At 36.3% G+C, this 144,179-nt stretch overlaps 4 protein-coding genes, 1 long non-coding RNA gene, 3 other non-coding genes and 2 pseudogenes across 14 annotated transcripts; 1 reads left to right on the top strand and 9 right to left on the bottom strand.

The window, feature by feature from the left end:
- Positions 1–18,633: 18,633 nt before the first annotated feature.
- Positions 18,634–24,455, bottom strand: LOC113328549 (translation initiation factor IF-2, chloroplastic-like). Its single transcript, XM_026575628.1, has 4 exons — positions 24,078–24,455; positions 23,450–23,728; positions 23,031–23,219; positions 18,634–18,939 (listed from the first exon to the last, which is right to left on the bottom strand). The coding sequence occupies exons 1-4, from the start codon at positions 24,453–24,455 to the stop codon at positions 18,634–18,636; spliced, it is 1,152 nt and encodes a 383-aa protein (XP_026431413.1).
- Positions 24,456–26,805: 2,350 nt separating this feature from the next.
- On the bottom strand, positions 26,806–36,626 carry LOC113328548 (annotated as a pseudogene).
- Positions 36,627–55,665: 19,039 nt separating this feature from the next.
- Positions 55,666–85,530, top strand: LOC113328585. 5 transcript variants are annotated; one of them, XR_003349464.1, is made up of 9 exons: positions 55,666–55,788; positions 55,873–55,957; positions 62,730–62,874; positions 71,378–71,493; positions 73,156–73,583; positions 73,673–73,750; positions 75,608–75,691; positions 80,624–80,763; positions 85,420–85,530. It is a non-coding gene; the product is annotated as an uncharacterized LOC113328585 (long non-coding RNA). The 5 variants fall into 5 exon arrangements; XR_003349463.1 differs by lacking the exon at positions 73,156–73,583; XR_003349466.1 differs by lacking the exons at positions 73,156–73,583; positions 73,673–73,750.
- TRNAF-GAA lies at positions 56,192–56,263 on the bottom strand. The gene has a single exon. It is a non-coding gene; the product is annotated as a tRNA-Phe (tRNA).
- On the bottom strand, positions 56,785–56,857 carry TRNAF-GAA. Its single transcript has one exon. It is a non-coding gene; the product is annotated as a tRNA-Phe (tRNA).
- On the bottom strand, positions 60,319–70,786 carry LOC113328583 (MADS-box transcription factor 23-like). The gene is made up of 8 exons (XM_026575657.1): positions 70,511–70,786; positions 62,776–62,857; positions 62,510–62,571; positions 61,238–61,337; positions 61,097–61,138; positions 60,925–61,008; positions 60,677–60,837; positions 60,319–60,582 (listed from the first exon to the last, which is right to left on the bottom strand). The coding sequence occupies exons 1-8, from the start codon at positions 70,690–70,692 to the stop codon at positions 60,567–60,569; spliced, it is 729 nt and encodes a 242-aa protein (XP_026431442.1). The 5' UTR covers positions 70,693–70,786; the 3' UTR covers positions 60,319–60,566.
- Positions 76,143–76,215, bottom strand: TRNAF-GAA. The gene has a single exon. It is a non-coding gene; the product is annotated as a tRNA-Phe (tRNA).
- LOC113328584 lies at positions 77,202–83,275 on the bottom strand (annotated as a pseudogene).
- Positions 85,531–88,832: 3,302 nt separating the features above from the next.
- On the bottom strand, positions 88,833–120,629 carry LOC113328502 (MADS-box transcription factor 23-like). 2 transcript variants are annotated; one of them, XR_003349446.1, is made up of 10 exons: positions 120,500–120,629; positions 94,503–94,720; positions 92,654–92,735; positions 90,468–90,529; positions 89,847–89,946; positions 89,735–89,776; positions 89,563–89,646; positions 89,321–89,475; positions 89,166–89,225; positions 88,833–89,081 (listed from the first exon to the last, which is right to left on the bottom strand). XR_003349446.1 is itself a non-coding variant. In XM_026575583.1 (9 exons), exons 2-9 carry the CDS (start codon positions 94,682–94,684, stop codon positions 89,222–89,224), a joined length of 711 nt encoding a protein of 236 aa, XP_026431368.1. In that variant the 5' UTR covers positions 94,685–94,720; positions 120,500–120,629; the 3' UTR covers positions 89,150–89,221. The 2 variants fall into 2 exon arrangements, 1 of the variants encoding a protein (XP_026431368.1); XM_026575583.1 differs by lacking the exon at positions 88,833–89,081 and having other exon boundaries at positions 89,150–89,225.
- LOC113328503 (MADS-box transcription factor 23-like) lies at positions 113,700–120,631 on the bottom strand. 2 transcript variants are annotated; one of them, XM_026575585.1, is made up of 9 exons: positions 120,500–120,631; positions 120,170–120,387; positions 117,349–117,430; positions 115,455–115,516; positions 114,629–114,728; positions 114,516–114,557; positions 114,349–114,432; positions 114,113–114,261; positions 113,700–114,017 (listed from the first exon to the last, which is right to left on the bottom strand). In XM_026575585.1, exons 2-9 carry the CDS (start codon positions 120,349–120,351, stop codon positions 114,014–114,016), a joined length of 705 nt encoding a protein of 234 aa, XP_026431370.1. In that variant the 5' UTR covers positions 120,352–120,387; positions 120,500–120,631; the 3' UTR covers positions 113,700–114,013. The 2 variants fall into 2 exon arrangements, with proteins under 2 accessions (XP_026431370.1, XP_026431369.1); XM_026575584.1 differs by having other exon boundaries at positions 120,170–120,507.
- Between the last annotated feature and the right edge of the window lie 23,548 nt (positions 120,632–144,179).

Below are 144,179 nucleotides of genomic sequence, written 5' to 3'. Positions count from 1 at the left end.
TCATTAAAAAGAAAACAAAAAAAATAACATGCGGTCGCCCAAGTAGTATACCGGCCAAACCATAAGGGCAAAGCCCAAAAGACACAAAACTGTGTAATTTAATATCTACTCGCCCTTGTAATTTTCCCAGAACACACAGAGCAGAATGTGTCATTGGTGAAGTGCCAGAGAAGACAAAAGGTAAGTTTGGGTCTTTTGATGAAGAAGTACTCGATCTCAGTTGTATGAATCGTGATATCTTCCAGAAAATGATAATTTAATGAAGTTTTTGGGATAATTTAATCGTGATATCACACGCAATTAGCTAGATGTGGAGAATCATGCATGATCACTTTTTATACCTGGCTTGATTGGGGTATGATCAGATTAATTGAGGTATACCTAATTTTAAAGGGATTCTTTTTGAGGATTCTAGGGGGAGTTTTGATGGGTAAGTTACAAAACTACACTTACCCTTTGAAAACTTATTACCCTAAATCAGTTTTAATTTTTTCTTCATTTCATCTTCTTCTTCTCCTCCACAACCCTACCGGCTCCATCACCCCACCACCACCAAAACTCGTCGATCAATTCGTTAAAATCGTTGATTCGAAAACTCCGAATAATCTTCATCAATGGATCTGCCACCACCTAGGGCTAGTAAGATGAAACAAACAAATAGAAAGCACAATGAATACAATCCTAAATTTGCAAAACTAGTTGAACAAAAAGAGAAGAAAAAAACGGTTGAAAAAGAAGAATTCGCAAGCGCTGAAACACCAGAAATGGTGTGATTAAGAAAGTAAGGGCATACTTAAACTCACTCTAGTAGTTCAATTTCATGTTTACATGTCAAATTAGGTCAGAAAAATCAAAATTGTGAATTAGCAGTTGCGACGCCGGCAAAGTACTATGTTATCGACCTTGCCGGCTTTCCATAGTTAGGGTTTGGCCGACAAGCTCTTTGGTTGAAGAACTTGCCGGCTGTTTAGTGTCTACAACTGCTACTAGCGGGTCCGGCAGGTTATGCAAATGTAGACCATGCCGGCGTCAATTTTTTAATGAAGCCGGCATGTTATCATTTTTTACCCTGCCGGCTACATGTTTTGAATATATTGGTGATGAGTGCCAAATATTGTATATATTTATCCCTTTTTGTTGGCATTTTAACTCATCTTTTGTGCAGTAATTCTACATTTTACCCCATATTCTGTATTTTCATTGTTTTCATGAATAAATATTTTTATTAATTAATTTTTGCATTTTTAGGTAATAAATAAAGTTCGGATGAGTCGCGGAGCGAAAAGAGCAGAAAAGTAGTGAAAAGCCGGGAGAAATTACGCAAGGAAGCCGCGAAGAATGGTGCGCACAACCTCATTTTCTACACACAAAAGCGCCTCCGTTCTCAGCCGTCAGATCAGTTCCCAGACGCATCCGATGGTCGCTCCTTCATAGAGCATCAAAATCTGAAGTCTCTGCCAAGCACCACAGCGCCGAAATTCCAAGCCTTCAGATTAGATGGTAGTTGAATCCAACGGTCGCTCCCTTGATGTGCATCAAAGTTTGATATCTCCGCCTTACACTACAACACCTAACCCCATCTAGAGCCGTTAACTTCGTTGTATCAAAAAATCTGACGGTCGCTACAAGCTTCACTTCACATCACCGTCCGATCTACCTACCAGCTTCGCATCCAGTGACTCAGCATCGCAGAACATCAAACTCGATACGCCCGCCTCACACCCTAGCGACCGAACCTATACCAGCTAACCAAACACGCCTCCTCTGCCAAACCATCGAGCTCACCCCATCTCCTCCCCCATTCCCTCTGCAGAAACCATGTCCGCCACCAGCTCCGCCTGCCTCTGCCTCAACCACCACCACACATCTTCCAAAAAGCCATCATGGCTATCACCTACACAAAACGCATCATTCCCCTATTCTTCTAGCGGCCTATTGCATCAATTTCTCATCTCTCATCTCACTGAAACCCTAGGTGAGAAATTGATGAAATAAGTCGACCTAGAAACACAATTGAGGACAGGAGATGGACCAGGAGAAGCATAGGAAGGATGGGTCGACGAGATGGAGCAGTTATCCCGTCTAATTAGGTGAGAAATTTGGAAAACCCTAATTTCATAAATTGGGGATTTTTTGGGGGAAAGTTGTTGTACGTCTAATTAGAGGAATGGGTCGAAGTTTTCAAGTAGTTATCAATCTATTAGGTTTTTTTTTGGTTTCACTTTTTGTCAGAACCCTAGTTCACTGTTTTGGGGGAAGAAAAAGCTATTGTGTATAAATTAGGTTGATTGGTGTGTAATAGAGATATCTCTGGGCTAGCCAGTGAGTAAATGTGATAGTTTTCATTTTATTTCAAATATCAGTTACTTGTGATCAGTGCAAGTGAATTGTGTGTTATGCCTAAAAATCAACTGTGAAGTGTGCTGTTGTCATGTGGAGCATGTGTGTATGTGTTGACATTATGATTATAAGCATGTTCATGTGCTAATTCTTTTGCTAGGGCTTAGAGGAAGCTCCTGATCATATGCTAGGATAATAAATGTGTATGTATTGTCTTGAAATGCTTTAACTGCCTTAGGATTAATGAAATGCCATTTGAGTTACTCACTTGTGATCAGCTGTGCTGTTAGAAGACAGCTGATGCTAGGAGTGCAGCTAGGTCAGTTGCAAGAATTTAGTCCATTAGAGAGATTGCCTTAAGTCTAGTTAGCTAGTTGAGCTAAAGATTTGTGATCAGTTGTGCTGTTGAAAGACAGCTGATTCTAGGGGTCATTTAGCTAGGTTAGTTACTCTATCCTCATTGTAATCTTTCATGAAAAGAAAAACAAGACATACATTGCATCACAATTTCCTTAGCCTAGGGTCAGGTGGTGGAATCAAAAGCCTTAGTACCCTCCCTTGAACTCAGAAAGCTTTAGAAACTCCCCAAAGAGAACTTTAGCAAATCCTCCAAGTCCCTGTGGACAAACCCCTATTTTACCCCTTTCTTGCTTCAACTTCCCTGTATACTTGCAGGTTAGTTTGTAGGTTACTTTTCCCTTCACACCAAGTTTTTGGCGCCGCTGCCGGGGACTCGGTAGCGGTTTGCTTGTTTTCTGATTGTTTCCTGATTTCTGTCTTGATTTTGCGTCACTACCTTGCACTGCTGACAGTGCTGCTGCTGCTGGTGTGCAAGTGTTGCTGCTAGCTAACTGCTGTGGTGTTGCTGTGGTGCTGTTGCTGCTGTGCTGCTGCTGAAGCTGCTGCTGTGCTGCTGCTGAAGCTGCTGCTGCAACTGCAAGTGTTGCTGAAGCTGCCTGCTGCTGCTGCTGCTGCTGCTGCTTCTGATCCAACCTGCTGCCAACTGAAGCTGCCAAGTTGCTGCCAGGCCTGCTGCCAATCTCTTCTGCTGGGCTTGTGCAACAATCTGCTCTTGGGCTTGCAACTTCAGCTGGGCTCCGTTGTTGCTGCTGCTGGGCTCTGCTACACCTGCTGCTGCTGGGCTTGGACGTGAGCTGCTAGGACGATCCTAAAGCCCAACTGGGCCTTGCAACTAAAAGGGGACTAAAAGCCTATTTTTGGGCTTCCCTCCAAAAATCAGGTAAGCCTAACCCATGAGCTAACCCAACTGGGCCTCATTAAATTTATCTGGGCTTGTATTTAAGTGTTATATTTGGGCCTGTAATAATTTTATTTTTCTTTTTCTTTATTTTTCTATTTGGGCTTGTAATAATTTTTTTTTTTTTTCTTTTTTCTTTTTCTTTTGTGGGCTTTTCATTATTTGGTTGTTATTTTTCTTTTCTTTTGTGGGTTTGCACTTTATTTTGGACTATAGGTTTATATCCCAACCATTGGGCTCCTAACCTTACAAAGAAGGGAAAATTTTTGTCGGTCCGTGAGTTAAGATTTTTCTCACCAAAATTCTCCAAAGAACCCAAGAACCAAAAGCCTTTTTAGTTGTTTGGGCTTTTTGTCCAAATTAATCCAAAATTTCTCTAAACCCATTGTGAAACCAAAACCCAACCAAAACCAAATTTTAGGTCGTGTTTTTCATTGACTGTGGGCTTGTTAGATGTTAGTTCGTCGATCAATGATCTTGTTAGGATATGGTTGTGACCTTTAGAGACCAATCAAACCGACTAATTAGAGTCAATCCAATAGACCCAATTGACATACCCACATCCTCCGAGGAAAACACACCAGACCAACCTGAGATAATGGAAGAACCCCGTATCCTCAAGGATTACATGTACCCCACAAGGACAAGCCAACCCTCGTGCATTGTTTTACCAGAAGCCACTGGTCATTATGAGCTAAAATCGAGCACAATACAAATGCTTCCCGTGTTTAGAGGAATTGAAAATGAAAACCCTTACCATCACGTGAGAGAATTTGAGGAGATTTGTGGAACTATCCGTTTCACTCAGATGTCTGACGAAACCCTCAAATTGAGACTATTCCCTTTTTCTTTGAAGGAAAAAGCCAAGTCATGGCTGTATGCCTTACATCCACAATCAATTAGGACATGGGACAACCTCACGAAAGAGTTTTTCAAAAAATTCTTCCCTAATCACAAGACTGCGACAATTCGTCAAAATCTGAACAGCTTTGTACAATTAGAAGGTGAAACCTTAGCTAGATATCTTGAGAGATTCAATGAATTATTGCTTAAGTGTCCCCATCATGGTTTTGAGAGATGGAGACTTGTGCAAATTTTGTATGAAGGTTTAGATGTCTCCACCCGAACAATTGTAAAGTCTATGTGCAATGGACTCTTCACAGATAAAAGTGCTGATGACTCTTGGGCTTTCCTAATTGAAGTTGCTGAAAAAACTCAACAATGGGAATCCATTCGTGAACCTAGAAAGACTACACCTGTAGATAAGGTCCATAGAATTGAGTCTAAATTTGAGGAAAATGCAAAAATGGCAGCACTAGCAAGAAGAATAGAAGCATTAGAACTTCAGAAAAACATAAAAACTTCTACCACTGCTTTCTGTGAACATGTCGAAATGGCTATTTGTGATATATGTAACAGTTCTGACCATCAGGTCAGTGATTGTCCGGAAATGCATGCATTCCAATAATCTAGGCTAGAACAGGCACATGCTATGTTTCAAAAACAAGAGCATAACCCTTATTCTCAGACCTACAACCCAGGATGGAGGAACCACCCCAATTTTTCATGGTCTAAAGGACCCATCCAAGGAGGGCCATCTCAACCCACTCAAAGCTTTCAAAACAACCAAGGCTATCAATACCCTAAAAATCCTCAACAGCAGTGGTACCCTCAATACACTGCTGACAAGAAATTGTCTAGCATTGAAGAGAGTATCAATCAATTGACCCAACATCTGATGAAGAATGAGAAAGCTACTGATCAACGAGTCTCCGCTCTAGAACTCCAGATGGGTCAAATTTGCGATGCACTGAATACAAGAGAAAAAGGTAAACTTCCTAGCCAGCCCCAACAAAATCCAAAGAGGATATTTCAAGCAGGAACATCATCTTGCAACGAAACCTCACCCGATCAAGCCCATTCCATCACCACTCTCCGAAGTGGTAAGATTGTTGAGAACAATGTAGGCATACCACAATCAAATGAGTCTGAGCCAAGCATATCATTGTCTACACCACCAAAGAACACCTCCAACTTAGAAAAGGAACCTGAGTACATTAGCAAAGCCGACAATCCCAATGTTGTGAATACCCCTCTAACTCCTAATGTTGATGTTGCTCCATATCCTCAGAGGTTAGTTCGCCAACAGATAAACACCCACTACAATGAGATGTTAGAACTGTTCAAAAGAGTCAACATCAACATTCCTTTTCTTGAGGCAATTAAGCAAATCCCTGCATATGCTAAATTCCTCAAAGACTTGTGCACTCAAAAGCGCAAGATCAATGTGCACAAACGTGCTTTCTTAGCTGAACAGGTGAGTTCCATCATTCTGAACAAAACTCCACCTAAGTTTAGGGACCCAGGTTGTCCAACAATTTCTTGCACTATAGGAAACCACATGGTCAGTAAAGCTTTATTAGATCTAGGTGCAAGTGTGAACCTCCTTCCATATTCTGTTTATGCGCAGTTAGGTCTTGGAGAATTAAAGCCAACACCCATAACTCTCCAATTGGCGGACCGATCCGTCAAAGTCCCTCGAGGTGTAGTTGAGGATGTCTTAATTAAGGTGGATAAGTTCTACTTTCCTGTGGACTTTATTGTCTTAGACACTCAACCTGTACAAAACCCGGATAGTCACATTCCTGTCATTTTAGGACGTCCTTTCTTGGCGACATCTAATGCGATCATCAATTGTCGTAATGGAGTGTTGAAGCTGTCTTTTGGGAACATGACTGTCGAGCTGAATGTGTTTAATGTTAGTCAACAACATGTGAATCTTGATGATGAGGATGTACATGAGGTCAATATGATTGAGAGTTTGATACAAGATTCATTGACTGGCATTATGTCAAAAGATCCCTGGCAAGCATGTTTGGAAGATGTTAACTTGGAGTTGTATGATGATGAATACATTGTTGAAGTCCAATCTTTGCTCGAATCTGTGCCTCAAATGGAAATCACTAAATGGCAGACTACAGTGGAACAACTCCCACTTTCTGAGAAGTCTGTTATATCTTCGGATGAGTCTCCTAAGGCCAAACAGGAATTGAAACCATTACCTGATACTTTGAAGTATGCATTTCTAGGTCCTTCTGATACTGTTACCTTTTATACTTTATTAGATTTATAACTTCACAATAAACAGAACAGGAAAACAAGCTTTTAGGAGTACTTGAGGAGCAGAAAGAAGCCTTAGGATGGACCATCTCAGATCTCAAAGGGATAAGCCCCACCATTTGCATGCATCACATTAATTGAAGAGAATGCCAAACCATCTAGGGAAATGCAAAGGAGACTTAATCCTAACATGAGAGACGTTGTTAAGAGTGAGATCTTGAAGCTACTTGATGCGGGTATCATATATCCGATTTCAGATAGTAAATGGGTTAGTCCCATTCAAGTTGTGCCTAAGAAGTCAGGCATTACTGTAGTTCGGAACGAAAAGAATGAGTTAGTCCCTTCACGTACAACCACAGGATGGCGAGTATGTATCGACTACAGGAAGTTGAACACAGAAACAAGAAAAGATCACTTCCCCCTTCCCTTCATAGACCAAATGCTAGAACGTGTGTCTGGACACAGTCACTACTGTTTTCTAGATGGCTTTTCCGGTTATAACCAAATTCACATTGCACCGGAAGATCAGGAAAAAACTACATTCACGTGTCCATTTGGGACATTTGCTTTTAGACGTATGCCCTTCGGGCTGTGTAATGCACCTGCTACTTTTCAGCGTTGCATGATGAGCATTTTTTCAGACATGATAGATAGTTTTCTCGAGATCTTTATGGATGATTTCTCTGTGTGTTTGGTTCCTCTTTTGACGAATGTTTGGACCATCTAGTCCTTGTGCTCAAGATGTAAGCAAAAGAATCTGATTTTAAACTGGGAAAATGCCACTTCATGGTGAAATCCGGCATAGTTCTAGGACACATCGTTCGGAAAAAGGAATGAAGTAGATAAAGCTAAAGTCGACCTCATTCAACATTTACCCAACCCCACTCTGTGAAGGGGATTCGATCATTTTTAGGTCACGCGGATTCTACCGGAGATTCATCAAAAACTTTAGCCAAATCTCTCGCCCTTTGTGTAACTACTTGCCAAAGATGTTGTCTTTAACTTTGATGCGTGTGTGAAGGCGTGGGAAGAACTCAAGACTCTCCTCATCAGCTCCTATTGTCCAACCACCCGACTGGGAACTACCGTTCGAACTCATGTGTGATGCCTCTGATTACGTTGGCGCTGTTTTAGGACAGCGTGTTGATAGACTACCATATGTGATATACTATGCTAGTAAAACTCTTAATGATGCTCAACTCAACTATTCGACTACCGAGAAGGAGTTACTTGCCGTGGTATTTGCATTAGACAAGTTTAGATCTTATTTGATAGGATCTAAGATCATCATATACACTGACCATGCGGCTTTGAAGTATCTTCTTTCTAAGAAGGATGCTAAGCTCGCCTTATTCGATGGATACTCTTATTACAGGAATTCGACATCGAAATCCGTGATAAGAAAGGTTGTGAGAATGTGGTTGCTGATCACTTGTCCCGATTAACTAGTGAGTCTATTGATGAATCTGAGCTGATTAGAGAATCATTCCCTGATGAACAATTGATGTCTGTGACAAACCTTCCTTGGTTTGCCGACATTGTTAACTACCTTGCTACAGGTAGTAGAATGCCCTCACATTGGTCGAGACAAGACCGCTCCAAGTTCTTGGCTGAAGTTAAACATTTCCTTTGGGACGACCCATATTTGTTTAAGTACTGCCGAGACCAAATCATTAGGAGGTGTACCCAACATGGAACAGAAAGATGTGATATCTTTCTGTCATGACCAAGCATGTGGAGGCCATTTCAGTGCCAAGAAAACTGCTGCAAAGATCTTGCAGTGTGGATTCTATTGGCCATCATTGTTCAAGGATTGCCATGATTATTGTGTTGCGTGTGAACGCTGTCAAAAGCTAGGAAGCATTTCGAGGAGAAACATGATGCCATTGAACCCCATTTTGATTGTGGAGATTTTTGATGTTTGGGGGATAGACTTCATGGGTCCATTTCCCATGTCTGACAGCAAGTTGTACATCCTAGTTGCAGTTGATTACGTTTCTAAGTGGGTAGAAGCCATAGCAACCAGAACAAATGACCACAAGGTGGTACTTTCATTTCTAAAGGAAAACATATTTGCACGTTTTGGTACCCCTAGAGCTATCATCAGTGACGGCGGTTCACATTTTCGTAACAAGTACTTTGAGTCCTTAGTACGCAAGTATGGCATAACTCACAAGGTTGCTACTGCGTACCACCCTCAGACTAGTGGACAAGTGGAAGTGTCTAATAGGGAAATCAAGCACATTCTGGAGAAGACGGTCAACCCGTCCAGGAAAGATTGGTCATTGAGATTGAATGATGCTTTATGGGCCTATAGAACAGCTTATAAGACACCAATTGGCATGTCCCCCTATCGTCTAGTGTATGGAAAGCCATGTCATCTACCTGTGGAATTGGAACATCGTGCCTACTGGGCAATCAAAGAGCTGAACTTTTCTCTTGACGAAGCTGGAATTCAAAGGAAACTTCAACTCAACGAGTTGGAAGAATTGAGAAATGAGGCTTATGACAGTGCCAAGCTGTACAAGCAAAAGATGAAGATGTTTCATGACAAGCGTATTCTACGCAAATCCTTCACTCCTGGTCAGAAAGTCTTGCTGTATGACTCCCGATTACATCTTTTCCAGGAAACTGCGTTCCAGATGGAAGGGTCCGTACCTAGTACGCACAGTTTTCCTCATGGAGCTGTAGAGCTGGAGGATGTCTCCAACAAGAACGTTTTCAAAGTCAACGGGCAGAGATTAAAGCCATTCCTTGAGCCATTTCCACCCGACATTGAAACAACCGACCTGGAGGACCCAGTCTATGTGGACTAAACTGGTCCACTCTTTCCCTAAATAACCAAACGGTTTTCCAAATGTTTCCCTAAAAAACCAAAATTTTTTTCGTTTTCCCATCAAAACCAAAATTTGTCTTTTTTTTCCAACAAAACCAAAATTTTCCAAAAAAGTCCAATCCCTTTAAAAACCAAAATTTTCTTGTAGATAATGTGTTAGTTAAATTTCCTTTTGTGTATATTTTGTGCTCATCCATTGTGACTGCTAATATGATGGATTTTTGCCTTGAAATAACGGAGTTTTAATCGAGCTACTACCGTACAATCGGGTATTCTCTCTCCTTTTACTCTACTCAGCATGTTCCTCTTCATATATTATTTTATAATTCTTTCCATGTTTTGAAACATTGAGGACAATGTTTAGTTTAGGTTTGGGGGTATAGAGTAGATACCATGATAATTTGCTATAATTAAAAAAAACGAACTCCTTCTTCTTTTTGAAAAAAATCGAAAAAAAAAAAAAAAAAATGTATATTCAGAAAAAAATATCAGAAAAATACCAAAAAAAAATCAAGTATTTATCAATTCCATCATCTCTTGTTCCAAAAATAAAAGAGATTGTCAATGTAAATAAGAGTCATGTAAATAGTCATCTTTTGTTGTAATAAGCAAGGAGGGTGTATGCCATTGATGTACAACGCGAGTAATTGTGAAATACCTCCAACTCATTCACAATTCTCGTAAAGTCCGGACAGCTAGCTAGATTTCGACCTCAGTTCTTAGCCTGAGAAACTATCTCTTGATGATTAGTAGTCATGACTTCAGATCTTTCTTTACACATGTGTAGATACACTTTACACTTATCACATGTCCTTATTTGTTATCAGTGCTAGGATTGTGCCTTCGATAGCTAGATTGACATCTCCATTTGCTGTGAGCTTAACTGTTTTGCACATGTCACGTTTGATGGAATCTGAGCTTATATTTTGACCTAGAACTTTGTAGGTACGTTCTAAGCAAACCTTCACGAGACTTCAACTCGTCCACTAGGGACACTTAGTGGTTTAAAAGGCTTAGTGCATACGCTAAATGCATTCGGAGACCAGCGACAGTGTATAGTTAGGATTTCCTTAGTTTTGTTTTACTTGAGGACAAGTAAAATTCAGGTTTGGGGGTATTTGATGAGTGCCAAATATTGTATATATTTATCCCTTTTTGTTGGCATTTTAACTCATCTTTGTGCAAGTAATTCTACATTTTACCCCATATTCTGTATTTCATTGTTTTCATGAATAAATTTTTTAATTAATTTTTGCATTTTTAGGTAATAAATAAAGTTCGGATGAGTCGCGGAGCGAAAAGAAGAAAAGTAGTGAAAAGCGGGAGAAATTACGCAAGGAAGCCGCGAAGAATGGTGCGCACAACCTCATTTTCTACACACAAAAGCGCCTCCGTTCTCAGCCGTCAGATCAGTTCCCAGACGCATCCGATGGTCGCTTCATAGAGCATCAAAATCTGAAGTCTCTGCCAAGCACCACAGCGCCGAAATTCCAAGCCTTCAGATTAGATGGTAGTTGAATCCAACGGTCGCTCCCTTGCTGTGCATCAAAGTTTGATATCTCCGCCTTACACTACAACACCTAACCCCATCTAGAGCCGTTAACTTCGTTGTATCAAAAAATCTGACGGTCGCTACAAGCTTCACTTCACATCACCGTCCGATCTACCTACCAGCTTCGCATCCAGTGACTCAGCATCGCAGAACATCAAACTCGATACGCCCGCCTCACACCCTAGCGACCGAACCTATACTAGCTAACCAAACACGCCTCCTCTGCCAAACCATCGAGCTCACCCCATCTCCTCCCCCATTCCCTCTGCAGAAACCATGTCCGCCACCAGCTCCGCCTGCCTCTGCCTCAACCACCACCACACATCTTCCAAAAAGCCATCATGGCTATCACCTACACAAAACGCATCATTCCCCTATTCTTATAGCGGCCTATTGCATCAATTTCTCATCTCTCATCTCACTGAAACCCTAGGTGAGAAATTGATGAAATAAGTCGACCTAGAAACACAATTGAGGACAGGAGATGGACCAGGAGAAGCATATGAAGGATGGGTCGACGAGATGGAGCAGTTATCCCGTCTAATTAGGTGAGAAATTTGGAAAACCCTAATTTCATAAATTGGGGATTTTTTGGGGGAAAGTTGTTGTACGTCTAATTAGAGGAATGGGTCGAAGTTTTCAAGTAGTTATCAATCTATTAGGTTTTTTTTGGTTTCACTTTTTGTCAGAACCCTAGTTCATTGTTTTGGGGGAAGAAAAAGCTATTGTGTATAAATTAGGTTGATTGGTGTGTAATAGAGATATCTCTGGTCTAGCCAGTGAGTAAATGTGATAGTTTTCATTTTATTTCAAATATCAGTTACTTGTGATCAGTGCAAGTGAATTGTGTGTTATGCCTAAAAATCAACTGTGAAGTGTGCTGTTGTCATGTGGAGCATGTGTGTATGTGTTGACATTATGATTATAAGAATGTTCATGTGCTAATTCTTTGCTAGGGCTTAGAGGAAGCTCCTGATCATATGCTAGGATAATAAATGTGTATGTATTGTCTTGAAATGCTTTAACTGCCTTAGGATTAATGAAATGCCATTTGAGTTACTCACTTGTGATCAGCTGTGCTGTTAGAAGACAGCTGATGCTAGGAGTGCAGCTAGGTCAGTTGCAAGAATTTAGTCCATTAGAGAGATTGCCTTAAGTCTAGTTAGCTAGTTGAGCTAAAGATTTGTGATCAGTTGTGCTGTTGAAAGACAGCTGATGCTAGGGGTCATTTAGCTAGGTTAGTTACTCTATCCTCATTGTAATCTTTCATGAAAAAAAAAACAAGACATACATTGCATCACAATTTCCTTAGCCTAGGGTCAGGTGGTGGAATCAAAAGCCTTAGTACCCTCCCTTGAACTCAGAAAGCTTTAGAAACTCCCCAAAGAGAACTTTAGCAAATCCTCCAAGTCCCTGTGGACAAACCCCTATTTTACCCCTTTCTTGCTTCAACTTCCCTGTATACTTGCAGGTTAGTTTGTAGGTTACTTTTCCCTTCACACCAAGTTTTTGGCGCCGCTGCCGGGGACTCGGTAGCGGTTTGCTTGTTTTCTGATTGTTTCCTGATTTCTGTCTTGATTTTGCGTCACTACCTTGCACTGCTGACAGTGCTGCTGCTGCTGGTGTGCAAGTGTTGCTGCTAGCTAACTGCTGTGGTGTTGCTGTGGTGCTGTTGCTGCTGTGCTGCTGTGAAGCTGCTGCTGTGCTGCTGCTGAAGCTGCTGCTGCAACTGCAAGTGTTGCTGAAGCTGCCTGCTGCTGCTGTGCTGCTGCTGCTTCTGATCCAACCTGCTGCCAACTGAAGCTGCCAAGCTGCTGCCAGGCCTGCTGCCAATCTTTCTGCTGGGCTTGTGCAACAATCTGCTCTTGGGCTTGCAACTTCAGCTGGGCTCCGTTGCTGTGCTGCTGCTGGGCTCTGCTACACCTGCTGCTGCTGGGCTTGGACGTGAGCTGCTAGGACGATCCTAAAGCCCAACTGGGCCTTGCAACTAAAAGGGGACTAAAAGCCTATTTTTGGGCTTCCCTCCAAAAATCAGGTAAGCCTAACCCATGAGCTAACCCAACTGGGCCTCATTAAATTTATCTGGGCTTGTATTTAAGTGTTATATTTGGGCCTGTAATAATTTTATTTTTTTTTCTTTATTTTTCTATTTGGGCTTGTAATAATTTTTTTTTTTTTTTTTTTTTCTTTTTCTTTGTGGGCTTGTCATTATTTGGTTGTTATTTTTCTTTTTTTGTGGGTTTGCACTTTATTTTGGACTATAGGTTTATATCCCAACCATTGGGCTCCTAACCTTACAAAGAAGGGAAAATTTTTGTCGGTCCGTGAGTTAAGATTTTTCTCACCAAAATTCTCCAAAGAACCCAAGAACCAAAAGCCTTTTTAGTTGTTTGGGCTTTTTGTCCAAATTAATCCAAAATTTCTCTAAACCCATTGTGAAACCAAAACCCAACCAAAACCAAATTTTAGGTCGTGTTTTTCATTGACTGTGGGCTTGTTAGATGTTAGTTCGTCGATCAATGATCTTGTTAGGATATGGTTGTGACCTTTAGAGACCAATCAAACCGACTAATTAGAGTCAATCCAATAGACCCAATTGACATACCCACATCCTCCGAGGAAAACACACCAGACCAACCTGAGATAATGGAAGAACCCCGTAGCCTCAAGGATTACATGTACCCCACAAGGACAAGCCAACCCTCGTGCATTGTTTTACCAGAAGCCACTAGTCATTATGAGCTAAAATCGAGCACAATACAAATGCTTCCCGTGTTTAGAGGAATTGAAAATGAAAACCCTTACCATCACGTGAGAGAATTTGAGGAGATTTGTGGAACTATCCGTTTCACTCAGATGTCTGACGAAACCCTCAAATTGAGACTATTCCCTTTTTCTTTGAAGGAAAAAGCCAAGTCATGGCTGTATGCCTTACATCCACAATCAATTAGGACATGGGACAACCTCACGAAAGAGTTTTTCAAAAAATTCTTCCCTAATCACAAGACTGCGACAATTCGTCAAAATCTGAACAGCTTTGTACAATTAGAAGGTGAAACCTTAGCTAGATATCTTGAGAGATTCAATGAATTATTGCTTAAGTGTCCCCATCATGGTTTTGAGAGATGGAGACTTGTGCAAATTTTGTATGAAGGTTTAGATGTCTCCACCCGAACAATTGTAGAGTCTATGTGCAATGGACTCTTCACAGATAAAAGTGCTGATGACTCTTGGGCTTTCCTAATTGAAGTTGCTGAAAAAACTCAACAATGGGAATCCATTCGTGAACCTAGAAAGACTACACCTGTAGATAAGGTCCATAGAATTGAGTCTAAATTTGAGGAAAATGCAAAAATGGCAGCACTAGCAAGAAGAATAGAAGCATTAGAACTTCAGAAAAACATAAAACCTTCTACCACTGCTTTCTGTGAACATGTCGAACTGGCTATTTGTGATATATGTAACAGTTCTGACCATCAGGTCAGTGATTGTCCGGAAATGCATGCATTCCAAGAATCTAGGCTAGAACAGGCACATGCTATGTTTCAAAAACAAGAGCATAACCCTTATTCTCAGACCTACAACCCAGGATGGAGGAACCACCCCAATTTTTCATGGTCTAAAGGACCCATACAAGGAGGGCCATCTCAACCCACTCAAAGCTTTCAAAACAACCAAGGCTATCAATACCCTAAAAATGTTTCAGTGAGATGAATTGGTTCCTGATGCCTTGAATTTTTAAAACCAGAATAGTATTTATATAAAATCTTGCCGGCAGTTTGTCAGCCTGCGATGTATGGGTTATGGACCTTTCCGGCATGTAATGTCAAAAATCCTTGTTTCTACTGTGTTCATATATGTTATAATCCGGCAGGCTATTTTAATGATACCCTGCTGGCTGTTGTTTAGCCGGCATGTAATGAAGATATCGACCCTTCTGGTCGTTGTTCCGCCGGATAGGTTATATTTGTTGACCCTGGCGACCTGTAATTTTTTTCTTAATTCTTCTTGTTCAGGTTGGAGAAGACAAAGAAGAAAGCTCGGAAAGCTCTTAGTCCTCCTTCAAGACCTCTTCGTGTTGGTGAAAACCAACCAATTCCATCTAGTAGAAGAGGTGATGATGATGATGTTGATGAAAGCACTCCGACTGCTGGATGAGGTAACAATGATGATGGTGATCAAGACATGCCTGATGTTGGAGGAGGTAATGATGATGATGATGGTAATGGAGATAAAGGTAAGAATATCCAAGATGAAATTGTTGAAGAGGAAGAGGAAGAAGAAGAAGAAGAAGAAGAAGAAGAAGGACATGGAGAACAAACTCTATCTATTGTTCAACCCACCGAAGCTTTAGCTTCAACTTCAACCGAACGAGGAAGAGGGTGATCACTAAACCAGCTGATTCTCACATGCCTCCATCTCACTTGATGGTTGCACTGAAACCAAGTGAGCCTCCAAGGGGGACCCCAAGAGATGGTGCAAAAGTTCTTTTTGGATAAAAGGACTCATTGGCATGTACGATCCATAATACTATTGCACCATGGGCATCTAGAATTTGGATACATGCCCATGGGCATCTAGAATTTGTCAACTCATGGGCATCCCTTAGATAAGATGCATGAGTATTCTTGGGGTACTGCGGTGGTCGCCTTCTTGAACAATGAGTTGACAAAATGTTCTTGGGCACTCACTAAGTAAGTTAACGGAAACACATGTCTCTTCCAAGTATTTTTATTGTCTAAATCATTTATATTTAAAATTCCCGTAAGATAAGATTCTTACTAAACTTTTTTTTTTGCATAGGTTTTGATATATGAGCACTTCCCTTCTTTGTTCAAAACCAACTCCTACGTCAAAGTGGATGAGAGTGTTGCGGTTGATAAGCCAAGAGCGCAAAGGTACAGTTTTAAGGGTACTCAGGATAAGGAAATGGCGCAAAATCTTATGAAACTCCGAGACGCCGTCGACAAATTGACTACGGAGGAGGTGATATTTGATTTCTATCGAGATGATATAAATCAAGGTTTAATCCAAAGGAGAAATGAAGTTGTTTCATTATACGATGGAACCTTGATGACTACGTTTGATGGATTTTCAATGTACGATCCACATCGGGTAATGCGACAATTAGGTTACGTCCAAGAAGAACCTCATTTCGATGAAGAAAAGTCGTTCTTTACTGTGGCCATGACTGATTGCACCACGTCCCAAAAAAGTATAAACGTTGCTTACGTTCCAGAACCAACTCAAGAACATTGGGACGATAGACATCGCCGTAAAACCGATGCAAGTATTTTGGACGACGTGACCACCAGTCATGAAGCTACAGAGAAATACATGGCGTGGTACTTGGGTTGGGCTCGTCCTACTGTGGTTAGCAAAATGACTGCTGAAGAACTGGCTCGTAAGAAGAAGATGGAATCGAAATACCCAACAACAATGATTAAGTTCTTTGTAAGTATTTTAGAGTTTCTCTTACTATTTTAAGATTGATTGCATTACCGAATCATTATATTAATTGTTTGTTGTTTAACTGAAAATAGAAGGAGCAGTTGAAGACCTTTATGAGGGTGTTGTGTTGCGCGAAAGACAGGGGAGAGCCTTTGTCGATTGAAGAGAAACGTAAGCACATTGACTATGCTTGCAATGTTGACAATGAAGATTCACATATATTTTTTCAATCAACTTGAGGCTGAAGTAAAGGTGGAAGAAAAAGTTAAGAGGGAAGCACAAGCCAAGACGAAGGCTGATAAAAAGAGGACTCGTAGTGCTCGTGGTGGTTAAGGTAATAGTAGTGGTCGTGGTGCTGAAGGTAGTGTTCCAAAACGGTGTTGTGGTCGTGGTGAATGAATGCTTTCCTAGTTTATTTCTTTATGTTGTGGTGGAAAAATGTTTAATTTAATGGTGTGGACAAATGTTTTTTACGGTTTATGGGACATGTTTTCGTATTTTGGACAAAAAATGTTGGATTTCTAGTTGTTGAATGAATTGTTTTTTTAGCTATGTAAAGTTTCAATACTTATGCCGGCATGCTTCTTTTAATTTACATTGTCGACTGTCCCAAGGCCGGCAATGTTGTGAATTGTCAGATTGCCGGCTCTGACAACGGAAATTGTGTAATTACCAAGGCCGCAAGGATGTGAAAATTGTCAGACTGAGGGCCCTGATAACGGAAATTGTGTAGTTACCAGGGTTGGCAAGGTAATACGATTCTTACCTAGCCGGTTGTTTGCTCGTCGGTTAGGTAATATGTTATCGACCCTGCCGGCTATGTGTGGCAAAAAGAAACCTTTCTCCTGACGCCTAAAATCATATAAGGTCGGCATGGAAACAAAATGCATACCTTGCCGGCCTTATGATGGCCGGCATGCTAATGATCCAATACGGTTCCGGCGGATACACAGAAGAAAAACCTTCTCCTGATGCCTAAAATCATATAAGATCAGCATGGTAACAAATTTACGACCCTGCCGGCCTTACTTAGTCAACATACTGGTGAAATGAAACAGTGCCGATGGATTTAAATTTCAAATTTTTTGCAAGTACAATTTCATTGATTGACTTGTACTTGGGCACTATAACGGCCAAATTTGGCCACCATCTTATAAATACACTATTTCTTTCTACAAAACAACATACAAATAGTTCCATATACTCTCCAAAGCTCATATCATCATACACTCCATCTAACTCACCTAATAGCTCTCTACAAACAACAATGACTTCATTTGATTCAAATGAAGATTTGGCAATCACCAAAGCATGGTATGCGGAAAAAACAACTTAGACGTCAATCCTCCAAAAGGGTGGATTCCACAACTTTTTGGGCTAGGGTACACAACAAATTTATCCAAGACTTTCGGAATCTAAATGCAAGAAGTGTTCAAGCCATCGATGAAAGACACCTAGTAATCGAAAACGCGATACTTGCTTTTTTAGCTGTCCAACCTCCGATTTTCAACGCACGTCCCTTCACCTTGTCTATTGCACAATTTGTGAGTATTTTTCTGTTTTGTTTTACATGATCCATGTTGTTTTATCTTCCAAGGAAACACCACTAACAAATGTAAGTTTGTTTTTGTAGCACGAAGTCGTGAAAGAAAAATACTTGGAGGAAAAGAGGGAAGCATTCACATTCGATGCAAACTACCACTTCTTGGCGGATATAATCCCGAAGGATAACCCGGACTACTTGGATGTTGTATCGTCTTCGTCGGAAGAAGATTGATGGCTTTAGAAGTTTTTGTATAGGTTTTGTGGGTATACCTCTATGTACCCTCTCATGATACTATAACTCATTCACTAGGGTCGCCTAGGGGTTCAAAGGATTCATGCACATGCTAAGTGCATTTCTATTTCCGTCGACAAGGATTAGGTTTTATGTTTCAATCAATGTAGTAACCAAAATTGAATGAATAAAGTGAATTACATCTTCCTATATTATGTTTTCTGTTTGGTATAAGTACATGCCTCCATGGTTATGAATCCTTAACATGCCGGCTACATGTCAACCGACAGTGTTAGAAATTATGTCCATGCCGACCATATGATCGCCGGCAATGTAGGAAAATTTTCCATGTCGACCGTAAAATTCTGGCCCAAGATAATCGGCGTATTCTTCATCAAAGACCCTTCCGGCCGATAATCGATCGGGGTGTTCAGCATTCGAAAACCATGACGGCCTCTATTAGTCGGCAGCTTATTCAAAGTAGACCCTGCCGACCTCTCTTTGGTCGGCACCTTATTCAAACGTTTACCTTGCCGACCTTGTGCATTTTCAAAACCAATTTTTTTTATCGAAATCGAACTCATAAGATAGATGAAAGGTTTAATCTATTGAATTCATAATTACAAAATTTTAATGCAAACTCAATTAGTTAACCTAATCAGAATTTTAGTGTTAATTAATCAAGGACATATTGGCCATTTAGAAAATACAAGGTTAAGGGGTGGTTTGGGTTTACTTCAAAATAAACAGATTTTGTCTTATTGGATATACCCCAATTAGTTTAAATATACCAATCTCGCCAGGTTTGTATAGTCTATTAATAAGTTTTGTCCATTTTTTCCGTCTAGTGCTCTAATTTGGTTTTATGGTAGGCCAAACGGCATACAAATATCACAATTTACAAACTCATTATATTTTCCACAAAGATTATTGAAAATGAGAAAGAAAAAAACTTATGAGTAATTGGAGAAAGCTTTATTTGTTTTACTTAATATTGGAGGAAACCTGAAATAGGGATAGTTTTTACTGATTTGTAGAATTTTGTGATCCAAAGATACCGTATTGATGATTTGGGTAATTTGATGATCAGGTTTCTGAAAATCGACAGAGGAAATGCACAGAATCTCTAGGATAGAAAACTGGGCCCATCCATTGATATTCTAGATGTAATTTTAGAATGATTTTTTGGGGACTACTTAAAAAATGGGAGACTACTCTCTAGTTTTTGGGGTGGACATTGGTAGTAATTTTGAGTCACCCCTTATCTATTTTTTTAAATACCTACTTTACCCTTGATGATAAACTTAGATAGTGTAATAAATGATTAGTGTTAGTGTAATGATTAGTAAGTGATTAGTGATTAGTGAGTTATATTAGTGAGATTGTTTTGTTATAACATTATTATTGAGAGATAAGAAGAAGAAGAAGAAGAAGGAAATATGAAGAAGAAGATGAATGAACCCAAAAAATCTTTTTTTGAGTTTAATAATTATGATTTGAGTTATTCATGGTTGAATTATGCAAAAATTTGGCCAAACTCAAAATTTCTGGAAAAACTTCGGTTACATCAACCTAGTTCAGTAACCAAATTTAGCTTGCGAGGTAACCGAACTGTTCTTAATGTGTAGTTCGGTTACTAAATTTAGCACACGCAGGTACCCAAACTACATGTTAATGGTGGTTTTCTAGAGTTCGTTATGCAATCCCCAGAACATGTAACCGAACTATTTTATAGAGTTTACAGTGCATAGTTCGGTTTAGTCGACATCAAAATACCTTTGTTACCGAACTATTGAGTTCGTTTTTGTCGAGTTTTTCAATTTCATGGCCAAACTTTCACAAAGAAAATCTAAATACAGAGTTCGGTAAGGCCCAAATATATTTGTAGACAGGAGTTGTTCAGATTTTATGGCCCCAACAATATATTTCGATGTAGCCATTTTTCTTCACCTGAACAAGCTTGTTTACAAGGAAAAATATAGTTCAGTTAAGAGAATTTTTTTTGCGAGCATACCGAACAAACTATTTCAACAGTTCGGTTACCCAGTGAAATTATCGACAAAACTGAACTCATTCTTTCAAAGGAAAAATAGAGTTCGGTTTCAAGAATTTTTTTTGCAAGCATACCGAACAAATTATTTCAACAGTTCGGTAAGGCCCAAATATATTTGTAAACAAGAGTTGTTCAGATTTTATGGCCCCAACATCATATTTCGATGTAGCCATTTTTCTTCACCTGAATAACCTTGTTTACAAGGAAAAATAAAGTTCGGTAAGAGAATTTTTTTGCGAGCATACCGAACAAACTATTTCAACAGTTCGGTTACCCAGTGAATTTACCTACAAAACCGAACTCATTCTTTCAAAGGAAAAATAGAGTTCGGTTTCGAGAATTTTTTTTGCGAGCATACCGAACAAATTATTTCAACAGTTCGGTTACCCAGTGAAATTATCGACAAAACCGAACTCATTCTTTCAAAGGAAAAATATAGTTCGGTTACGAGAATTTTTTTTGCGAGCATACCGAACTGTTCTTATTTTGTAAGTTCGGTAAACAGATATTGGCCTAAGAGTTGCGAGCACACCGAACTGTTCTTATTTTGGAAGTTCGGTTACCAATTCTAGCGTTAGAAAAAAAATTCTCCTAATCGAAATATCTACTGTAACTGCTATTTTCAATGGGTTTTGATGATTTCTAATCGATTTGTTCAACAAATAACGAATTGAAAAGAATGGGTATGTTATAATTTTGATGATTACTTCTCATTTTTTCAACTAAAAACGAATGACAAGTAATGGGTTTGTTATAATTTTGATTTTAATTTCTTAATAATATAAATTAAGCTATATATAGAGATGGCAATGGTGGTGATTTGAGGTGGTAGATGGTAATAGTTGGTGGTGAGCGACGGTGATGATGGAAGAAGATGATTATATATATAAGTGGTGCACCTTTTTTGAATAATCCCTAAAAAAATCGTTCTAATTTTAGGCAACAAAATATAGCTCTAGCACAATTCGTAACCTTGATATATTTTCAGCTAGTTTTCTTTGTTTACTCGTCCTTGCACATTGGTGCCTTGTCAACAGTGAATTTTGGAGTCTAGTATTTTTTTTTTGAAGCATAATGGAGACTAGTATTGATGAGGGTTATCATTGAACCTTTTTGAAACTACCTTAACTCTTCATAGCGCATCACTGACGTCACTTACAGAAAAAATTATCTATATTTTCGTTTACAACACTGAGCTTTCATCAGTCCAGTATATTTTAGAAATATTTTAACTCGTGGGCATATCAACTCTTGGGCCATTTGCAATTTAACTCGTAGTCGTGGGCCTCGTGGCCATCTAAATGATAATGAATCATTTTTTTTGGGACCATGATTCTTTTGAAGGCTGTTTTTGAGTATACCAAAAACTTTCTAGGCATATAAATTTATTTTCCTAACTAGGGTATATTTATAAGGAGTGTGCAATGGGTGTGAAATGACCTATGTACCCTTAAACACTTCGAAAATATTGATTTGTAGGTTTTAGGTTCGGCTGACTCGTGTTGATAAGTTATCAGCCGAACTTCCCTCTGTAGACTGAATTCTTTCGATCTTGTTTTGATCATAACTTCTTCGTCCGATGTCGGAATGACCTCATTCTTTTTTGCGTTATCTTCGTATTTTCATTCTATTGAAGATGAAGATAAAATCTACTTGATTTTAATGGGTTAAAATCTACAATTTTCATTATATAAGCTGAACCATTAACATTTTTATTCCTGAACTCTCAGGAATAGGTTCGGCTTACATCTATGAGCCGAACCAACCCATTGATGAACAGTTCGGCTTACATCTATGAACCGAACCAACCCATTGATGAACAAATTTTGTACCAAACGATTTTTAATGGTATGTTCGGCTCATACGATTTTCATTATATAAGCCGAACCGTTAACATTTTTTATTCCTGAACTCCCAGGAATAGGTTTGGCTTACATCTATGAGCCAAACCAACACATTGATGAACAAATTTTGTACCAAACGATTTTTAATGGTATGTTCGGCTCATACGATTTTCATTATATAAGCCGAACCATTAACATTTTTTATTCCTGAACTCTCAGGAATAGGTTCGGCTTACATCTATGAGACGAACTGTTCATCAAGGGATTGGTTCGGCTCATAGATGTAAGCCGAACCTTTTCCTGGTTCGCCAAACCTCAATGAAAAAATAAAAACTTTTGATAATTTCGAGCTATAAAAGTGAGATTAAGGATACTATAGAAGTGTACATGTGTATTAGAAGCATTGGGTTCCTCATCAATGTCTTCATCATATGGATTTGGCTCATAAAACGCATCATATTGAGTTTGTGTTTGAGCTTGAGTTTGAGTTTGAGTTTGAGTTTGTGTAAAATCATTCTCATAATCTATACAAACAAACCTTATAATTCTGAAAATTATCTTAATCACTAAACAAAAATTTTAATCACCAATCCAGATTATTAACACTAATACATAAAGGGCAGAGTTGTCATTATAAATTTTTTGGTTAAGGGGCTTTTTGATTTTGTTATTTGATATCCCTTTTTGTCTTTACTTTGTATGCCTAGAAAGTTTTTGGTATGCCCAAAAACAGCCTTCATTTTTATCTATCTTTCACAACTTCAAGACAAGTTTTGGTAAATTAGCTGTAGAAACATACCTCTTTCACAACTTCCTTCACTCGTCTCAAAGAATCAACAACACCAACGTGGATCGTTTTCCCGTTTCGAAGAATCCGAATTCCACAGCTTTTCACAATTTTTCCATCTGTTATCATGCATCCAGCAACACGACCACTGCCGCTGCTGAAGACGGCACGGATATCAGCAGCTCCAATTGGTATTTGTTCCTATGAAGAAAGAATAGAAACGGTAACCTTGATTTAGCTTGAGCTCTTATACTTAAGAAATGTAATAATATAAATGAACTGATTCGTTAAAATCCTTCATAGATTTTGACAAGAGAGAAAGGCAGAACACGCATGTGCCATGTATGTTGGACACTTTATGTGACTAACAAGAGCATTCCATGCTTCATAATGGAGACAATTGAAAATAGTAGGCATTAGATATGGTTTACCTCAACGGGATCAAGAAGTCCTTCCATTGCTTTCCTCATGTCATCGATAAGCTCATAAATGACTCTGTACAACCGAATCTCTACACCTTTGTTGTCTGCATGGCTCTTGACAGCATTTGGCACTTTGACATTGAAACCTATTATAATTGCTTTACCAGCTGCCACAACAAGATCAACATCACTTGCACTTATATCCCCTGTTGCTTGCAGAAGAAACTTTAAAGTTACATTATCCTGAGGGAGCACTTGAAGAGCTTGTCTGATGGCCTCAATGGAACCCTAATAGAGACGAAGAGCTTCAGAATTAATTTGGAAGAAGTAAAGACAGATTTAAAAAACAAACAAAATATTGTACTTCTGAGGAAACTATATCAATGCCACTAGGATGGTATACCATCCCCTACCAGCAGGATGCGAAGGACATCCAGGGGAATATCAGTACTGAAAGGTACTAAAGTGGCAGCATTGCTTCTTTAGACCTTCTCGAACAACACCAGTTTCATTTTTGGTGCAAGTTATCTCATTGCATCATGAAAATTGCTAGCCTATCCTTCCATTATATTGCGACACGAGAACAAAGTACACTATTGATTCTGTTACATAGATCATTTAGAATTTGAAAAATTACCTGTAAATCAACCTTCATCACAACATTCAGCTTGTGCAAATCTATTCCAGCCTGCTTTCCAGCTGAAACTGCGGCAGCTAATGAAGAAAGTGTAACCATCCCATCACCGACTTTTGATGATATCCTTTCATCTCTTAATGATACTGCACGTGTCTCTGCCATTTCACGAGCAGTATCAAGTGAGTCAACAACCTCAAACTCATCTCCGGCAGTAGGAACACTACTAAAACCAAGGACCTGCAACAGTACATGGGATATTAGGCAGATATATACAAAGTGTATGCAGTTGTGGAAGGTATTCACACAACAATGAGGAATGAAACAGCAAGCAATTCTTGAATGCTTCAAAAAGGATGATGTGGCTGCAAAAGTTATCATGGTGTAGCTAAGCACGTTGCGCCAAAATCACCTTAAACAAAACAATCACTACTAAAACCCAGAATATCCTATCAAAAGAGAAGAAAAAAAAGTATCTAAGCATGAAAAGCAATACATAATGGTAATCAAAAAATACCCATCAGAGAACTGCACCAATACATAGCGGTAATCAAAAATGCCCATCACGTCATGGAGATCAAAGAAGAAGAAGATGATGAAAAGCATACTTGAAGGTGAGCAGGGGTTAGTCCACGAATAAGTTGGAGGGAGTTTAATGTATTTTGAATTTTGGGGATTTTGAGGGAGTGTAAGAGAATATAGGGAGTTTGAGAGAGTTTGGTATTTTGAGTGTAGGGAGTTTGAGAGACTCTCCCAAAATCTCTACTTTTTTGAGAGATTTGGAATGAGGCAAAAATACACTATATACTCCCTAGAACTCCCCAAAAAAAAAAACCAACTCCCTAGCGTTCTAATTTTTACGACTAACACGGAGTTTAAGAGGTTCTTTCAAACTCCCCTACGACTAACAAGGTTTTTTAGGGAGTTTGGGAGACTCTCCCACGACTAACGGGGATTTTGAGAGACTCCCTCGAACTCCCCCATGACTAACGGGAAAAAAACCAACTACACCCAACTCCCTTGAGGACTAACACCCTGGAAGCGTTTTTCTCTAACCAAACTCCTCCTAAATTTCTACTGTTTTGAGAGATTTGTTGAGAGGCAAAAATACACTAAAAACTCCTTCGAACTCCCAAAAACAACCAACTCCCTAGTACTTTAGGGTTTTATGACTAACAGGGAGTTCAAGAGCTTTTTTTAAACTCCCCAGCGACTAACAGGTGTTTTCTAGGGAGTTTAGGAGACTCCTCTAAACTCCCCCACGACTAACGGGGATTTGGAGAGACTTCCTCAAACTCCCTCAGGACTAACAGGAGAAAACCTAAATACATTAGAATCTCTCGAACTCTCCCACGACTAACCCCCTGTTAGTTTCTTTTCATCTCGTTCTCTCCTCTTCACCTTTACGGCTCTACCACCCCCATTCTTCCAAGATCACGGCGCACTAGAGTTTTTTTTGTTTTCATTTTCTTTTCTTACAAAACCCATAAAAACAATTAATTGGAAATCTGAATTGATGCCCTAATTGAAAGTTTCCAGAAGGATAAAAGGTACTCTTGCTTCTTCTTTTTTTTTTGCCCTAATTTTTTTTCCCTAATTTATGTTTCTATTGTGAATTGAACTCTTGATGGTTGATGGGTTTCTGTAATTCATAGTAATTATGATGTTGTCAATTTTTAATTTGATTAAACGATATTTAATTCTTAGAATTTTTGTTTGATCTTTTAGGTATATTCATATAGATTTAAGTGTTGATCTAAATGGATGTGAAGGTGTGATTGTGCGTGTTCAATATTCATTGAAGATGTTGCTAATTTGTTGCAAATATGCCTCCACTAAAGAGAAAACAACAATCAGGATCTCAAAACAGGAAGAAGTATAAGAAGAGAAAAGAGTTAAAACAATCCCTTGTTGGATCTCTTGATAGATATGTGACTAGAGCTACTGAACCAATATTGGCAGAAGATGTAAATGTGAGTGAAGTGAATATGAATGTGAATGATGATATTGCAGGCATTGAGGAGAATGTGAATGTGAATGATGATGATGATATTGCAGGCATTGATGACATTGCAAACAATGTAAATGTTGATATAAATGGAAACTTAAATGTTGTTAGAGACGATTGATGATCTTTATTAGTTGAATTTGTGCACAAAAAAAAATAGGGGGCAATAAAAACGAAGTTCACTTCGAGTTCTAGGTTTTCAATTTACCGGTTTTTCTGATCAACCGGTATAAATTTAACATTCAATCTTTCTTCTTATCCATTAAAAATCATTTTCCTATTCAAATCAATTTAACATCAAATCAGTTTAATTTAATATCGAATTCTAGGTTTTCAATTTACCGGATTTAAGATTTTCTTGATTTCAGATCTACTTTTCTTCAATATTTTTACATCAATTTCTCTTCAAGATCGTTAATGGCAACAACCAGAAGTATGTCTCAACACAATAAATTTAATAAAGTTTCATTCAGAATCCATGGGGAACAACTTTTCATTCTTATGAAAAAAAAAATGCGGGCATTGGATTAAAAGCTTTATTTCTTATGACTGCGTTGTTACCATACACCATCTCAACTACAAAGTGGGATTTCAGTAACTTCTTATTGATAGTTATAATCCTAGGAAGCTAGATAGATAGATAGATAGATAGATAGATTGATAGATAGATAGATAGATAGATAGATAGATAAGCTAAAAGCCGATTCCATGGTCATAAATCAATCAGAACATAGGCAGTAGAGACATTCCAAATCTTTCTTTTGCTTCCTTGTCGAAGGGATCATCTCCCAAGTACATATGGACATATGCCCTGCATAGCATCTCACTCTCTACCTTGCTTACTACCTCATCCTTCACTGCAGCGTAAAATCCACATCCAACAAACAAAGGTTAGTCAGGAATATGATATCGGCAGAAAACATGTAAATTTTAAATACGATAGCCGTTGTTAAGTACCCTTTGTTTCAAGAATGAACTCTGGAAGCCTAGTGATTTCAATTACTGAACCAGCTGATAGCTTGATGTCATCTGATGCTGCACCCATGACCCTAGAAAAGAGAGGGACATCAAAAATTAATTATTTGCCGCTACCAGTTTAAGAAGATTTAGTAAAAAGTGAGCCTTATGTGTATTTACTTGTTTGCGAGCTCCTCGTTCTTTCTACCACCGTTGAGTTTCTTAATGGATCCTCCAGACCTTCATCGAAATTCTTTTTCACCATGTTCATAGTGAGGCTACCAAAGACTATGACTAGTCTCACCATCATCCCCACATCACTGTCTATTACTAGCTGGTATTGTAGGACTTAAATATCGCACACGTTAATAACTATGCGAAGTAAACAATACAACCTAAGTGAAGGGCATCACACACAGCAAAGTCACGAGTAAAGTGTGAAGAATCATGCAAAGAAGTATGCTATGCGAAGATGAGCGATTTTATATGAGCGAATATGTCGCATAGTGATCCCGAAAATAATGGGATTCTTAGCTGTCATCCACTATGTAAAATTCTATATAAAGGAGAGAGTCATTGTTTCTGAGAGGATTCTAGGACAAGTCTTGGAAAAGAAATAGGAAGAGAGAGAAAGTGAGTTTAGGTTTCAAGTAGAATTGTTGTAATACTTGAATCTGTTTTGTAAACATTCCTAATCTTTAGTTAATAAAACAAGAGTTCATAATGATCACCTAGAGATTGAATCAGTTATAGTGGAGTGTAGTTGTAAAATTTCTTACAACTACATTTTTGGCGCTAGAAATAAACTCTGGATGCTAATTCCAGATAGTATATCATAGATTTTAAGGAAAAAAGTGAGATCTAAAAATTTAGAAATGGTAAGGACCGAGTCTGTCGTTGAACAAGGAATGACAACTAGAAGAACTCATAGACTTGCTGAACGAAGACGAGTTACAAATCTTGAGAAACAAGAGGAAAGAATGGGAGAACATCAGAGAACAGAAATTCCAATTGGATCTCAGCGAGAACAAGGACAAAAGAATGATATAGATTATGATAGAGTAAGTGTCCATACTGCCATGACGAATTCTACAGACGAAGGACAGAGAATTAGGAACGAAGAACCAATTACAGCGAGTGAAGGAAATATGACGATTGCAGAGCTTAGGCAAAAATTAATAATTGAAAGAAAGAGAGAAGAAGAGGAGCGTGCGAATTTAATCTGTCAAAATGATGATATACGAGAAGAGAATCTTAGATTACAAGAACAAAGGTCAAGGAGTGCTACACGCTCAAGGTCAAGATCCAGTAGGAAAGTTCTTCCCGACAGAGCCAATCTAATCGAAGAAATGATAGGCGAAGGAAACATATGGAAGTCATTGAAGAAAACTCGCAAGAAGATGAAAATTTGGAAGATCAAAGGGAAAGGAGACGTGTAATTGACTCAGCACGCGAACTCCTTCGTCGTGCAAATACTAATTGTGAAAGGGAAGAAGAGGATCCAAGGCAAGGACAAATGATATTACATGGTAGAGAAATGTTGAGAGACGAATATGAGCACGAACAAGAGATAGAAAAAGAAGAAAGGAAGAATTAGAAGAAACAGAATTACAAACCGGATTGCGTCATTTTGATATTCGAGTAAGGGGACGCGAGCGTCATCGCATAGATGATATAGATAAAGGTAGAGTTACACCACAAGAAAGATAAATATCAAGACATCGATATGATCGCACATGCAATGAAGAAAGACATCATAGAGTAGCGAAGAAGAGAGAAAACTGAACAACAGGAGATACAAGAGGCAATACGCCAAAACAATCATGAGAATAGATTGAGAAAAGCAAGATTAAAAAGACCCATGCGAGAGGATTTGGATCAATCATTAAGCGAAGAAATTCTTAAGGAGATGGCAGAATTAAGAGAAATGATGACTACAAAGAGAAATGATGGAAGAAGACAATTAGAGGAAGCAGTGGAGGAAGCTGGAAAAACTCCATTTACAAAAGAAATTTAAAGAGCACCGATACCATCTAAGTGCATTTTACCGGCATTTACAAGTATATTTGATGGAAGAGCATGTGCGATACAACATGTGAAAGCTTATTCTAGATGTTTATTGCAGTGGGAAAATTATGATGTTGTAATGTGCAAATATTTTGCTGCAAGTCTAGCAGGAGAAGCTTTGAAATGGTTTAAAGGCCTACCTGTAGAATCCATTGGTTCATTTCATCATCTAAAAAATGTCTTTTTGGGGAAATACATAAGTAATAATCTATCAAGACCAGGGATTGAGACTGCATTCGGACTTGCAGAAGAACAAATGAGAGTTTGCGTCATCTAACGACTCGTTGGAGAACAATGTGTAGTGAAATGGGAAGACGGGTGGATGAGCGACATCTTATTATCGCATTCATTAATGCTCTCTTTGCAACAGATTTATTATATACCCAAATCTTCAGAATAAAGGATACAATAACAATGTCGGAGCTGCGCGAATTTCAAGAAGAATACATAGCACTTGAGGAAAAGAAACTAGATATAGAATCTTACCCAGTTGAAGTATCTGATTTGAAAAGTGGAAATACAAGTCTACTTCCGAGGTTGACAAATGCTGTTGCGAGTACATCGCAGGGAACTCAAGAAAGGAATAATGCAGAGATGGAACAAAAGTTAGTGGCTATGGACAGTGCAGATCAAGTAGAGTTTAATAAAGAGTACATAGACAAGCAACTTCAAAATTATGGAGGTGCTGATACAGTTCAACCAGGAAGCTCTGCAGGATAGCAAACACATTAAAACAAGAAAGCTGGAAGAATAGTGTGGGAACAAATAAATTTGCCAAAGTTGAACACTACAGTGGATAAAGTATGAGAAGCCGCTCTCTTAATGGATGATATTTCAGAACCACATAATGTAGGCGAAGAGACGCCACCAGGAAGAAGAAGTAAAGAATTTTGTGTCTATCATAGATTCCATGGTCAGACAACAAGCAACTGTAGAAATGTGAGTAAGAATATATTGCGAATGATTGAGCAAGGAAAGTTGGACCATTTCTTACTAAAACAGCCAAGGAATTTACCACCACCACCACCACCACCTCCACCTCAAGGAAATACATATGCAAAGGAGAAGGAAAGGAATACATTTGTTATTGAAGTGGGTGCGAAAGCAAAGAATTTATATTGTAACTCGATCATACACTCGTCCAAAAGCATAGAAGATTTTCATGATAATGTTTTAAGTCGAGTGTATGCGAGAGATAATGAAGGAAGGGAAATTTTCAACCTCGCAAAAATATCATCTTTGAAGGACTGGCAAAGGCAGAAAATCTCGTTCAACGCAGATGAAATACCAGAAGGAAGAGCATCACATGAGTGCCCACTGGTGGTGAGATTGGGAATTAATCCAAAACCATTGGAAGAAGATGAAGAAGAAAATGAGAAGAATACTTGGGCGATAAATACAATACTTATAGATACGGGAAGTTCTGTAGATATTCTGTTTTACCATACATATAAAACAATGGGAGGGAGAGATGATGAGTTAATCCTGTCAACATACAAAATCTATGGCTTTAATGGTTCTGCGAACAAACCAAAGGGGGAAGTGACCATGCAAATTCTTCTACAAAATTTACCAACAAATATCACATTATGTGTAGTAGATATTGAGTCGCCCTATAATGTGGCTGCATGGAATATTAGTTGTTGCATCAATATTTCATTAATGCATCAAGTTTCCTCTACCTAAGGGTGTTGGAATTATAAGAGGAGATACAGTTGAAAGTAAAAGTTGCCAAGAAATTGATGTTGATAGATGCGAAGCAAGGGAATTCAAGCGAGGAAACTTCATAAAAAATGCAGTAAATAGTCAAAGAGCAGAGAGATTAATGGTTGATGCAGTATACGAGGTGGGAGAAACAAGTACGCAAGGTGATGGAATTTATTAGATGAGAATGGTTAAAATAAAGAATCATTATGAGGACAGGAAATAAACATCGGTGCAGAGTTCATGGTGGAAGAAAGATAGTAGAAGAAATCAATGACGGCAGCAACAGAAATGGATAATAAAAGATGAAGATGAATATCAACAAGAGAGAGAAGATAAATGAAGAGGCAAAATATCAAAAACAATGAAGGGTACAATGACCTTCGCACAAAACCAACTCAATAATGCGAATGAATATTTTGGAAAATGTATGCGAACTAAAGAAGATTCAAAAGGTGTAGAAAGTAAATGAGAAGAATGAATAGCATACCTGATTTTCTTCGAACCAGATGATTCGATAGCAGCATTTATGTACTACAATTGTACAAATTAAAAGATTGGATTGATAAATTTTAATTTCACATGGTAAATCCATAATAAGAAAACAAAAAGAGAAATCTTTATAATAAGACCTTTATAAAAGGCTACAGAAAATGATATTTATTATCAGATTGGCTAGGAATCCAAATGTGGCATGTACCTTAGTTCGCTAATATGCAAGAGGAAATATAGTAAGACCTATCGCACATCATAGTTGGAGAAACCTAGAAGGCATGACTCAAGGGAAGGCTACACCGACCCCGGAACTTGAGTTGTGGAGATTTGGGGTGAGAATAAAACGATAATGCCCATCCGGGAAAGATACCTTAAATTTCCAGTCTAAGATAGTAATCTTAGATTGAGAGCCTAACGTGAGAAAGGCTCTCCTAAGGAGTGCAGAAACTCGATCAGGACGCTGAGGTACAAGGTTGAGTCAAGAATTCCCGGGACGTCTGGAGCGTACCTTGCCACTCGTGACAAGTCCTGACTATGATGCACTCGGTCCGAAGATACCCCACTTAGGGTGCGATCTTGCTTCCGTAAACCCTATAGGTAGTGTATGCGAGATTGCGAAATCAACTGGTTGTTGAAAAACCGGATGGGAAGAGCCATAATCTTAACACGATAGAGGTAATCTTCCTTGAAGGGGCAGCCAGAGGGAAGATAAGGACGGCACCCTCCATTAGGGAGATGAATTGTGTCAAAAATCGTAAATATCACAAGATTTTTAACTCATACGAGTATTAAGACTTGTGGTATTTACGCGAATTAACCTGAAGAGGAAATAATACAAGAAAATGATAAGACGAGATCAATGGGTCAATATACTACGATGTAAAGACTGCCTGCGATTTCGTCGCACATAAACAGAGGCAACATAAGACCTTTACATAGGAAGGCAAAAATAAGACCTCATATATAATACAAAAGAATAAAAAATTATTCATAATGTTTAAAATATGCTAGCACCAAGAGAAGTTGATGATAAAGTATACCAATCATATCTGGTTTATCAAAATTTGCCAAATAACAAGAGGTCGGAATGGGATGCAACGGAAGTGTTATTTTCCCTATTTTGATAAGTCTCACATGCATATGAAGAAGTCATAAATATGAAGCGAAGGAAAGAAGAATCATATTAAAAAGATGAAAACTGAATTTACAAGAATTTACAAGTATATTACAACAAGAAGAAGCAATCAACTTTCATCTTCTTCATTTCGCTCAGACTCAGAATCACTAATTTATTCTTCAGAATCTTCTCCATCAGTAACTTGGATATCAGGAATGGGTACATTTTCAGGAATCGCTGGAAAGTTGTATTTCGACAAAGGAATACCATTCTCTAGACAAACTCTTTTAACAACATCCTCACGAGAACGATTAGCATCGTTATTGTTGTTCTGGACTAAGTTAAACCAATTTTGCTTCAATTGCTGATACTTTGAGTTACGAGTAGATGGTTCTTCTTCCTTAGCAGCCAAGCGAGTTTCTAGCTCTGAAAATCTCTTTTGATATTCCTTCTCTTTTTCTGCGAAGCATCAACAAAAGAGTTAAGATAACTAACAATTATTCTTAAAAAGTATGAATGAAGATCAAAGAACAACAAATGAGCTTCATAATTGGAAATAATGTCTGTGACCCGTGTAGAATGCTTAGTGTGAAGACTAACATTTACACCTAGATTAGTTCTAGCATCGTTCAGAACTCTAGCAGCCCAGTTAAACTCAGCTTCACTTTCTATAAGGAGTTGATATCGAATTAAATTTCTTTCCTCAATAAGAATATCTCTCTGACGACAAGCTGAATCACGTTCTATATTAACCTCAATAATGGATTCTTGAAATTTTTCTAGTGCTTTCGCACCCCTAAGGGCGACTTCATCTTTCTCAATGATAAGTTTGTTCTTCTTCGCCTCCAATACTTGAATTGCTTCTACTTCCTCATAAAAACGTCGTTTAAAATTATGGGCAGCGGATAATGTATTTTTATGGCGTTCTCTAAGGGTAATATATTTTAATCTTAATTCTTCCAAGCTAAGATTTTCAAATCCTCGAGTAGGATAATTATTTAAAGAGGAATTGAGGTGTTCTAAAAAAGTTTCAGCATCAGGAAGGTTAGCCGCTTCATCTGAAAGGTTATACAGGTCTTCGAAGACAATTAAGTAAGAAGTGTGAACGATCGCATTAAAAAAAATGAGTGAGAAAATATATGTTGCATACCAATGAGTTCATTGTTTCTTTCTCGAGCTTGGAGAACCAATTGAGAATTAGTTAAATTCTCATTTTTAAGCTTTGTATTCTCGCCTGTAAGATTCGCGTTCACATCCGAAAGAATAGATTTCTCATGTTTCAGTTTGGAATTCTTATCTTGCAATTGCGAAGTTTTCTTTCATTGTCTAAAGAAATCGCATAAGATATGCGGGCACTCTGTGGAAATAAAAGCATCATAAGCAAAAGAAGAAATAATAAGGAAAAGATAAAAGGAAAATGTTGCAGAATATTACCAAGCTATTCATTGCAAATTAAAAATCTGAGTTTATCGCAGAGGAAGCTCCACGAAGAGATCGATCCCCCCCCCCCCACCCCCCCCCCCCCCCCCCCCCCCCCCCGCAATCAGAAGCAGTACAGATCCTTGAGACCATCTTGAAGGCGCGATCTGTTTCATCATCCCCAAGAGTAGCAAGAGCATCTCCAGAAAAAAGATCAGACAACTTCTTTCGATACGAGTCAATCGATACCTCTTCCTCATAAACAAAAGTATCTCTATCTGAAGATTCTGAACTTGAAGAAGAATCATACCTCGCACGATTTCTAGAGACATTATCATTTAACGAGGTTTTCTTGGATTCAGATTTTGACGCGCGTTTCTTAGGAGTGCTCTTGCTTTTGCCTAAGTTTTGTCGTTCAAAGGATTCACCTATGCGAATAATCAAGATAAGAAACAAAGGAAACAATATTGTTAAAAATAGAAAGTGTGTTTCTTACTTCCTTATTCTGCGAAGATGATACTTTGCGCGAAGTAATGACCTTTTTGGCATCCTGCGAAAGAGAAGAAATAAGATATAAGAAGGAAAGTTACGAGAATTTACAAATTGAAATAAGAGGATCACATACCGCTACTTTCTTTTCCTCATTTTCGAATAATTTAAATTCCCAAGGTTGGTAAAGAGAAAAATCTTCGGGCAGCGGATTGTCAGAACCATCCGCAACTTTACCAGATACAAAGGACCCTTCCAAGATGGAAGGGCAATTAAGCCAACTAGAATCATTGGATCTGCGAGCATAACGATTAGAGTTTGAATTCCAATCAACGTCTCGCTTTATTATTTCATCTTAAGCGATACCATCTAATCTCCTTATGCGAACAACCCACTTAGTCACGTTACTTTTCATAATAGCGATGTAATAATTCTTAAAGAAATTATCAAGAGTATACTCAGTAGGATCTATAATTTTATCACGATGATCCTCTTTTCGCACTTCATCAGGATAAGAATTTCCAAGACCAGCTGCGCGACGAGCATACTCTAATGGTGTCCTGATATCATCACCACTCAACTGAAATATTCCTCGTGCGAATCTTTCATCAGCAAGAATTCTATAGATAAGAGGAATCTCAGGATTATATATGATTTTTCGGTTATTTTATTGCTCAGATTTGATTAGATCAAGATTAAGTTTGGATGCGAAATTACATGAAGGAGGAAGAGAGAGTTCATAACCCCTCTGATTGAAGTCAGTTTTCACTCTGTTAAATTCGATCTCCATCTTTTTACCAGCAGGAGCCATTAAAGAATGAGAATGAAGAATATAAATTTGCAGAGAAGGTGAAGAAGAATGTAGGAAATAAAAGGAGTAAGATAGAAGAAAATATATAGGAAAGAGGGACCCGTTTTTCAAGATTTATTCTCATTAATGCGAAGAAATAAACGGATAAAAACATACGGTTAAAAAGGACGTGCCGAAAGATGAGTGGTTAAACGACACGCGTACATAAGGAGAGCTTGAAATATGGAAAATTGTCGGCAAAGTAAAATGAAAAAAGACAAGCATGTGCAATTTGCAAGAGGAGAATTTCTAATGTCGCTCACTCTGAAGAATAAGCAACATGAGAAGAGGCAAATATAGGAGTTAAATATCGCACACGTTAATAACTATGCGAAGTAAACAATACAACCTAAGCGAAGGGCATCGCATACATCAAAGTTGAGATGACGCACCAGATGATGTCAGCAAAGTCACGAGCAAAGTGTGAAGAATCATGCGAAAAAGTATGTTATGCGAAGATGAGCGATTGTATATGAGCGAATATGTCGCATAGTGATCCCGAAAATAATGAGAGAGCCATTGTTTCTGAGAGGATTCTAGGACAAGTCTTGGAAAAGAAATAGGAAGAAAGAAAAAGTGAGTTTAAGTTTCAAGTAGAATTGTTGTAATACTTGAATCTGTTTTGTAAACATTCCTAATCTTTAATTAATAAAACAAGAGTTCATAATGATCACCTAGAGATTGAATCAGTTATAGTGGAGTGTAGTTGTAAGATTTCTTACAACTACGGGTACATCTCCTTTGATGGTATTGATGGAGCCTTTGTTCCTATCTTCGACCTAAGAAGCTCCTTAAGTTTTTCATTGTCTGCATACATCCCTGTGTAGCAAACACTAGAAGGTTTAGAAAGAATAAATTCTCTGATGCACTTCGTATAAGACGAAAAAAATCTGCTTTGGAACTTTAGTTGTAATTTAAGTTGTGAATGTTTATATCCACAAGAAATACGACATAGAAATCTAACTTCGATGCATGTATATATATGCAGATAGATTGTGTAGCATACCAAAGCCATAGATTTTGATACCAAGGCTTCCTCATACCAACTGCATTCAACTGTTTCCCATCATCAAGTCTAACAGGGAAGGAAACACCCGTCTTCGGTTCAGTTTGGACAGGTACGTTCTCTTCTTTCTTCATCATTTCTTCCTTGACCACAACATCACCACTGCTCTTAGCTTCGGACGCTTCAGCAGTTGTATTCTGATCTTTGGAAACCTCGTTGTCTTCTTCCAGAACAGCATCACTTTTTGGTGCATTCCCTGTCGCAGTATCTTTCACCACTAGCTGGTCACCATTGGTATTAGTACTCTTTTTTTGCTCCATCATTGCTGCCTCCTCTGTTGGAAGTATGTTCTCTGGTGTAGCCTTAGTTGCCAACCCTTTTTTGGGGTCAATCTCGACCATTCCAGTCTTTTTGGTCACTTCCTCTAGAGTGGGCGCCATTCTGGGATGATGCAAAGAACTAGCTAATGAAAAGTTTGAGTTATGAGGATTTAGTTGCTGCGAACTTGGTGGTGTTAATTAGAGGGTGCATAATAAGGTATTTATATAGCGGAGAAAAGAATTGAGGTAAAGATTTATGGGCTCTTTCATGCCAGGTAGAGTTAGAGTCTTGAATGCTATCTATACATTGGTATTGTTAACTCATTTATTGCGATGAATTATCTCCACTGGCAGTACTTTGTATAGTTGTTGTTTCTAAGATATATATCATTTTCGATATGTTATCGTGTTATCCAGTATCCCCAGTGGTTCTGTTCTGTTTAGTTAGTAGACATGGAATTCACACATTTCGAGTATCGTTTCATCTTGTGAGGTCTGTGAATGAATGAATCAGTGTGTTTATTGTGCTGACACACCCTGATCATGTCGGAGCCAGGATTTTAATAATCTTTCGGTTGCATCAAAATACAGGATTTTCTTTGAATGAGCTCTGAATGGCGCATTTTTTTGTGATGCCTCATCTTCTTAATTAACGTCGCAATTTTTTTATTCTTTTAATAAACTAGTCAAATAAAATCAAGGTGACCAAATATGTGGTACAAAAAATCCAGCCATATTATTTTTAATAAATGAAAACCATTTAATTAAAAAGTGACACAAAAATTTCAGGTTAAATAATAACGTGCAAATTTAGTTTTTATTACTTTAAAAAAAGCCAAACATACCCTTTTCACCATCACCACAACCACCACTACCATCTTATTGTTCTGTGAGGGCGTAATGGTAGTGGTGGTTGTGGTGATGGTGGGTGTGGCAGCGATGGGGGTGGTGCAGTTGACGGTGGTGGTAGGTTTCATCTTATTGTGGATTGTTTTTTGTTGAAATTAGTCTTAGTTAAGGGTTGTTTTTTGTTGAAATTAGTCTTAGTTAAGGAGGTAATGGTAGTGGTGGTTGTGGTGACTATGGTTGTGGTGGCGATGGGGGCGGTGCAGTTGACGGTGGTGGAAGGTTTCATCTTATTGTGTTTCATTTTTTCTTCTTCTTTCTCCTTTCTTTTATGATGAAACCAAAATTTGGTTTCATCTTATTTTGGTGAAACCAATTTTTGGTTTCATCATTTTTCTGGTGGTGGCGTGGTGGTGGTCGGTGGAGGCGGCGGTGGTCGGTGGCGGCGGCGACGACGGGCGGCGGTGGTGTTGCTGGTGGTGGGTTGTTGTTCTTGGTGATAATATAATAAAATTTAAAGGTTGGGTTGATTTTTGTTTTTGTTGGGGTGATTTAAATAATAGAAGGATAATATAGACAGTTTATGTTAAATGAGATTTTTTTGAACATTTTGTTTTGGTGGAGTTTTTGTGCATGGATGTGACACCTTTGGGGTTATAACTCGTGGACCGTTCTTTTAAAGCAATTAACGTCGTAACTACGAAAGGCCTATTACTCCCTCCGCTTTTGGGTCTCCTTCCGACCAAAAATGATTACAAAATTCCTGGATGTTAATTATTTTGATTATATCACAGAACGGCCCGAGTCCTAGTCCTAGCATCTTGCGCTGCGGAGACACCTAAGTTACTGACATGGTGCGTGCTGAGCTTGTGTCTCTGAATCTTGAAGGGATGATAGTTGTTTAATTACTCACTTATTGGGCCGATCGAGCGAAGGGGAGGAGATCTTTATATGACAATTTTTTTTGTAAAATCTAAGTGATCAATTGACGCAAAAAGATTGAAAATGGTTAGGGCCAAAAAACCAAAAATGTCCCTCCCTTTTAATCCCATTACTATAACTCCCTGTGTATCATATCTTTTCAGGGGTATAATTGGAAAACAAACTTTAATATGATATATCTGAAAATCCGTGTCTTAAAATTTTACAAATTTTATCTCGTTGTAAAGGTTATAAAAAACTCCACGCAACAAGTATAAACAACAATATCAAATTTAGAGTGTTTACGAAAAAATCGGAGGTATTTACCATTTTAAAAATTAAATGTATATCCATCATGCAAACCACCACAAATAATACATAATACTTTATGTAGCAAAATTTTGGTTTATGCATCAACTAATTTTGGTCAACAATGAAAGAAAGTTTTTACCCACAATTACTAGTTTTCACTAGTCTTGTTCTACATGTGTAATTCCCCAACTGTATAGAAAAATTACTGTCTCCAACTTTGGAAAAAATGGTTATTTGCGCCATCCATTATAGCCGGAATGAAACCACAGATCACCCGTGGATCCAGGATTGAACCTAAAAAAGGGCAACAAAATTATGGTCTCAAATCGCCGAGGATTACAGACAACATTTTCCCGGTGTCGTAGCCTTCAGTAGTCTTTAAGAGGCAACTGCCTAGGGGAGACAACGAATTCCGTTAACACATGTAACTAGCACTCTTGGTTGCATAGTTTTTTCATTTTCTACCCAGAGGGTGCAGAATGCATCATACATAGAGTGCAAGAGATCAGGGAAATATGTAAAAGAGTTCGGGTCTTTAGTGAAGTAATACGCCCATCTAAATTATATGGATTGTGTTTATCCTTAGATCCTTCCGGAAATGATCAACTTGTGACGTTTTTTAAGATAATGAAAACAAATGAAATGGTCACACAATTTGCTAGATGTGGAAAATCATTCACTTATAAGTTTGGGCCATTTTGTTTTTTCTACCGCTTCGGCTTTTGTTATCTTGTATACCCGTATACAAGATAATCCAAATTAGTTTATCATTTTTTGTGTTGGGTTCAGGGATTATTTATCGGGATAATAATTTACAGTTTTTTGTTTTCATAAATAGCTAAATTCCACCGGTGCCCTTTGATAATAAAAAAATAAGAAATCGCAAGAGTACTTTTCCTTTTGTGAGTTTTATTCCTTTGAATCTTTTCGTGTTCTTCTGATTTCTTTGTTCTTCGAAATTCTTTATTAGTCTGAATCTTCTGGAATCCAAATGGGTGAAGAAAAAAAAAAGGAAATAAGAAGAAATATAAATAACAGGGTATATAATATAAAAATCTTGAGTTGTAAATTCGAGATCTTAGTTGTTGCTTTCAATCTTGATCGAAATTTTATATCCACGAAATCATAAACCAACAGGTAAATAGAAATTGAAATCTGATTACCCTTATTGGGTGGAAATGAGTTTTTGCATCGGGGAAAAAATAGGGGATTGACGATTGAGTTTTTGTATCGGGAAAAAACATAGGAAAAAACAGGGAATTGATTTATTGAGTTTTTTGCATCGGGGAAAAAACAGGGGCGAAAAACAGGGGATTCGATTTTCTCTTTTATCAATTGAACTAAAATTAGATCAAAAAGTACTAAGCTAAAACAGGTTAAACAAAATATATAAGGGCTTTGTAGAGATAAAACAGGTTCAATAGATAGTTGAGGTGTTGAACAAATACTTGAGATAGTTTTGCAGAGATAAGTAAAGATGAAGATGTAGAGGGAAGATTCACCGTTCACGGTGTAATAAAAATAGAGAAGAAGAAGAGGATTAAAAGGAAAAGTTAAGGTGAAGATTCAATTATGGAAATTCACTGTTCACGGTATAATAAAAATAGAGAAGAGAAGATGAAGATCAAGAGGAGGAGATTTCGCTATGTGCATTTAATTTTCTTTAACAGTATTAGTAAGGGGTTCTAGTGGAACTTATGTTTTAATTACGGAGAATATTAAATTACGATTACTTTGATAACAAATTACTGTTCCCGATAAAACTAAAAGCTGATTATTTAACTTGTATACGGGTATATCAGTTAATATGATCTTTTACTTTTAGTAAAAAAAGATAATGATCAACCTATTTTTGTTTTAAATAAGAAATTCCAATGCCATGGAAACATTTATGAGGCATTGGTGGAAACTTAAAAACATGCTTGAGAATTAGGAAAATGGTAGGAACGTTTCATTTCCATTGGCTATTCATCCAAGAGGGCCGAAGAACTGGCTATTGCGCATCTCCTTGTAAAAAATAATATTTTTTTGGTGTTTAGTGTCGATTTAAGAGGTTTTCAATAGAACTCTTTTAGAAATTACCTTTTTTTTATTTGGTTGTTTTTTTACTGGCAATAAGCAAGAAGAAACTGGCCATTAGCCTTCGCACACCAAATCTATAAAAAACTGTGATGATATCACGATAGTCTCCCAATGTTGGATAGTAAATATGGCCGACCAAACAAGAAGAAAGTTCACCGGCACCATACCTTTTTCCCTGACAGTGGTACACAAAACTAAAACTAAACAGAAATAATAGGAAGAGCTGTACACACTGAATGCCATACAGAACATTGTTAACAACCTCATGAGAAATATATGTCTCGTCTCGTAGTCATATGTCCATGAAATTTTGGTCATCGAGGAAGGTTGAAAAACTTAAAACACGGTTGTCTTCTCCTTCTCAATTAAAAATACAACTTAGATAATGTTTAAGAGCCACTTAATACGCGGGACAGCGAATTCCGTTTGCACATGCCTAACTCTGCCCTGACCACATCTAACTAACGCTCTTGGATGCATAGAGTTTTCATATTCCTTCTATTCAGAGAGAGCAGAATGCGTCACAAGTGATATGTGCACCATGATATCAAGATCCTTTGAGAAGGGATGAACTTGTGAGGTTTTTTTAGAGCAAGGGCTATGGGTACTCTCCAGAGCCGATCCTGTGCGTATTATGGCCTGGTACGAACTTAATCGCAGATCCTTTTTACGTTCAAATTTTTTTTCTCCCCGACAATTTCGAATAGCAATGAGAATACGAAACTAAGATGATTCGTATACATATATAGCTAGGATAAGAGTGATTGAATAGCCTTATCAATCGATCTGTGGCAAACAGAAGATAAGAGAACATCGGGGGTGGTTTGGTTTTGTTTTGAGAGACATTTGAGAATTTTAAGAAATCTTCCCATCACAGATCGATTGACGTGGCCCGTGGAAGAAGTAAAAACAGAAAGAAGACGGCTAGTAGAAATAAGTTATAACTGGGCTTGCATAACAAAAAAAAGAAAAAAATGGGCTTAGTTTTGTGCATGAAAAAAAAGGCCTTGGCCTGAGATGGGCCCTGTGCGTCGCACCTCATGCACCTGCTCAGGCCCGGCTTTGGTACTCTCCAAATGGAGACTAACTCTTTCAAATGAAAGATGACTAGTTCATATGAAGGAGTGAAGCTATTACCAGAGAAAATGAAATAGAATACTACACAGGTAACTATCCCCCTTTTAGAATTTTCTTTCAAAATTTAAACAAACTGATTTTAAGCATTTACGGGGGACAGTCCCCCGTCTAATGTACACCACCACCCACTCGTTCGCGTGAACGAGTGTATGAACGTGTTGGGGTGGAAGTGGGGTAAAAACTACCCATAGCAACCTCTAATTAGAGCAAATTGGTAGTTTACTCCTTCATTTGAAAGAGTGACACTACGCATAGCCCTTGCTATTAGGATAGTCAGAAAAAAAAAATGAACTGGTCACACAATGTGCTTGATATGGGAAATTATGTTACAAAATCTATTTACAAGCTTCGTTCATCTTTCTCTACCGCTTAGATTTTAAGGTAAACCGAGAGAAAATCCTCAACTCCAACCTATTTATAATTTGAAAACAATTAATATATATGAAGGAAAGAAAAGCACTTCATATCGTGAGATTTTGGAGGAAAATTTGATATAAATTATGTTTGAGAATTAAGAAGAAATTAAGAGTATTTTATTCCAGGGGAAGGTATTAAGTATATCCAAGTTATGTGTATGTAATAGTACTCTTGTATATTGTCAGTATCTTTAACTGACAGCTGCGTTACACGGAAACTTCAGATGTATGCTCTTGTCCCGTGTCCATACGTATGGACATATATACTGACACTGACACTCTTTGGACACAACTTGAGTACTAAACAATTAAAAATTTATTACTTTGTTCACGCAAAACTCTTCTGTGGGTGTAAATAGAAGGCTCAAGTTAGAAAAACAAAATCCAAGGTAGTTGTCACATATGTGATCCAAATTAAAGCTCAAGCTAGCAAGCCACCACCCACCACAAGATTAATATCTCATAAAATCAGATCTAAACTTTTGTTCACGAGCGTACTAACCTACGAATGGACAATTAACATTGATTAAGATTGTGTCATCATTTGTATTTCTGCATATCTTATCAAATTAGTAATATTTTTATGCATACTGTCGTGTCCTTGTATCATGAATTTTTAGAAAAGTCGTATTGGACACACGAATACGTGTCTGTATCAGACACCCATGGCAGTTTCCATGTAACGCAGACTCACAGAAATGTTAGGCTGTTCATGTGAGTCATGGATCATTAACTGACAGAAATGTTAGTCTGTTTATGTGAGTCCTCTAAAACTGACAGCGCAGTGTTGTGTCGATCTTTTGAATCCGACAATGTAATGTTTGGGGTTTAAATACGTCTAAATAACTCAGATCATCGTTAGGGTTTACACAATCTATGAGTTTCCAATTTTCTCATAAGGTAGTATTCAATACATTGAAATACATCTTATATTTTTATTTTTATTTTGAAAGAAAATTTATGGTAAGAGAAAAGGTTACACCATATCAATAAGAAAGAAAGATTAAATTACATTACCATCCACCGATGACTTCCTATCTGCCCAGAGCTGACTGAACTAAAAGTGTCCAAATCTCAACTCCATATTGAAATAACACCAAATATCTCTTATATTGAAATGACATTGAATTTGAGCGTTTCTTCGATTATTTCAATGGAAATCTTTTAGAACTGGTTTAATATCCACAAGAATCACAAGGCGCGGGAGATAATTTTGTTTACAAACCTGATTTTTCATTAAAAACAAAAGCAAAAAAATAACATGCGGATGCGGTCGCCGAAGTAGAATTCCGGCCAAACCATAAGGCCAAAGCCCAAAAGACACAAAAATGTGTAATTTAATATCTACTCTCCCTTGTGTCATTGATTTCCAATTTGAAATTTTGAACACTTAACAGGAAGTATTACCACTCAGAGAATTTTAGTGTTCTGTCCCCCCTAATGATCAAAAAGGCGTCGTACTCTTGGACCATGTGCAATTTGATGCGTATAGGCACCTACGTGGGATGTGTTAGAATATCGGCATCCAACTCAGAACTAATTGGCAATGAGTGAAGAGGCCTTAAGGCTTATAAATCACAGGATGCCTGCTCTGATACCATGTTATAATACGGGCATCCAACTCAGAACTAATTGGCAATGAGTGTCGCAGGATCTTAGGTTGCCCAGACAATGTGGGACTAATATTCTCAACACGCCCCCTCACGTGTAGCTGCGTTGGGTCTAACACGTGGACAATAAATCGGATGATGCAGAGTAAAGGCGCGGTCTAATGACTCGTCGCAAATAGCCTGCTCTGATACCATGTTAGAATATCGGCATCCAGCTCAAAACTAATTGGCAATGAGTGGAGAGGCCCAAATGATTATAAACCGCAGGATCTTAGGTTGCCAGACAATATGGGACTAACAATCTCAACATGATGGTTCTTTGAAAATGGTCCGTGTTGGAGAGTAAATGGCCGAGGCCTATCAACATGGCCTTATAACCATCGTACTCTCTGCTCCTAACCACATCCTGCAGTTGGCACTCCCAGTCCTAGATACAGTTTACTTGTTATTTCCCTTCCACCCATACAGAGCACACAGAGCAGAATGCGTCATTGGTGAAGTGCGAGAGAGGACAAAAGGTAAGTTTGGGTCTTTTGATGAAGTACTCGATCTCAGTTGTATAAATCGTGATATCTTTCAGAAAATGATAACTCAATGAAGCTTTTGGGATACTCAAATCAAATGAACCGGTCACACAATTCGCTAGAGGTGGAGAATCATGCATAATCACTTATTATAGTCTATTTATAAGTTCTGTCCATTTTTTCCTTCTAGTGCTCTAATTTGATTTTATGGTAGGCCAAACGGCATACAAATATCACAATTTACAAACTCATTAGATTTTCCACAAAAATTATTGAGAATGAGAAAAAAAAACTTATGAGATATCCGAGAAAACTTTATTTTTTTTACTTAATATCGGAGGAAACTTGAAATAGGGATAGTTTTTAAAGTTATTTTGTAAAAGGGTCGTAACTTTTTAACCTAATTAGGATTTGGGTCGTAGAACATGCGGTTGATGCGGTAGGGTCGTAGACTGACCGAAGACTGGTTTGACCGTCCATTATCTTTAGCTAAATACCCTTCAGAAAGTATTGAATTATCAGCGTGTCCTTACCTTTAACTCCCGATTTAACAGTCACAGACAATCTAAAATTTATGGATTCCTAGGAGTGCGATTCAAGAAAAATATCTGATTCATGAGTTCAACACCAAATCCTATATAAGTTCATTGAAGATGTTAACATCAAGCATTTTGGTTTACGAATTCCCATGTTTGATATAAAAGTAGAGCAAAACTTAGTTCTTGATCTTTTAATTCTTCAAAGGTCTGCTTTTCACAACAAACCTTTTTTTATCATGGAGAGAGTTATCGGAAGGTCTGTGTGCTAGATTTGAAAATCCTGTAGATGATAATTTCATTGGGAGTTTTAATAAACTGTGTCAAGTCACCACTATAGAGGAGTATTTTGAGCAATTTGAAGCTCTTAAAGCTCTTATGTTGAACAGTAATCCTCATTTAACTGAACAATACTTTGTGATGAATTTTATCAGTGGGTTGAAGGCTGAAATAAAGAATTATGTGCTCATGTTTCGCCCTGCCACCCTTTTACAATCCTTTTCACTAGCTAGAATGAAAGAACAGAAATGTGTGCAACAAGCTAAACATACAAAACCCTTCCAAAGACCTTTTAGTAACTCATTTACCAACAACATGTCTTATCAAACCACTACTCCTCAATTTCCACCTAAACCCATTCAAACTACTACTACAGCTTCTTCTCCCTTCACACCAAGATCTGGTAATACAACTCCAAAATCCAGTCCTCCAATACCACCTATAAAAATATTGACTCAGGAACAGATGAGGGCAAGAAGAGAGAATGGTTTGTGTTATAATTGTGATGTTGTGTACTCTCCAGGCCATGTATGCAAGAGGCATAAATTGTTCATGGTACAAGTATAACAACCTGAATCTTCTGAAGAGTTAGAGGAAGAGGTTTATGAAGAAGCCGTGGAATCTCCAGTTGAGTCTGATGGAAATATCCCTTCATGCTCTTACTGGAAATGTAAATAGAGATACAATTAGAATACCAGACACAATTAAAAGGAAGAAAATATCAATTCTTATTGACACTGGAAGTACTCATAGTTTCGTTAATTGTACTTTAGTCAAGACCTTAAAGTGTCAGGTAGAACAAACAGCTCCCATGTTGGTCACTGTAGCTAATGGAGATAGAACTGTCAGTACTGGTATTTGTTCTCAACTTCAGTGGTCAATGCAACGTCAAAAATTTTCTGAGGACTTGAGGATGCTTCCGTTAGGGGGATGTGATATGGTGCTTGGTGCGGACTGGCTAAGGAAGCAAGGTGATTTAATGTTTAACCTTTCTAAGCTATGCATTTCCTTCATTTACCAAGGCAAGAAAATTACTCTGTAAGGAAAAACTGAGAAGGTAACACTCAAGATGATGGGACAATTATCTTCCATATCACTTTCTGAAATTCCAACCTCAGTACCTGAACCCTTTACAAAACTCATTCAAGTATTTCAAGATATATTTGATGAGCCAAAACAGTTACCTCCCACTAGAAGCAAATTCAGAACCAGTCAACCTCAGGACATATAAATTCCCATACTTACAGAAAGGGGTTGTTGAATAATTGGTCAAAGAGATGCTACACTATGGAATTATACAAAACATCCATAGTCCATTTGCCTCTCCAATATTGTTAGTCAAGAAGAAGGACAATTCATGGAGGTTCTGTGTAGATTATAGAAGACTCAATGAGATTACTATTAAGGATAAACTTCCTAGACCTATTATGGAAGATTTGTTAGATGAACTACATGGGTTCTTCATATTTTCAAAGATTGATCTTAGGTCTGGATACCATCGGATCAGGATTTATGGACCAGACATTTACAAGACTGCATTCAGAACCCACCAAGGGCATTATGAATTCAAAGTGATGCCATTTGGGATCACAAATTCTCCAGCCACATTTCAAGCCCTTATGAATGAGGTATTTCAGCCTTACTTGAGGAAATTTGTGCTAGTATTTTTTGATGACATTCTGGTCTACAACTCATCAATACAAGAACACCTTGAACACCTCCAAATTGTGTTTTAATTACTAAGGCAACACAAATTGTATGCCAAGCTCTCTAAGTGTTGCTTTGGCCAAAAGGAGATAGAATATTTGGGCCATATTGTCACAGCAAATGGAGTAGCTGCAGACCCAAACAAAATTGCTAGTATGAGAAATTTGCCACTTCCAAACAATATCAAGGAATTTAAGGGATTTCTTAGTCTTATTGGGTATTACAGAAAAATTTTCCAAGGCTATGGAGCCATTTGCAAGCCACTCACTAACCTTTTGAAGAAGAACTCCTTCCTCTGGACAGATGAAGCTACTGAAGCATTTGAGTAGTTGAAGCTTTCCATGACCAAGACTCCAGTTCTGGCACTACCAGACTTCACCAAGCACTTTATTGTAGAAGCTGATGCAAGCAACAATTGTATTGGAGCAGTCTTAACCCAGGAAGGTAGACCCATATCTTATTATAGAAAACCATTGGGGCCTAGAGAAAGGGATCTCCCCACATATGAGAAGGAGCTATTGGCTGTCGTAATGACAGTGACTAGATGGAGACGCTATCTACAAGGAGGCAAATTCATCATTCACACACACCACCAGAGCATTAAGTATTTCTTGGAGCAGAAGATCACTACAGTTCTACAACAAAGATGGATAATGAAGTTGCTTGGCTTTGATTATGAAATCAAATATAAGAAGGGCACAGAGAATATTGTGGTAGATGCTCTGTCAAGGATACCACATCCTGAAGCTATCTGTAGTACACTTACACTAACAAGACCCCATTGGACTCAAGAATTGGTAAATAGTTACTCACAAGATACAAAAGCTCAACAACTGATTTCTCAGTTGCTTTTAGCACATGCAGCTGTGGAGCATTATACCTACACTGATGACGCGTTGAGATACAAAAATAGATTATATGTGGGAAGTAGCAACAACAGCAGAGCTACTATCTTAGAGTCAATTCATGCATCAGCTATATATGGTCATTCAGGAATTCATAAAAAAAAAAACCACCTACATGAGGATTAAAAGCTACTTTTATTGGCCAGGTATGAAGAAAGATGTACTATCTTATGTGTCTTCTTGTGATGTCTGCCAAAGAAACAAGGGGGATCATCAATTTCCTGGAGGACTGCTTCAGCCATTACCAGTTCCATACCAAGGCAGGCAACAAATCACCATGGATTTTATTGAGGGGCTCCCTATGAGTGATAGAAAAACGGTCATACTTGCGGTGGTGGATAGGCTGACTAAATAAAACCATTTTATTGGGTTGCAACACCCTTATATAGCAGCAGTGTAGCAAAAGTCTTCTTGAACCAAGTGTTTAAGTTGCATGGGCTACCAACATATATTGTGTCTGACAGGGACAAGGTGTTCAAAAGTAATTTTGCAGGACCCATTGAAAACACTAGGCACTCACATGAACCAAAGTAAAACTTACCATCCCCAGACTGATGGACAGACAGAGAGGGTGAATGCTTGTCTGGAAAATTATCTGAGGTGTGTTACAAGTCATATGCCAAAGAAGTGGTTCCAGTGGTTGGCTTTGGCAGAATGGTGGTATAACACCAGTTACCATACCAGTCTGAATATGACACCTTTCAAGGCCCTTTATGGTTATAATCCTCCACACTTGGCATTTCCCTCTACATCAATCACCTCAGTATCTGTAGTGGAGAGCTACCTTAAGGAAAGAGATGCCATGATTGACATACTGAAGGAAACATTACAGAAGGCACATGAAAGAATGAAATTCTTTGCTGATAAGAGCAGAGTTGATAGAGTTTTTGAGATTGGAGACAGAGTTTATTTGAAGCTTCAACCTTACAGGCAAGCATCTGTAGCCTTGCACAAAATTACAAGCTTTCTGCCAAGTACTATGGGCCATTTACTATCTCACAGAAGATTGGAGCCGTGGCTTATAAGCTTGACCTACCAGCAAGTGCTAGAATTCACCCAGTCTTCCATGTCTCTCAGCTGAAGAAACAGATCGGTCAAGCTCTCATTACCTCACCAACTTTACCTGTAGTTGATCATGCAGGGCAGATCATAATGCAACCTGAGAGCATTTTGAACACCAGGACAGTTACTCAGAAGAACAGAGAGGTGTTGTAGTTACTCATTCAATGGACTAACTCATCTCCATAGGATGCTACTTGGGAGGACAAGTCCACTATTGCAACTCATTTTCCTAAGTTCATGGTTGTTCATTCTCCATTCCTTGATCCTTGAGGACAAGGATCTCCTTTAAGAGGGGTGCAATGTCATGTACCTAGTTTACTTTAAATTATGTTGAGTAACCACTGAACTGGGTGCCTTAAGTACTATTCTGGGTGCCCTTATAAATTTTCAATAGTGGTCCATTTAGTAAGTCACTGGCCTAGCAGATGCAGCCACGTGTTTGAGTTAGCATGGTCGATGTTAGGGCACATGATTGGCTAGTATTTAATCTGTAATAGAGAGAGAAACCCTAAGATGAATGAATAAACTTACTTCCATTACTGTGTTCACCTGAACCAGGTTTCTTCAACCTTCTTCTTCCTAATTCGTCTACTCATTTCCCTAATTCAGCTATGTTCTTCCCTGTCTATCTCTGATATACTCTTATTTTCCGGATCTTGATAGAAATTGTACTTGAGATCAGTACAACTTTCTGTGGGGAAGGCTCCACTGTTTCTACCGATATGGTCACGACCATAACTAGGGTTGTCAATCTTTGGCTTGGTGGGAGATGCCCTATTAACCTAGCTGAGTTCATTGCATTGGCCCCGTTAACACCCCTTCTTAAACCGGATAAGAGTATTCGTCCCATTGTTGTTGGGACAATTTGGCGTCGACTGGTGTCCAAAGTGTCAATGAAAGGGGTCGGCAAGGACATGGCAGCGTATCTACAAGATTTCCTGTTTGGAGTAGGTGTTTCAGGTGGTGCTGTGGCAATCCTACATGCTGTGAATAGGTTTGTCAGTAAACATCATGCAGACGCTGGCCTCTCTATGCTAACTGTTGACTTCACCAATGCTTTTAACCTAGTTGACCGAACAACTATGCTTTTTGAGGTACGTAAGCTTTGTCCATCTATATCGCCTTCGGTGGAATACTTATATGGTCAACCTGCACGGCTGTATGTGGGGGAATCCTTTATCTACTCATCTACAGGGGTACAACAAGGTGACCCTTTGGGGCCTTTGTTATTTGCTCTGGTGCTTCATCAGCTTATAGCTAATATTAATGAGCAGTGCATAATATCCCTATAGGACTGGTATATTGATGATGGCATTGTTATTGGCGACAACGAAGAAGTGGCAAAAGCACTCACTGTTGTCCAAACTAGAGCTGGCAAACGAGCGGGCCAGGGCTGGCTTGTTACGGGTTACACGGTTTCGGGTTAACACGGGAAAAAACCTGCGGGTTGAAATTCCTCATGGGTGACCATTTCTTCAACCCGCCCCCGTAGAGGGTAAAGCTTGCGGGTTTACGGGTTACCCGGTTGTTTAATTAAAAATAAAATTTAAATTTAATAAACTTAATTTGTGACAAATTGCAAGATGTAAATTAATTACAAGGATTAATCTAAAACATATATGGAGAATAAAAACAATTTTTCCACTTGAGTTCTTCAACGTCTCCGGACTCACCACCATGGTCCATGATAAACCCATTTCTCAACTTCCTCCATCTTCTTCCATCAAACAACGATAACCAAGCTCAACCATTTCCTCTTATTTTACTGCCATAAACCGTCTCTAACCATCAGTGCCTTGAGCATTACCACTAGGTTGGTTACAACCTCCAATTACTTAAAGAAATTCATCTCAAAAGTCCTACAAAAATCAATTCAATCAGAAATTGAGATTTATCCCTATGATTTCTGCCCCTAAATTCTTCAACCTCAATTTTTACTCTGCATCAAATTCTTAATTCGACAAAATCCAACAAAATATCTAAAAATTCACACAAAAACAGAACTCCCCTAAATAACAATTTCCTCAAATCCACAAATTTTATTCAATTCAATATAAACCACTAGTTTTCAATCAATCGAATGATTCCAACCAAACTCTCCGGGTCATTTACACAAACGTCCATTGTACAAAAACTGGTGCTTTCCTGTAGAAGAGTGAAAACAGAAAATTAAACACCAAATACAATAAATTGAAGAACAATCATAGAAGTAATCAATTATAAATATAAGAATCTCGAGAAGATCTGTGAACCAGTTACCGTTTTCAGTTGTTTGAATGATTTTTCATTACAATTGCATGCATCCCTGTCCGCTGATTGAAGAAGATATTTAAGGGTCTTTAATGGTTGATTCAATCAACCATTAATTCTATAAGAAGTGATTCATCGGTAGGCTGTAGCAGCAACAAACCCAAACTTCTTCATCCCTTCTCTGTAAATTCAACGGAAATTCAAATAATAATCAAAACCTTGTAATTCCATAATCCAAAGGTCCAAAGCCCTAACAGTAAACTCTACTTTCTTCTCAGATTCGTTTTACTATCTCACAGTCACAGATCCACCTTGAACCGAGTTCAAAATCAAACTTTAGATCAACTCTTACAGTTGATCTGATTATCTTCAACCTCTAGGGAGCACTAGAAAAACCCTGTGAAGTGTGGAACAAAGATGGAGGCGGTGAGGAGACAGTGGAGAAGAAAGAAAAGAGGAAGAAGAAATGAAATATTCCTTAGGGTTTTTGGATTTTATATCTTAAATAAACGAACGTGATTAATCCAAGATAATCTGACGGTAGAAATTAAGTGAAACTCATTACTGTATACGGGTTACGAGTTAAACCCGCGGATTTACGGTCCGGTCCGGGTTAACCCGTTTTCCCACAAGCCAGCATTTCTCCAACCCTAACCCGGCTTGTTTAGAAACCAGCCGAGCCGGGCACGGATTTTTTGCGGGCCGGTCCGAGCTAACCCGCCGGTTTTGGCTTGTTTGCCAACTTTAGTCCAAACAGAAGGGCCCACGCTTAACTTATATTGAATATTAAGAAAACGGAAATTTTTTGGCCTTCTTGTGATGGACGAAGGATAAGTGATAGGATTTTTCCTGTTGAAATCTCGAGACCAGATAAGGGAGTCAAACTATTGGGTGGTGCGGTTAGCCTCGATGATAGCTTTGTGAAGGGCCTTGCCATTAAGAGGGCTGAAAAAGCAGTGGATTTGATGCAGATTTTATCCAAGCTCCACGATCCTCAAAGTGAATTGCTGCTTTTACGAACATGTATAGGTAACCCTGACGAGTGATCTTTTTGATAAAGCGGTTAAGGATATTGATAGAGTTTACAAGCTAACGGAGAGACAGAAAGCGGTTTTTGGTTGTTTGCAGAGCGCATGCCCAAGATTTTCTTCTTGATATTCCGATTGAGGGGCTTGGACAGAAGATGTCTCCTTTGGAGTACCGTTCTATCCTCAAATACAGTTTAATGATCCCACTTTATCCCTCTGACTCTCGTTGTCCTGCTTGCATCACAGGATGCTTGGATTCGTATGGTGAACATGCAGTTCATTGTAAGGTAGACCTTGGTTTTAAATATAAACATGATCATGTGAGGGATATCTTGTATGCTGTACTGTGGAGGTCTCGCATTTCAGCAAAGAAAGAAGTGCCTGTGAACTTCCTGACAGACCCACTTGAAGGGAGATCGACACTGAGACCAGCAAATGTTCTTATTTTTGGGTGGGATAATGGGAAACACACATGTATTGACCTCACTGGGGTATCTCCTTTGGTAGGCATTGAACATGGCACCTTTACAGTCGGGAAAGCAGCACCAAGGGCTGCCTCAGGTAAGATATTGAAGCATGAGAAAGCGTGCGTTGACAATGGGCATGCTTTCGTCCCCTTTGCTTTTGATACTTTTGGTTATTTGGCTCCATAAGCGGTTGGACTACTCAAGAGGGTTCAGAAAGTCATGCACAACAATGTCATGACTCCTGGTTCACGAGCTTTTATTTTTAATAGGATAGGTTTTGCAATTCAAAAAGGTTTGGCGCCGCAGCTTGTTGCTCGCTTGCCTGCTATGTAACTCTTTATTTCTATTAATTTTTTTTATATATTAAATAATACTTTTAGTTGGTTTTGATAATACATTACTTCTAATTGTTCTTTCAGCGGGCCCTTGAACTGCTATCACAACCTTTGAATTGCAGAGTCCTACGACAATAAAAGATGTGATATTTTATCGCATAAACCCTAGCCTATGCTCCTTTCCAAGCAAAAAAAAAAAGAAAAAAAAGGCTCTCTTTTAGGACTACTTTCCACATACAATCTAACCTCGATAAATGAATACTTTTGAGACCGGAGAAAAATATTTATTTACCGATGAATGCATATATTATTCATTTATCAATAAAAAAACATATTTATTCTTTTTTTTTTTGATAATGAATATTTATTTATTTAGAGTATATTTTTAGTTTTTTTACATATAGAAATCTAATGCTTCTGAATCAGAAGTTGGTCGATTAAAAAATATATTCAAGAATTAATTAATATAATTCCTAACTTATGTTATAAATATGTGATGAATGTCAATTCTTTAGGTATCCTACGAGAATAATGCACCTATATATGGAATCATCGAAGGACTAACAAATGACAAGTCAATAATAAATGATGAGATTGATGCTTAACCAGATGATAGTGGCGTCATACAAAGTGTCATCAAAATAGTAATTTGGAGCAGTACTCATCATAAGAAATGATTTGATACAATACGAGCAAAATATCAAACAGTTGTGCGTGCCTTATAGAAAAATTAGGATGTGATGCATTTTAGTTTAGGTGGAAAGAAAAACCAATCAACATTAGACGTGTTCTTTGAGAAGAAATAACTTCTTATATGAACATTGTTGATTGGATGAAGTATTTTAGTTTATTTATTTATATTTTCGGTACGAAACTTAGTTTTTGTTTAATTATATACCCATGGGGCTTTTAAGGACTCAATTTGTTTATCCATTAATTCATTTAGTGAGATTATTCATTTAGCACCTTTGTCCAAATCAAGAACAAAGAAAATTATTCATTTGACGAGGTTATTCATATATCAAAATTAGACTGTAATATGCTAGGAAAAACCTTGACTTAAACACCTCAAATGCATAAATAACGAATAGGTAGCCCAATACTGAATTATCCATGTTTTCTTAAAAAATAAAAATAAAATAACATCTGAATTACCACCATATATATGACACATATTCTAGCAATTTAGTTGGATCAAGCTGGTTCTAAAAGCATTTTTCTTATGAAATCTTATTCGAATAATCTTATCAACATGGGAAAAAATGTTCATGAATACAAAAGTAGTACATTATCTCATGGGTTTTCCATATATCAAAATAAATTTATAAGCTTGTCGTTGAAATCATATGAAATGTGCGCCATGGGTTTTTGGGATATAAGAACCAAATAGCTGATACCGCCATGAGAAATAACCGTTCGGTATGTTATGATGTAAACTATAAAATAACATAGTCGTGTATAAGAGATCCTATATAAAGCATTTGTAGATACTGATTTATGATCTTTTATGCTCGCAATCCACACTACAAAACTCGAAATTTTATCAGGAGTCACATTCTTTGTTGTCGAGGGATACTTTGTGATGTTGGAGATAATTGAAAATCAAGTAAATCAGAAAATGTGGAATAAACTCTAGACAAGGAAGCTGTAGAGCTTTTTTTGTTGCTAACATAACCTCCAAAAAGTTAAGTCTAGAGAAAGAAAAACAACACTTTGAAAAGATTCCAAATAAAGCAAGTAAACTATCACCTGATTGGCAATATACAATATTTTAGTATTTTTGAGGTTCTTGTAAGTAATTATGCAATCAATATATTGATGTGGTGGGATATATCATGTGGTCCATCTTTTCAAACAACAAATGAAGTAATATAGGTATATTCGGTGGTCTCAAACATACTTGGTTACAGATAGACAATTACCCCATGAATTTGTATCGTTGGTAACTCTGCGATAGTGTAAAATGAGTGATTTCTTGAAATGGAATAAACATGATAAATTTTGAGATACATAATCAAATGAACAAAAATGATTTTCAAATGAGTTTATTGCTGCAATATTTTCATTTATTTTTGTAAGAGATATAAAAGTGTCTTATCTTAGATTACTAAAACGAACTTGGCTTATTTTGTAGATGTAGTTTTGGTTGCGAATTCTCATAATAATAATAACTTTGAGATGTTAGAATAAACTTAAAAAGAGACGAGACTATGTCAACGAAATCTTGAAGGATTAGTAATCTTTTGATATTCCCGTTAGGTGATTTTTTAGCACTAAAGATTAGAGTTGAGAAATTTATTTTGATGTTTTCTCCTCACAATTAGTCTGGTTTTACATAAGATATGAATTTTTCTAGAGGTTGTCTCACATCAATAATCATAATTTTAGGTTTTATATTTTCAATAACTTCTTGGAGGTAAATTCGACTTCATTTATTATTATTTCTTAATTTTTTATCAGTAGTAAAAGATTTGATTCTTTGAACCAAATTGTTAAATTAAAAAGCAAAAAAAAAAAAAAGTTATAAGATTCAAGTTTTGGATGTGATACATCTGGCCCAAAAATAAAATGAGAAAGTCCAACCGTTTTTCAAAAGGAGCTAAAAGGGCCAAATTTAACAAAACTGGTTCCAAATAAAACAAACTATCCATCTACTTACGCGTGTTTCCATCATAATCTATTGCATCTAGTTGCGATGTTCACTAGGACAATCAATTAAACCTGCAACTTCATCAAACCTAAAAATAATTGAACTACCACTTTCTCGAAATTTCAATTTCCCGACCGCAATATAAAAAAAATCCCCAAATTCCAAATTTCATCATCTTCAATGCACAAACCCTAGAATTTCTGATGTTTCTACTGGTTAGTTCTTCTTACGATTCACATTTATTTAACATTTTCTAGTATAACCGAATTCCTAATTATTTTTGGTTCAATTTTTTTTAGGTTTTGTTTTGGGACGAAGAAATGAGGTTAGGGATCATGTATGTAGACTGCTGCTATGGAAGACAAAAAGAAAATCATCTAAAAGGTTAGTGAATCTAACTAGATTTGGTTAATTTTTCAAGTTAATTGTTAAATTATTTTAATTTTATTAAAGATATCTTTTGTTGAATGCAATGCCTTTATTATTAGTTTACTAGTTCTTTTTTGTTGTGGCTTACTCTTTGATTCCCACTAGAATGTGAGGATTTAGTAAAAGGGCTTTATGTGGATTGTTTGTTTGTTTAAGACTTTTGATTAGATTAAGAAAAGGAAATGATAATGCGGTGAAGGTGGATCGAACACCTGACCTTCAGATCTTCAGTCTGACGCTCTCCCAACTGAGCTATCCCTCTTATGTTTATTTGATAGCAAAGATGAATCTGTAGCAACTATTTTGGTCCTGACTCATGGTGTTGAATCGAAAGAGTAGGAATTCAGTGTTCTGATACATACAAGATGTAGGGTGTTGCATTATTTTTTTCTTGATGGTCTTTGTAGAAAGATTATGCCAGTATATATAATACTTGATGGATGATGAGCTGACGACAACCCACATGAATGATTTAGAAGTTTATAAAGAGGATAGTATAGCTTTACCCTTCCCTCTAGAAGCAGACAATATGATAAAAGGGCTTCATGTGAATTGTTTGTTTTTGAAGTCCTGTGACCTCTCTTTAACTTGATGTAGAGGCTAGGAGGCAGATAAACCATTCATTTGATGGTTCCTCTTTAGTAAATTTAATGTCTGTACGTTGCTTGTTGTTTTTTTATCTTTTGATATTCTTTTGCATGTACGCATAGGAAAAATAATTAGGAAAATGATCCTGCATCTTTTCATAGTCTTGAGATTAAATTATAAAAAGAAAAGGTTAATGCGGTGAAGGTGGATCGAACACCTGAACTTCAGATCTTCAGTCTGACGCTCTCCCAACTGAGCTATCCCCGCTTATGTTTATTTGATATCAAAGTTGAATGTGTGGTAACTATTATGGTCATGACTCATGGGGTTGAATCGAAAGAGTAGGAGTTCAATCTTCTGATACATACAAGACTTAGGCTGTTAGATTATTTTTTTCCTTTATATTTTCTGTAGAAAGATTATGACAGTATATAATGCTTGATGGATGAAGACAACCCACATGAACAATGTGGAAGTTTTAAAAGAGGATAATATAGCTTTACTGTTCCCTCTGGAAATAGAGAATATGGGAAAAGGGCTTCATGTTAATTGTTTGTTTATGAGGTTATGTGACCTCTTTAACTTTTTGTAGAGGCTAGGAGGCAGATTAACTATTAGAAAGAGTTCGATTGTATTTCTAATTGTATGGTCCTGGTTAGATTATGACATCATGAGACTGGAAATATACTTATCCGAACTTCCTATACCAGTAAGAACAATATAGGAACTATTTTATGACAGATTGCAAATAACTTTATATCTTTTAATTTGAAAACTTGGGTTGGGTGTATAATTTTTGGTAGAACTCAATGTAACTAGTGAAATGATATAAAGTCTCCTGATGTAAAATGTTCTCTAGAGCAGTGTTTAAAAAAGCGAAAGCCTTCTCTTAGTAAAGTGCAAAGCGCCATTAAAATGTGTTACCGAAGCGCTGCCTCACAATACATATGTGTAGTTTTTTCTACATGAAAAATAAGAAGTACGCACAATAAGAGGGAATGTAGTCTTAAAGAAAATAAGAAATGTCTTGAATTTGATGACAACTGTTTCTTGTTTTTCATTTTTCCTTTCCATAACTAGACAGCTGGCTTATTATTAATTGTAACAGGGTGCTACACCTTGGACAGCTGGCTTCTTACAAGCTATACGCATTTTTATGTGATAAGTAGTAGCTGTCATTAATCTCTTTTGACATCTAGCTTCCATGGCTCATGTATAAAGACAATATCTGAATAGCCTTTTAGAAGAAAATAGTATCCCACTTGTTGTTACTTTCTAGAGCGCACGTTTCAGTGCGTTTCTTATTCAAAGCGCAAAAAAGCGCGCTCTGACTCGCGCTATGAAGCGCTTTTTTAAACACTGCTCTAGACAACTCAATGTAACTAGTGAAATGATATAAACTCTTCCTATGTTGTTAAAGGCGTGGCGCCAAAGTGACCTTATTTTGAACTTGGGCGCCACGCAGTGGGTAAGGAGATGCCACTTTTAAAAAGTGGCGCCAGGCGTCGCCTTTCTAGGCGCTAAGGCCAAGGCGCCAGTTTGCTGGAGGCCGAAGATGCATTTTGTGCCAAGAAAAGGAAAAAAATATTGCCAACAATAATTTTTTGAAAATCTTTTTCATTAAGTGACTCTTCTGACGTAAGAAGTTCTCTAGGATACTACAACTGTGGAACTTTGCTTGTCACATGGCATGGATAAGTTGTTGCAAAATTGTGGGTTTTCCTCATTCTGCAGTATTCTTTCTGTGTATCTGCCCCCGAATTTTCCAGACAATGCGTTGCTTTTATTAAAAGTTAAGGTCTTTACACACCATAGTTGGCCGTGGTTGTTGTACACGTTGTACGTTATACGCTTATATTGTTGGGAAAATTGGCACCCCGAGCGCAGCGGAATCACAGGATCACAAAGGGCAATTGGTGATTTGAACCAAACATGAGAGAAATAATAACAAATAGACAGAAGATAAAGAAACACACAACCACAACACAAGATATACGTGGTTCACCTTTACAGGCTACATCCACGGCCAACACCACCAGAAAAACTTCCATTAAATCAAAGACCATTACATGCTCTTTCTGCAACCCAAGACAAGACAAAAGAGTTAACAAGACATACCCGAGAACACCATCGAAGAAACCATGAAAATCAACTCTCTAACCATTCCTCAAATCAGCCTCATGTCTTCTCTTCTACACCTTCTTCATGGATGCTAGTAACAAAGGAGAAACATGGAAACACTAGAAACTAGGTTTAGGGTAAAGTCCCAAACCCTAAACACTAGACACCAAAATCCTCTCTCTACAAGTTTTTCTCTCGCGCCGATATTGACCTTCACGGTAGAGCACGATCCTCCCTACCAAAGAGACCAAAATCCTAAGCACAAGGATTTATCACTCTTCTAAGTTGGATTATCTACAACTCTACAATTCTAGCACTATATATACTTGGTCACCAAGTATTAGTCTCCAACTAGGAAACTAAACTCTTTCCTAATATATTTCCTACTCCAATTAGGAAATCCACTCAATATGGAAGCAGACCTAACATAGGAAACTCACGGTTCCCTAACATATATTATAGTTGGTTGTGGTTGTTGGCTAAAATTGTCATCCATCGATTTGGAGCTCGGTAAGTAATGTGGTTTATATTTGTTCTTCAAAGTGTTATCGAACATGAACTTATACTTAAACTAGGCATTTATTAGGTTAAGTAATAAATTGCAGAGGAAACTAGATAGTATAGCAACTTGGACATTATAGTAATGAAGCTTACATGCATATAGAAGTAAGAACGGCAAGACAAATTATGCGTCTTTTCAGATTGTTTATTGAGGCCATGCGCACTGGCCTTTTGAGGATACGAAGTAGCCAGTAAGACTAACAAATCAAAATAGCACTAGGATCCAAGGATCAAGGGACACGGACCTATACTTTGCGTTCAGCTACATTATACTACTAACAAGAACTAAGAGAAAACTAGGCTTTCGAAAAGTGTGACAGACACCATAAGAAACTCAAGTACTCAGAAAATATTGGTTTCTTTGTCGAAAGATAACCACTACTGGCTATTCATGCGATCCTGCAGCCAAAAGATGTCTTGGAGCAGAAATAGATAGATACCGTAGATTATCGCCATAGATTATTCATTATTGTAATATAATGAGAAGGTTTTTATCTACTAAAATTCTTTCTTTTCTAGTTAGTCTGTTTTCGGCTTTGCAGTTTTCTAAAGATTCTTGTGCATGATTTTTTGTAACAACCATTATAAAGTTATTAACGATAGTAAGATTTTTACTAGTTTACTCGTAATAGGTACAAATACTGATTAAAAAGAAAAAACCCGAATCTGATAAGGTGAATGATCTCCGAGTAGAAGCCCACTAACAACAAACTTTAGATCTCAAAATTTCTTCATATATATTTTAGGGTTTTCTTTTTCTATAATGAGAATCTCATCCACCAAAGCGTAGAGATCAAGGTATTTTGATTCATTCACCAACTCTATACTCAATTCCCTGTTATTCAGGTCGTTTTTCTTTTAGTATCTAATATGATGATTGGATGAATAAAAGTGTGAAATGAAAATTGTCGTGGCCTAATTTGATCTTTTCCAAGAAAGTGGCTTATTCTTTTCAATTGGTTCGAACACTAAAGGTTAAAACATACAAGCACATACTGTTTGTTTCTTGTTGTCAATTAACTGTACATGGATAGTCATCATTTTATAATTGAAGGTACTCTACTTTATAACTAGTAAAAGCACACCTGACTTCAAGAAACATACTGGAATCTGTAAACAATTTAGTGATGAAGGGTTGTAGGAGCGATCACCAGACTAGGGAGACTGCGAAAATAATATAGACTAGAACTTATCTTCAAGCTTTTCTTTATTCTGATTTTTAAAGGGCGATTTGTGCAGAGTGATGTTCAAGGGTAAGCAGGTGTTTTGGACTAGAATTTGTAACTCCTGTTCGTCATTGCAACTGTAGTCTGATGCATATTGTTCATGGAAATATCAGCACATTAAAATTGATATAACTGGTGATATATATTCATTTTAACACCAAGAGAATCAGGACCTTACCTTAGTGTTGTGGGATTTTGTGGCGTGGCATAGTTCTGTTGTTGTGGTTGGCTTAATTGGAGTATGATACAGTCATCATCATCTTCCTCTTCGTCAAGATTGAAGACATTTGGAGAATGAGAAACCCTACTAGTCTCATGTGCATCTCCTGCGTCATTGATCTGAGGCCAAAAGTTAATGCTTTTGGATGAGATAGAACACAACAGGGCGTGTCATGTTAATTGAAGATATACAGTCTGAGCAAGTACCTTCTTTAGCAAGTCCATGTTTTCTTGACGTATATGGTTTTCCTTCCTGAATAGTTCCATGTTTTCTTGGTGAAGGAGGTTTCCCTGCAGTGTAATTAATAAATGTGTTAGCCTGTTTGGAGTTATATTGATTTAGCTATGGAATGGGTAAGTAATTGCCGCTTTTGGAGACCTTTCGGTTTAGTTCGTATATCTGATCCGTTAGCTTTTGGTCCTGTCAAAGTATAAACCTTGTTAGGATTTGTTCATTTGGAATATATGCATCTATTGGTTAGTTTCAAAAAGCATAACATGAAGGTTTAGTATGTTAGACCTTTTGCATACGGACACCACGCAAACTCATTTCCAATTGATTTTCCAAAGTTTGTAGCTCTTTAACGCTCAAACTGGATAGCTCTTGACCCATCAATTGCCTGCAATTTTTTTTTTCATGATATATAATATAGTAGTATGTGGTTTGTCGGACATTCCACATGGCACATTTCACATATATATACGAGCAGCTGTATGAATTTTCACTTGGCAATCCAGAAATTTCGTATAAAAATTACATAACAGCAATATTCTGTGCAAAGGTTTAACATATGCAATCTTTTTCGTAAATCTAAAAGCTTTGCTGGTGGCCTCGTCTTCTTACTAAGATCTTAGCTCATTTTAGCTAGCATGGCTGTCTACTTGGCTTTAAGGCTACTTCATTAAAGGGTTTTGTAAGCGTTGACTTCCTTTTACCATGCATGATATAGTGTATGGAATACAATGGCATGGCTATCACGTCAGCAGGTAATAGGTGTTGCTGTGGCTTTTTGGATATATGCACAGTAGCTTAGGTTATGAATTTTACCCTTCTAAGACTCTCAAGTGTACGTGGCTTTGGTAGGCTTGTACATGTTTAAGTATTTCATCGCTAAAAGAAGTGGGTTGGTGTGTGTCTTCCAGGTTTAGTTAGAACAGGCTACATCTTGTTTGTTATTCCTGACGTTGGGAATATGACGACCTCTCACTCATATCTATTTGGTTGAGCCTCCTATGATGAAACGAGTGGGGTTAAATTGGCATAGACACACAGTTAGGGTGGTAGGCTTAATAATAGATGTGATCAACCATCTTGCTGGTTTCTCCTAAGAGCAGGCCATGATCATCAGTAATCCCGAGAACTATGTCCGTGGTGTAATCTAGCAAATTTTGGCTGATAGTATCCGCAGGGGATAAAGGCATATAGCTTTCATGTTTATCTAGGTGCTAAAGACATCATGTTTTTGTTTGTTACATGCCCTTTTTTTTCCATATTTGTTGTGTGCTTAATGTTTATCTTTTATTAGTCCTAGGGATCGATGCTTGTAATTTTAAAATGATGAGAGAAGCTCAGAATGATTTTCTTCCTCAAAATTTGTTGTAGTTTGTTTCTGTAAATCTTGTGCAACTCCCCGTTCTATCCAGTCAGGGGAACCTATTGTGTTCTTACTTAACCAACCAATAGAGCCAACTCGATAAGTAATCACCAATGGGCGATTTACTATATATGGATAGAGATAAAATACATACAGAATTCATATCCCAGTCTACATTATTAGTCAAAATAACATACCGATGGTTTTCTTGCAAGTTTTGTAATTGGTGCCTCAAGGTCGCCGCCTCCCTTTTCCAGAACTGCAAGGAAATTAAGTAGGGTTTCAATACATCTTTGCATGAAGTTAAGTCCTTGTTTAAATTTTCTGAGATTCAAATGTAAATGTTATTTGAAATTTTCTCTTCATATACACGAAGATAAAATTCCCACTTATGAAGTAAGCCTTGATTTCTAACAGGAAAAGCTGGAGGAATCTAATAGGTTGAAGGATGACGAAAGAGTACCTTGGCTTCTGAAGTTGCATTCATCAATGGATGGTGCTGGTCCTCCTTCGACGTGTTGTATCGCTCAATTATAGATTTCATGCTATAGTGGCAAAACAGGTAAGAGGATAATGATTTATATTAGAGTTTATATAGGAGCTAAATTTTTAAAACAATATCACTTGCAAACTAGCCAGATTGCATAATCATTTAACTTACAACTGTGATCTTGAAAACTGGTCTACTTAAACTTGTCTATGTAAGTTTTTACTAATATAATGGTGCTGCTCGCATTCCCATTTTGTCAGCATGCTGTTATTGTGGTGGCCATCAGGATAGATAAAAAAGTTCGATATGACTCAATTATACACAAAGAAGGCAATATGAAACTTATATAAGCAAAGTAGCTGTCACTGGTTTTCTATTCTGGGTCCAAGTCTAGGTCAAATTGTTTGCCCTTGCCAAATAATACTGATCTCCTGTGGCATAATACAGTAGGTTGGATACTTACTGAATCAAAGTGCACTTAATAAGTGGCCCGTGGATGATGAAATAAATAGATTACCAATGAGACTATGGCCAGAGCATAGTCTAACAGCAGTCAAACATCCTCTCATAGAAAAAAAAAGAGCACAGTAGTCAAATATGTTGGCGCAATGCGGAAATGTGATGGGTTTATGGAAATGATTTTGAAAGAGAGGTTGGTTAATTGGAAAGTGAGGCTTTGATTAATATGAAAATGAAAATGTTACAAGAGTTTTGTGTAGCAACTTTGGCTTCCACTAGTTGTTTACAAAGAGGCACTTTGGCTCTTACTCTAACTCTAGCTCTCACTCTACTACTTACTCACTCACTTGAGTTGTGGATGACCACAAAGGCCAACATTTGCTTCTATTTATACTACTTCATGACCAACTACTAAGAATACTCTAGACTTGGAAATCTCTAGAGCTAATTGACCTAGATCATTCTAGAGAAAGAATTCTCTAGATACACATGATGGAAAATGTCTTAGAAGACTCTAGAATGGGCTTGCACTCTTTTTATCTTAGAAGAGTCTAGATATCTCTAGACTGGGCCTATGCATTTAGATAAGCCCATGGGAGTTATAGTTAGCTATCTAGATAATTCTAGATTTACCCATCACAATTATCAAATGTTTTTAACACCCCCTCTTAATTGTGATGTTGAGCTTATCTCTAAAATGATTGAATTTATCCACCGTGACTGCTTTTGTGAAAATGTCCGCATTTTGTTCTTGCGTCGGACAGAATTGGAGCTCGATTTCCTTGTTCTCTACTAACTCTCTGATGAAGTGATGTCGTAGCTCTATATGCTTCGTCCGTCCGTGGAACACTGGATTTTTTGTCATTGCAATTGTAGACATATTGTCACAGTAGATAGTTGTTGGTTTTTTTGCTTTTGTTGTAGGTCGGTCATTATTCTTCTTAACCATACCGCTTCACATGCTGCACTTGTTGATGCTATGTACTCTGCTTCGGCTGACGATAGTGCCACCGTACTTTGTTTTTTGAACTCCAAGAGATAACTTTTGTTCCCATACAGAAAACATAGCCTGATGTGCTCTTTCGGTCTTCAATAGAACCTGCCCAATCGCTATCTGTGAAGCCAATTAAATCATTATCTTTTTCTCTTGTATACTTGATGCCAAAATCTTTGTTCCCTTGATATATCGAAGAATTCTTTTGCGGCGGCATAGTGTAACTTGCTTGGCTCGCTCATAAACGAGAAACAATGCTGGTTGCATTGACGATGTCTGGCCTTGTATTTGTTAAGTAGATCAGTGAGCCGACTAGACTTCTGAATAAGGTTGGATCACTTTTGGCGCTCCATCATTTTTTACAATTCTCATTGTACCCATTGGAGTTGAATTGGTTTGCAATCCATCATGTTGAACCTTTTCAGTAAGTCTTCCGCATATTTTTCTTGAGAAATGAATATTTCTTCTGGAGATTGTTTTACTTGAATCCCAAGAAAATATCGCATAAGTCCTAAGTCTGTCATCTCATATTCTTTCATCATCTCCTTCTTAAATTTTTCTGTCATCTCTTGTTTTGTACTGGCATAAATTAAATCATCAACATAGAGACAGACAATTAGGAAGTCCGTACCTTGTTTTCTGATGTAGAGTGATGGCTCACTTGGACTTTTCTCAAATCCATTATCTCGGAAATACTTGTCGATTTTGCTGTTCCATGCACGCGGTGCTTGCTTAAGACCGTATAGTGCTTTGCGGAGACGATATACCATTTTTTTTTCCTTTTCGGATATATCCTTGAGGTTGTTCAACGTACACCTCTTCTTCTAGTTCTCCGTTTAGGAACGCCGACTTTACGTCTAATTGGTAGACTTTCATTTTGAGTTGAGCTGCCAAAGCTAACACCATCCGAATTGTTTCCATGCGAGCGACTGGGGCGAATGTCTCGTTGTAGTCAATTCCTGGTTGCTGGGAATATCCTTTTGCAACTAGCCTTGCTTTGTGCTTTTGAATTGACCCATCTTCATTATATTTTGTCTTGTAGACCCATTTCAGACCAATTATTTCTTTATCAACTGGCTGATTGACGAGCTCCCATGTCTTATTTTTCTCAATTACTCGCATTTCTTCGTCCATGGCGTTTCTCCATTTTCTTCTTTTGCGCCGCTTCCTCATATTTTTGAGGTTCTAGTGCTATAAAAGCACAATTAGATACATTATAAATATCTCTTAGGGAACGCACCTTTCTAGGTGGGGCACTTGAGTCAGATGAGCTTGGACTTTGTTGTGTTGGACTAGGAGATCTCGGGCTTGCTGGTGGAGTGTTTTCTTCTTGGTGTGACAGATCTGGCTCTTCTTCGATGAGTAGTGGAGACTCGTGGTTATCTGGTTCACATTCCAATCCCAAGCTTTGAATTCATCAAAGATAACATCTCTTGATATTACCAGTTCCTTTGTATCTGGATTTAGAAGTCTATAGGCTTTAGACTCCTCGCTATATCCGATGAATATAAGCTTTTCTCCTTTTTCATCGAACTTTTCTCTATGTTGGGATGGAATATGTGAGTATGCTACACAACCAAAAATTCTGAAAGAAGTTACCTCAGGCTTTTTCTTATGCCATCCCTCGTATGGAGTTTTATTGTGAACCGCTTTTGTTGGCGAGCGATTAAGGATGTACACTGCTGTGTTGACTGCTTCCGCCCAGTAGGTGTTGGGTAGCTTCCTTGCTTTTAGCATACTGCGAGCCATTTCCACGATCGTACGATTTTTCCTTTCCGCGACGCCGTTTTGTTGTGGAGTGTATCGGACGGTGAGCTCCTTTTTAATTCCATTTTCTTTGCAGTAGTTGATAAACTCTTTTGAAGTAAATTCTCCACCACGGTCTGTACGGAAAACTTTCAATTGATGGCCACTTTGCTTCTCTGCCAGCGCCTTGAATTCTAGGAATTTAGTGAATGCCTCGGACTTTTGCTCAAGAATGTACACCCACATCATCCTGGTATAATCGTCCACGAATAAGAGAAATATCTTCTGTTGTTGAGTGAAGTTGTTCTTGTCGGACCGCATTATCAGCGTGCACCAATTCGAGGGGCCTTCTTGCTCTCCACGATGTCTTCGTAAATGGAAGTCTATGAAACTTCCCTAGAATACAACCTTCACATACTTTATCTCCACCGTCGATATTGGGAAGACCAATTACCATGCCTTTTGATTTAGAACCTTTAAGGATCTGTAGTTGAGATGCCCGTATCTCAAATGCCATAGCTTTCCTTCGTCAATATGGTTGGTACTCATTGCACAATTTTCAATTGATGGCATAGATAGGGGAAAGACAAAATTTCCTGACATTTTTACTTTTGCCACCAATTGATTATTAATTTTATCGTAAATTGTGCATTCTCCGTCTTCGAAATGTAGTGAGTACCCTTTTCTTATAAGTTGTCCAACACTTAATAAATTTTGAGCTAGGCCAGGAACATAAAGAACATCAGATATGTATCGAGTTTTACCTGACCTTGTACGTACGGATATGACTCCTCTTCCTTCAACATTCTGGAACTTTCCATCTACAAGTTTGACTAGCGGAATCTCTGGTTCCTCCAATTTTACGAAATATTCTTTGTTTCCTGTCATATGGCTGCTGCATCCGCTGTCGACGTACCATATACCTTGCGATTCTTGTTGCGAGGTGAGGCAGGAATAGAATACTTGATTCTGAGAATTGTTTTTCTCGGAATAGTTTGCTTCATTAAGCCAACAATCTTTCTCCATGTGATTTAATTTATCACACTTGGTGCACTTATACTTGCAATCTTCAGTTGCATGTCCAAAATTTTTGCAAACATTGCATCGGAGATTTGAGGAGTTATTTTTTCCGTACCTTTGATTGTTGTTTCTATAACCTCCTTTTCCTTTTCCACGTCCGCGGGAGTAATTTCTGGGTCCTTGATTTGACGTCGACCCTTTCTCATACTGCGAGTTGGATGATGATCCCCCTCTAGAGCTTTCTTTTTTGGCTTCTGTATTTTTCTTCTCACTGAAATTTATTTTTGATTGAAATGCCTGCTCCAATGGTTGCTCCGCGAACCTATTTATTCTTTTCTCGTGCGCCTCGAGTGAACCCATTAATTCATGTACCGAGAGAGTCGATAAATTTTTTGATTCTTCAATGGCAGCGACGATATGATCAAATTTGAATGGTAAGCTTCTTAATATCTTTTCTACCACTCTTTTATTTCCAATGGTATCTCCATAACTACTGATTTGATTTACTATGCCAGTAACTCTTGAGAAGAAGTTCTGGATAGTTTCATTTTCTTTCATAAGTAAATTATCAAAATCTCGCCATAAATTTTGTAGTTTAATGGAGATTACCTTTTCTGATCCTTGGAATGCTACTTTGAGAATATTCCAGGCCTCCTGTGAAGTTTTTGCCACCGAAATTCGAGGAAAAATAGCTTTGCTTACGCCCTGTTGTAGAAACAGTAATGCTTTAGCATCTTTCTTCTTATTTTCCTTATACTCTTTTTTCTCTGCGTCCGTCCATGACGACAGAGTTTCTGCCGACTCTGGTACTTTATAACCTTCTTCTATAAAATCCCATAGGTCTTGTGAAATGAATAGTGTCTTCATTTGTAGACTCCAATAATCGTAACTCTCACCATCAAAAATTGGAATTAGACTTTGGGCATAGTTGAAACCTTGAATATTTTGGTTAATTGCCATGAGTAGAGTTTTAGGATTACTGGGTTAGGTTTGCTCTGATACCAAATTTGTTGGCGCAATGCGGAAATGTGATGGGTTTATGGAAATGATTTTGAAAGAGAGGTTGGTTAATTGGAAAGTGAGGCTTTGATTAATATGAAAATGAAAATGTTACAAGAGTTTTGTGTAGCAACTTTGGCTTCCACTAGTTGTTTACAAAGAGGCACTTTGGCTCTTACTCTAACTCTAGCTCTCACTCTACTACTTACTCACTCACTTGAGTTGTGGATGACCACAAAGGCCAACATTTGCTTCTATTTATACTACTTCATGACCAACTACTAAGAATACTCTAGACTTGGAAATCTCTAGAGCTAATTGACCTAGATCATTCTAGAGAAAGAATTCTCTAGATACACATGATGGAAAATGTCTTAGAAGACTCTAGAATGGGCTTGCACTCTTTTTATCTTAGAAGAGTCTAGATATCTCTAGACTGGGCCTATGCATTTAGATAAGCCCATGGGAGTTATAGTTAGCTATCTAGATAATTCTAGATTTACCCATCACAATTATCAAATGTTTTTAACAAAATATCATATAGAAAACTTGTTCCGGTCCATTGTGTTATGAATCTTATGACCCAAACTCCCACCAGAGAAATGCTATCTGGCAGTCCCCTGAAGGAGATGCATTACATGATTATTTAATCTTATTGGTTGACCGTAAAATCCACATACATCCTATTGAAGGACCTGCGCATGCTTAAATCCGCTGCTAAAGTTGATGTATGGTGCATCATATCCGAACTTAGGATTGCACCATGCATCTACTTTAGACAACTGCTCACTAGCACTGTCATTCATATGTAGGAGCTCATAATGACCCTTAGTTAAGCATGAAAACTTTGAGGCATCTGACAGAGTACAAGCACAAAATACTTGTGAAGTTTGACAATGATGATCCAACACAAGTTCCAATACAAGGAGAAACAGTGGGCTGTTGGAAAAATCTTGCTAGTAAATTGGATAGGAAGTAGCTAGTATTTTAATGATTGTATGGAAATAACCAATTTTTAATGATAGTGCATCAGACAACAAATCAACATCTTTCTTGATTTAAGTAATCAGATTCTTATACTCTCAGTGGATTGGACAATTTCATTACCTTAAAAATATCGAAAGATTTTGGATGATGCAATAAATGAATATATTTATTTATCTTTTCTACTACAAAAGTAGCCTGTTTTTTCACATTTTGAAATACCTAACTAACAAAAACAATTGGAAAACAAAAAATTCGGGTTTCTTAAGAAAACAGGGATCTAATTAAGTTTTGTTAAATGGGTAGCCAGATGCAATTTATACGCTTAAAAAATTCAGGAGAGGAAGAAAAACAATCTAATGGGGTTAAGGAAATCAAGTAAACTTTTGATCAAGGTTTCTAGAATTAGTTAGTATGGCTATAAAGAGTAAAATTATCTGAATTACAGTGTTGGAGTTGGACACTAAATCTCTGAAAATATGATTCTTGGTCGGCTAAAAGAAGAGATTACCAGCCTGTAATGCATGTAGTATTAAGTGGGCCTTTCTCGGAAAGTTGGAATAGAAATCGAAGGTAGACGTTTTGGTTCCTAAAGCGCGAAGGCACGGATAGCCTTAATCTAGAGTCTTCTATGTTGTTTCGCTAAGCTCACCTTAAACGTAGAAGTACGAGACACCGTAAGTGGACACAATTCGATACATACTCACTGACTCAGACAGTCATGGAGTGTCACATTATGCATACTCACTGACTCAGACAGTCAGGGAGTGTCACATTATGCACGCAAGACACTAAGTAGACACGTCATGGTGACTGAGGCAGTAACAGAATGTCACATTAGGGACACGACACAGGTACGGTGACCCAGATAGGAAATAAAGTCTCACATTGCGGACACGACACCGGCACGGATACAGTGGCGTAGATAGTAAACGGAGTGTCACATTGCGTTGACACTCCATTAGGCACACGACACGGATATGGTGACTCAGACAGTGAATAGAGTGTCACATTGCGCACACGACACCGACACGGGTACTCAGACAGCAATTGACGACTCACATTACAGACACGACACGGATACAGGAATACACAAAAAGATTAGTCTAAGTATATTAAATCATTAGGGTACTAATACATCGATCTATGCTGATCTGATTGAAGCGTGTATAATCTTATGTTAACAAAATTAAAGTGTAAAAAAATTTGGTCAAAATAGAAAGTTAAAAGACAAAGACAGAAATCAAATATAAGATTTTAAGTAAAATTTAGTACCCTAATTAAGTTATGTTCATACTTAATCAATGCATGCTGTTTAATTCAGATGCACGAAACACACAAATTTAAAGGTATATCATTTCATGAATAAAATTATCTTGTTTATTGTGTTGATTTTGATTAACTATAGGCAAATAGGGATCTCGATCGAGACATAAATAGATAATCAAATTCAAACAGGATCAATGAGTGGATTATAAGAAATAGAGAGAGAGAAAGAGAGATTACTTGGTACTTGAGAATTCATAGAGCTTGCCAGTGCTAGAAAAGATCATCAGACCAACTTCAGCATCACAAAGAATGGAAAGCTCTTTGGCTTTCTTTAATAATCCGTTCCTTCGTTTTGAGAAAGTCACTTGCCTACTAGTTGTGTTATCGATCCTTCGGATCACAATCTTTCCTCTCCCCATCTTATTTAGCTAGTTTCTTCAAATTTCAAGTATCAAGGGGGTGAGATAAATGGACTGAAATGAAGGGAGATAAAGGGTGGGAGAGAGAGAGATAGAGATTTAGAAAGGATATGAAGATCAAAAACTAAAAATACAGATCTAAAAATAGGAAATGAACAAACTTCCACTTAAAGATGGAACCTAAAAGAAGAATTTCTTGCTATTTCTTGCTAATCTGAGAGAGAGAGGTGGCTTTTTTGTTTGACAGAGGTTTTGTCTGTCTAGGCATCAAAGTTAACCCCTTTATTAGGAAAAGCTAATCAAGTAATCAGGTGTTTTTGGAAACAGTAAAAACCACCTATGTCAGAAAACAGTACTAGTTTCTGGTTTCAGCCAGTAAAACCATCAAGTGGTTATCCCAAGTTGGAATAATTAATGTATGGAAATTAGCAAGCACTAAATAAAAATTAAAGTAAACAGCAGATTAATTTCTTTATTTGTCCATAATATAATCATATTACTATTTTAATCATATTACTATTTTTAGGATACCCAATTGTCCTATGAGTCAAGGACACGTTAAAACAAATTACTATTTTAATGCTAGCTAGGGTTTCCTTTTTGTTTTTTCAGCCTTCACATTAGCCTTTGTTATTTTTCCGAATGAAATGACAATTATATCTCATCAGTTATTTGCTTATTGTAGAGCTCCTCCATTTGAAGTCAGGTGTACATATGTATCTTATCATTAAACAATTCTACTCTGTCATTGGTCGAAACCCTGTACTCTACGACTTTTCTGAGTGCTGGACGAATGAGAAGGTACGTTTCATACACACGTATTACGGATGTACAAAATAGACATTTTTCTCCGTTCCCTCCTTGTGAACTACCATTGTTGTATAGATTAATGTCATTATCTGTTTGTTGTGGAGACGTTGATGTAGAATCCGTTTTAAAATCCGTACTGGTAGGTTTCTTTGAGATAAACTCTTAACTAAGGCGAACTATCCATTTTAAGTCGTTACGATTCAAATTTCCTGAAATTACAAGGAAACATATGTAGTTGCGACAACTTTTTGTTCAAATTCATATAGCTACACAGGAAAAAAAATTAAGAAATTGTCCCCAACGACGTCATAAATTGCGTGTTTGATTTATAATCTTAATCTCCATTTTACTTCTAGAGTAAGTTATGGTTTTCAACACCTGGGATTGATTGTTTATTTTTACAATTTATTGAAAGAGATGAGAAATAAGAGAAGAGGTAACAATGATACACAACTTTTTACCTTTACTTGATGTTATATATTAAAAATGTGGTTATACATTAGGGAAGCCAAACTTTCAGAGTCAGTAGAATGTTTGTTGATTTAGAATTTAGTTTTGATCTATTTATAGAGCTTTCTTTTAGAATATTTAAAAGACAAAACAGTATTCATGTACTAAGTATTATTGGAATTAAGTTGTGCAACCAAATAGCTAATGGACCAATTCTAATAATGTATTACTTCATAAAATTGTGTTCATAAACCGTTTTTATCCACACCCATCTGATTTTGAGATTTGGAGGGTGTTTCTTTGGCCTTATTTATGACCAAACTTCACTGATAGCAAATGAAAAATTTAAGCTTGCATTTAATGTAGATTTTACAATTTTAGCGTACCCAGTTTGATAAGATTTGAAGAGATCCTTACTGGGACTTGGAATAAGTTACACTGATTTGATGTGCCGACACATTTAACGGTCAACGAACGCGCTATTTCGCTTAGCCAGTTGATACTTGACGCACACCATATATACCTTTATTTTAGAAAAAGATTCTTTTTTTTTCTTCTTCGAAATCTTTCAACACGCTAAAGCACGTGATCATGACATGTCTTTTACTCTTTTACAGATTCAAAAATAACAAGTACTGGTCATTACTTAAATATCGAGATCTAGATTAACCTCGCAAATTAGCTCTTTTAAACTAACTAAAACTAGCTAGTTACCCATAAAATTTGTACTTGAACCTATGCTAGCCTATATGAGTTTTGTCTTACTCTATTCCTCAACTTGAACTACACAAGAAGAGGTAATGTTTAGCTTAAATAGGAAAAAACAAGTACGAAAATAGATTTTGTAGGAAAAAAAAAGGACATGTATGAGTTTATAAGAGAAGTAGACTAGACAGTGGTACATATAGCTGCAAGGAAATTCAATATTTGTCTGTTTAAACAGTCCTCTATTATTCATAAAAAGAAGTTAATTATCTTCCGCGGTTTTTAAGGGTTTTGGAATTTGTAAAAATGTGTTAGCCTATTGAACTTAATATAGTCCAAATTGTACCTTTGTGTTAGAGTCTGTCTGATGGAGCATGTACTTCTGATATTTTTGTCGGTACATTCCTTTTTTTGTTCTTGGTTTCTATTAAAGCTAATATATATAGACTAATCTTGTGCAATCAAGCCACTTACTATTTGTTGTGTTGTTATATTTAGCCATTTTGCTAGTCAATGGCTAATCGTAGGAACAATTACGAGAAATTCTTTTCTCTGGAATAAGGTTCGTGATGAAGTTTACTCGCAGTAGAACCCACATGGTACCATCTTTATTCGAATTATTCAAGATTCGCTTACCCACTACCATGGCTTGTCTTAGCGCAACAAGCCAGGTTTTATTTTTTTGCTATATCGTACATTGAGCATCGTTTTCAGTGGATTTTTCTATAGTTAACCACAACCTCTTATTATTATTATTATTTTATTTTTTTGATCGATGGCTCTGGATTTTTTCTTTTACATTTTTCGTATATGATATAAAAGTCCATGTTGCGTAATTCTACCGCTTCTAGTGAACAAAACTTAGTCAAATTGCACACGATCTGGGCCATCAGGCACGTACGGACACATCGTATGCGCCGTTGAAGGTGGAGCTCCTTGCTGGAAAACAGTCACTTTTTAGTTACACAAAATGATACTAATGTACTAGTGATTATTCTTAATGTTTCTATAACAGAAGGAGCAAGGAAACATTGTTGAGGTTTTTATGTAGTGAGTTCTGGAGGTTATGGACAGTAAAGCAAAAGCTTAGCAGGTACATGTACCCTGTACCATGTGTCTTAGTTATATTTTAAGCTAAGCTTCCAATTTCTTGCTAATTTCTATTTTGCAATGCATGAAGTGGGTTAAATTGTATGGCAAAAAACTTATTAATCTGCCTAAAAAACTTTGGTTGTACTGAAAAATGCGCACTTCTGATTGGGTATCCTTTATTTGTACGTTTATTTTTTAATTAAGCTTGTGTTAGGGGCCAGTTTACATATAATGGAGGAACATGCTATTTTCCTCAGATAATGCTACCCATTTTTGCATAAAATATCTAATGTTGTACTAAGAGAATCGCATCAGTTGTTGGTTGCTTAATAATTGAGAAAGTTAACAGAAAAATATAGAAAACTAGTACGAGGAACAGATAAAGAATGAATTAGATAAATTAAATCAATGCTAAATATTTATAATTAAGTTAAAGTCGTCTAAAATGATCATGTATCTGTCAAGGCCAGCTATGTCGACATAATTTATAGGTGCCGATCTGTTCTTCTTTTTTTTTTTCAAGTACATTAAGAAAAAAATAATCAAAACCTTAATCTAGCAAGTATGGCAGCTTTAGCTGAGAAACCTTACCAACTTTAGCTCAAAGGAGAACAATTTACTTGGAACTTGGGAATTGCCAACTAGTACTACAAACTAAGTCAGCACCCATCATACCAGTTTTAGCTTAAAGTATTGCCATTTACTGGAACTTGAACTTCTGCTAGTTGCAGAAGAAAGTACAGCAACTTGATTCATGGTGTTGGGGTAAGAATGGCAATGTATAATTATATTCATGGTTTTGGGGTTATTTTCTGTACTTGATTTGTTTATACATATAACTTTTCTGATGTTGTATTGGTTGAGGACATGTGAATCAAATCTTTAGAGGATTTGAAGTCACCAATGAGATTCTATCCTACAAACCTTAATCAAACCTAATACTAGGATCCAAGGATTAAGGGACACAAAAACCTAAGAAAACAAAATAAACAATTATATTATAATAAAAAGAATAAAATAGGCTTTGAACAAGTGTCAAACACCCAATGAATCTCAAGCAACTGGGAAGTATAAAATTATCAGTTCCTAATTCCTAGTACTTGTTTACTTTTTTTCCATCTTCCATTTTATTTTCGTTAGGAGATTTAGACAAATATAACCACTATTGGTTATCCATGTGAACTCATCTCAAAATGGTGCAGCTTAACATTTACAGGGACAAAAAAGAGACAGCCTCCCTTGAATATCATAAATGATTTTTTTAATAGAGATTACCATAAATGATACCAACTTGACATTATTTTAAGGATTATTGTAAAATAAATGGAAGGCATTTGTTTAATTAAACTGTATTTCTTGCTTACTTGGTATTTCCTTTTTTTAACTGAAAGATTCTTGTGACTCTTCAATGTGTTCTCTAGTCGCTCCCTACGCATCTATATGTACATAGAGGTTAATAACGATTTAGATAAAATTATTTGAAATTTTTATATTATTTACTAGGGTTTATACATAGAGGTTATATTCGGCATCTGTATGTACATAGAGGTTAATAACAATTTAGATAAAATTATTTGAAATTTATATATTATTTACTAGGCTTAAAAATATGCATGAAGGCATGTTATAAGTTGAATTCATGTAGATTTTATATATTCGGAAAGCACTTTAGTACACTTTGCGGCTAGTTCAAATAAAAATTGAAACGGTGTCCACAAAAATAGTATTTGTTGGATCACTATCTACACACGAAATTCATTGTATTCGTTCATTTTCGAAGTCTTATTCAGCAACACATCTGATTTGGTTGTTTTTGGTACAAAGAAATTTCTAATTGTTTTTGTTTCGATTTTCGTAGGTTTATTTTTTGGATCAAGAACTGAGGTTAGGATCATGTAGTCTGCTGATATTCGAAGACACAAAAATAAACTCATTCTAAAAGGTTAGTGAATCTAGCAGGATTTGATAAATATATGGAGCCAAGCTTTAGATAGCTTTTTTTTTAAGGATTTCTTTTGTTGAATACGGTGCGATTTTTTTTTTGTTCTGGCTTACCCTTCCCACTAGAAGTAGAAGACATAGTAAATGGGATTCATGTGGATTGTTTGTTTCTAGAGGTCTTGTGACCTCTATAACATGATGTAGAGGCTAAGAGACAGATAAACAATCAATTTGATGACACTGTGATTGTGATTTGATGTCTGCACCAGTTTCATTGCTTAGCATCATTCCTTGTACTATTTATAGGAAAAATCAATCAAGAAAATGATCCTGTATCATAAGTCTTGTGGTTATTTTAAAAAAAAATTAATAGTAAAAATCAATCAAGAAAATGATCCCGTATCATAAGTCTTGTGGTTATTTTTTTAAAAAATTTAAAAAATAAACGATAATGCGGTGAAGGTGGATCGAACACCTGACCTTCAGATCTTCAGTCTGACGCTCTCCCAACTGAGCTATCCCCGCAGATGTTTATTTTTATTAAATAGCAGAAATGAATTTGTATTAATTTTTTTGGTCGTGACTCATGGGTTTGAATCGCAATGTTTTGGTGTGTACAAGACGTGGAGTGTTAGATAGATTATGAATGTGGTAGTATAATACTTAATGGAGGCGGACATTGAAGAAGTTTTAAGAAAAAGGATAATTTAGATTACCCTTCTCACTAGGAGTAGACGATATGATTAAACGGCTTCATTTGGATTATTTGTTTGTTTTGGAGGTCACATGAGCTCTTTAACTTGATGTAGAGGCTAAGAGGCAGATTTGACGGGTTAACTTCTATTTGAAAGAGTTTAGGAACTTTTAACATTGTATGCTAATGTTGTGGGTACGGCCACACCAGGTACTTTCCTGATGCTTGGGACACTGGAATAAAAGAACTGCATATACCAGTAAGTGTTTAGGAACTTCGTTTCTTTAAAGCTTGAGGTGTATGTTTTTATGTAGAATATCATGGAAGTAATGAAATAATACAAACTCCTATGAAGTAGAAGTTCTCTAGATTAGTGTGACTACTTCCACACATCACACGACATGGATAAGTTGTTGCAAAATTGTGCTTGTGCCGCGCCAAAAGAATTAGGCCTAAAGGCTAAGAAAAGGTCACTCATCTTTCTATTATTCTCCCTCCAACTTTTTTAGATTTCACTTTCTTTCATACAATTCTTCTTTAGCCATACCTCGCTTATGTTAGAAATACAGAAGTAAGAAAGTCTTTACGCACCATAGTTGGCTGTGGCTATTGTAGTTTGAGTTAGCAGTATTTATCTTTTAATGGCAATAGGTTCCGAAACTAAGATTTGGCAATACTTGCAAATACATTGACAAAACTAAACAAATACGAACACATACATTAATTACTTATTGCCAATGTACACCGTCTAACCAAACACAAAGGTTCTCTACTTTCAATGTATCATATCTATTTTGCAAATCACATCTCACGTCAAGAAACATATTGGAATCTTGGGACAATCTAATGAAGGATTTTAGGAGATCTGGCCGTAAGATTGGTAAGCGTCCACCAGACATCGGAGACTGGCAGACTGCAAAATTAAAAGAGAACTATAATTATCTTCAGGCTATACTTTCCTCTGATTGCTTATCTTCAGGCTATACTTTACTCTGATTTCTTATGGAACGAGTAAGTAATTGCTGTCTTTTGGAGACCCTTCGGTTTAGTTCGTGTATCTCATCGGCTAGCTTTTGGTCCTGTCAAAGTATAAACCTTGTTAGGAGTTGGTTACTTGGAATATATGCATGTATTGGTTAGTTTATAAAAAGCATGGCATGAGGATTTAGTATGTTAGTCCTTTTGCATACGGACACCACGCAAACTGATTTCCAATTGATTTTCCAAGTTTTGTAGCTCTTTAGTTCTCAATCTAAAAGCTTTACTGGTGCTTGCATGTTCTTACTAAGATCTTAGCTCATTTTAGCATGACTGTCTACTTGTCTGTAGGATTGCTTCACTCAAGGGTTTTGTAAGCATTGACTCCCTTTTACCATGCATAATATAGTTTATGGAATAGAATGGTACGACTATTACATCCATCAGCAGGTATTAGGTGTTGTCTGTGACTTTTTGGAAAGATTCATTTATGTACAATACCTTAGTTTATGAGTTTGGCCCTCCTAAGACTCTCAAGAAGTGGCTTGATGTATGTCTACCAGGTTTAGTGACAAAAGGCTCCACCGTATATGTTGGTTCTGATGATGGTTATTGATGGCAATGGTAGTGGGTGCAATTGGGGATTTTAATAATGATTTATGAGCTGGGATGGCTGTGTTTCTAAGCGTTGGGAATATCATCATGGTCGGGATTAGTGATGATCATAATATGTTCTTAGGAGGAACCAGTAACATAGTTGATCACATCTATTATTAAGCTTACCATCCTAACTGTGTGGCTATTCCCAACACTTAACCCCACTCTTTTGATCATAAATGGATCAACCATATAGATATGAGCCGGAGGTTGTCATATTCCCAACGCTTGGAAACATAGCCATCCAAATGGGGATAAAGCTGTGTTTTTATTTGTTTCATGCATTTATCTTTTATTAGTCCTAGGGATGCTTGTAGTCTTAAATTCTTGAGATGATACGAGAAGCTCATAATGATGTTTGTCCTCAATATGTTTTTATTTTTCTATTTTGTGTCTCCCAACTCTTGTGCAACTCCTCGTTCTATTCAGTCCGGGGAACCTTATCCTGTTTTTACTTGACTAACCAACACTTCCAACTCGATAAACAATCAGAAAAGGATGATTTACTTTTTTCGTATATGATACAGAATTCACATGGATACAGAAAATGTTTCCATGCTTTTTTTTTAGTTTGCATTTCCTTTTTATGTGTTTATTCATTGTGGCAGTCTACATTATTAGTGAAAATAACATACCCATGGTATTCTTGCAAGTTTTGTAATTGATGGTTCAAGGTCGCTGCCTCCTTTTTCCAGAACTGCAACAAAATAAGTAGAAGTATTTGAGTTCAAAAAAGCTGGGATAGGATTGACATAAATATACATAAATGACCATGCGTATAGTTTACTTAGGAAGACTAGTGGGACAATTAAATCTCCCTTGTCTTTCATTTACTCTCTCATATATTGGAAAGGTCATCTTTCCTTCGGCTCGCGAGTTGCTACTACCACCCTAATTTGTGTGTTAGTTAATCATTGTAAATCACTTTGATCCATATTATCAAAATAGATTGGCAACCAAGCTAATGGCCTGCATGTGATGGATCAATCTAGTTGAGGAAGCACACTGTAGAGTTTAGCAGCTAGCACAGGATGGTAGCTTTTAGGTTTAGAATAGGAAGCGTTGAAGGCTCAGCGAATAGCAAACCTTTTTATGGAAACTTTAGTTCTTGTCAACTGCCTGGTCAGAAGAATATGCAGGCTACAGAATAAATTCAAGAACCATGTGGTAAGCAAGTTGAGACAGAAGAACTCAGAAAAGGGGGAAAATTTTTGTCCGAACTTGTCCGTTAACGTACCATTACTGCATGTTTCCAGAGTTTCATCCTGCGGAAAGGTAGCCACATTTTTATGTGTGATTTACTTGACTAAATTGGCCCTTTTTAGTTTGTCAAGACTGGTAAAGAACCCGAAGATAGTTGAGTCTTCTGTAGAACTAGACCCACAAGATTCTATACTAACTGTTGATGTATTTATCGTTTGTGTGTAAGCATGTAATTTAATGACATACTTACTGTGTAGTAGCTGATAAGTTCATAACCATTTGGCCCAGGTATGGAACCATTCGTTCTCTACTTACTGCTAAAGGAGAAGGGAAGTTTCATCGTTCAGAAATGCCTAACGATCATGAACTGACTGTCGCTTAAGCTACTCCTAGACTCGCCAAATGTGAAAATTGCATGATCTTAACAATTCTACAAATGCCTTTGTGGTGAGTAAAATTATAGGTATGAATGAGCACATGTTAGTAAACCAAGGCTAATTGGTGTTACCCATTTGATTTTGACGATAGTGATGAGTCTGAAATAAACAAAGAATATCTTAATGAATTATGTGTGTGTGTGTGGTATCTCAAACTCCATTCATAAGGTAGCAATAGAGCTCTTCTCTTGATCAGCAGATGTCCTATTTGTAGAAGGGAGTGGGAAGTTGGAAATTGGATTCTGCTGATCACAATTAACTTCACTTTGTGGTTTTGTGTGAATTTTGGATTCTTTCCTCGGAATTTTAGGAGAAGGTAGGTGTTTTTATTAGGAGATGTCATGTCAGATAACTTTACTTGGAAATATGAAAATGTGGAGGATTTCTCCTTGCCAGAGAAAAAAAGAGAGGAGGAAATTGTTTCTGACGAGTCACTGTTGTGTGTTCTATTTTCCTACTTTAGGGTGGAAGCTGTAGTTAGGAATTATATTATCCTGTCTGCTGTTCTGACTATCAGCATCACAATTTCCTTAGTTATATCCTACCACCTTAGAATTTTTTCTTTATGGTAAAAATATTACATAATCGCTCTAATTGGATTCTCTTTTCTTGTCAGTGTACTTTGTAAAATCTTTGTTTCTGTTACCATATTTAAAAACTTTTCATTTTGCAAGTTGTAAAATATCTGAATGTTAGGTTTCTTGGACGCGCAGTAGTAAATCTACAATTCTACATATACATTTTGTGGTTGAAAACTTGAAATACATATTTTCATGAAACAAGATTGCTATTCGTATACAATAAGAATATTGATCTGTCAGGATGAGCTCTAGTATGGATGCATAATTTCTGAGCTGGTTAATATATTTCCTAGGGTTCAAATGAAAATATGGTTTGAAGTTTTCTCTTATATTATAGATGAACATGAAAACCCCACTTATGCAGTACTCTTGATTTCTAACAGGAAAAACTGAGGAAAATAACAGGTGGCTTATGAAAGAGTACCTTAGCTTCTGAATTTGCATTCATCAATGGATGGGGCTGGTCCTCCTTCAACGTATTGTATCGCTCGATTATAGATTTCATGCTGCAGTAGTAAAACAGGTAAGATAATACAATTAGTAATTTACATCAGAGTTTATATAGGAGCTAAATTTACACAAGAATATCGCTTGCAAACTAGCCAGATAGAGTAATCACCACTGGATCTGACATACAACTGTGAATTGGGATTCTTGGGATATTTGAAAACTAGTCTAACTAAACATGTCTATTTAAGTTTTTACTAATTTAATGGCGCCACTTGCAATCCATAGTGTCACCATGCTGTGATCTTGATTCTAGTGGCCATCAGGATAGCTACAAGTTCGACACGCCTTCATCATACATGAAGAAGCCAGTATGGAACTTATATATGCTAAGTAGCTGTTACTGATTTTAACTTTTGGTGCAAATCTAAGTCAAATCATTTATGCGGTACTCACTGAGATCAAAGTGCACCTAATTAGTGATAAATTTTAGCCATTTATTTTCTAGAGATTAAATCATAAAGGAACACTAGTGTGTGATGAAATAAATGGATTACTAATGAGACTATCACCAGGGCATTATCTAACAGCAGTCGAAAATCCTCTCTTAAAAGAGCAAAAAAAAGAGCACAACAGTCAAATATTATATAGAAACATGGGCCTAAACCGCCATTGTGTTACTAGTCTTATGACCAAACTCCCACTAGAGAAATGCAAACTGGTGGTTATCTAAAGGGATGCATGACATGATCGTTTATCTTATTGGTCGACTATAGAATCCACATATATCCTGTCTAAAGATCTGTGCATGATCAGATCCATGCATCTAGTTTAGAGAACTGTTGGCTAGCACTCAACAATATCATCCATATGTAAGGAGCTCATAATGACCCTTAGTGAAGCATGAGAACTTTGAGGCATCTAACATAGACTGAGTACTAGCACCAAATACTTGTTAAGTTTGACAATGAATAATCTGGCACAAGTTCCAATATAAGGAGAAACAGTGGGCTGTTGGGATAATCTTACTAGTAAATTGGATAGAAAGTATATTCCAAATGATAGTGCACCGGACAACAAATCAACATCTTTCTTGATTTAATTAATCAGATTCTTATACTCTCAGTGGATTGGACCGTTTCACTACCTTAAAAATATCAAAGATTTTGGATGATGCAATAAATGAATATATGTATTTATCTTTCTTAATACAAAACTAGCCTTCTTTTTTTCACATTTTAAAGTACACAACTAAAAACATAACTGGGAAACAAAAAAAATTGGGTTAGTTAAGGAAATAGGGATCTAATTAAGTTTTTTAAATAGTTAGCCAGTCACAATGTATACATTTAAAAGATCACAGGAGAGGAAGAAAAACAGTATAGCGGGAGAAGGAACTCTAGTAGATTTTTGATCAAGGGTTCTAGGATTAGATTAGCATGGCTACAAAGAGTGGAGGTATCTGAATTACAGTAATGGACACCAAATCTCTGAAAATATGATTCTTGATCGGTTAAAAGAAGAGAATACTAGCCAGTAAAACAGATCCATGTAGTCCTAAGTGGGCCTTTCTCGGAATAGAAAGAGAAGGTAGATATTTTAGTTTCTCAAAGCGCAAAGGTTCGGATAGCCTTAATCTAGAGTCTTTTCTGTTTTTTCTCTAAGCTCATTTCAAATGTAGAAGTACGGGACACCGTAAGCAGACACGGTAATATACGGACATACTGATTCAGACAATTATGCACACAAGACACTATAACTGTCACATTAGGCACACGACACAAATACGGTAACTCAGTAAATAAAGTCTCAAATTTCGGACACGACAGCGACGCGGATAGGGTGACTCAGATAGTAATTGGAGAGTGTCACATTGCGTTGACACTCCATTAGGCACCCGACACGGATTCAGTGACTCGGACAGTGAATGGAGTGTCACATTGCGCACACGACACCAACACGGGTACCCAGACAGAAAACAGACACGACACGTATATGGGGACACACAATAAGATTAGTCTTTGGTGTGTTAATCCATTAGATTACTAATAGATTATCTATGATGATACAATTGAAGCGTGTTCAATCTTATATTAACAAAATTAAAATGTAAAAAAAAATTGGTCAAAATAGAGAGTTAAAAGAGTAAGACAGAAATCAAATAGAAGGAAATTAAGCAAAATTTAGTACCCTGATTAAGGTATGTTAATTCACTCATGAAGGCGTGCTACTTAATTCAGATACATGAAACAAAGAAATTTAAAGGTAGATCAATAAATTTACCTTGTATGTTATGTTGATTCTAATGAATTATTGTCAAATAGGGATCTCAATCGATTTAAAGATGATCAAATTTAGACAGGATCAATGGATAGATTACTAGAGAGAGTCAGAGATATAGATTACTTGGTACTTGAGAACTCATAGAGCTTGCCAGTGCTAGAAAAGATCGTAAGACCAACTTCAGCTTCACAAAGAATAGAAAGCTCTTTGGCTTTCGTTAATAATCCGTTCCTTCATTTTGAGAAAGTCACTTGCCTACTGGTTGTGTTATCGATCCTTCAAATCACAATCTTTCATCTCCCCATCTTATTCTAGCTAGATTCTTCTAATTTGAAGTATCGAGGGGGTGAGATAAATGGACTGAGATAAAGAAAGATAGAGGGAGGGAGAGAGGGAGATAGAGATTTAGAAAGGATATTAAGATTAAAAACAAAAAATAGATATCTGAAAATAGGAAATGAACAAACTTCCACTTAAAGATGGGAACCTAAAAGAAGAATTTCTTGCTATTTCTTGTTAGTCTGAGAGAGAGAGGCGCCTTTTTGTTTGACAGAGGTGTTGTCTCAAAGTTAACCGGTTGATTAGGAAAAGCTAATCAAGTAATCAGGTGTTTTGGGAAGCAGTAAAACCACCTATGTCAGCGAACAGCACTAGTTTCTGGTTTCATCCAGCAAAACCAGTGGTTATCCCAAGTTGGAATAAATTAATGTATGGAAATTAACAATCACTAGATAAAAATTAAAGTAAAGAACAGATGAATTACTTTATTTGTCCGTAATATAATCATATTACTATTTTTAGGATACCCCAATTATCCTATGAGTGGAGGACACCATAAAACAAATTACTATTTTAATGCTAGCTAGGGTTTTGTCTTTGTTTTTTTTTTGCCTTCACATTAGCCTTTGTTGTTTTTCGTAATGACAAGTATATCCATCAGTTTTTTGGTTATTACTGAGCTCCTTGTGCACCATTGTTGTATACTTGTATAGATTAATGTCATTATCTGTTTGTTGTGGAGACATTGATGTTCAGCCCGTTTTAAAATCCTTACTGGTTGGTTTCTTTGAGCTTAACTCATAACTAAGGCTCGCGATCCAAACGTTTTCTTGCTGTAATGTATTAGAAATGTGGTTATACATTGGGCAAGCCAAACGTTCAGAATCAATTAGAATGTTTGTTGATTTACAATTGAGTTTCAATCCTCTAAAGAGTTTTCTTTCAGAATAATTTAAAATAAAATTAACTAATGGACCAATTCCAATTATGTTTTCCTAAACACCTAAAATTTCAATTCATAGAATTGTTCATTTTTATCCACTCCCATCTGATTTTGAGCTGTGGAGGCATTCTTTAGCCCATATTATGGAAAAAAAAACTTCACTAAGAGGAAATGAAAAGTTCACGGTTAATCTGGATTTTACAGCTAATCTAAATATTAAGCATAGCCAGTAGATAACTTTAGCAGCTCAATGAATAGATTTGAATAGATCCTTACCACGACTTTGAATAATTTACATTGATTTGGCCGTCACGTTCAGCGGTCAACGAATGCGCGCTATTTCGTTCAGCCACAAGGTATATACGTTTAATTTAGAAAAAGATTTGTTTTTTTTTTTCGAAATTGTTCAACGAGCTTAAGCACGTGATCGTGACATGTCTAAGGCTCGCGATCTAGATTACAGATGCGTTCAATATTCAAAAATAAGAAAACAAGTATTGTTCATTACTTAAATATCGAGATCTAGATTAAAGTCACAATTAGCTCTATTAGACTTACTAAAACTAGCTAGTTACCCATAAAATTTGTACTTGAAACATATGATAGCTTATATGAGTTTTGTTGTTCTCCATTCCTCAACTTGGACTACACAAGAACAGCTAATGTTTAGCTTAGACAGGAGAAAACAAGTACGAAAAATAGATTTTTTAGAAAGAAAAAAAAAAGGACATTTGAGTTTATAAAAGAAGTGGACTAGACAGTGATATGTATAGCTGCGGGAAAGTTGAATACTTGTCTGTTACTCTAAAATGCATAAAAAGAAGTTAATTATCTTCCATGGTTTTAAGGGTTTTGGAACTTGTACAAATGTGTTAGCTTATTGAACTGAATTTAGTCTCATTGTACACTTGTGTTATTGTCTTCTGATGGAGCATGTACTTCTGATATTTTCGTTGGTACATTTCTATTTATTATTATTTATTTTTTTTGGTTTCTAATAAATCTATTATATACAGACTAATCTTGTGGAACCAAACCAAATATGAATTGCCGAGTTGTTGTTTTATGTTGAGTAATAGGAAATATTGACAGACATTTATTATTATTTTATTTTATTTGCTGAAATAAGCTTTAGAAGGAAGTTCATTTACAGTAGAATCCACATTGTACCATCTTAATTCAAATTATTCAAGATTCGCTTACCCACTACCATGGCTGTCACCACAGAGAATTTTAATGCAGGCGCGGCAGGCCGTGTTTCATTTTATCGATATACCTTACATTGAGCGTCGGTTGCACGCCAACTTTCGGTGGACTTTTCTATAGATAATGGCAAGTTCTTTTTTATTATTATTATTATTGATTTTTTCGGATGAATAGCTCTGTTGAATTTTGTTTTGAAATAAGATATTAAAATTCATGTTGTGTAATTCTACTGCATTGTGGAGAGAACCTAACCTACTCTTATTGCACCCCATCTGGGCTGTCAGGTACGTGCGCACGCGTTGTATGCGCCATTGAAGGTGGAACTCCTCGCTGGAAAACAGTCACTTTGTAGGTATGCACACAAAATTATATTCATGCTCAAGTGATTACTCTGAATGTTTCAATATTAAGAGGAAGGAAACATTGTTGAGGTTCTACTGTAACGAGGTCTGGAGGTTATGGAGAGTAAAGCTAAAGCTTAGCAAGTACATGTACTTTGTACCGTATATGTCTTAATTATATATAAAGCTTAGTGATGCATGAAATGGGTTACTTTGTATGGTAAAAAAACTTATTAATTTGCTTAATATACTCTGGTCGTACTCCAAATGCACACTAGACTTCTAACAAGGTTAAGCATACGACAGCCATTTTAACCGCTACATGGGGGAATAAGCTAATCGGATATCCTTTATTTGCGGTTGTTTCATGTCTATTTCTTAATCAGTTTATTCTAATTAAGCTTGTATTAGGGGCAAGTTTACATGTAGCGATGGAACTTGCTATTTTTCCTTAGATAGTGCTAACCCATTTCTGCACAAAATATCTAATGTTGTACTAAGAAAATCACATCAGTAGTTAGTTGCTTAATAATTGAGAAAGTCGAGAATTGGAAAATATAGGAAACTAGTACGAGGAGATGATAAAGAATGAAGTATATAAGCTAAATCAATGCTAAATACTTATAAGTGAAGGTCGTCTAAAATGATAATATATCTGTCAAGCCTAACTATATCGACATAACTTAAGGGTGCCAATCTGTTTTCTTTCCCTTTTTTTTTCAAAACTTTAATATAGCAAGTTGAGCTGAGAAATCTTACCAACCTTAGCTCAAAGGAGAGCAATTTACTCGGAACTTGTAAATTGCCAAGTAGTAATACAAACTCCATCCATACCATTTTTAGCTCATAGTATAACAATTTACTTGGGACTCGAAGTAAATTGACAAATAGTATAGATGAAGTCAGTATCCATCATATCATATTTAGCTTAAAGTATAACCATTTGCTTGGAACTTGAAGTTTTCTATTGAAACTGTTACCCCCATGAACTTGTACTAGTTGCAGAAGAAAGTACAGCAACTTGGAGATTATAGGAATGAAGTTTACATCCACAAAAGTAAGAATGGCAAGGTATAGTTATAATCATGGTTTTGGGGTTATTTTCTGTACTTGTTTTGTATATACATATAACAGCTTTTCCGATGTTGTATTGGTTGAGGCCATGTGAATCAAATATTTGAAGATTTGAAGTCACCAATGAGATTCTTTCCTACAAACCTTAACCAAACCTAATACTAGGATCCAAGGATTAAGGGACGCAAAAACCTAGGAAAACAAAATAAACAATTACATTTTATATAATAAAAAGACCAAAGTAGGCTTTGGACAAGTGTTAAACACCCTAAGAATCTCAAGTAATTGGGAAGTATACTTTTTTGTTATTCCATTTCCACTTTTGTTAGGAGATATAGACAGATATAATCACTATTGTTACAAAAATCCAAATTTGGTGTAGTGTTATCCATGTGCCCTCATCTCAAAATGATGCAGCTAAACATTTACAGGGAGAGAAAGAGATAGCCACCATAGATTATCATAATAGATTCCAACTTGACATTATTTTGAGGATTATTGTCAGATATAATTGGAGGAAGGCATTTGTCTAATTAAAATTTTTTCTAGATAACCTGTTTATTTATTTGAAAGATTTTTGTGACTCAACCCAATAATCTCTTGTTGCTCCATACACAACCCAATTTATATTCTGTTTTTGTATGTACATACAGTGTAGTACGAATGGAGATAAGAGTATTTGAAATTTATATATTATTTACTAGGTTAGAAAATATACATAAAGGCATGTTCTAAGCTGAATTCCCGTAGCATCCGCAAAGCCCTTTGGTACACTTGGCAACAAGTTCAAATAAACATTGAAACAGCGTCCACAAAAATAGTATTTTTTTTTGACAGGCAAAGGGCAAATAGTATTAAAAGATGCTTGATTCATCAAAGAGACGAAAGAAGCAAGAAAGAAAAGGAATTAGCTGTGAATGACGGCATTCCAGTTACAGATCAAAGTGCTGAGAGAATAACCCTCAAACAATTTTGTATGTACAAAGCCCATTTAACAGAGAAAGTTAGATGTTCTAGCCTTCTGTTCTTGTTATTGTAAAGTCTAGAATTTCTCTCCTTCCATATGTTCCACCAAATTGCAAAAGGAAGTAAAACCCAAATTTTCTTCACCATTGCATTGCTTTTGGTATTCTTCCACTCCCAAATGTTTGTCTTCACAGATTCTGAAAAAATAGTATTTGTTGGATCACTATCTACACACGAAAAATTCATTGTACTTGTTCATTTTTGAAATCCTGTTCATCAACACGTCTGATTTGGTTGTTTTTTAATAATTTCTGTTTCGATTTTCTTAGGCTTATTGTTTGGATGAAGAACTGAGGTTAGGATCATGTAGTCTGCTGCTATTGAAGAAAGACAAAAAGAGACTCATCCAAAAGGTTAGTGAATCTAACAGGATATGATAAATTTATGAAGCGGAACGTTAAATTGTTTCATTTTTTTAAGATTTCATTTTTTTAAATACGGTGCCATTATTAGTTTGTTACTTTTTTTTGTTGTGGCTTACCCTTCCCACTAGAAATAGAAGATATAGTAAACGGGCTTCATCTTGTGACCTCTATAACATGATGTAGAAGCTAAGGGACACAAACCATTCACATTAGAATTTAAGGGACAGATTAACCATGCATTGATGACTCTGTGATTTGATTTTTTTTTTTTTTTTTTGAAGCATGCACCAGTTTCATTGCTTAGCTGTTTTATCTTTTGATCCCGTCATTCCGTGTATATATATGGGAAAAATCAATCAAGAAAATGATACTGTATCATAGTGGTGAAGGTGGACACCTGACCTTCAGATCTTCAGTCTGACGCTCTCCCAACTGAGCTATCCCCGCAGATGTTTATTTGAGAGCAGAGAACAAATGAATGTGTAGTAACTATTTTGGTCATGAGTAATGGGGTTGAATCGCAATGTTATGGAGTATACAAGACGTAGAGTGTTAGATAGATTATGAATATGATAATATAATACTTGATGGCTGCAGGTGCTGTACAAGTTTTAAAAAAAAGGATAGTTTGGATTTACCCTTCTCACTAGGAGAAGACGATATGAGTTAGTAGTCATTACTTTTGAGTTAGTAGTCATTTTGTAACTATCGTCTAACCAAATATAAAGGTTCTGTACTTTCAATATATCTTATCTATTTTGAAAATCACACCTCACATCAAGAAACATATTGGAACCTTTGGACAATCTAATGAAGGATTTTAGGAGATCTGGCGGTAAGATCGGTCGGCGCCCACCAGACATCGGAGACTGGCAGACTGCAAAACTAAAAGAGAACAACAATTATTTTCAGGATATACTTTATTCTGATTGCTTATTAATGCAGAGTCACTGAGTGAAACCTTAGAGGGAAATTTGCTCCCAGAATTGTAACACCCATTCATCATTGCAGTTGTTGTCAGCTGCATAGTGTTCATGGAAATTTTAGTGCACTAGTTTTTGAATTGAAAGAACTAGCAATGCATAAATTTAAACACCAAGGGAATTAGGGCATTACCTAGGCGTTGTAGGGTTTTCTGGTGTGGGCCTTGTGGCATAGTTTTGTTGTTGTGGTTGGCTTAACTGGAGTTTAAAACATTCATCCTCACGATTAAAGGCATTTTTAGAATGAGAAATCCTATTTGACTCATCTGCATCTCTCGTTTCGTTGATCTGCGGCCAAAAGTTAATGCTTTTAGATGAGTTAGACCACAACAGGGCGTGTCATGTTAATTGAAGATATACTGTCCGAGGAAGTACCTTCTTTAACAAGTCCATGTTTTGTTGACGTATACAGTGTTCCTTCTTGAATAGTTCCATGTTTTCTTGGTGAAGGAGGTTTCCCTGCAGTGTAATTAAAAAAGTGTTAGCTTTTTGGAGTTATATTGATTTAGTAATGGAATGGGTAAGTAATTGCCGTTTTTTTGGTGACCTTTCGGTTTAGCTCGTGTATCTCATCGGTTAGCTTTTGGTCCTGTCGAAGTAAAAACCTTGTTAGGATTTGTTCACTGGAAAGCATGGCATGAGGATTTAGTATATTAAACCTTTTGCATACGGACACCACGCAAACTCATTTCCAATTGATTTTCCAAATTTTGTAGCTCTTTAGCGCTCAAACCGGAAAGCTCTTGACCCATCAATTGCCTGCCATTTTTTTCGTGACATATATAATAAAGGACCGTGGTTTGTCAGGAAATCCACATGACACATTTCACATTTATGTCTAAGCAGTTGATAAATTTTTGCTAGAGAGTCCAGAAGCATTCGTCTCGGACTGGCTTCTACGGCCATTCTTTGGCTTGTCAATATTTCTATTCTTAATATTTAGCTGATAATATCCATAGGGGATAAAAGTTAATTCATACTTTTCTAGGTACCAAAGACATCTTGTATTTGTTTGTTTTTATCTTCAAGTGATTTATTCTTGTGCAGCTCCCCGTTCTATTCTGACCGTGGAACCTATTCTTACTAACCAACAGAGCCAACTCGATAAACACTCAGCCATGTACTATTTACTTGATATTGATTGAGATAGAGATATCGACACAATTCACATGGATATAGTAAGTCTTTGCATTTTCCTTTTTTACTATTTTTAGTTTGTATTTCTATGTTCTTTATTTATTTTCCATAGCACTCTTGAACTATTAGTTAAAATAACATACCGATGGTTTTCTTGCAAGTTTTGTAATTGATGCCTCAAGGCTGCTGCCTCCGTTCTCCAGAACTGCAAGTAAAATATGTAGTAGTATTTTAAGTTAAAAAAGCTAGGATTTGATGTACATAAATCTATAAGCTCGCATTTATGAAATGACCCATTGCTATTTTCATGTTAAGGAGAGCAAGAAATATATATTATGTAGTACTTGTTAACAGTTAACATGGCCCTTATAAGTTTTCAAGTTTATTTGGCTACTGCAGTCAACGTCACAAATAAAAGTTAATTTATTATTGCCTGCAAACTAAAACTGGGAATCATTTGCGCAGAACTGTTTATTAGTTCACTGAGCAGAATAATAAATTTGCATATTAGTTAGGACCAGTGAAACATATTCAGGTGTGCCATGTAGTATTTAGTTCATGGATACCTGAACTAAAGGTCTAAATGAATTAGGTGAGGCACAAACACATGTGATGGACCAATCTCGTTGAGGGGACATGCTGTAGAGTTAAGCATCTACACAGGATGGTAGCTTTTAGGATTCGAATAGGAAACTGATGTTGAAGGTTCAGAGAGTAGACAAACTTTTCATGGAAGCTTTAATTCTTGTCAACTGCCTGGCCACAAGAATCTGTAGGCTGCATAATAAATTCAAGAACCATGCATTGAGCAAGTTGAGACAGAAGAACTCAGAAAATTGGAGGTGGTCTAGATCCTGTTCGCCAACATACGGTTACTGCATGTTTCTGGAATTTCATTCCTCTGAAAGGCAGCCGCATTTTCATGTATGACTTACACTAAGTGTATTGGCAGATATCCTGCACTAAATTGATCCTTTTTATTTTGTGAAGACTGGTATTCTGTCAGGAGGTTTTTTAGTCTGCTATAGAACTAGACTCACAAGATTTTTTATACCAACTCTTGAAATGGCTTAAGTTGCTGACGTATTTGTTGTTTGTGTGTGAGCATGTATTATTTAGTGAATAACCATCTGTGTGATACTGTAGTTTATAAGTTCATAACCAGTTGGCCCCAGGTACGGAACCATTTATTCCCTACTGAAAGAGAAGGGGAGTTTCATAGTTTATAAATGCCTTAAATGATCATGAACTTATTGTTGCTTAAGAAAATCTCAGGCTCAGTGAATGTGGAACTTACATGATATTAACTATTATATTATTGCCTTCTGCTGAGTTAAATCCTAGGAAGGAATGAACACATGTCAGTAATTGGAGGAATTAATTGATTGATCTCCTAAGGCTGGTTGGTGTTATCCATTTGAGTTTGATGACAGTAATGAGTCTGAAGTAACGAAAGAATTTCTTAATGAGTGTGTTTGTGGGTGATATTTCAAACTCAATCATAATGTAATAAGAGAGCTCTTTTCTTGATCAGCATATGTCTTATTTGTAGAAGGGAGTGGGAAGTTGGAAATTGGACTCTTCTAACCACGTTTAACTTCTGTCAGACAGCATTACTTGGAAATATGAAAGAGTCGAGGATTCCTCCTTGCTGCATAACTTGGTCTTTATGTTTAAATATCACAACCAACTTTCAAGGATTACTAGAAAGAAAAAGAAAAAAAAAAGAGAGGAGAAAATTGTTTCTGACAAGTCACTGTTGTGTGTTCCGTTTTCCTACTATAAGGTGGAAGCTGTAGTTAGGATTATTTAGTTGTCTGCTATTCTGACCATGAGAATCACAATTTTCGTGGTTATATCTTACCACCTTAGAATCTTTGTTTCATGGTAATAAAAATATTACAGATACAGGGTAATTGGATACTCTTCTCTTATCAGTGTACTTCGTAACATCTTTCCTATCTTTGTTTCTGTTATGGTACTAAAAAACTTTTTCATTTTGCAAGTTCTAAAATTGCTGTATGTTGTTTCCTTGAAGGCTTAGTAGAATCTAAAGTCCTACATACACATTATGTGGTTGGAATACATCTTTGCATGAAGTGACATTGCTATTCATATATAGTAAGAATGTGGTCTATCAGGATGAGATCCAGTGTGGACGCAAAATTTCTGAGCTGGCTAATATATTTCCTAGGATTCAAATGCAAAAATCATTTGAAGTTTTCTTGTGTAATATAGATGAACATGAAAATCCCACTTATGCAGTGTGCCTTGGTTTCTAACAGGAAGAAAAAGAAAATAACACAGGTTGAAGGCTGATGAAGATTACCTTGGCTTCTGAATTTGCATTCATCAATGGATGGTGCTGGTCCTCCTTCGACTTGTTGTATCGCCCGATTATAGATTTCATGCTGCAAAACAGGTAAGATACTATTAGTACTTTACATCAGAGTTTATGTAGGAGCTAAATTTACACAAGAATATCATTTGCAAACTTGTCTAGTTAAACATGTCTATTTAGGTTTTCACCAATATAATGGCGCTGCTTGCAGTCCATAATGTCATCATGCTGTGATCTTGTTTTAGTGGCCATCACGATAGATAAAAGTTCGACACAACTTCGTCATACAGGAAGAACCCAATATGAAACTTATGTATGCAAAGTAGCTGTTACTGATTTTTAACTCTTGGTACAAGTCTAAGTCAAATCATTTATCCGGTACTCACGGAAATCAAAGTGCACCTAATTAATGAAAACTTAAGCCATCTAATTTCTAGAGATTAAATCATATAGGAACACTAGTGGGTTACTATATGATTAGAGTAACAATATCCTATCTAAAGACCTGCGTGTGATCACATCCATGCATCTAGTTTAGAGAACTGCTCACTAGCATTCAACAATACCATTCATATGTAAGGAGCTCATAATGACCCTTAGTTAAACATGAGAACTTTGAGGCATCTAACATAGTACTAGCACTAAATACTGGTTAAATTTGAGAACGAAGATTCCAACACAAGTTCCAATACAAAGAGACTAGTGAACTGGATAGAAAGCAGCCAATGTTTCAATGATTAAATGATAGTGCACCAGACAACAAAAAATCAACATCTTTCTTGGTAGAAGTAATGAAATTCTTGTATTTTCAGTGGATTGGACAGTTACATTACCTTAAAAATATTGAAGATTCTGGATGATGCAATAAATAAATTTTTCTTAATTTTTATGTTATGAATAAAAAACTAGCCTCTTTTCTTTTCTTATGTGTCATACTTATTTTTTTCATGATTTAAATAAAACTTGGGCTAGTTAAGGAAATAGGGATCTAACTAAGTTTTGTTGGATGGCTAGCCAGTCGCAATTCACACACTTACAAGATCAAAGGAGAGGGAAAAAAACAGCATAATCGGATAAGGAAATCAAGATATAGATTTTCGATCAAGGGTTTTAGCTATAACAGTAGGGTTATCTGTAATACAGTACTGGTTAATACATAAATTTTCCAAGGGCACCAGATCTCTGAAAATATGACAGTTGATTGGTTAAAAGAAGAGACTACTAAGCTCATGATACGATACGGACAGTAAATAGATGTCACATTATGCAGACAAGACACTATAAGTAGACACGGCATGGTGACTCAGACAGTAAACAGAGTGTCACATTAGGCACGCGACACGGATAGGATTACCTGGACAGTAAATGGAGTGGGACATTGCGGACACGACACCACGCAGGTACTCAGACAACAAATGACTCACATTACAGACACGAGTTGGATACTGGGACGCACAAAAAGATTGATCTTAAGTGTATTAATCATTAGAGTACTAGTAGATTGATTGAGTCGTGTTCAATTTATTTTAACTGGTAGGTGAAACAAATTGGTCAAGATAGAAAGTTAGAAGACTATTACAGAAATCAAATTCATGGATATTAGGTAGAATTTAGTACCCTATTTAAGTTATATTAGTTCGTACTGATGCAATGGATGCTATTTAATTCAGATACATGAAAGGAACAAATTCAAAGGTATTATTTCCTGAATAATATTATGTTGAATTAACTATAATCTAATTAGGGATCTCAATCGAGACAGACACGGCGATAAAAAGATGATCATATCTAGACAGGATCAGTTGAGTGGATTACAGGAGATGAAAAGAGAGATTACTTGGGACTTGAGAACTCATAGAGCTTGCCAGTGCTAGAAAAGATCATAAGACCAACTTCAGCTTCACAAAGAATAGAAAGCTCTTTGGCTTTCTTTAATAATCCATTCCTTCGTTTGGAGAAAGTCACTTGCCTACTGGTTGTGTTATCGATCCTTTGAATCACAATCTTTCCTCTCCCCATCTTCTTTAGCTAGTTTCTTCAAATTCCAAGTATCTCCTGTACAAAGAAGTCAAGGAGGAGAGATAGAGGGATGGAGAGAAAGAGAGATTTAGAAAGGAAATGAAGATCAAAAGCGAAAATAGAGATCTAAAAAAAGGTAATGAAAAAACTTCCACTTAAAGATGGGAACCTAAAAGAAGAATTTCTCCACTTATAGATGGGAAGCCAAAACAAGAATTTCTTGCTATTTTTTGTTAGTCTTTGGTTAGCCTGAGAGAGAGAGGTGACTTTTTTGTTTGACAGAGGTTTTTGTCTATCTAGCCATCAAAGCTAACCCCTTTATTAGGAAATGCTAATCTGCTGTATTGGGAAGAAGTAAAAACTTCCTATGTTTGAAAACAGTACTATTTTCCTAGTTTCACTAAAATTGGTAGTTGTTATCCCAAGGTGGAATACTTAATCTATGGAAACTAACAAGCACTAAACAAAAATAAATGTACAGTGCACTTTAATTACTTATTTTGTCCATAATTTAATCATATTACTATTTTAAGGATGTTCCTATGGATGAAGGACACGTTAAAACAAATTACTATAGTACTGTAGGTAGGGTTTTCTTTCCTTTTTTTTGCCTTCACGTTAACCTTTATACAAATGTACCTTCTCATTAGACAATTTCCGCAGTCATTCTCATTCAGCGATTTCTACAGCAATTTCTACATCAATTTCCTTTTTGAAAGGACTTTTCCGAGTGTTGGGTGAATGACAATGTACGTCTCATACATGTTTATCAGATATGGGTGTACGAACTAGACATTCTTCGCTGATTGCTCCTTTTTGAACCATTTTTTGTTTAGATTAATGTCTTTGTCTGTTTGATGTGGAGATGTTGATGTAGAGTCCTTTCAAAATCCATACCAAGGCTCAAGATCCATCTTAATTCGTTGATGTACTATCTTAATATCCATTTTACTTCTAGATTAAGTTAAGCTACCCCACACCTGGGATTAATTGTTTATTTCTTTTGAAGTACGCATAATGTAACATTTACCAAAAGGGAATGAAAGAGATGAGAGATAAGAGAAGAGATAACAACGGTACGTAACTTTTCACCTTTACTTGCTGTCTTGATGTAATGTATTAGCAATGTGGTTATACATTAGTCAAGCCAATCATTCAGAGTCCATCAGAATGTTTGTTGGTTTACAATTTAGTTTCAATCCTTCAAAAGTTTTGTTTTTCAAAGGGAATGTTTGAGTTTACAAGAGAAGTGAACTAGATAGTGGTATGGATAGCTGCAAGAAAGTTCAATATATGTCTGTTAAAACAGATTGCTAATATGCATAAATATAAGCTAATCTTTTTTCCATGGCCTGAAGGCTTCTGGAATTACTACAACTGAGTCAGCGTGTTGAACTGAATTTAGTCCCATCATAACTTTGTGTTATAAAGTCTGTCTGATGGAGCATGTACTTTCTGATAGTTTTGTTGGTACATTTCTATTTTGTTCTTGGTTTCTAATAAAAAACTATTTCTTGTGGAATCAAACCAAATACTAATAGTCGATTTTTATTTTATTAGCAATTTTGCTAGTCAATTTTGAAGCATAGGAACAATAAAGAGAATAAGCTTTATAATGAATTCTACTCGCACCAGAACCCATACAGTACCATCTTATAATTCAAATTATTCAAGATTCGATTTCTTTCCTGCTACCATGGCTGTCACTACAGTAGTTCTAACACGTGTCTTAGCGCAATAGTCTGGGTTTAACTTTATCGACACACCGTACATTCATCGACGTTTGCACGGCAACTTTCAGTTGATTTTTCTATCGTTAGTCGCAAGATCTATTGAATTTTGTTTAATGATTTTTCATATATGATATTAAAATTCATGTTGCATAATTTTACTGCTTTTGAGAGAACCTAACTTGTACAACATCTGGGCCTTCAGGTGCATACGCCCACGTTGTATGCGTCGTTGAAGGTGGAACTCCTTGCTGGAAAACAGTCACTTTGTAGTTACACAAAATCATGCTAATGTACAAGTGAATTTTCTTAGTTTTTGGATGACAAAAGGAGCAATAGGAAACAATGTTGAGGTTTTTCTGCAATGAGTTCTGTAGGTTATGCAGAGCAAAGCTTAAGCTTAGTAAGTACATGTAGTCTGTACCGTGTCTGTCTTAGCTATCAATTCATAATTAGTGATACAATGGGGTTAATTTATATGTATTAGAAAAACTTATTATTTAGCTAATATACTCTGGTTGTGTTAAAAAAAATAAAAAAAAATGCACACTTGATTTCTGACAAGGTTAAGCTGCATCAGCCAAATATAACTTCTACACTGGGTAAGAAGCTAATTGGATATCCTTTTTCTGCTGTTGTTTTAAAGTTTTATTTTCTGTGGTTGTTTCAAAGTTTTATTGTACTCAAAGTGACATAGAAATTAGGATTAGTCTATGCTAATTTTGCTTGTATTAGGGGCCAGTTTACTTATAATGGAGGAACATGCTAATTTTCCCTCAGATAATGCTAACCATTAGTAGGTAGTTGCTTAATTACCTAATTAAAATATAGGCAAGTAGTACGAGGAATAGATAAAGAATGAAGATATCATAATTAAATTAAAGTGTCTAAAATGATCATATTTCTGTCCAGGTCAGGCAATGTCGACATAACTTAGGGGTCCCGATCTGGTTTTCCTCTTATTTTATTTTATTTTTTTAAATTTGGAAAGGACATCCACATCCGCCTTCAGAAGAGAAGTGCTTTTATCTAGCAATTTCCATGGCAACTTCAGGTGATTTTTTTCAGAAAACAGTAAAGTGTACGTAGTACAAACTTCAGGTGAAATTTACTTGGAACTTGCAGGATATATATATTCTATACAAAAAGCTACTAGTTTACATTTTAGTTGCGGAACAAAAGTACATCATCCTGGTCTCCTGGACATTTTAGTAATGAAGTTTAGTACAATTCACACGCATAGAAGTAAGAATGGGAAAGCATAAGTATGCCGCAAATTTTCAAATTTTCTACTGGTTGAGACCATGTGAATTGGCCTGTTGAGGATTTGAAGCAACCAATGAGATTCTAACTAAACGATCCAAACCTTAATTTAACCTAGTACTTAGGATCTAAAGGTAAAGGGATACAAAGACCGATTTGCATTGGCCTGTGTACATAAAGAAAGGGAAAAAAAAGTGGTTTGGACAAGTGTCAAGCACCCAATGAAGGTCAGCATTAGTTCGTAGATCCCCACTTGGGATACCAAAGTATATATCCTTCTAAACTTCTGAAGTCAAGGTACCAAGCACCAAAGGTTATCCTTGTGCCCCTAGTCCAAAATGATGGATTTATAGAGACAGAAAAGGTCGGATAACCACCATAGATTATTATCATCAATGTGGTTACTGGTTAAGTGCAATTCATAAATGATTCCACTTGACATATTTTGAAGATTAACAATCTGTTTTTTGTCTTGAAAGATTCTTGTGTGGTGCGACTCTTCGTTATGCGCTGTAGTTGCTCCGTAAGAAACAAACTATTTGTATGCTTTGGTGATGTTATTACGATATACCACTACAGTATAAATTAGTTGGAAAATGGACAAAAATGTCCCTAAGGTTTAACAAAAGTAAGATAAGATTGACTGAAATTTAGAGTTCGTTAACAGGTATGAAATGAAATTTTACTTAAAAGGTAAAGAGGTAGATCCCTCACACTTAATTTCAGACTATCTCACAGTTTGAAAGACATTTTTTTTAGTAAGACTTAAGCGGTAGCGTATTTGAGGTTAGTATTTTGACAGATTAACACTTCGAAAAAGTTTGATTGTATTGCTAATTATATGATTAGCGGTTAGATTACTATCCAAACTGCGGAAAAAGCAGTAAGAACAGTATATGAACTTACTCATGACGGATTGCATAAAACATCATATCTTGGACTTGAACCTTGGGTTGGGTGAATGTTTTCTGGTAGAATTGTCGTTGTCGTATGCGTTAAAAATAAATTACACTTTCTCACTACTCAAAATATATAATATAGCAACGGTAGGAAAGGATCGTTCCCACAGAGAGGTCTTGGGTTGTCAATATGTTTCGGTTTCCTATATAAAATAATGGGGGATTTTCTGATTTTTAATAAAGCAAACTAAAATAACAGCAAACAAAGAAAAATCATGCCAATCTAACGTGTAAAAGCACTAATCAAGTTTAATTCCCTAGATGCATTAAGTTCTATGAAATCAGGCTAATCAAAGCAATCAAACGTGTAAAAGCACTAATCCGATTTAACAAAGGTATGATTCACTTGTGACTACTAGGATGTATCACTACAAGCAATATCCACAATTATGCTACTTGCAATCAGAAATTTATCACTTTTGTGTATAATAAACTCTAATCTAGCAATAAAGATGAAAGCAAACTCAATCGAGTCCAATCGATTCGCGACTCGATTAAACAAGCATTCAAATCATGTAACAATATTAATGGTGAATCATAAACGATAATACTGAGACAAAACTAATATATCAAACAAGGATTCATGTTATGTGAAATCAACTTTATCCATAAACAAAAATAATAATCTAGCTCATGTTCATGGAGTTCATAACAAGAAGAAAAGGGAAAGTTTTCATGTTTCTAAACCCTAGAACCAAAAAGTAGAGGAAGAGATTATATGATCCTTTCCTTTATATACTTTCTCTGCCTTCCTCACGTCTCCAACCTAAGCCGCATCCAACATTTGTTTTTCTTCGGCTTAGAAACAACCCAGAATATCAAGCCCACAAGTCAGAGCCCATCAGTAGGTCCATTACTTGATATGACTGTTAGTTTTTTGAAACTGACAAGGAAATTTAGCCTGAGCTATCACTCCATGCTTCCACCAATAATCAGCTCCATCCATGCAACAGTATCATTCATGCATAAAACTTCATCTGCCATTAAAAATCCTCCACCAACAACAACCGTTGACAGCATCACATCTTCCAAGTCATATCATCAACTTCATTTCAATTATGTAGCTTCTCAGCCATCAATTCCCTTGTATCACTGCTTGCTTCCACTGCAAATCAACTCTCATTCTCTACAATCCTAGTGCATCCAATGATGTTACGGCCAAACAACCAATTACTTCGTCTACAACAATAAAACCACCATACTAACTCCATTACTGCAACACTTTTCATTGTCTTCAGCTCTATCTCTGCTAGAAATACTTGCACCTACAACAGTTCACTTCCTACAGGTGCATTGCCATCAACAGCATCACTCAGCCACAACAAACATCTTTCCCTGCAATCTTCACTAGAGCAGCAGCTCCAATTGCCTGCACCTGCAGAGCCATGTAACCACCATTATCACCAGTACCATCATAGATGCAACCACTAACTCCAACTGCAACTCAAACATCATCCTCTACCTTCTTCAGCCGGACATCCACATACAACTTCCATAACAACATCATAGCTTTCAATCCCCACTGCAGTTGCACCTCTTTTTATTGTCTGCAACAACTACATATCCTACCAATACAACACAATCTCAGTTCACTCATACCAGGGTGAATTCTCACCTAATCTCAGTTCAACACTGCAGCTGCAGCTTCATTAATCATCCAGAATCAGCCACAGACAAATCCAATCCATACCCAGTTTTAAGTTCACCACTAATTCTTCATTCCTTATTCGTCTCTTCTTCGATTCAACCAAAACCCATTTTTCATATCTTCCGGAGACTCAATTCGAAACCCATTCTGTAGTTTCAGCAGTTGAACATCTTCTCCACTTTAATCTTCTTCTAATTCCTGAATCAACTCAAACACTGGAAAAACCTGCTTTTACTTATTATTCAATCTGAGAACGTCACCATCTCCTCTTATATCTGTTTCTCACAACCCTTGACTGCACTTCATAACCACCAGAAATTCCACCTGCTTGCAAATGCCGTCTACCCTGTCTTGAACTAAGTCCCATCGATTGCCACAAACCCATCTACCTCGCAGACCTTCATGTGCTTTCCAGAACTCAACCACACTTCACTGTAACAATAACTTCAACTCCTATCACAAAAACACTTGCAACTGCAACTTCAATCTCAACCCATTACAGTCCCATTAATACCACTAGAGTCATGGAAGCACCACCTGAACTGTACATTACAACTCCAATACCACCACTTCAAACTGCAACTTAACCATTTGCAGTTGCAACATGCCTGCAATATCTCAATCTTATCAACAACCAGTAGAACTGCAACCTCCAATTCCTTGCTTAGCTTCCTTGCATATCTTCTCAGCTCAATGAGCTCTTAAGCTTCCTTGTTTAGATAAGAAACTCAAAAAACCCATCTCACTATGTATCACTCCCCCTTAGTCAATACTCCATCTCACATGTAAACCACTCCCCCTTACATAATGATCCGAAAACCATATGTATTTGTAGTGTGAACTACATATTAATTCTCTCCCTTTTTGTCAATAAAATTGGCGAAGGTACAAAAACGGGATCCTAGTGAAATTTCCGAAAGAGACATTTCATGACCAAAAGAAAGCACATATCATCATATTTAGATGCAATCATATAGCCGAAGCTAAATGCATTCATCAAGGAGTTTATAAAGATACAAGATAACCCCTATAATATTCCATAGCCACACTCCCCAGAAAGATTTGGAAATTAAGCACAAGTTCAATTAAGAACTCTCCCCCATAATATGTCATTCCCGAAAGAACAACAAGAGCGACCTTAATTTCAAAAGAAAAGAATGATTTATTTGGACATAACAAATCACATACAAGTATGAATTTGAATCCAAAATACTCAGTTAAATTAACCACAAGAGAACCCATGATTAATTTAATCGGAAATGCTCAACATAAGTGAACTTATGGAGACTCAAAAATACACAATTAGATTAATCACAAGAGAACCCATAATTAATCTAATCGGACACAACCAAATTAACCAGAAAACATAATCAATTTAATTGGTCATGATCGACATAAGAAAACTTATGGAGCAACAACTAAATAACCAAACGAGAATGATTAATTTAGTTGTACATGCTCGACATAAAGTACCTCACGGAGCGATAACTAAGCTAAAAATAACTCAGTCGATAATGCTCAACATAAGACACCTTATGGAACAATACAGTATGTACACAAAACTTTTGGATCAGAGATCGACCTTCTACCGTGGAATAAGCAAGGATTCATTCTATTTTCCATCACCATTTGCACAATGACATACAATAGACATATTCCTTGAAAACTAAATATCTTAACATATCTTTCATCAATAATTGACATAATAGGCTTAACTTTTGTATTTTTCAAAAGTCCATTCATTCTTTTATCGATACATGCATATCGACATATAAAGGACTTATCTTTTGACAAGGTATGGGACAATCACGGTTCACGGACGCAAACACATATATCCCATAAAAAATTGCAATATAAAAAACCTTAAAGATTAATACTGCAAAAATCATCTTCCAAATAATAAAATTTAAACCAGTAAATCTAAAAACATGAAGATGAAAGTGTTGGACATAGCTATGTGTAATCACAATAATGGCTATTTCAAACTCTAGGAATTCTTCTAAACAAAACAAGAATAAATTCTCATAAGAAGTTTCCTAGCATCAAGACAAACTCGTAATGCACATATAAGATGATTTGTCCTTAAAGGGTGGAATCAACCTTTTTCGCCCGGATTTACAGCAAAAATAGCTACCAAAGGTGTATAAATAGGTTTTCTTAACAAAGGAGAACATACAAAGTCATTAACGACTATGCACCATAGTTCACATAAGATGATTGTGAACATTCAAAAATCCCATAGTAATGCGCATTACTGCCAACTCTTGAACTTCCTTCTTTGTGATTCACCAACAACATTCTTGTAAAAGCTTCAAATGAGATTAGAAGAGTAGTACTCCAAGAATCCAAGTGCCCAAGTCCAAGAGAAGTGGAACAAGTGCGACGAGACGGAGCAAAATACTCAAAAACAAGAGACAGGACAAAGACCAATCTTAACTCATCTAAGTTCAAGGATTCTCATCTTCATTTTGAATAGAATTCAAATTGGAAGAGAATGCAAAAAGAATGAGGTCAATCCGAGTTCGGACGAAGATGTTACGGCCAAAACATGTAAACCGAATATCGACGTCTATAGGCAAGTATGCATATGGGTTTCAAACGAATTTTCATGACCTGGGGCAGTATGCAAACGGGTATGCATACTAAAATTCCTGGATTTTGATTTTAAATGATGGTAAACATACCTTGTATGTGTACCATGAAGTCCAAACATCCCGGACTACTATTTTCAAACCTGAACATTTAAGAACCTTAAACACATATCAAGTTAGGTAGAAATGAACGATAAGAAAGGTACATGGATCATTATAGGTACTCTAAGCAAATAAAAACACAAATATTTCTCAAGTTTATAGACATACCTTTTTAGAAGAATCCTATCAAATTCTACAACCTTACCGAACATAATCTGTGTGCCCCAATTCTCGTGCTTTCCTCACCGTATACATAACAGGGCATTTCTTGGTGAGGATGCACTTCGAACACAATCAAGTTGTGTTGAGGTGAACAATTTCTTTCTCACCATGGCACCAAGAGAGAGTTTCTTTCCAGCAACTCTTACATCTTGTAGTATTGAGAAACACCCACGGAACTGTTTTTATAAGTCTATCAAAGAACTTCAAGAGAACCCAAAAAGATTTGTGTTTCTAATTTCTTGTTTTCCAACTTATAAAAAACAGTTTCTGCAGATAGTTTTTAGTACTGCGAAGGGAAACTCTTTTGATAAAAAGAGATGTCCTAGTGCTTAATAAACGAACATAATACTACTATCTTGATGGGAAGTATCAGGTTGAGAAATGAATCGATTCATGCTTTGAGGTGATGCAGTCTAAAGACTGAGATTTAAACTCCTCTTTTAATTCATTTAGTATGTTACAACCAATTGGATTACACAGAGGAGGAGCATGTCTCTGACTGATTATTAAATCAATATCAACTTCAACATGAACATTATTCATCATAACTAGATTCAGCCTATCAAGAGATTCTTGTTTTTTAAGGAGGTATACCTCAACATCAAGAGATAAGCTTTCTAGTTTCTTTTCAAGCCCTGAGAACACTTCAAGGGATTTTAAACCTGGAGGAGGTTTAGACAGAATTTCTTCTACAAATTTTATTAAATCAGTCATGTAAGAGAATTCTGAAATACCTGGATTTGGTGGTGCATTTATTGAGATATCACTACTGTCCATAGAATCAGATCGCTACAAACACAGACTTATAAGGTATTTAAACGTGTTTGCCTGCTCTGATACCAATTGAAAAAGCGGGGGTACAACAACCACACCCAATATTTCGCTTAGCAATTTGTATGGACAAACTCCAATATACTTTCTAGAGAATCAACTAGATAGTCAGACTCAATCTAGATAAAAAGTATATCAAAGAGTTTATATCTTAATCTCTCGATTTGATATATACTTAAGCAAATAGAAATCAACGAGTCTTTATCAAATACTAGAGAGATAACTTGGATGGTACCAAAGACCAATATCCAAGTGTCAATCAATTTAAATCAACAACGAAAAGGTCGGATATTCTAATTGATTGAACAACGCACAACCTGTGATATTTCAATTATATAACAAAATATAATGCGAAAAAGAAATAACACAGACACCAGAATTTTGTTAACGAGGAAACCGAAAATGCAGAAAAACCCGGGGACCTAGTCCAGATTGAACATACACTGTATTAAGCCGCTACAGACACTAGGCTACTTCAAACTAAATTCGGTCTGGACTGTAGTTGAACCCCAATCAATCTCACACTGATCCAAGGTACAGTTATGCTCCCACGTATTTGACCCCAGCAGGATACTACATACTTGATTCCCTTAGCTGATCTCACCCACAACTAAGAGTTGGTACGACCCAAAGTCGAAGACTTTAATAAACAAATTTGTATCACACAGAAAAGTCTACGGTAATAGATAAATACGTCTCCCACGAATATACCTACGAGTTTTGTTATGTCTTTTGATAAATCAAGGTGAACAGGAACCAATTGATAAACCGGACTTATATTCCCCAAGAACAGCCTAGTATTATCAATCGCCTCACAATAATCTTAATCGACGCGGCGAAAGAAGATATTGTGGAATCACAAACGATGAGACGAAGATGTTTGTGATTACTTTCCTATATTGCCTATCGGAGATAAAGACCTCAAGCCAATCGTTACGATTGTACTCAAAGCGATAGAATCAGCAAGATCATATCACACAACTACGAGAAAGTAGAATCGGTCTGGCTTCACAATCCCAATGAAGTCTTTAAGTCGTTAACCTGGTTTAGACAAGAAACCAAAGGTTAAAGGAGAATCGACTCTAGCTAATACAAGTAGTATCACACAGGAGGTGTGGGGATTAGGTTTCCCAGTTGCTAGAGTTCTCCCTTATATGGTCTTTCAAATCAGGGTTTGCAATCAATGTTAGCTTGGTAACAAAGCATTCAATATTCACCGTTAGATGAAAACCTTATTAGATTCAAGCTAATATTTCTCAACCGTTAGATCGAAAACTTAGCTTGTTACATACAAATGAAATGTACTATTTTGGGTTTATGTAACCGTACCCAAACATGAACATTTGTTGGTTCAACAATAATTAACCAATGGTTAGCCATATGAGCACTTTCATATCAACCATGTTCTGCTTCACCCTAACTAGTTCAAATGACTCAAATGAACTAGTTAGAGAGTTATTCAATTGCAAGGAAATCTTGTGTAACTACACAAGACACAATCGAAGCAAAAATGATTTGATTCACTCGAATCGGTTTATAAACTTTATAGCCACGGTTTGCAAAAGCATTCCTTAGTTTATATAAACATGAGTTCAAGAACAACCGTCTTTATAACCAACTCAAGTTCGCGGACTTAAGTTCCCGGAAGGAGTTCACAGACTCCAGCAGATTTTTCTCGGGTCGAGAACTTCTGCCAGTTCGCGGACTGGGTTCGCGAGCTGAGTTCGCGGACTTAGCTCACGCCACTTGTTCCGGTTCTCTTGATCAACAAAGTTCGCAAACTTCGGTTCAAGGAATAAGTATTTATACATATATGTGTTTCCACAACAATGCTTGTATCCATCATTGGTTATATAATCTAAACTCTCATTTCAATCTATCATGACTTTCGTCACTAGGTAAAGATGAACTTGGCCAAAGCAAAAGCTTACCAACACATATTTCGAGAAATAGATAGGCGGGATAAACTATGCTCGAAATATCAAATGTGTATAATCAAAGACTCTATAGCAAAACGACTTTTGTCTCAAGATAGGAGATAGAGTAGATAGACTTTTGAGTGATAGATAAGTTCAAGTCTCCACATACCTTTTAGTCGGTTAAGATCCACCAGTTCTTTGAGTAGTCCTTCGTCTTGTATGATGATCGTCATGGAGTTCTTGAGATCAACTACACTTTCTATCCTAGTCCGAGACCTTAGCTATAGTAGTCTAGAAATCAAGACTTATAGTTTTGATCACTAACATTGACAAACATGTTTGAGATAGCAAGGCATGCGAGTTTGACCGAGCAATGCTCTAACAACCAGTTAATCCTTGGGTATATTCTTCTAATTCACCATTTTCTGGTTCGGGAACATCAATATCCTTATTAATTTTTTAATTTGTAGTTAACTTGTAGTAGGCTAGTGTCTGTAGCGGTTTAATATAGTATGGTGTTCAAAACTGGACCAGGTCCCAGGGTTTTTTTGCATTTGCGGTTTCCTCGTTAACAAAACTTCTGGTGTCTATGTTATTTCTTTTCCGCATTATAGTTTATATATAATTGAAATATCACAGGTTGCGAGTATCAATTGGTAAATCCAACCTTTGATTGTTGATATAAATTGATTGACACTTGAACATCGGTCTTTGGTACCGTTCAAGTATTTCTCATACCAATAGTTCAGGGATTCCATCTTGTTGATTTGCTGATTGATTTGAAAAATAGATATAATCACTAGTGGAAAATGAGGTTTCTAAGACCCACATCCGAGACCCTCAGTGACGGTAGTTGGACCCTTGACCAAACATAGCGGTCTCTGATATGATAAAAAAAAATGGAAAAATTCCGAGATGACTAATAGCGGTCTCTGAATAATTACTATTTTGCCCTAAATCTTCCGCCGATCCCGCGACCCATGAAAACCGATTCACATATGATAATATTTTATTACTTGATCGAGGATATCAATACCTCTTTCTCTCTCTCCCATTTCTCATCTCACTTTCTCTTTCTTCTGCTGCTCTCTCGGTCTCCTCCTCATGCGCCTCTCTAATCCATCTTCTTTATCCTCACCACCAAATCGAAACTGAAAAAAAAACCCATAAGAAATCAATTAAATCATTGCTCTTAAACCCAACCCGTTTCACCATCTTCTTCATCTCTTACAAAAAAATCATCGAATTCTCCAATAAAACCTGGAACCACAGACGTAAGCAAATAGGAAGAAAACAATTGTTCTTGAACCATCTTCTTCTTTTCATCTTTGTGTTAAGGTTGTAACTAACCGATCTACTTTTTTTTTGTTCGGTGGGTTTCGTTTTGTACAACTTTTATTCAGATTTGAAATGCAATTAGGGTTTCTATTTGAGAGTACTGTTAGGGTATCTGTAAATTGTGTTTCTAGAACAATCTTGTCTATTTTCTTTAGCAATCGCTCTCTTTCTTCTGCTAATTGTTGTTTTTAATTTCAATTTTTAGTTATAAAGATGGAAGAATAATCTTGTTAAAAACGGGTGAGTTTTGTTGTTGAATCAACATATTTGGTAATGTTACTTTGTTCATTTTATGATTATTTCTATATTGTTACTTGTAATTTTGATTTAAATGGTTTGATTTTGATTTATTTTGGGGGTTTTCATGAAATTGAAATTTAACTTATTTTGGTTTCTGTAGGAAAGTACAAGCCTCCTGAAAAATTATGCACCAGCTCACTATGATGTGATAAACAAAAGGGTTCACATAGCATGCAACTTTACTGACTATGTTGAAGAGATCTGAGGTTTGCTTTTTATCTTTTTTTCTTCTTTAATTTTAGGGGTTTTCTTGAATTGATGGTGATTGTGCATTAAGTTGTTTGTTATTATTGTGATGGTGCTCGTCCAAACGAATTTGTACTATGTTTGTCTGATGAATTAACTCTTCTTTGAAGTTCGGTTTTGTAAGTGATAAGTGATAAGGTTCTCAAAAGTGCAGCTGTAAGGACTAATAATTGAAGTACTTAGTTTGGGTTTGCATATATCTGATATAGTTATACAGAAGTGCTGAGAACCATGCTTCACCTCTCAATTTTGTCACCATTGTTTTTATTATGAATCCGTGTATTTTTGAATCTAATAACTGGTTGTGATTTTGTTGCAGGTAAGGTTCTCATGGATCTTTTGTTCGTGCTGGAAAAGTGAGGAGAAACTCCAAAGGAAACTATATAAGATATGGATATTGTTGTTATCTCTGGTGGCTACACCTTGGTAAGATGTTTTCACATTCAGTTTTTTTTATCCTTTTTACTGTGGACTTTAAACTGTCTGATTGATATTGCTTAGTGGTGAATATAACCAAGAGTCGATTCTTTCGCTTTTTTCTGGTTGCATCACAACGAAATGATATTTGAATTTTTGTATCATCTTCGCACATTTAAGATATTTACTTACTGCGTGTTGTTCAAATTTATCAGGGAAGGTGCCACAAAGGACCCTCTGGATTTGAGGGGCCCTGGAAAACCAACCCACTGGTATTCGATAACTTTTGCTTCAAGTGAGACTACTCTGTACACTTCAGATTTTGTCTATGTTTTAAGAAATTCTTGTGTTATATGTTAAGTTTAAAATGTAAGGTAGTAGGATATATTGGTTACCAGTACTAAAGTTGGTTTGTATAATTTTTATTTGACTTCTCTGTAGAGAGCTTCTAAATGGGGAGAATGAAGGATTAATCCAACTCCGAACTGATAAGACACGCTTGACTGATCCTGTTCTTGGTCCCCTTATTGAAAAATATGCATAGGTTTGTATTATGTCATAATCCAGTAGCATCCATCACCATATTTCCTAAAAATGATTACGGATAATGATTTTATTATCAATCCATAATTTAGAAAACGTTTGAGTTAAATTATTTTGATATTATGGTGTGTAATGGTTTAATTGCTGGTCTGATATGTATCTTTCTGTGTTGTTATCACATCCATGAGACATATCACATTGGTTTTAAATGCTTTCTTATTTGGTTGCAGTATTGAACCAATTAAACATGTCTGTTGAAAACCAGGTAGCAGCAAAGAAGCAAAATCCAACAATATTTTTGAAGGCTTGGGAGTTTCTAGAAGTCAAACCTGAGGATACTCTACATATTGGGGATGATCGTAGGAATGATCTTTGGAGTGCTAGAGATGCAGGTTGTGATGCTTCACTGTGGGGAAGTGATGTTAACTCTTTTAAGGAGGTAAGAACCCTTTGTTTCCCTCATCTATATGCAGATTGCTCTAATAGTTACAAAACATCTAACTTAATAAAGAACTAGCTAATTTATCAGTGATGAAACAATGACGTGCCTACCTGGGCAGTAGCATAAGTAACAGTACATGAAATGTGTGTTACTTCAAATAAGCCCCACGTAATCTACTTTAAATTAAGAAGAAGATGTCACTTAGGAAGGTTGTTGATGTTACCCAATTAATACTTTTCCTTATAGTGGCATTAGGAGTGTGGTCTTTGTCACTTTCAAACCATGTTGCTGACATATATCATCCCTATCAAGCATTCAATTAGACTGGATAAACTACTATCTTCAAATTTCTTTAGATGTTACTGTGAATCTTTGTTTCAATCTTAATGGTATTCTATTTCTAGTTGTTCACTAGGATCTGAAATTGATTCATTCAGAATGAGTTCTTCTTTATTTTAGGGGTTCTCTTTGTAAGTTCTTAATCTGTTCTGGTTTCTTTAATTTAGGGCCTGGATTGAATTTAATCTTCTATTGTGTATGTTTATGCTGACAGATCCACTCCATCATTGCAGGCAATAACTGGTTTTCTGCAGCCTTTTGACAAAAGTGAATCAGTTCCCATTATGCTCAAACTGAAAGTACTTCACTTTTTTTAACTCATTTGATGGGTTTTCTTATCATTTCGTTGTAGTACATACTTAGTGGAGTTTCTTCTTTCTTACACTTTTATCTTTCTAATTTATAGGTGAAAGCTTACCAACCTGTTCAATCGCAAAACATGGAGCTTGCAACGAATAGGTATGTTCGAGATACATATTTCATACCCTTTGGCCGTTTATCTACTAAATTAGTAAATTACCTAGTTGGTTGGTGCTAAATGCAGTATGAAGTCTACAATGTCGAAAATCCAATCTCATCTGTTATAGGTACAGTGAGTGATAAAGAGGATGATAATATGTCAAGAACTAAGAATTCCCTGTAAATTCTCTAAGCTATGGTCACTTTTCTGGAATGTGTTGCTATAGGTATTTAGATGAAGTATGAAGTATGCAATGTTAATAAATGACGTCTCATTAGCTATTGTTACAATTAGTGAAAGATGGATGAAAATATGGCGAGAACTAAGAATCCCTTGTCAATGCTCTAGTTCTGGTCACCGCTTGGAAGTCTTGTGAAATATGTTGCTGCAGAAATATGATGTATGCATGGTGTCTTCAACATGATGTCATACTTTTGTTTGAACCACTTACAATCTTTAATATGTATGCTGGTATTTGCGTTCGTTTCATGGATGTTTGACTTCTATCAGTTACATCAATTCAGGCTATATAAACTGATTGTATCTATATGGAAATTGACTAGTCAGTATTATGATCCAGATCAGGGATGAGTTCGACGTCGTCGTCATTTTCCACAAGAACAAATGACCTGACAGTGTTTAGGTTCCCTTTCTTTTAAAACTGAAGGATGTAGTGTCAAAATGCATGTGTTAAACTACTGAATTAGTTTCTCGGTCTCTTAAAAGAGAATCTATGTGATTTTAGGTCTGCTAAATCGTGCTTGATCAGTCGAACAAGGATTTATTTTGACCCCCTAATGCTTTAAGGCTTTCACTAATGCAGTTACATCATTCCAGACATTGTAATGCTCTCAACTACCAAATTTATTTCTAGGCACGCAGATGTCTGGCAGGAGTCCTTGCTGTCTCGGGAGAAAGGTATGGATAGAATGTTCATTCACCTTGTTTTAAGTAATGTCGTAAACTTCTTATTATTACTCTGGCAAGCATGTCCATGATCAGAAGGATGAAAACTAGTGTTTCTTTTCGTCTGCAGGTCTTAAATATCTCTGGATAGCTTTCACCCACCTCGTTGTAATCTTTCTAAACCTCAAATTCACATTTTATGTTAACTACTCGGTATCCGTACAAGTCCATTTATACTCCTGATGGGAAAAATAGCCAGTACACACGAGTTGCTTGTATCAAGCACCTTGTATCTATATTATTATGTAGTTATAGTAAACCTATGTTCTAAGTTCCTTGTGAGTAAACATGTATTGTGATGTTGTTGATTTGCACGTTCTTTGTCGTATGTGAACCAGGGACACAACACATGGATGCTCTAGTTGATATCATTCATGAAGTATTGGCTAAGTTCATTGTCATCGGAGGAGCTTAACGTACATGTATTGTCTTAAGACAGAATTTCATATTTTTTGTGTAATTTTAAACCCAATGGATAAAATGAATGAATGGATGTGGAATTCTCAAGTTTGATTTTAAATTTGGGTTCCGTTTGAGTTTAATTTGAGTTCCATTTGACTTGACTTTGTTTGAGTTACATTTGAATTGACTTTGCATTGACTTCCATTTGACTTGACTTCCAATCGACTTGACTTGACCTTGATGCAGTCTAATTATTTCAGATTTAGCCATTCAGGCATTTCAGCAAATCTGAATCAGTATTTTTTTTATATTATAATTTAAATCTGAGACTCACGGCTTAGGGTCTGTACCTCGCTACCCTTAAAATCAGTCGTTATTTTGAGACAGCGGCTAAGGGTCGTACAAAACAGCTACGCTTTATCAGAGACCCCAACAGAGACGGCTAAAACTAGTCGTATAACTCGTATATATGACTTATCCTGACAGTCGCAGAAGTTCTTTTTTCCACTAGTGAATTCTTGGATATCTTTCCTATTGATTGAGTCTGACTGTCTAGTTGATTCTCTTGGAATTATATTGGAGTTAGTCCATACAATATCCGCTACAGACACTAGCCTACTACAAACACAAATTTATGAGGTTTTAGCGTGTTTTCCTGTTCTGATACCAATTGAAAAAGCGGGGGTCTAAAAACCACACCCAATTTTTTGTTCGGCAATCTGTATGGACTGACTCCAACATAATTCCAAGAGAATCAACTAGATATTCAGACTCAATTAAGGAAAGATATCCAAGAGTTATATCTCTTTCTCAAATCAATCAGAAAATAAACATGATGGAATCCGTGAACTGATTGGTATGAGAAATACTTGAATGGTACCAAAGACAAATATACAAGTGTCAATAAATTTATATCAACAACCAAAGGTTGGATTTACCAATTGATTGAACTACCCACAACCTATGATAATACAATTATTTAGAAACTATAATTCAAAAAAGAAATAATACAGACACCAAAAATTTTGTTAACGAGGAAACCGCAAATGCAAACGCCATACACTAGCTAGCCTAGTCCAGTTTTGAACACCACATTGTATTAAGCCGCTACATACACTAGCTAGCCTACTACAAGTTAACTTCGAACACCACATTGTATTAAGTCGTCGCAGACGCCATAATTGCATCACACTGATTTTTTTTTTTTAAAATTTTTAAATTTTTTGTTGATGTTATAATATATCCTTATATATATATGTGTGATGTCCGATTGTTCCAAATTTAACATTTTTGGATATTTTTTTTTTGGAATCGAGTACATATGGCGTGTGCCTTCTACTCATGCCATTTTGAGATCCGGGATAATCTTTAGCCTTGGGACGTAATATACTAAAATAGTACTCCGCTATTTCAAAAAAATAGGCTGGTTTCCTTATTAGGAAAAACAAATGTTATTATTTTACTAATTTACCCATGGAGGGACCATTTTTCTTTTTTCTTTTTCACTCTTAATATAAAGAGGGGACCACTTTTCTCTCAATTTTCACTCTAATATCAAAAACGGGGCCATGGATAAAGTAGGAAAAACTATGAAAAAGTAACTATAATGATTAGTTCTCTTAGTCCTTGTGCAAACCAAACAAACTTATTTTTTAGAAACGAAGGAACTATTTGTTAGATCACTATCTACTCACAAACTTGGTTTCAAGGACGGACCATCAACTAGGTTACATCCGGCCTAAGTGTAGATTTTATTTATTTTTGTGATTTTCTTGTTAGCTAGTTTTAGGCCAGACATAATCGTAATAATTGCTAAAAATAAATAAAAAAATAATAAAATTTTAGCTAAATTAATAACTTCGTTAAAATAATAAAAAAAATTTCGTGAAGCCATTAATTTATCGAAGTTTTAGGGTAATCGCTAAAAATTATTAACAATAATAGGAAAGGATAATGTTAAAATAAAAAAACCCAAATCCGATATGGAGCATGTCGAAACCGAATAAGGAAATCCATACACGACTCGGCCATGACCATGAGTAATTCTCCAAGTGGATTATTTTTTCCTTAATATCTAAAGGTTTATTTTTTATGTTGATTGGATAAAAATGTGAAAGTTATTATCTATGAAATGAAATATCTGAAGGTTTATTTTTTTTATTATTTTTTATGTTGATTGGATAAAAATGTGAAAGTTACTACCTATGAAATGAAAAATTGTTGTGTCCTAGTTTGATCTTCAGCCTGAAAGTGTTGTCTTCTTGTTTTCTTTAGGTCCCAAAATTAAAAACTAAAAATATACAAGCACAATACACATACATTTAAACTCTGTACATGGAATGGATAGTCATTTTATAGTTAAAGGTACTCTACTTTCAACTCGTTATAACTATATATATCGAAACCACGCCTCACTTACAATATATCGAAACCACGCCTCACTTACAAATCGGCAGACAATTTAATGAAGGGTTTTAGAAGATATGGCTGCAAGATCGGGCCAGCGTCCATCAAACTATGCAGACTGCAAAGTTAATAAATAACAAAACTTATCTTCAGGCTACACTTTATTCTGATTGCTCATAACTCCCAGTCATCGTTGCAGTTGATGTCAGCTGCATATTGTTCATGGAAATTTTAGTGCATTAGTTTTTAAATTGAAGTAACTAGCAACGCATAAATTTTAACACGAAGGGAATCAGGGCCTTACCTTGGGGTTGTAGGGTTTTCTGGTGTGACGTAGTTTTGTTGTTGTGGTTGGCTTAATTGGAGTTTGATAAATTCATCCTCTTCAGGATTAAAGCCATTTGGAGAATGAGAAATCCTATTTGTCTCATTTGCATCTTTCGCTTCATTTATCTGTGACAAAAAGTTAATGTTTTTGGATGAGCTGGGACACAGCAGGACATGTCATGTTAATTGGAGATATACAGTCTGAGCGAGTACCTTCTTTAACAAGTCCACGTGTTCTTGACGTATATGGTGTTCCTTCTTGAATAGTTCCATGTTTTCTTGATGAAGGAGGTTTCCCTGCAGTGTAATCAAGAAAAGTGTTAGCTTCTTGGAGTTATATTGATTTAATAATGGAATGGGTATTGTCGTTTTTTGGAGACCTTTCGGTTTAGCTCTTGTATCTCATCGGTTAGCTTTTGGTCCTGTCGAAGTAAAAACCTTGTTAGGATTTGTTCACTTGGAAAGCATGGCATGAGGATTTAGTATGTTAGACCTTTTGCATACGGACACCACGCAAACTCATTTCCAATTGATTTTCCAAATTTTGTAGCTCTTTAGCGCTCAAACCGGAAAGCTCTTGACCCATCAATTGCCTGCCATTTTTTTTTCATGACATATATAATAAAGGACTGTGGTTTGTCAGGCAGTCCACATGACACATTTCACATTTATGTCTAAGCAGGTGTATATATTTTCTCTAGGCATGAGTCCAGAAGCATTCGTCTAGGAATTACAAAGGTGTAGCCATACAGTTAAGTGTGGTGCGGTGAACATGCTATGATGATCAATAATCCCTAGGACTGGCTTCTATGGCCATGCCTTGGTGGTATCTAGCCATTCTTTGGCTTATCAACATAATTTTTAGCCGATAATATCCAAAGGGGATAAAAGTTAATACATGCTTTTCTAGGTACCAAAGACATCTTGTTTTTGTTTGTTTCTTGACCTTTAATTTCATATTTGTTGTATTCTTAATGTTTATCAATTAAAGTCATAGGGATGCTTGTAGCCGTTAAAATCTTGAGATGATAAGAGAAGCCCACAATGATTTTGTCATCAAGAGTTTTTCATATAGTTCTTATCTTTAAATGATCTATTCTTGTGCCGCTCCACGTACTATTCAGTCTGGGGAACCTATTCTTACTAACCAACAGATCCAACTGGAGAACACCCAACCATGGACAATTTACTTAATATTGATATAGAGATATCGACACAGTTTACATGGATATAGTAAGTCTTCGCGTTTTTTTCCATTTTTTACTTGCATTTTATTTATCTTCCAAAGCAGTCTTGAACTATTAGTTGAATTAACATACCGATGGTTCTCTTGCAGGTTTTGTAATTGATGCCTCAAGGATGCTGCCTCCGTTTTCCAGAACTGCAAGTAATGAGTAGTAGTATTTAAGTTAAAAAGGCTAGGATTTGATGTACATAATATATTAGCCAGCATATATGAAATGACCCATTGCTATTTTCAAGTTAAGAAGGAGAACAAGCAATGTATATCATGTACAAGTACTTGTTAACACGGTCACTATGACTTTTCGAGTTTATTTGACCACTGCAGTCAATATCACAAATAAAAGTTCATTTATCAAACTAAAATTGGGAACCATTTGTGCAGAAATTTAATTAGTTCACTGAGCAGAATAATAAATCTGCATATTAGTTGTTAGGATCAGTGAAATATATTCAGGTGTGCCGTGTAGTATTTAGTTCCTGGGTAGCATGCAAAGTTCATACCACCCACAACAGTAACAAAAATCTCGAGGTCTAAATGAATCAGGTGAGGCACCAAGTTAATGGCCAGCAATCTGTAGACTGCAGAATAAATTCAAGAACCATGCAGTGAGCAAGTTGAGACGGAAGAACTCAGAAAAGTGGAGGTGGTCTAGAACATGTTCGCTAGCATACTATGACTGCATGTTCTGGAGTTTCATCCCGCGGAAAGGAAGCCACATTTTCATGTGTAACTGGTAACGAACCAGAAGGTTTTTTAGTCTGCTGTACAACTAGACCCACAAACTGTAGTTTATAAGTTCATAACCAGTTGGCCTCAGGTACAGAACCATTCATTCCCTACTGAAGGAGAAGGGAAGTTTCGTAATTTATAAATGCCTTACAATGATCATGAACTGACTGTCGCTTAAGCAAATCTCAGGCTCAGGATCTTAACTATTCTATTATTTGGCTTCTGGTGATTTAAATACTAGGAAGGAACGAACACATGTTAGTAACTGAAGGAAATAATTGATTAATGTCCTAAGGCTGGTTGGTGTTATCCATTTGAGATTGACGATAGTAATGATCTGAAGTGAAGAAAGAATTTCTTAATGAATGTGTTTGTGTGTGGTATTTCAAACTCCGGTCGTCATGTAACGAGAGAGCTCTTTTGTTGATCAGCATATGTCCTATCTGTAGAAAGGAGTGGGAAGTTGAAAATTAGACTTTGCTGACCGCATTTAACTTCAGTTTGTGGTTTTGTATGAAATTTGGATTCTTTGCTGGAAAGGAGCTGTTTACAGGGAGGTGTCAGACAACAATACTTGGAAATATGAAAGAGTAGAGAATCCTCCTTGCTGTGCACGGTTGGTCTCTATGTTTGAATCATTATATCACAATCAACTTCCAAGGATATTGAGAAAAAAAGAAGTGGAAATTGTTTCCGACAAGTCATGTGTGTGCCATTTTCCTAGTATAGGGTGGAAGCTGTCATTTAATCCTGTCTGATGTTCGGACCATTATTTTCGTGGTTATATCCTACCACCTTAAGAAAATCGTGGTAAAAATATTACAGAGTAGGTGTAATTGGATTCTTCTCTCTTGTCAGTGTACTTCATAACATCTTTGTTTCCGTTATGGTACCAAAAAACTTTTCATTTTGCAAGTGTATAATTGCTGTATGTTATGTTTCTTGAATGCCTAGTCGTAATCTACAACTCTACCTACACATCATGAGGTTGGAATAAACTTTTGCATGAAGTGAGATCACTGCTAAGAATATGGTCTGTCAGGAATCAGGATAACGTCTAGTATGAATGCATAGTTTTCTGAACGGCTTAATATATTTCCTAGGGTTCAAATGGATATATCGGTTGATTTTTTCTCTTTATATAGATGAACATGAAAATCCCACTTATGCAACATGCGTTGATTTCTAACAGCAAAAGGTGGAGGAAAATAACAGGTTGAGGGCTGATGAAAAATTACCTTGGCGTCTGAATTTGCGTTCATCAACGGATGGTGTTGTTCCTCCTTCGACTTGTTGTATCGCCCGATTATAGATTTCATGCTTTGAAACATGTAAGATATTGTTAGTAATTTACGTTGAGTTTATATAGGAGCTAAATTTACACAAGAATATCACTTGCAAACTAGCCAGATAGCATAATCACCAAATAATTTAACATACAACTGTGAATAAGAATTCTTGGAATATTTGAAAACTTGTGTAACTAATTAAACATGTCTATTTCGTTTTTTGCCAATTTAATGGCGCTGCTCGCAGTCCATAATGTCATCATGCTGTGATCTTGATTTTAGTGGCCATCACGATAGATAAAAGTATACAGAAAGAACCCAATATGAAACTTATATATGCGAAGTAGCTGGTGCTGATTTTTAACTCTTGATGCAAGTCTAAGTCAAATCATTCATCCTGTACTCACATAGGAACAGTAAATTACCAATGAGACTATTGTCTAACAGCAGTCAGAGGAAGAAAAGGGTACAGTATATAGTCAGATAACTTTCATTTTATTGGTTGACTGTAGAATCCACACGTGTCTTATTTAAGGACTTGTGCATGATCACATCTATTGTTAAAGTGCAATCCTTATCGGAACTTTGGATTGCACCATGTATCTAACTTAGAGAACTTCTCCCTAGCACTCAACAATATCATTCATATGTAGGAGCTCACAATGACTCTTAGTTAAGCATGAGAACTCTGAGGCATCTAACATAGTGCTAGTACTAAAAATACTTGTTAAGTTTGATAATGACGATTCCAACACAAGTTTCAATACAAGGAGAAGCAGTGGGCTGTTGGAAATTTTTTGTATTTCAATGATGATTTATTATAAGGAAATTAACCATTTTAAATGATAGTTCACCAGACAACAGCAAATCAACATCTTTCTTGATAGAAGTAATCAGATTCTTATAATCTCAGTGGATTGGAGAATCACAGTACCTTATAATTATAGAAGATTTTGGATGATTCAATAAACAAATTTATTTATTTACTTTTCTTAATACATAACTAGCCTCTTTCTTTTTCTTTTTTTCATATTGTGAAATACCTAATTTATGCGTCATACTTTTTTTTCATGATTTAAAGAAAATTTTGGTTAGTTAAGGAAATAGGAATCTAATTAAGTTTTGTTGGTTGGTTAGCCAGCCAGTGGCAACTTATACAGTTACAAGATCACAGGATAGAATAAAAACAGCATCACAGGACAAGGAAATCAAGATATAGATTTTCGATCAATGGTTCTAGGATTAGATTAGTAATTTAGTATGGCTACAAATTGTAGAGTTATCTGAATTACAGTATTGGTTAATACATAGGTTTCCAAGGGCACCAGATCTCAGAAAATATGATTCTTGATTGGTCAAAAGAAGAGAATGCTAAGCTCATTTTAAACGCAGAAGTATGAGACACTGTTAGTGGACATGATACGATACGGACAGTAAATGGAGTGTCACATTATGCACACAAGACATTGTACGACACGGCACAGTGACTCACAGGGGTGTATTGGATCAGGATTTGTATGGATAAAAACAAATACTAGTTTGCCTGAATCTAGTGGATTTATAATGTTTCTTAAATGAATCTTATAGATATATAATTTTGGATTATAATAGATAAGTTAAGATTAGTTCAGATTTACAAATTGCATCATTATTCCTTTCAAAAAAAAAAAAAAAAAAAACACCATCCATAAGTTGAGGCGGTGGGTGATGTGTGGAGGTTGGTAGTGATGGTGGTTGGTGGTGACTGTGGTGATCGTTTTCAATGGTGGTAGTTGGTGGTTGATGGTGGTGGTGGTGACTGTGGTGATCGTTTTCAATGGTGGTAGTGGTCAGTGGTGGTTGTTATTGGTGGTGATGCGGTGGTTGGTGGTGGGCGGTGTAAAAACATAGCATGATGTGATAAAAAAATTGTCCATAAGAATTCATGAAACTCTACGGTGTGGGTTGAGATTGATATAAGATAATAACATACATATTTTGCCTTCAAATATCCATAAGAATCCATATGTGTTTTGGCCCTTAACTATCCTAAGAAATCTTAAATGAATTGAATACCTAGGATATTTGTGGAATCTAAAACTATCCTAATTGAATATCATGGATGTTTAATGATTCATTATAAATCCTAATCGAATACCTAGGGGTTTTTAGGATTGTTAAATATCCATTAAAATCTTAATCCAGTACACCCATGTCAGACTGTAAACAGAGTGTCATGTTAGGCACGAGATGCCGATAGGGTTACCTAATTAGACAGTAAATGGAGTGTCACGTTGCGGCCCCTGCATCACAGGTACTCAGACAACAAATGGAGACTCACAGTACAGACACGACTTGGATATGGAGACACACAACAGGATTGGCTTTAAGTGTATTAATCCACAAGAGTACTGATAGATTGATCTGTGGTGATCCAATTGAACCATGTTCAATTTATTTTAACAAATTAAAAGGTAAAACCAATTGGTCAAAATAGAAAGTTAAAGTCTAAGACAGAAATCAAATTCAAGGATATTAAGTAGAATTTGTACACTAATTAAGTTGTATTAGTTCATACTCATGCAATGCATGCTATTTGATTCAGATACATGAAACAAACAAATTTAACGGTATATTATTTGCTGAATAAACTTACCCTATAAATTATGTTGATTTTAATGAACTATAATCAAATTAGGGATCTCAATCGACACACGACGATAAAAAGATGATCATACTTAGAAAGAATCGGTTGAGTGGACTACGAGAGAGATCAAGAGAGAGAGATTACTTGGGATTTGAGAACTCATAGAGCTTGCCAGTGCTAGAAAAGATCATAAGACCAACTTCGGCTTCACAAAGAATAGAAAGCTCTTTGGCTTTCTTTAATAATCCATTCCTTCGTTTGGAGAAAGTCACTTGCCTACTGGTTGAGTTATCGATCCTTTGAATCACAATCTTTCCTCTCCCCATCTTATTTAGCTAGTTTCTTCAAATTCCAATTATCTCCTGTACAAAGAAGTCAAGGAGGAGAGATAGAGGGAGGGAGAGAAAGAGAGATTTAGAAAGGAAATGAAGATCAAAACAAAAAACAGAGATCTGAAGATAGGAAATGAACAACCTTCCACTTAAAGATGGGAACCTAAAAGAAGAATTTCTCCACTTAAAGATGGAAACCTAAAAGAAGAATTTCTTGCTATTTTTTGCTAGTCTTTAGTTAGCCTGAGAGAGAGAGGTGACTTTTTTGTTTGACAGAGGTTTTTGTCTATCTAGGCATCTAAGCTAACCCCTTTATTAGTAAAAACTACCTATGTTTGGAAACGGTACTATTTTCCTAGTTTCACCAAAACCGGTAGTTATCATCCCAAGATGGAATACTTTATGTATGGAAACAAACAAGCACTAATCAAAGATTAATGTATCATGCTTCAAAAAGAAAAAAAAAAGATTAATGTATCAGAGCACTTTAATTACTTTTTTTGTCCATAATTTAATCATATTACTATTTTAAGGATGTTCCTATGGGGTAAGGACACGTTAAAACAAATTACTATTTTAATGTAGGTTAGAGTTTTTTTTTCTTTTTTTTTTGCCTTCACATTAACCTTTATACAAATATACATTCTCATTAAACAATTTTACAGTTATTGGGTCAAAACGATGTATGTTGTGACTTTAGATATGTATGAAATAGACATTCTTCGCTGTTTGCTCCCTTGTAAACCATTGTTTGTTGTTTAGATTAGTGTCATTATATGTCTGTTGCGAAGCCGAAGACGTTGATGTAAAATCCATACTGGTAGGTTTCTTTGAGGTTTACTCTTAACCAAGGCTCAAGATCAGTTACGAAACCGGGAAAATATCGTTTGGTCCTTTTTTAGGTGGTCCCAAATCTGTTTGGTCCTTTCAAAAATCACCTTTTCCATTTGATCCATAAATTATTTAAAAATATTAATTAAATGGATCAAAGTACCCTTCAGTGTTAATTCCTACTTATTTTTTGTAGCAGTTCATTCTGCGTGATGAACTCCGGAGTTCATTCTGTAAAATGAAACCAAACAAAATCACATATGAAAACATAGTTCATTCTATAAAATGAACACAACACAAAACTTCATTATTATGACAAAAAACAAATTTCATTCTTTCAAATAAACTCCTAATAAAACTTATATGAAAACCGAGTTCATTCTTTCAAATGAACTCCTAATAAAAACCTATATGAAAACCGAGTTCATTCTTTCAAATGAACTCCTAAGAGAAAGTCTTATGGTGGAGTCCATCATATTGCAAGTGTGGAAAACCTATGGAATGTCAAGTCTAGTGGCTTCCAAATTGGTGTTTTCCATGAAAAATCCAAGCAGTGTTCCATGGTTTCGTGTAATGGTCCGTGGAATCCATGGTAGTGCTAATCAGATTAGCATGAAAGGCTATTCATAATAGCGCACTAGAAGACGAAAAGCGCTAATCAGAATAGCGCTCAACGCTAACCAAATAGCACAAAACACTATTCAGAATAGCACAAAGCTATTCAGAATAGTGCTTTTTTTATCCGTAGATTTAAACGAGCCATTGGAATCTAATGGCTGAGAAAATAGCACTAATCTTAATAGCGTTTTGTGTTATTCTGAATAGCGTTTTGTGATATTCTGATTAGCGCTCAACGCTATTAAGATTAGCGTTTTTGTTGTTCCATCACTACACTTGCGCTTCCATCCACGATTCCAAATGTTGAGGTGGCGTGGAAGATGGAAGATGGAACTTTTCCAACATAAGACTTGCTCTAATAAAACCTATACGAAAACCGAGAAATTAAGTGATCTCCTAATAAAACCTATATGAAAACCGAGTTCATTCGTAAAAATGAATTGCAGCAGCATCATCTTCATCATCTTTTTCCTCTTCATCAATAGCAGCAAACATCATCATCTTCAACAACAATAGATCTTCATCTTAACACGAGCAACAAACATCAAAATCAAGATCTTCAACACGAGTAGCAAACAAAAGATCATCATCTTCGTCTTCTACACCAACAGAAAACATCAAAAAACAGTAGCAAAAAATCAAAAAATCATCTTCATCTTCATCGTTTTCATAATCTTTATATGATTCATCGTCTTTATCATCTCTGCAAATCTTCTTCATCATCTATGTAAATCAAAACCCTTGAAAAAAACACAAATCTTCATCGTTTCTTGCAGCAGTAGAAAAAGGAAAAAGAAATGGAGAGGAAAGAAACTAGATCTGAAAATAGATGGAGAGAGAAAGTAAATCTGATAATGGGATATTTTCTATTGATTTTTTGTATAGATGTGGTCCCAAAAGGGTATTTCTGTCACTACAAAATGTGACGTCACTCTAGGAGGCTAGGACCAAACCATAATTTTTAGGACCAAACAGTAATATATATTTTAAAAAAGGACCAAAGAGACAGTTTACTAAGTCAACTGGACCAAACTCACTCTAACATATTATTCCTATGACCTATTGGTATTTCCTACTTACGAAATATCTTTTATCCAAATTTCCTGAAATTAAGTGAACCATAAATACCGCCAAAGCCCAATAATTAATGCAGAGGAAATTAAGTGAAGTAGTCTAGATACAAAGTATGAAAAGGTGTCTATAACTTCCCCACCGGTAAAGAGAAACGTTTAATCGCGACAACTTTTTGATTAACATAAATATAGCTAGACATGAAAAAGTGTAGAAAATTGTCCGCAACGACGTCATATTATATATTGAGTCGTTGATTTACAATCTTAATAACCATTTTACTTCTAGAGTAAGTGATGCTACCCCTCACCTGGTATTGATCGTTTTTTTTTCTTTTGAAGTAAGCATAATATAGCATTTATCGAATGGGAATGAAAGAGCTGAGAGATAAGATAAGAGATAACAACCGTATGCAACTCTTCATCTTTACTTGACGTCTTGCTGTGATTATACGTTAGTCAAACCAGTTATTCAGAGTCGATAAAAATGTTTGTTGATTTACAATTTAGTTTCAATCCTTCAAAAGTTTTATTTTTCAAAGGGAAGTGGACTGGACAGTGATATATGTATAGCCGCAAGAAAGTTCAATATACTGTTAAAATAGTTCTCTAATATGTATAAAAATAAGTTAATTTTTTTCCATGGTTTCAAGGGTTTTGGAATTAGATCACCTGGTCAGCGTATTGAACTGAACTAAGTCCCGTTGTAACTTTGTGTTATAGAGTTTGTCTCATGGAGCATGTACTTCTGATAGTTTTGTTGTTACATTTCTATTTTTGGTTTTGGCTTCTAATAAAAATCTATTTCTTGTGGAATCAAACCAAATACTAAGCATCGAGCTTTTTTTTAATGAAGTTTAGGGACCAGTTTACTTATAATGGAGGAACATGCTAATTTTCCTCTGATAATGCTACCCCATTAGTAGGTAGTTGCTTAATTACAGAGCAAATCGATAAGATAAGATGATAACATAAAATATAGGCAAGTAGTACGAGGAATTGATAAAGAATGAACTAGAATCAACGGTAAATATCATAATTTAACTAAAGTCGTCTAAAATTTTGATATTTCTGTCCAGGCGAGGCAATGTCGACATTACTTATGGGTGCCGATCTATTTTTCCTCCCTTTTTTTAATTTGGAAAAGATATCAGCCTTCAAAAGAGATGTTCTTTTATCTATCTAAGAAACTATTTCCATGGCAACTTCAGGTGATTTTCTTCAGAAAACAGTCAAGTGCAGTACAAACTACAACCTAAGTCAGTTTCCATCATACTAACTTCAGGTGAAATTTACTTGGAACTTGTAGGATTTCTATATTCTATACAAAAAGTTGCAGAACAGAGTACATCATCCTGGAAATTTTAGTAATGAAGTTAACATGCATAGAAGTAAGAATGGCAAAGCATAATCACACTGCAACTTTTCAGTATTTTTTTATTGGTTGAGGCCATGTGAATTGGCCTTTTGAGGATTTGGAGTAACCAATAAGATTCTAACCAAACCTTAATTAAACCTAGTACAAAGACCGATTTTCATTGGCATTTGTATATTATATAGATAAAAAATTAGATTTGGACAAGTGTCGAATACCCAACGAAGGTCAAGCTTAGTTTATAAATCCCTACTTGCGAATTGCGATACCAAGAATATCCCTCTAAACTTCTAAAGTCTAACCTTAACTTTGCTTCTGTAGCCAGAGTTAAGCACCAAAAGTTATCCATGTGCCCCCGAGTCCAAAATGATGGATTTATAGAGACAAAGAGTCGGATAACCGTCATAGATTATCATCAATGTGGTTAAGTGCAATTCATAAGTGCTTCCACTTGACATATTTTGAAGATTATTTTGTTATGCAATATAATTGGGTTTGAAGGAATTTGTTTAATGAAACTAGTTTTCTAGCTAGTGGTCTGTTTTTTGTGCTGAAAGATTCTTCTGTAGTGCGACTCTTCGTTGTGCTCTCTAGTTGCTCCGTACGAAACAAAACTATTTGTATGCTTTGGTGATGTTATTATATCATATATACCACTACGGTATTAATTAGTTGGATAATGGACAAAAACAACGTACCTAAGATTTAATAAAAGTAAGATAAGATTGATTAAAATTTAGAGTTCTTTAGCAGGTATGAAATGAAAGTTTACTTAAAAAGTAAAACCGTATGATAAGTTTCATTTACTCTCTTTTGGTTAATCCTGCAGCCTGCATGTTGTTGGCGAAGTTCTTTAAAACACTTTCGCATTGATTTCAAATAAGGAAGTTGCTTTTCACTTCTTTTTTTTCACTTTTTAGTTTTCACTATTTTTTTAATTTTTTAATCATATATCGCTTTTAATAAATAGGAAAATCATGCCACACAACACATTTATTTGTCTCAACTTAATGAAATAAATTAATGTTGTCGGAGAAATTATTATTTGTTGGATATGTTTTTTAGCTTAGTAGTTTGGGATTAGTTAAATTTTGTAGATTTAACGTTTTGAATATTCTGTTTAGCCGAAGGTATATATTTATATTTTACTTTCCATTTCTTTCTTTTTTCCTTTCTCCTCCTATGTAAGAAAAAGAAACCTTAGTTTCCATTAACATCTTTCTCATATTTGGTCCTTTTTGGAATAGAAATGAGCAGGATTCTTCTCTTTTTAAGTTTTAGTAGGTAGTTTTTGAATAAAATTAATATTTCTATTGGTTTTTTTATGTCTTTTGACATATTTCTTCGCTATTTGGAGCGAAATTTCTTTGCCATTTGGCGCGATTTTCTCCTCGCTTTGAGGGAGATTTATCCAAACCTTGATCGTTGGTTTGTTGCTTGCTATTCTCGATTCAAAAACATCAACATTTCAACACGGTATTGCTTTCAATCCATATTCAATCGAAGGGATTTAGGGAATCCAGGTACGTTTGGAACTACAAGATTATAGGAAAATTACTCATTCCTTTTAGGAACATCTCGTATTGAAAAAGAAGAAATCAGATTAAATGGTCGGAATCGATTCCGGATAACATCATCATTCATCCATATTACATATACATAAATTGAACGTCGTTGTGGTTTATGGCTCTTTCTCTTCGCGATTTACTTGTAATTCATATCCTTATTTATATTAGAGTTTTGATTATCTTGTATTTTGATGTTTTTGTTATTCTTGTAAGCGATCATATAATCACGATTTTGATATATATAAATCGAAATTTGTTGATTGACCAAAAATAAAAGTTATTTTAGTTTAATCCTTAATTAATTATATCAAACAAAGACTCTTCCCGTATATATATAGTACCCTCCGTTTTAAAATGATAGGTCATCTGTAAATTTAGACATGAAACCATCCTATTATTTTGAAATGGAGGGAGTACAAATATATTTATCGCAGCTTTCCAATTGCTTTATTTCTTCGATACCGTTAGTTTTATCAGTTAAGTGACTCGTCATCTCTCTTAAAAGTCAGGCTTGGCCTTTTGGACTGTTTTTATTAGCCCCTCATTAATTAGCTGTAATGCAACGACCCCTCCCTTTAAAACCCTTATTTTCTACAAATTGTTACATTCCCTACTAGGTCACACATGTGCAGCCTTGTGAAGCCACTATTTGAAAATGTCCTCACTTTTCTTTTGAATAATTTCTAAATTTACCCAAATCCTAAAGTGGACGTGACTTAGAGAAATAGGTTTTTCCTATTGGGATCGGTTCTACCTTGACCCTAGAACAAGTTAGGATTGGTTCTACCATGACTCTCAATATAGGTACGGATCGGTTCTACCATGACTCCCAACATAAGCTATCGGTTCTACCTTGATTCCTTATATAAGTTAGGATTGGTCCAACCTTAAGATCTTCGATAAAAACCGGACCTTAATCCTCTTGATTACTTTCAACTACCAAACAAGTTCGTAAGTACACTTCCTTAAACTCATGTAGATAAACATAGTTTTCTAGGCATGAAATGAAACCTATGTTCACTACATAATCTAGTAACAAGTAACAAACATTATGTCGATGTCGCAATTACTAAGATCGAAAGATAAGTATTATAATTTGTAATTCAATATACCAATACAAAGCATTCATAACTATTGGTACATGTTCCTTGACACTTTGATCACCATATGATGATCTAGTCGCTTATACTAGATTTCATGTATATTACTTCGCATGTTATGCTTTCCATTAGAAACTACTTAAAGCTTATTACTTACAACAAGTGGAAGTATGATGTCATCATTGATGTCGATACATCTTCGGAATCTTCAGGTCATCAGAGTAATACTTGTATGTCTCAACATTTCTAGTCTTCCTAGTCTAACCTAGACTCTAGTAATCTAATCAAGCGACTTATGAGTTTTGATACTAAAATGTGACAACCAACCTTGACATACCAATGCTTGGTAGGTTCAACCGAGCAGTGCTCTAAGAATCTCTCCCTTTGTCAATTTTAGTGACAAAACTCTATTACATATAGAGAATACACGAATTAAAAGATACAAATTTTACATTACATCAAATTTTCTTAACTCCTTGTTCATATGCTTGATTCCAAGTTTCAACAGCACAATAACCTGCACATATTCAAATATAAATGATGGTTTTAAAGAATTTGAATAACAAGAGATTTACTCCCCCTAAAGAAAAGCTAGGTAGATATTAAATCCAAACCTATTTGTTATTCCGGCCTTTTTTGTAGTATGAAATACTACTACGTACACAACAAGATGATATGTTTCTCCCCTTAGTCTATGCTTTACTCTTCCGTTAGATATATATACTTTTCAGCACATATATCCTTTCTCCGTGATTGTAAATCACCCGTATACTCCATATATTTCTTTCCCTTTTGTCAAAAAAATGACAAAGACATGAAAAACTACAAGAGAAAACCGAAATGATCTTACAAGTTCATAAAAGCTCATATATACAACCTATAAGAGTTAAGCACGAAGGTCTAACATACAATTTTAGATAAGAAATACTAAAACCGAAACTACCTAAGTAACTTGATTTAACACCTTATCAATGAAACAATTTCCCCAAAGCAGTTTCCCATTTGATTTTGATAAGTAAGGGAAAAGATAAGAATTAACTACGCTGCTTATCAAGATCCATTTATCCATAAATAATTGTACCTTATTTAGATAATACAAAACTAGGTTAACTAGTTTTTTTATCAAGGACCCGATTAGACTTGAATAATTGTGCAATCGTTTTGAGAATCCTAAACTAAGATCAAAATTAACTTAGTTTTCTTATCAAGAATCAATTGGACTGAAACAATTGAACCTCATATTCCGTTGAGCAAAAGCAAGAATAAGCATTTTAAATCATCTTTTCTTAATAGGAAAATAATTAACAAACATAAATAAATCATTACCTTACTCTTTGATATGACAAACTAAGATCCGAACTGATCAAGTTTTCATATCAGGAAAGATAATCAAAATAATTCTTCTCTCGGTTTCCTCAACTACTCTCCCTGCAAAGATATGAAATTTAAGCACCAATTCAGTATAAAACTCCCCCACCCCACCCCACCCCACCCCACCCCCTTGAAGTTTTTACTCCTTGCAAGACAAAAGAATAACAAACAAGACAACCTTTACCAGAGAAAAGTAGACAAAGTCTTAGCCTTTTACTTGCCAATGTGAAAGCTAAAACCGAAACTCGGAGTAGTTAATGTACTTTGAAGACACCAATAAATTTTCCAAGATTTTCAAAGGTTGCTCTGTCTAGTGGTTTGGTAAGAATGTCATCCAATTATCATTCAGAGGGAACATTTTCGAGTTTAGTAATCCGATTTTCATACAATTATCGAATAAAGTGATATTGAATATCAATAGGCTTAGTACGAGAATGTTCCACGGGATTCTCTGTTAGTCGAATAGCGTTGGAGCTATCACATAAAATAATTATAATTTGGACATTAATACCATAATCAATGAGCATTTGTTTCATTCATTGTAGTTGGGTACAACAAGTCCCTGCAACAATCTATTCTGCTTCACAAGTTGAAGGAGACTGAGAATTATGTTTCTTGTTGTGCCACGCAACTAAATTCTAACTAACATAAAATCATCCTCCAAAAGTGATTTTTCGATCTTCCACAGATCCTTCCCAATCAGCATCCGAATAGGTGATGTAGTTTTTAAGTGGTAGTAAAGTTCGTTCAACTCGGATTGTGTAGACTCGATTTTAGACTCAAATTAAAATAGAAAACTTAAAAATAAATTGTATTCAAGATTATAAAAAGCACTGAGACTCAGGATTCCACCAATCTCCTATTTTTATGTGATTTAATCTAGTCAATATTTATGCAACTCTTAACGTTTAAAGTGATTCTAATATTTTTGCCTAGACAAGTAGATTCTCAAAACAATAGTTGTAAACTGAAAGCATGAACCATCAAAAGACTTAACCTAAGCATGACCCATCAATTGAGAACACAACCACTTAATCAAAATCATATATTCGATTTCAGTTCAGTGCAAATAATCATAAAAGAATTACAAAAATTAAATTAAATATAATTTACCACATAATAATTGGAAAAATTGCTTCCTCCGTCGCCTCAGCAATGGGGTTTAGATCCTCATATTAATCACTTGCTCAAAATATTTGTTCATAGCCCAAAAGTTGATTAAAAGAATGAAAAACTATAAAACTGATTGTTTGCAACGGTGTAATGGCGTTGCAAAACGATGAACGACTGTTAAAAAGATGTCACTGTAGCAGCATTACAAATTTGAGACACTGTTCTTATTTGCAACCTTTGTTCTTCAGCAGCAGCAGCAGCAGAAACGCGGGTTTTCCTGCAACTCGATCTCTTCAGCTCTGTGGTGTTACAAACTCCTCTGCGACTGTTCCAATCACTTCGTCCTCTTCCCTGGGACTCGAACACACCTTTTATACTGCTCAGAAACCTAAAAATAGCGATTAATTCTTTCTTTTTCGTTTCGTGCAAGCCACGGCAATAATCTTCTCTGCCGATTTCCTTAAGCGTTTCTAAGACTTCCAAATCATCTGAAACTCTTCCTTAGATAGAATATCACCTTAGGAAACAATATCACGCCTTTAGTCTCCCTGGAATTCCTAAAATAATTCCACAAAGTTTCCGTGCAAAACTGAAACTATGTTTCCTTTTTCTGGATTATCCAACCCAATTTGATCGATTCCAGCGCACATACCAAGCCTGTTATGCTCAATCACGTCCATCCCAACAAATTTCAGCGATTGAATCTCTCTAAAACACCTTCGAAATCCAACCCAAAGTTTGGTTCTTTGCTGGATATTTTCCCGCCAAAATTTCATTCGAATTTGAGAAGAAAGTGACCTCCCCCTATCCTGTGCTGGTCTCCCTTTAGCAGATGCCTGGAAATGGGTCACCCCTTAGTAATTAGGTTACCCCTTATCCAAAGTGAGAGTCCGTATAGTAATTTTCTCCCACGAGCGCAGAAACCACTTTTTTAGCCAATTTCGCCGCAAAAGCTTATTTCTCCAAAAATACCTACAGGGACATAAAAAGCCATAATAAATATAAAATCGAGCACTAATAATATATACAATTGAGATTATATAAGACACAAAAATGTGCCTATCAAATACCCCCAAACTTATTATTTGCTAGTCCTCGAGGAAATCAAATAGAAAATAAAATCCTAACTCACTGTCGCAGGCATCGTCGATTGCATTTAGCGTATGCAATAAGCCTTTAAACCCCTAGGTGGCCCTAGTAGCCGAGTTATAGTCTCAGGAGGGCTTACCAGAGATATACCCACAAAACCTTTATACTCCAGATCCTAGCTATCTACACAGAACCTTGGAAGGCACTAAAGAATCTCCTTGGTTGGCATACTTATTGACTACAAGAGAAAGTACCCTGATGCGAAATTCCAATTGTTGTACACGAGTTTGCACTCAAGCATACTAAAATTCATATAAAGTGACAAAGCTCTACTCAAATAGTTGCACTATGGACATCAATATCCGGAGTCAAAACTAATCACATGGATAGATCAAGAAGATGGATATAGAAAAACATAGATGGTTTTGATGTTTACTAAGTGAACGGCGTTTCCCATATCTGTCTGAAGGCCTCCGCCAAAATGAACCTATCCTAATGGATTGAGGTACTAGTCTGACTAATATCAACACACTGGCATATACAAGGGAACCAGAGGTCGATAACCTAAATCTAGGTCAACACAACTGGCATATACAAGGGTACCAGTGGTCGACTTTATTGAATTTATTCCTTTTGGTCAAATGGTCTGGTCTCAATTTTTTTATTTTTTTTTGCATCTCTTTTTTTTTCTTTTCTTTTTCTTTTTCTTTCTCAACTTTTTTTTTCATGGCATCTCAATCACTCTAATTCATCCTAGCATTGGTAACAACTTGAATCGTGAGCCCCACCTAATCACTTAGAGTAACATAGTTTAAAAACAAAATAAAATAAAAATAGAAGTGAAAAGGACTCAACGAGATATGGTGAAACTATCATGTTATTTCTAACACCTGAGCTCTTTGCTTTTATGAATAGACTCTTTAGATGTTTCCATCTAATCAGATTGGTTCCTCAACTCCTACAACCAAAATGCTTCCATCCACTTAGATTGGTTAGTGCAATCCTTAATAGGCATAAATTTCTAGGCTCTGGAGTTTATTTATTGTAACTAAAAAGTTTCTCCCATACCCCCAAACTTAAATATAACATTGTCCTCAATGTTCTAAAGATAAAATTAAAAGCATGAACAAGGAGAAACTGTTACCATTTGAAGCAAATGAGATAATGAAAGATATTATCGTGTTGCATGAAATTGGGTTACCTCCCAAGAAGTGCTAAGTTTAACGTCTTCAGCCAGACATAAGAAAGGATTAATCACCTCGTATCATAGAGTAATAGCCGAAATGTCTGTGGGTCATCAAAACCAAATAGAGCTATCACAAGTAAAAGGAATCTGCAACATGCCAAAAAAAATTAACAAATAAAGCGCACCCCTGTCTAGTTTCCTGTTTAAGACAACTACATCTAGCTGTGGTTCAGGTTCAGGCTCTATGAAAGGGTCTAGATAAAATATTTTCATGCGCTGGAATTCCTCAAAGCTAAGGTCCGGTTCAGGTTATTAGAGTCTGGAAAAACTCAAGTAAAAACTTAGAAGCACATAATAATAACCTGAATAATTGTGGATCCTTAAAGTCAATCAGTTTTGACTCACACAGCTGACCACAATGAGAGTGGTGGTCTTCTTTAAACAAATGTGTCGATCCTAATCTCCTAAAGTAATTAGGTTTAGTCTCAAAACTTAATAATTGACACATATGAAATTTATACGTTCCCACAATTGGTGGAAAAATGTTTGGTGGGAAAACAAAGTCAATCTGGATATCATAGCCTGGGTAAACCACATCAACCAGAGGATGGGTTTCTAACAACTGAACTTCCTTATGGACATCACTAGGTTCAGGAAAACGTGTATGAAGATAATCTTGTAAAATGGTTGAGGCACATATGTCAAGTCCTAAGTGAGGGACCTTTGTTAGAGTTAAAGCACATGGAGAATGATAATCACCCCCAAACTTAGATTTTTGGGTATCTCTAGATAGACTAGCTACAATTTCCTCAATTTCTAGATCATTGGAATCCTGAAAATTGTCAATTGCCTCTTCTAGGTTATACTCAAGTGACGCATCCTCACTCATATTTAATAGTTGTACGAGTTCATTTTCTTCGTCTAAGACCAATGTTTCTAAATCGCTAGACTCTAAAATAATATTCTCAGAAAAAACTCGTTCCTCTAAACCATTATTAGCTTCGTAATCCAAAGGAAATACTACATCGTCTAAAACGGGGTATCTCTAGTCAAATCCTCGTCCTTTTGAATAGGTGAATAATTATTAAAATTATTTGGATTTGAACTAGAAACATTATCATTATTAAGCTCAATTGGAGTAACAAATTCCTGATCACTATGCCTACTTATTTCAAATTCTTCATCAACACTATCCTCATCATAATCATCATAATAACATGAAAATGGTTGAACCTCATCTAAACAAGTAGTTTTACCAATTTTATCCTCATCATCTTGATTATGCAAATAACTATCCTCATTCTCAAGGGTACTATTGGAATCACTGTATTGGAAATTAAGATTATTTCGAGCAATTCTTTCGTTCGTCTCAGCTATCAGCTTGAAGGATTCCTCTATAAAAAGTTCTCTTTCGTCATAAACTAAGTTATTCATCCCAGCTAACTTACGTATCGACTCCTCTAATTTGCTGAGGGACTCTTCTAAAGGAGAAATATAAGAATTTTTCTCGTATGACCGGTGCGTGTATGGATAGTAATTGGGCTCATCAAGGTATGAGCCATGACCTTGAAAAGGCTGATGTTCCCAACCACTATTCACACTATGGTCAAAGTAGTAACGTCCATTTTGAAACTCAGTCGGATATTCGTTGTATTGGCTATTGTAATACCAGTTCGACATTCTATTACAGGGGTGTGAGTTTTCACACAAAATAAAACCCACTGACAGGGGATTCGTGGGTGGATAGAGTCTTACCTCCCGTACCAGACTTGCGATGAACCGTTGAAGTCGACTCAGGCCACCGACTCCGATGTCAGTGTACGAACCCAAGGGGCCGAGACAGTATCGTAACTGTCGTCCTTCCCTGCAAATAGTTTATATTTAATTTTTAACCATTCCTTAGGGTTTTAAAAATAATGTCCAAGAATGTCCAAAAAGTCCAAAAATAAAAATGTCCAAAAAGGAAAATAAAAATTACAAAAATAACACCCTATTTACAGTTTCTAAAAATAAAACAAAATAACTATATACAAAATCTTCTTCTTCACTCCTTTCGGATTCCTCTTTTCTTTCCTTCTTTGACGATGCTTTCCTTTTATAACACTTTTTCTTCCCTTGTAGCTTCGCTCCAAATCTGAAAAGAATCGAAAAATACCAAAACGCGTAAAAAAGAACAAAAAATAATAAAAAGAAAAAGAAACCTAAAACAAATCTAAATACAAGTCCCCGGCAGCGGCGCCAAAAATTGATGTAGTTTTTAAGTGGTAGTAAAGTTCGTTCAACTCGGATTGTTTAGACTCGATTTTAGACTCAAATTAAAATAGAAAACTTAAAAAGAAATTGTATTCAAGATTATAAAAAGCACTGAGACTCAGGATTCCACCAATCTCCAATTTTTATGTGATTTAATCTAGTTAATACTTATGCAACTCTTTACGTTTAAAGTGATTCTAATATTTTTTCCTAGACAAGTATATTCTCAAAACAATAGTTGTAAATCGAAAGCATGGACCATCAAAAGACTTAACCGAAGCATGACCCATCAATTGAGAACACAACCACTTAATCAGAATCATATATTCGGTTTCAGTTCAGTGCAATAATCATAAAAGAATTACAGAAATTAAATTAAATAGAATTTACCACATAATAATTGCAAAAATGGCTTCCTCCGTCACCTCAGCAATGGGGTTTAGCTCATCATATTAACCACTTGCTCAAAATATTTGTTCATAGCCCAAAAGTTGATTAAAATAATGAAAAACTATAAAACTGATTGTTTGCAACGGTGTAATTGCGTTGCAAAACGATGGACGACTGTTACAAAGAAGTCACTGTAGCAACATTACAAATTTGAGACGTTGTTCTTATTTGCAACCTTTGTTCTTTAGCAGCAGCAGCAGAAACGCGGGTTTTCCTGCAACTTGATCTCTTCAGCTCTTTGGTGTTACAAACTCCTCTGCGACTGTTCCAATCACTTCGTCCTCTTCCCTGGGACTCGAACACACCTTTTATACTGCTCAGAAACCTAAAAATAGTAATTAGGTTACCCCTTATCCAAAGTGAGAGTCTGTATAGTAATTTTCTCCCACGAGTGCAGAAACCACTTTTTTAGCCAATTTCGCCGCAAAAGCTTATTTCTCCAAAAATACCTACAGGGACATAAAAAGCCATAATAAATATAAAATCGAGCACTAATAATATATACAATTGAGATTATATAAGACACAAAAATGTTCTTATCAATAGGCAATCAGACTGTTATTAGTATCTATTGAATATGATAAACTGCAGACATTGGTTCCTTTGACATATCGTAGGATTGTTTTTACATCTTTAAGATGTGACTCTTTAGGATTCACTTTAAACCTTGCTCAACATCCCATACTGAAAGAAATATCTGGTCAGGTTGAAGTAAGGTACAACAAACTTTCAATCATATTGGAACAATATAGTTTCTGGTCAACAAATCTTTCATTTGGATTTGGTTGAAGCTTTCCAGTGGTTGTGTCATGAACAGGATTAGATATTAATCACTTTCAGTAACCTACTCTCCTAACTTAAGGAAGAGCCTGATAATCAATTGATTATTTTCAACTTAGAGTTCTTACAAAAATATCTGGCTAATAAATAGCCGCAACAACAAGCACTTCACCCATTGGGTGGTAACAAAACTACTAAATCACCCATTGGGTAGAAATCAGGTGCCCTAATAAAAGAATTAAGTTAAATGGGTAAAACTAATGTTAATGGGTTTATAAGGTCCACAGGACCATAACAGAATTCACTACAAAGACCCATTCAGTTGCATGACAATACCCCCCTTTGGCACATCCTTGTCTTAAAGGATGAATTCAGGAAAGTGAGAATAAATGTGACTAGCTTCCTCCCAAGTTGCATCTTCCGGTGAAGAGCCAGCCCATTGAACAAGCACCTGCAATACAGTGGTGTCCCTTATGAGAATGTGTCTTGAGTCCAACACAGCTACTAGTAGTACTATGAAAGCACCAGAAGAATCTACCAATGTCAAGTTGGTAGTTGGAGTGTGATGCTGGTCAATCTTCTACTTCAATTGGGAGATATGGAAGACAGAGTGTATCCTAGAACCCACTGGCAGTTGGAGTTTATAAGCTACATCACCAATTTTCTGCAAAATTTCAAAAGGGCCAAAATATCTTGCAGACAGCTTAAAATTAGTCCTCAAGGCCACAGATGATTTCCTGTAAGGCTGTAACTTCAAGAATACTAAATCCCCAACTGAGAAAGACATGTCAGTTCTATGAGCATCTGCAAACTGTTTCATTCTGTGTTGAGCCTTTGTCAGATCCTCCTTCAAAAGTTTAAGCATGTGATCCCTTGCTTGCAGGTAGTCTTGCACAGCAGCAACTGAAGTAGTGGCTTGGATAGGAAATGCCAAGTGTGGTGGAGTATATATAGCCATATAAAGCTTGAAAGGGATTAATCTTAAGGCTTGTATGATAATTGGTGTTAAACCACCACTCAGCCAATGTCAACTAATTAACCCACAGTTTAGGAGAAGAATTAGTCATGATTCTCAAATATTGTTCCAAACATGCATTGGTTCTCTCAGTATGACCATCAGTTTGAGGATGGTATGATGTGCGAAGGTTCAATGTAGTTTCTAGTGACTTAAACAAGTGCTGCCAAAAGTTACTGAGAAATACCTTATCTTTGTCAGAGACTGTAGAATTTGGCATGCCATACAGTTTGAATATGTGGTGCATAAATTCCTTGGCTACATAGATGGAAGTGAATGTATGACATAATGCAATGAAGTGGTTGTACCTGGTAAGCCTATCAACCACCACCAAGATAAAATTCTTCCTAAAAGACATGGGCAGGCCTTCAATGAAGTTCATAGAGATATGCTGCCAAGCTGTGTCTGGAATAGGGAGAGGTTGAAGTAGTCCAGCAGGGGAAGAAAGCTCATGCATGTTGCATTGGCAGATATCACACTCAGCAACAAATCAAAAAATGTCTTCTTTCATCTTGGGCCAATAAAAATAACATTTAGCTTTGTTGTAAGTGCCAAGCATGCCAGAATGACCTCCAACAGCTGAGGAGCGGACAGAGTGCATAATCTGGTTCCTAATATGGCTTTCTGAACCTACATATAATCTTGTCTTATACCTCAGAATGCCTTGCTTCGAAGAATATAAGGAATCATATGGAGAAATAAGTAATTGTGATAGAAGCTTTTGAGCATGGGCATCTTCAATTTAGCTGGACATAATGTCGTGAGTCCACTATGGTTGATCTACTGATAAGGAGTGACAAGCTGGGTCAGAGTGAGGCATTCTGGACAAGGCATCATCTGCGTTGTTTTCCAAACCCTTCTTTTATCTAATCACATAGTTCAAGCCTAATAATTTCATGAGTCACTTCTGCTCCAAAATAGTAGTAATCCTTTGTTCCATGAAGTATTTAAGACTCTGATGGTCAGTATGGATAATGAACTGATGCTGAGACAAATAATGCTTCCATTTCTAAAAATATATAATAATGGCTAGCAACTCTTTTTCATATGTAGACATAGCCGGATATTGAGGGCCTAATGGTTTACTGTAAAAGGAAATTGGCTTGTCATCTTGCATTAAAACTGCACCCACACCTGTAGGACATGCATCAGTTTCCAAAATAAAAGGTTTGGAAAAGTCTGGCAAAGCTAAAACTGGAGCAGAGGTCATTGCAGATTTAAGGGCCAAGAAAGCTTGTAGTGCTGAAGGTGACCATGCAAAATAATCTTTCCTAAGCATATCAGTTAGAGGCTTACTTATATTACCATAACCTTTAATAAACCTCCTATAGTATCCAGTTAATCCCAAAAAACCTCTCAGTTATTTAAGAGTAGTTGGTTGGGGCCAATCCTGCATGGCTACAATCTTGTCAGGGTCAACAGCAACACCCTCAGAAGTGATCAAGTGCCCCAAATAAGAGAGTCTTGGTTGAGCAAAGCAACACTTGTTCTTGTTAGCAAAGAGAGAATGTTGTCTTAACAATGATAAGGCTAGGCCTGAGAAAGGTGGATAACATGCTCTTCAATGGACTTACTATAAATTAAGATATCATCAAAGAACACAAGGATGGACTTCCTTAAAAATGGTTTGAAAATAGTGTTCATCAAGCATTGGTTAAACCAAAAGGCATGACTTTGAATTCATAATGATCTTGATGGGTTCTGAAAGCAGTTTTATGAATGAAAGCTAAGTCCATCAAGATTTGATAATAACCAGATTTCAAGTCTATCTTAGAAAAAATGATTACATCACTCAACTCATCTAACATATCATCTACCAAGAGAACAGGGAACTTATATTTGATTGTCATGTCATTTAATTTCCTGTTTCCACGCAAAATCTCCATGACCCATCTTTTTTCTTGATCAACAAAATAGGTGATGCAAAAGGATGTGACTTTCTTGTATAAAACCTGCCTCCATTAGCTCTTGTACCAACTGCTCCACCACTGTCTTTTGTAAGTGAGGACATTTATAGGGTCTTTGAGAAATAGGTTCGGAATTGGGATTTAATGTGATTTTATGATCTAATGCCCTTTGTGGTGGTAAAGATGTTGGTGAGAAAAAATATCTGAAAAAAACTCTACCACAGTGGCAATGCTAGGAGGAATTGGTTCAAGAGGTACAACTGATATTGAAAAGAATTGACCAATAAATGCAGGGGTGTTATCCTTGAGAAACTGCAAAAAATTATTACCACTAATCATATTGCAAGTAGGTAGAGAAGAACTCCCCTGAAGAGTAATGTGTTGGCCCTGATAAAAGAAGGAAATCCTGAGCTCAGCTAAATTGAACATACCATAACCTAGTTGTTTCAACCAATCGACCCCCAGAACCATGTCGCAACCACTAAAGGGTAAAATGCGTAAATCACTGACAAAGTCATATCCCTGCATATCCCAGGCTAATTTAGGACAAATACCCTTGCTAATGGTAGTATCACCATTAGCCATTGTCACCAGCATGTGACCAGTAGGGGAAACTGGTAGTTGCAATTTCTCAGCAAACTTGGAATCCACAAAGCTGCGGAAACTACCAGTATCGATCAGAATGAATATATCACGATACTGTAAATGAGCAGGCATGAAACGAAATATCCATTGGAGAATCCAAAGGTGGTGATGAATGAGAAGCAGCATCATCTTCAAACTCTTCCACGGATGATGGAGAAGCAGTATCTTCCGAAACAACTAACATAAACAATTGCTGAGTCTTGCAAATGTGACCCTGTTTATAAAATTCATCGCAATTGTAACATAACCCTTTGTCTCTTCTAACCTTCATCTGAGCTGGGGTGAGCCGTTTTATAGGAGGAAGTTAAGGTTCCAATTTAGTGGGTGTTGTTGGAAGTGTAATATTTGGTTTAGACGTCAAGAAGGGAGGTTTTCGAGGGGTAGTAAGTGGAGATAGAACAAGTTTGGTAGAATGAAAAGTAGAGGAATACATTGTATGAGAAGGTGGAAAAGATCTAGTAAATGGTCGAGAACGATTAGATTGAAAATCGACTGAGGTCTGTTGCATTCTAGACAAATAAATGGAATCTGTGTCTGTAGAGGGTTTAAACATCTGAACAGGGTGTCGAATCTCGTCTTTCAGGCCACTGATAAAACTCATTGTGAGGTAATCCTCAGATATACTTGGGTTATGAGATTTCATTATAGCCTTTAAGGATTCATATCTATCAAAATACTCCTCTACAGTTGTGAGACGAGACAATTTGTTAAAACTGCCTACATAGTTATCAGAAGTTATTTCTTCAAATCTACAACAAATATCAGCAGCACATTGAGACCATTCAATCATAGATTTACCTTCTTGGTAGTCCAAAAACCATGAATCAGATCTACCATCTAGGCTAAATCAACTTTATGAGCATCAGTAACCATATTCAAATAAAAATATCGAACACACTTACGAATCCAACCCCTAAGGTTGTGGCCATCAAATCTAGGAAAGTTAATCTTAGGGTGGCGAGAAAATTTACTAGATTGAGAAATCATTGCAGTAAGCTCAAGAGGAACCATATCATCACCGGCTGGGATCAGTGGGAGTACCCATTCGTTGACACAGAAACACAATAGTATACTGTGATTCCCTAACAGGAGTCATCTCAGCAGATAGATAACGAAACTCAGAAGCGAGGGTCTTCACCGATTCTTCTAAAGTAAGTAATCGATCAGAATGAACCTGCAACTTGCATTTAGAGGTGGCATCTTGATTTCTTCCCATATTACCTTGTGACTTCCTTGTCCTTTATTATATTTTTGTCTTTGACCTCCATAAGTTTCTTGTGGTTGATCGAGCCTTTGAATCTTGTTATTTCCTCCACGATTGTAGAAATTTTTCTCTCTCTCATACTCTTCTTGATCTCGGCTTCCCATAGCTACCAATTTCTGTTGATTGTTACTTGTCACCTTCTCTTGTTGTACTTGCGAAGTATTTGCCACTGTGTTTATTAGCTTGGGTAATAAGCTTACATTCGTTGTTTGTGAGATGGTGTTCGCAACTGGATATGATTCCATTTCATTTTGCCTTTCCTCTAAAGCAATGTATTCTTCTTGAAGTTCTCGCAATTCAGTCATTGTAATCGTATTCTTGACTCTGAAAATTTGGACATACAATAGGTTTGTTTCAAACATAGCATTGATAAATGATAATATGAGATTTTTGTCATCTACACGGCCAGCCATTTCGCTACACATAGTTCTCCATATTTTAGTCAAGTGTTTCAAACTTTCGCCAATCCTTTGTTTTAATCCAAACACATCTTTTATACCAGGTCGTGAGGAATTATTACTTATGTATGCTCCCAAGAATGAAGTCTGCAAATGATTGAAGGAGGTTATTGTATTCTTTGGTAAACCTTCAAACCATTTTAACGCTTCTCCTGTTAAGCTGGATGCGAAATATTTGCACAATACCGCATCATGATTTTCCCATTGTAACATGCACCTCACATAGGCTTTAATGTGCTGAATTGCGCAAGTTGTTCCATCAAAAATGCTGGTTAATGCGGGCAAATTGCATTTCGGTGGTATTCCTCCTAATTGCACTTCCCTTGTAAATGGAGTTTTCGCAGCTTCTTCTATTGCTTCATCCAATTGTCTTCTACCTACTTCTCCTCTGTTATTTAGCATTCCTCTCATTTCTTATAATTCTTTCAAGATTTGTTTATTTACACCTAAATATTGGTCTCTTTAATTTTGCTTCTCTTCTTCTGCGTTCACGTCTATCTTCTCTCACGAAATTTTGCATCTCTTCTTCATTATCCTCATCTCATATTCTTCTACGATTCTCTTCCTGATCTCTATCTTGAATTCACAAATGATGATGCCTTTCATTTTCCCCTCCATTATTTTGTTCATTTCTTATCAATTCAATTCGCTGTCTTTCATCCATTCTCTTTACTCTATCATACTCCTCATTGAGATTATCATTATTCCGGTTTTGTGTACGCCTTCTTTCTCGATTGTCATGATTGTTCTGGCGAATTTTCTCCTGAAGCTCTTGTTCTTCCATTTCCGCTCTCAATCTTTCACGTTCGCAGATTAAACGTGCTTGTTCAACATAATGTCTTTCAATTTCTTCTTCAATTGTCAGTTTATTTCTTTGATTTTCTCTCACATGTAAAATTCTTATTTCTTCCTCTTGAATTCCTTCACCATCTTGGTTATTTTGTCCCTGATTTTATCCGTTCTCTGGATTTCTTCCAATTTGCCCATCATCAAAAGTTTCATTTTGTGGAACGTAACGATCATCAGTTCTTTCTCCATTTTCGCGATATTCTTCATTAGGATTTGATGTTTCTTCTTGAATATTATTTCCAGCATTGATTGTGGGTGAATTTCGCCTCATTTCTCTTCTAGTCGATCTTGAATATGATTTTGTAATACTTCTCGATCTTCTATTCTATAATCTTATATTCTCAATCCTTAATTCGTGATTTTTCCCTGTTAAATTTGCATGTTCTTCTGCCTCAGCTCTTCTTTCTTAATGTATTCTTCGTCTCAATGTTTCTAACGCTCCAATTTCTTCACCTCCATGAATTATTTCTTCATCTGCTTCTTGATTTCTCTCTTCCTGTCTATAATTTCTGTTTTTGTTGCTCTTCTTCTATTTCTTCTGTTGAATTTGATCGCCAAGTGTGTATGCTCACCCTGTCATAATCTGTATTCCTCTCTTGAATTAGTGTTTGTTGAATTGGCGGTTGAATTTGATTTTATCTATTATTTCTCATTCTAGTAGATTCTCCCATTTCACTTCTTTATCTTCCAACAATTCTTTTGCTTCTTCTAATAGTAGTCGGATGTTCGGATGTATTTTCTTCTTCTAGCCATTTCTTCAATGTTAACAGTATTGCAAGAAATTATGAAAAATTCTTAATCAATCACCTTAAATTTTCACAAATCTCAATATCAATCTTTAGCTTTTTCTAGAATAATCTTCAACTCCTCCCTGTTTCTAGCGCCATTATGTAGTTGCAGGAAATCCTACACTACACTCTTCATATGATTTCATTATTAATCAACTCATTTTAGGTTTGTATTCTTAATTTTATTGAATAATTTTTGGATGTTCTTACAAGAAAAGATAAAGAACTCAAGAATGATCTCTGCTCTAAACTTTCTCTCTCATATTTACTTGTTTCTTACTCAAAAAAGATCCCTCTCTCTTTTTACCACTCGAACGACTATTTATAAGGAAATACATAGTGGATGACAGCTAATCTGTCCCTTATTTTCGGGTATGGTTTGCGACGTTCTCGCAACCTTACAGACATTAATTTCGCAAACTCTCTAATTTTCGCAGGATTATCATATCTTTCTCGTGATCTTAGCTGACGTCATTTATTTTATCATTTTCGAAATTGTTCTGCGACGCTGTTGTATTGTGTCTTTAATAATTTCACTGAAACATTGTCATTGCGAAATTCTGATCCTATATCTTGCCTCTTCTCATATCTTCTCTGCAAAGTAGAGAATGATGTGAGAAATGCCGCAGCTGTTCATCTTTTCATATTCTACATTTATCACACGTACTCTCTCTTCCATTTATTTCTTGACACGTCTTCTGTAACCGCTGCTTTTCAACCGGTCACGTCTTCTCGTTTTAATGGTGTTTATTTCTTCGAGTAAAAAATTTCCTTTATATACTCTTCTTACCCCCTTTTTCCACTTTTCTTTTTACTTTCTCTTCTATTTTTATTCTCTCATCTCTGCAACTCTGTTATTCTTCTGCAAATTCTGCTGCTGTAATTTTTTCTTCCTTCAATCCTTTTACTTTATATACATTCCCATACTTCTATATTAAAACATGGCTCCAAGTGGTCATAGATATGAGAAGAATTTACAAGATGTCCAAAAAGATCTTGCTGATAAAGGTTTCATACTCTCCACCATTCCTGGTCAATATTGTGAGTGCCAAATCAATTCTTTCTGTCAAGCTTTTCCCTGATCAATATTGTGATGATCAATCAATCATAATTTCGCTAGATAAGATTCTCGCAGGTCTACCTATTCCTCTTTATAACTCAGATCTTCCTTTATTTTATGAAATTCTCGCTCATTCGGGATTTTCGCGAGCCATCTTCCAACTGAGTGGGGATTGCATCCGTCTGATGCTAGAGTTCGCTAATCGTGGTGCTGGTAGAGGATCTCTGTACTCCAAAGAACTTAGGGATCCTAAATTCGCAAACCTAGAGATAGTTGCTGAGAAATATACAGTGGGGAATTTCTTTGAGAACTATGAACTTATCTCCATGAAGAAAGAAAATACTCGCTGGGGTATTCGCTTAAAAAGGAAAGATAACATTGATGAAGCCAAAATTCTTATGCAAGATATTGATTGGCATACTGGTAAAAACACAACTCCTCGCCAATCCAAAGATGATAAATGGTGTGTTTTTCCTTTAATGCTAAAAGGACCCTACATTGCTGGGTCTAATACTCTTCCTGCGAATCTCGCTGCTTATCAACCTTGGGTCTTTTCTTGGCCTGAGAAGAACAAAGAGGTATGTTTTTCCCCTTTAACTCATTTTATATTTCTTTCTTTATTGATTTTTTTTTTATTTTGTTCGCTAACTCTTGCGACATTCTGCAGATCCAAAAACTGAAAGATAGTTATAACAGGACTGGGAAATCTAGTACTTTGTTAGCTCTTCTCTCATACACAGATGAGGTAAGAAATTTTCTCTTATGATTTTAAGTAGTATTGTTGCTTCCATGCTTACATTTCTTATTTTTATCTGTGTGTGAAGATTATTGCTGAAGTAGAAGAATCTGCTGATGTTGCGAAGATTGGTGATAAAGGGAAAGGTGTTCTTCGCAAGGAAAAATCAACTGGTCCTCCTCCAAAGAAAAGGATAGTTCGTACTTCTTCCCCTTCAAATATACCTACTCACGAAAATTCTGAAAGTGATAAGGGTGATGAGGACAACGATGATATTGCTGCAAGTGAAGATTCTC

The sequence above is a fragment of the Papaver somniferum genome, unplaced genomic scaffold (assembly GCF_003573695.1).
Source record: "Papaver somniferum cultivar HN1 unplaced genomic scaffold, ASM357369v1 unplaced-scaffold_11, whole genome shotgun sequence".
Classification (NCBI taxonomy): domain Eukaryota; kingdom Viridiplantae; phylum Streptophyta; class Magnoliopsida; order Ranunculales; family Papaveraceae; genus Papaver; species Papaver somniferum.
Note: the sequence above shows the minus strand (reverse complement) of the source record. Positions and strands in the feature narration are given on the sequence as shown.

What these genes read in the sequence shown, in the direction of transcription:
- LOC113328549 (XM_026575628.1), bottom strand. Translation starts at nt 24,455, where the DNA reads ATGATAACTTTTGCAGCCACATCATCCTTTTTGAAGCATTCAAGAATT. An exon ending in TGATGAAGGTTGATTTACAG is followed by an intron (nt 23,729 to 24,077) that starts GTAATTTTTCAA and finishes CGTCTCTATTAG; the next exon opens with GGTTCCATTGAGGCCATCAG. An exon ending in TGAAGGAAGTTGTGAAAGAG is followed by an intron (nt 18,940 to 23,030) that starts GTATGTTTCTAC and finishes TGAATTCAATAG; the next exon opens with ATTAAACCTTTCATCTATCT.
- LOC113328583 (XM_026575657.1), bottom strand. Translation starts at nt 70,692, where the DNA reads ATGGGGAGAGGAAAGATTGTGATCCGAAGGATCGATAACACAACTAGT. An exon ending in TATGAATTCTCAAGTACCAA is followed by an intron (nt 62,858 to 70,510) that starts GTAATCTCTCTT and finishes TTGCCACTATAG; the next exon opens with CATGAAATCTATAATTGAGC. An exon ending in AACTTGCAAGAAAACCATCG is followed by an intron (nt 61,338 to 62,509) that starts GTATGTTATTTT and finishes AAAAAATTGCAG; the next exon opens with GCAATTGATGGGTCAAGAGC.
- LOC113328502 (XM_026575583.1), bottom strand. Translation starts at nt 94,684, where the DNA reads ATGGGGAGAGGAAAGATTGTGATTCAAAGGATCGATAACACAACCAGT. An exon ending in ATGCAAATTCAGAAGCCAAG is followed by an intron (nt 90,530 to 92,653) that starts GTAATCTTCATC and finishes TTTTACTTGCAG; the next exon opens with TTCTGGAGAACGGAGGCAGC. An exon ending in AACTTGCAAGAAAACCATCG is followed by an intron (nt 89,947 to 90,467) that starts GTATGTTATTTT and finishes AAAAAATGGCAG; the next exon opens with GCAATTGATGGGTCAAGAGC.
- LOC113328503 (XM_026575585.1), bottom strand. Translation starts at nt 120,351, where the DNA reads ATGGGGAGAGGAAAGATTGTGATTCAAAGGATCGATAACTCAACCAGT. An exon ending in TATGAGTTCTCAAATCCCAA is followed by an intron (nt 117,431 to 120,169) that starts GTAATCTCTCTC and finishes CATGTTTCAAAG; the next exon opens with CATGAAATCTATAATCGGGC. An exon ending in GTGGTGTCCGTATGCAAAAG is followed by an intron (nt 114,558 to 114,628) that starts GTCTAACATACT and finishes TTACTTCGACAG; the next exon opens with GACCAAAAGCTAACCGATGA.